The sequence below is a fragment of the Teleopsis dalmanni genome, chromosome 1 (genome assembly GCF_002237135.1).
Source record: "Teleopsis dalmanni isolate 2A chromosome 1, ASM223713v2, whole genome shotgun sequence".
In the NCBI taxonomy this organism is placed as follows: Eukaryota; Metazoa; Arthropoda; class Insecta; order Diptera; family Diopsidae; genus Teleopsis; species Teleopsis dalmanni.
This window is the reverse complement of record NC_051846.1, coordinates 157,535,819-157,677,020: the sequence shown is the minus strand read 5'-3', so window position 1 is coordinate 157,677,020 and position 141,202 is coordinate 157,535,819. Positions and strand designations below refer to the sequence as shown.

Here is a 141,202-nt window from a genome sequence, read left to right as displayed (position 1 = left end):
ATAAAATAAATAATTAATATATAATTGAAAATTAAAATGAATAATGAATGATTCAAAGCAATGTTAGGAACAAAAACAGTTTTGAAATTTCCTTTCCCAACAAAATTAAAAATAGTTTAGAATTTTTATGCCAGAATAAGTATTAACTTGTTAGCAACTAATAAGTTACAAAATTTAAAGGGGTTTTTAGTTATACTTTCTTCATGTACAACTATAAACTTTTGTATATATTTATGAGTATATTTTTAACATATTTATTTTCCACAATTTTGAGACTTTTTAATTTCGTTTCATTTTTTGTTTATAAACTATTAATAGATCACTGGAATATTTAAAGTTGTTCAAATCTCCAATAAAGGTTCACAATAGATTGCTTATCGCTTTGGTAACATGTTTTTCTATAGTCGCTAAAACTAGTTGCGACTAGTCTCTTCATAACTAGACGTTTAGATAGAGAAATTAGTGTTGTGCGCAAAACAGCACATATTAGCGACTTAAGCAAGCGACTTTTTGTTTTTTGCCACACCTCAGAGCTACCGAATACACCTATTCTTTCATTATTTTAACATAGCTAATTTCTAATTTCTATGTATCCACTCAATCTTTGCTTGCAAACTATATTAAGTTCAGCTGCATGTAATTTTATTTAATAGAAAAAATGGAATATTAAGATTTGTAAGTTACTGTTGGAAATCCCGATCTAAATACTTGCAATATTAATATTGAAAAATTATAATTCAAATCACGACCTACTGAAATAAACAAGTTAATCTAGCGCTAGATGGCGTTAGAATTTCCAACATGTCATTTAATGAACAACGCAATTAGTAGCGAGCAAGCTACAATAGAACTCACCAACAATGCTATCTATGAGATAAAAATTTCATACTTATTATAGCAACAATTAGTAACTTACTTAAATAGTTTAAATAGTCAAATTAATCACTAGATGGTAGAAATAATTGATTTACTAAGGATTGAAGGAAAAAATTATGTTGGATATTTTAGCTTTTTGAAGTTTATAATTCGGGTAACTTTTTGAGATAATGTATCTAAAGTAGTTGGTAGCCTCTCAGAGTTGGTTGGTGTTTGAGGAGAGTTGCAGTTTGGTCGTCTTTGCTTTTGTTCTTGAATATTGTATTCTTTTTTATCACTTCAAAATAAACTATTTTAAATCTATTATTTTTATTTTATCTATGTATATACTAAAAGTGGTCCTTATAAAGTATAACAATTATCGGATTCGTTATTGATAATAGTCAAACGATAATAATAAATAATAGTCAAACTATTGAAATATTTTTAAGTACCATATGACATATCAATATTTTTTCTTAAATTTAATTTTACTAACAATTTTTTATAATTAATTATATTGTAATACTTTTTAGACAGAAACAACGCATCTCCTCTATTTATACTTGTATAATAAATTGTATTTTAGAAAATTGGTTATCAAAATTGAGCATGTCTTCAAATTAATATTAAATGAAGACATATAACTTTCTTAAAACAGCAAAGTTCAAATTGCTCAATTGCTCCAAATATTTTTGAACTATGTTCAAGTATTGTTAAAAACTTTGAACTTTGGTTTTGAGAAACCTTCATAGTTTATAATCATTAAATGTAAGTTTAAAAATTTCAAGGTAAATTATTTTTGATTTTAATGCAAAGTTATAAAAGAGCCTGACAAAGGCACGACAAGCATATAAAAGTATAAATTATAGAAATCATTACTGAAATATTAAATACGAATATAAAAAAATTTCAAGTACATAAATGAAAATATTTAATGTTAAACAATGTAACAAAAAGCTATTAACAAAAAAAAAATATATAAAAAAATTGTATTGAAATGTACTCAGCTCAGATAGTGAGTAATCGATTTTTTTCTTCTCCAAGTATTGTTGCTAAGTATTTCATATTTCGGTGATTTTCAATTGTTCGTTGAATATTTAATCAAACACAATAAATCACAACTTCTCGTTCGATTTGAGTATTGTCATCAAATTACAAGCAATATTTTCGGTTATTGCATTTTAATTTGGATAATTTATCAAAATGTCAAACAATATAAACACGTGTGTCGCAGCACAAGCAGCTCAAATAATACGCCATCAGCAGAAAATGTAGTCCAAGAAAAACTTAACTGAATAATGTAGTTCAGAAGACATTTAACATATTGGGGGACTATTACTCAATTACTCAAAGATTGGAATGCAATTAGAGGGTTCAATGCTACAATTACGGAAATGTGTCATTAAGTAATAGTATTTTGAGTCAATAACCTGCTTAAGTTTACATTGAAGTTGGGAAAAATTGAATATTATTAATATTTTATGAGTTGATAATAGAGGCGGGATAAATATTTCATAATAACTTTAAATTGATTGTTTACAATTTGTATAAAAAGTAGAGCGAGAACTTTTCTGATAGACGACAAAACCCATTTTTTGAGAGGGGACTTCTAAATGGTCCCCAAAACGTGAGCTGTCAATTTTTTGTATAAAAATAAAGAATCTACTATATGTAAATAATTTCTTTATTAAAATTGTTTTGCTATAATGCTACAAAAAGCACATAATTCCAATATATTATATATAAAACTATCCGATGCAGACACTTATGTGTGTCGACTTAGCATGTTTTTAGATAGTTTTGCTTTCAACTATTTGATGGGATTACATATATGTTCTCATATATGTGTTAAAGAATAATGTAACCAATGAGCACGTTTTTAGATGTGTACGACCAATCTATGTTATCTAAATAGACAACTGACTAAAACCTACCGAAAACGAAATTCCTTTCTTCCATCTTTTGGAATAACACCTTTTAGGGGGAGATCCTCTTAAATGCACAAAAGTTTGATAACAATGGGTCTCCGCCTAAAAATCTTTTCAGAGTATAGGATTTATTATTATGTAGAAAATATTTTTAAACTGCTTATCTGGTTTTTATTCAATATTATTGGTAAAGTTTTTGTTAAATTTTTCAATAAAGTTGTTAAGATTTTTGAGAAAAACTTACAATAATTTGCATCAAAGTTGTCAGGTTAAAGCATAGATTATATATAATGAATATGAATATCGACGAATCTTAATCAAAAGAATGTGCTTTTATTCAGATCACACTGCTTTCTGGTCTTTGAAAATATATATCAAATCAAAAAATTTTTATATCAACTTCTAACATTGTCAAAGAGCCATCAAAATATTGTGAAAATTAAATTAAACGTTTGTTTAACATTTTTTAACATTCTATATTTAGACTCTCCTTTAGATTCATCAACAGAACAAGAAATAAATAATAAACAGATTTTGGCAAAAATATCAACGAATGGGATGAATTTAGAATTATACACACCTGAGATGTCAGGAAACCAATCACAATAACAGAAACTTCCTTAAAGCACTTAGAGAATTATTTTTTTTTATTATTCTACGATAAGTATGTGAAGAATTGGATCAAGTACTGATATGTTATTTAGTTATATTACACTGGCGGCCTACGTTCTATGTAACGCTCCCGCAGAGTGCATGAAAAATATAAAATTTTGTATTAAAACTATAAAGAGGTTTTTCGAACAGTATGAACTACAACAACAAAAATTCATTTTATATTATTTTAATTAATTGAATTTTTGGCTGAGTATACAGCTGTTTCGCGTATTGCCAAATAACCATCATCAGTGATCTTGGAAATAATTCTTGTATTTAATTATTCGTAAATAATTTTTTAAGACTGCAAGTACTCGGAATCGAACTCGTGCCCTGCCAAATTTAAAGCTCAGAGTCAGCGCACCTTAACCAACTGACTCAAAGCCGTACTTGGCTTCTATGTTCGCAAATTTTTCTGGAGTTTTGTTACTTTGTTAATATAAGATTTATTAACAAATTCACTTGCTGTGTTTATATTAGAACGATATCATAAGCCAGCTGTAGCATAATTGAATTAATTAATTATATTTTTATTTTTATATTAAAACTATACAAATATTTATTTACTTTGTTTAGTATTAACTAAACAAATATTTATTTATTTTTTTTTCATTTTATATCTTTTAATAACCCCTTTGCTACTGTATAAATCTATGGAAACTTCAATAATACCCACACAATCATTATTTAATTTAATGCTTGTTTCATTCTTGAAGAAGTTATGTGTCTATAAAAATAAAATATTTCTATGAATCAATTAAATTATTGAAACATCTAGGGACAGCTTGTAAATTTTAATAAAAAATAAAATATTTTACATTTTTTATGTCTAAAAATTTTGTCATTTTCCATTTTAAAAATTCTTTTTAATTTTTTTTTCTATATGAAAATTTTAAAATCAACGACCCTTAACAACTTTCAACAGCTTCTTAGGCTTTGTTTTGTAGATGTTTAGGTGTTTGAAGAATTTATTGAAAGCATTTGTTCCCCATCTAGTTAAAAAAATGATAAATCTTTAATATTTCACACTTTTTCTTCGTGTCGGTTGTCATTTCCAATTTGACATTTTCATTTTTATCCAATGTAATGATAAATGACATTTGCCAGTGACTAGCAGAAAAAATTAAAAAATCAAAAAAAAATGGAAAATCTTTTTTCCACTAAAGCAGTAACTCCGACATTTGTGCTAATGTTGCTGTCAATTTGAACCTTATTTTTGACATCACAGCAACACCTAACAACAGCAATTTTGCATGTTACCAAAGGTAAATATCTGCAATTTTGCAAAAAGAAAAAAAAATCAAAGCAGGGGTGGGCGGCAGGTTAAAATAGTTAAGTTGACCGTTGTCAATTTGACGATACAACAATTTGCAATTTAAGTTAAAATGGTTAAATTGTATTTTGCAATTTTTTTTTATATAATAGATATGTTTAGAAATTAAAAAAAAAAAGTATATAATCATATATGGTATATGTACAGCCAATATATTGTCAATTAAGCTACTTAAGCCCCACTTAAACCATTCTGAATCATACCTCACACTGGGTTTCTGGCATTCCCTTTGTCTGCCTTAAATGGAGTGTGCAATTTAATAATTCATACTGCACTCGTAAGCGACTCACATCAACTATGGAACCCCTAATTATATTTACTGCACGTGTATAAATCTGAAAAAAAAACAGAAAATCTCAACATCAAATTCTATTTCAATTAAGCAATTCAGTTCACTGAACGCCATCATGCTCACGCCTCGGTTGGAGGTATTTCACACATTTGCTAAATATCGGAAAGTGACCATCACATTAAATTATGGATCAATGTGCTAACATGTAAACAATAACGTCTCATATATACAAACAAATACTCATACAATCATTTAAGCAGAATTTAATTAAACTTTCTAAATGTAACGAGTGCATATATGAGTGTACATATTCATAAGAAATAAGAAATCATTAAAGATCTTCTTCATCAATCATAAAAATCACATTAAAATGCCATAAAATATTCTGAAGAAAAGACCGAATCGGTCACACAGTAATTTTTTTTTTTTTGTATTTTTATTCATAAGTCACGCGACACAATACAATCCTAAAAGCGTAAGATAATTGACAATTTAAGTAAAACCAACGCAAAACAACAACCAAAACAATAGCACAACAGCACAATAACTCCAAAACCACAGAACCACAGAACCCACGAACACATTATGCGCTTCTTTACGATTTTATCGGTTTCGTATGGTAACACTTTTTCAAGTTATAAAAAATATTTTATTATACTCGTATGTGTGAGTATTTTATGTAAAACGTTTATGATGATTTTCGGCATCTGTCAGAATTTGAAATATTTTTAGGTCATGTGCTAATAGACGTGAAGAGACAAACAAGAAATCACAACGAAGCATCCAAACCAAATTTAATTTCAAATAATGAATGAAATGATTCGTATGCTTACATACTCTATATATACTTCTATATTTAGGTATATATAAAAATGTATGTGAGTATATTTAGTATAAATTGAAGTTAAAAATTTTGAAGTGATTCATGCATTCACACCGTTTAAATGTAGAAATTACAAAAAAAGATTTGTAAAAAACCCATGAAGCGGTACCCATAAACGTCATAAGAAATAATTTACTCACACCAAAAATAAACTCACGCCTCAATTAAATAACGTTTAGGCATTTATTATGGAAAGTAAGACCTTAAATTATGGATTTCTACGTGAAAACGTAACTGTAGTCAAAAAATGAAGAGCAATAAAAAAAGATTAAGACCAAAAAATTTTATTCAAATTTCGTTAATTGTTATCTAATTAATAAGAAATAAATTTAATAGTTTTGGAAATTTTTTTTTTTTCTTATAATAAACAAATTTAAAAATCTCTAGGAAAAATAATTTTTATAAAAAATTAATTTATATTATAAATAAAGATCAACACCAAAAAATATTACTGTTCTGCGAATTATCACCCAATTCATAAGATATATATTTCATATATTCGGTTTATTTTTTTAATATTTTTTTTCGTATAAAACAATTTTAAAAATCTCTTCAAAAATAATTTTTATTAGAAATTAATTTATATTAAATTACATTCCATTACTGTTTTGAACATAGGGATTTACTAAGAGATATTATTCTATTATATTGCCCTGTAAGTCACCTAGGGCTTACAATCAAACATTCAAGATGATATTTGAGGAGAGCTCTTGTAACCTGTAAAGGACCTGTAAAAAATAAATCCCAAGCGTGACCCTTATCTAATTGCTAATTGCTAGTTGCTAATTTATGTCAATAAAAATATAGTTAAACCTTCATATAACGAATTCCTCTCTATAACGAAGTTTTGTTGAAGACACAACGATTTTCATATATTTGAACCTCTCTATTGCGAATCTTTCTATAACGAACCTCTCCATAACGCAGTTTTTTGCAGGCATCAACGAGAGAGGTTTGGCTGTAATATAAAATATAAATATAAAAAATAAATATATTTAAATAAAATAAAAGAAATATATAAATTAAATTCTGTATTGTGGTAGCTATAAATTCTTCTTATAAAGCATGTCATTATAGATCAAATATTTATTATTACTGTTTTTATTCAGTTAGTTTACTGAATTAATTAAATTAATTAATTAATTATATTTTTTTTTTTATTTTTAATTAATCAATTAAAATTTATATTGTTGGCTTTACACCATCGGGTGGGGATTATAACTATGCTAAAACTTAACACAATACTTCATTATCTTCCGTAAGTGAGGACCCAATTATTTCTACTAATTTTCTTTCATGATGTCATTCACATGAAACTCCTTTCTCGAAATGGTACTTTTAGAACACAAAACTTACATTTTCTAGACGAGATAAGAGTTAGACGTTGCTGTATTAGGAATATTGCGTAAAATAATCATTTAATGTTTGAAATAAATGAAAATACAGAAATTTTTCAATTGTAGTGAATTACTACAACAAAATTTTATTATTTTTAATTAATTGGTATTCCCAATTATCCAACAACAGTGGAAATATTATCTTTTTGGAAATATCATTTTAAATATTTTTTTAAGAGCTTTTGTTTTTGTTATGCTTAACTATATATAACTATATATAATTATTTTTAAAGTACTTTACTTATTCAAATATTCTATGAAGTAATGAATTGTTTCATAACATGAAAAAATAAATTATAATTGCAGTATTTCTGGCATGCGCTGCTATCTACTCATAGAAAAAAAAACGCATTAATTTTGGAGTGCTAACACTCAAAGTTATGAAGTTGAAAAATAAAATGCAATTAAAAATATTGCAGAGACACATTAACAATCTTCTTACACAGCAAAATTACAGCAAACAATCTAAAGGATTTATGCTGGGTATTTACAGCCAAACTGCGGTTCCTTGAACTCCTTTTTAATTATTCTCATATTTATTCCACACTTTTTACTACTGCATAAAATCTTCGACTCCTTTTGAATTTCAACAACAATTAGTAATTGCTTTATTCGGTCTTTTCAACTAATTGTTTTCGCTACAAATTTATTTCACCTGAGATTTATTTATAAAATATGAAAAAATTAATTATTTAATAAAGTAAATATTTTCTTTAAATTTTTTAATATGACAAAATATTTCTAAAGTGAAATGTAAACTATGACAATTATTTTATATGACATTTCTTTACTGACAAAATCACTTACTTGTTCAGTGTAGCGTTCCTGAAGCATCGAAGATACAAAAACAATGAAAAATTGATACCAGTTGCCAGCAATCCACTCGACATATCCTGCGTGTCTGTAGCACTTTAATCATTACGATTGTTTCAAATTTTCAAGCCCTCACTAAGCTAGACCGACAATAGAAAAATACAAAACATTTTTTGAATAGAAAAAGAGGACTTTTGAGTTATTGCGTTTTGAGACTGAAAAACAAAAGGATATGCTGTGACATGGATTTATTAGCTACACACGTACAAAAACACGCACTCCACCATAAACAATCTCTCTGGAGCACAGACATTCGTACATCGATGCCACACTGCAGACATTCTCACATTCTCACATTCCAGCATGCACCCAAACTCCTGTCAACATCATTTTCAGCTGAACTTCAAGGATGCGCTGATGTAGCATTTTTTTTAAGTCGTTGCATATTTTAAGGGTGACTTCCACTTTCGCACTTAACATTGTTTATCCTGCTGAAGCCTCTGTTGCCATTGGTATTGTTGATGCTACTGCTGCTGATGGGATTATTTCTGAATCTACGACGACTGTTGCCGCAGCCGCCACCGCCGCCACTGTTACTTTTACGAATAATATTGATAGGAGTGCGTTTTTCAGCACTTTCTTTTCCTCCACTTGTGTTAAGTGGATACATTTTTTGCACTTATTTTCGGTTTTCACAATTTATTGCACTCGTTCCACGCATAAAAACGCATCCCTGGATCTGGATAAGCGGCCATACTGTACTGAAGTATAGTACTTCACTCTTGTTGTGTTGATATAAAAAATAAAAAATAAAAATATGAAAAGCAAAAACAAAAACAATTTTAATTACGAAAAATCATCAAAAATATTTTTCATAAGCGATGCCACTTTTAAATGAAATGGAAAGGACATTTTCATCACCGAGACAAAAACAACAACAACAACATCATCATCAACAGTAGCAATTGTGATCAGCACTTTTCTTGCTCATGTGATTTACTGAGCTCATTTCAAGTAATTATGGAATATACAAGTAGAACCAGGAGTGAAGTGAAATATTTTTAGTTATTATTAATAATGCTGACATTCATCTATTTTGTAAATTTAAATATCCTGGGGAGATTTTCATTACAGATTGAAAGATAAAAATAATATAGAAAAAGTTTTTAATTAACGTGAAATTCGAAATTGCTGTCAATCATTGGGTAAAAGGTATTTCAAGCGAATTTTATAGAAAATCATTATTTTAAAGATTCATATTTATATCAAGGGAAAATTGTTAACAAATGCTTTGATAATGAAAATTTAACTTTGAAAGCATTTATGATATTGAGCACACAAGTTTTATCCGTTGAAATTCTGTCTTACCGCGAATACTTTATACAAACGCTTCTTCTTTCATATAATTTTTAACATTAAAAATGTTTATATTCTTTTAGGGGACTGCTACTTTACAGTGGTGAGGGCACTTAGTGTGATAAATCCGAAAATAGTACCAGTTGTATTCTGATAGCCAACAACACTTCCAAATCTGGCACAGTCGGGGGTCAACAGCTCGACATTCCAAATTCAAGACATATTGTAGATCGATTGTTAGTTGAGTAAAGGTACATGTTGATGCAATATACTATAGCTGTCCGAAATACCAGAAACAGTGCTAGTAACAAAATTCAGTAACAGAACGGGAACCGACATAGAACTAAAAGTCTTAGTATTGAAAATGTTTGTATTCTTCTTAGGGACTACTAAAAGATAAAACATCTCATGTAACATCTGCTATCAGCTGTAGTTAAATTACCAGCACGGGTTTCCAGACCTTCTTCTCTATATGAATCAACTTTTGTACCAATTATTGTAGGCCCACTAAATTGTAAGCTATAATTGTGGTGTCATCTGTTTATCTTATATTGTTACAAAATACAGTATTTACTTTGAAATCTTACTTAATATTGGTTATTGAGTCTTGAAAGATTTTCTTGAAAAATACACACTTTCCTCAGTCCTCATCAAATGGATATTCCTTTAGTTATATCATTACCGTTTATATTTAATTATTTAATAACAATTATGATAAAATTCATATTTGCCTCAGTTCTTGTAAGATGAGTATTCTTCCATCCTTCACCATTAATGTATATATCAGTTCGTTCACTGAAACAAATTTTTAATGCAATGAATTTCTTTATCAACTATTCGCATATAATGGATAAGGCTACTACTCCACCTTAATTTTATTCCCATTTATTGAAGACTATCTATTAATGTATGCTGTTTAACAGTGTCAAAAGTTTTCTCATGCATGGTATATCATATCATAATAGATCAATTTGGTATGTACCTAGGCTACCAAATAATGAAAATCAACACTTTGGCGTATACAAAAGAGGATTTGGGGTTCATCACTCCCTCCTCTTTCCCTATTTTACACAATTTTATACTTGGTGTAATACTCAATTTTATACTTTATTTATATTTTCTAGTTATGATAGATTTTTTGATAAAATATTTTCTTATGAAATTTGAACTACTTTTTGAGAATTACTGAGCAGAGAACTCCATATTTCTTTATTTATTAATATTTATTCTTAGATAACACCACTTTTCTTGAATTGAAGTATATAATACCATAAATTGAAGCGGGCTCTATCTATCCATTTTAGTTATTTTATGTTATTTAAAAACTTTTTCTAATAAAATTAATAAAGTCATTCCTGATATATAAACTTTTAAAACTTTTAATGAATTTCGTTTATAAAAACTCGTATATAGCCGAGTATGTAGTAAAAATGTTTAGAAATTTCAAAAACATTCTATTAAACCAAAACTTGGTAAATCAACCAGCTTCAAGAAAAAATAAATATATTAAATTTATATAAAAAATTTATATAAATAATTTTTCCTCTCTACCTTATCCAACAGTTTTCTTTAAATTATTTATTTGCCTAGAAATATTTTAACCAGAGCAAAGAACAAAGCCAAAGACCAAGTAGTTTTTTTTTTGTACTCCTGCAGTCAGGAACTAAAGTAAAAGCGAACTTAGCTTTCTTTTATCAAAGTATTAAATATTTCTGCTTTTGACTGCTTAAGTCAAGTAATAATAACGTTTTTCTAAATAAAATTATTTTTCTGAACTTACAGAGCAGAGCAGCCATGGTTAAAATTTGTGGCACCTAAATTGACAAAGTTTTTGACTAGGAAAATATTTTTAAAATTCCTACTACCTACCAACACTTTATGTTTCTTTCTCTGAACTTTTTTAAAACAAAATTTATTGCACTTTTATGCCACTCTGCAGGGTATTTTATGTAAAGAAATCGTTTAACTACTCAGAGGAAAGAAAAAAACAACTAATGTTTTTCCTATAAGCTACTCTTGCAAATTTTTCCTATCTTTTTTTTTCTTTCGTTTGTAAGCCAGTTAGGAAATTTTTTTAATATCCACCGTCTAGATTAATAAATAATGTCGCATATTGGCCTAAAGGTGCAAGTTTTACAATTCCAAAGTCGAGTAAAAAAAAAACGTAAAACCCCAAAACCATTTTCAGTGCAAAACGTACACCTTCAGTAAAATGATTTACTATGAACTTAACTTGCAGTCTTCGACGTCGACGCTGGCCTGGCCATGTAAATGAACAATTTTTTAAGTTAGTCATGGGCTTTGGCATTCTTGTTAATGCCAAAGCCGCCGACTTGTGTAACGTGTAACTTGTGCAGCTGCGAATTAATTTCGTGGCATATTAATTACACACTTACATTAATGGGCTTGTAAGATGTAACCCAACAAACCCAATGAGCCCAATAAACCCAAATAACCGACCAGCATGTTGAGCTGAAGTCTAGAGTATCTAAGTTCATAGTCTGTTATTTATGCGTTGCGTTTATATTAATTTTTACTGCATAAATCATCATTGCCAATCGTAAAAACTTTTATGCTCATTGACAAAATAATTTTTTCTATTAACAAATAAAAGTGAATAAAAATAGATTGAAATACATAAAAATTCCTACAAATTAAATTTGATTCAAATTTTGTACTTCCTGCGTGTGGTAAACATTTATCCATGTTTGGTATTTTGTGTTATTGTTGTTGTAGTTATATTTGTGAGTATTGTTCCAGATAAATGCTTCCTAGCACCCTATTTTATTCTTTATAGCATCAAATGGCATATCCCTTATTACAAATGATCATTACCCTGGAGCTATTTGGGATATTTGCATCTATTACATGATAACAGTAACGGCATTTTGCTCTTTTTCGGGTGTTTTATTTTTGGGAGGGTCAATTGGCAACAAATTTTTATTTTCAGTTTTATTTTCAATCATTTTCAGTAGCAATTTTATGCCTGCCTCCTTGTGTTTTGTTTTTATGGTGTTTACGAGTATTTTCCGTTGCTGTAGGTCATTTTGACTGCCGAGCTATCATATGAGATTTGAGGCTTAAAGAACTTGTTGGGGTCTACTCAGTACTCAGTACATACATACGTGTATAAACGAATCCATATAAATGAAGTTAACAAAGTTTCAAAATGTTATAAGTAAATATTAAAATTTATAAAATTTAAACGACTTTTTATGCTGGCTGGTCCTTCGAATGCTATGTGGAAGTATTTAGTATTGAAGTCAAAAAATTGACTTCATGTTGTAGAAAGTGAAAAGTAAATATGTAAATTACTGCAAGGACAAGGTTAGATAATGTAATTGACATCGTTATTTCAATTTTTAAATTTTAAACTTTATTATAGAATATGCTGGCTGACAAACTGTGCTTCATTAAAAAAATTATTTAAACATTAAGTAAAGTTTTAGGTAGATATCTATCATAAAGTCAAAGAGCTTAATATTATAAAAATTACAAATGATTTTTTTTAAACATAATTTGTAAAATGTTTAAATAGTAAATATTTGTTTAAAAGTAAAAAAATAATAATGATAACATGTCCTTTGGCGCTACTTTAATAAATAACAGAAAAATTAATCGAATGTTTGTTGTTGTTTTTTATTACTATTTGAACCCTTTTAGAAAAACTAATATTTTAAAATGAAATAAACATAATTTATTATACATTTTTGATATTAATGTAATAAATTTTTACATTTAATGAATAATTGTTATTTTCCTCTTAAAAATTATTTTAATTAAATAACATAATCGTCAATAGTCTCTTAACTACTTCCTCTCCAATCTAACTTTAAAGAAAGGTTTGGAGACTCTGTCAATGAGAGGAACTATTGTCAATGAGTTCAGCCAGATATTGACATACCCATCCAATATTCTTCTCGTTGGAACATCTAATTTAGTTGTAAAAGCATCCTTCGTACAGTTTGAGAGAACAGCTCTAAGTATAGGACTACACATTAATGCTAGAAAAACAAAACACATGACGCGTTAAAAACATCTACAAACAGACAATTTTTTTTGGGTTGTACACGAAAAATTATTCAACTGTTTTTGATTTATTGATTTGGTGTATTTCGGTTTGGCTTAAGTTAACTTAAGTTCTTACGATAGATATCGGCTTACTGAGCACAAAAGACCCGAGCTTCTGCTATACAAGACTTTAGTCATACCAGTAGTCAAGTACGGATTTGGGTGTTCAGGAAAGAAAATTTTTAATTCCACACGTGAAAAAAAGACTTGAAAGAACTAATACGCTTGTATATATTAGAGACTACAATCTTCAGCAAAAACCTCCTTGATTTCTTAAACGCATTCGTGATTAAAGTTATATAGAGAAATATTGGCTCTTTATGTAAGGAAGGTTCATTCCGCAGACACAACAATCATACATTATAATCGATTTACCCTGAAATAGTTTTATTAAGTGACAAAAATAAATCTCATTAGATTTCGGTGGTTAAGGTAGACTACGAAACTTTTAATTAAATATATACTCTATAAAAATGTATACAAAATTCTCATTAGTAATATCAAAAAGTTGTATAATAATTCGCCTTAACTATTCTAAATGCCAAGAATTACAAAATTTTCTTTGTTTCTACAGTTAAAAAATGCACAAATTTTGTTTCTGCTTAACCTTACTTATTTTAGGTTGAAATTAATTCGTTAAAATTAGTTTTGAGACTTGCATATTATTCGGATTTTATATTACCACAGCTGTAGCATTATTTGTCAACTTATACGTACTGTAAAGTAATTTGAAAACCAAGGTCTTACTACCAAATCTTTTTTGAAACTTCAAATTAGGTACTATAAAAATAGTTGCAAAAAATCAAAATCTATTTATAATTAACATCAATTTTATTTCCAAAAATGGATAAGTAAATTTTCTAGTAACAATATGAGTCAGTTAACTAAAACATCATAAACTTCTTAGTATTTATTATGTTATTTTTAGTATTATAATTAAATAATAAATATTATAAATAAATAATTATTATTTTAGTATTATTAAATTTAAATTATATATGTATAACTCATTAGAGAAAGTATTTTTTCCATAACACTTTTCTAATGAGTAATTATTAGAGAGGCTTCAAACTGTAGTGAATTATAACAACAAAATATGTATTTATATTTGAATTCATTAATTAATTGAATTTTTGGCTGACTATACAGCTGTTTCGAATTGTGCCAAATGCCCATTCAGGTCTTTAAGTTATTTCTTATATGTAATTATAAATAATTTTTTAAGACTGCAACTACCAAAAGTTGAACTTGTGCCGCCCTACCAAATTTGAATCTCAGAGTCAGTGTTCATTAGATAAGTACCCGAACAGATCTATTGAATACAATACTTTCTATTAAGTAAAATTTGATATTTACTGTTTAATTCAAATTATCGTTTAAAAATACTTAAATACTTTTTATTAATAATTGTTAAAAATAGTATCAGATTTTTGTGTGTTTTAATAATTTATTACAAATTTTAATAACTCTTTATTAAAATTAATAATAATAATAATGAAAATGATGCGTACCAGTATTATTTCCTCAATAAAGTAAAACAAATTCAAAAGTAATTATGTTTGATGTTAAGTATCTTTTTTTACTTCTGGAGATATGCATAGTATAAACAACGTAATAAATTACTAATTACTAACCAGACATCAGTACAAATTACTTTAAAGCATGAATGAATATCTAATGATTTTTTTCTTATTATTTTTTTTAACATATTAATTTAATAACTTTTTTTAATATTTTTATTATTAATTTATGTAGAATTTTTAGCAATAAAAATAGAATATTTGACGATGAAGTTATAATCATCACGGTTTTATAATGATAATGAACTTGCGTCTATCGCTAAATTTATTCAAATCCACGTTACTGATGCTTTATAATTTAATTGCTGTTGTAAGATATTTTTATACTGTCTATAAATCTTCCCTATTGTCTTTTTGTTTTTAATTATTGATATTTTTTGTTTTCATTTTTAGGTATTTATTTTTTTCTGTAGTGTTAGTGTCAGTAAGCTATAGTTGAAAAGTATATAACAATGATTTGTTATTAAAATATTACTAATAATAAAGTATGATGTAATGCTCAACATAATTATAATTATTAAAACTTCTCTAATATATACAATAATCTGTTATTGATAACACGGATTACTTATTATGCTATAAGTAAATTTAATTTAATTTGATAATATATACATTTCTTATTTCAATTTTTATTTTAAATACATTTTTTTGATAAATCATTATTATAATATAATATATCTGCATTTCGATTTGAAATATGAAAGAAATTATCGTTTAACAAATACCACAACCGCGTAACCAGTGCATGGGTTTAGGGAGCTGAAGCCTACTCCGAATTGAATCGACGAGTTATGTATATGTAAATACAATATCGATAAAATATCATTGTCTATACTATAAACCGATTATATATATTTTAAAAACAAGGGTTTATATATATATTGAGGTTTCGAAAGGGATTGAACTTATTTCTTGGCAATAAAGTATCTGTTTATGATTTTAAGTTGTCTTACAGCTTGCTTTAATATATCATTTCTTTATAAAACCGATTATAAATCTGCCAAGAAATATATTTGAACATGATAAACTGAATACGTTTGCTACAATTTAAATTCATTAGGATACTGCAATTATACTAGAGAAAGTGTTCCAATTTAGACTCAATTTAGACACAATTTAGAATAATTTATACACAATTTAGACACAATTTAGATACAATTTAGAATAATTATCTTAATTACTGACATATGGTAGATTTATTAATTAAGGTTATAACTGTGATGGTCTTAAACCAGATGATGCTTTTCTTGTGGATATTACTTCTTAAATTGTTAGGTTTTTCATTTGTAAGTCCCCCCTTAAAGTAAATTGTTAATTGAATCGCAATTAAATAAACATAAAAAAAAATAAATTTTTATTTTATATGAAATAAACAAATTAACAAATAGTTACTTTCTAACAAATAAATAGTTAAAAAACAAATTTTAAGTAAATGGTTACAATATTTATTTTAAAAAATAAATAATTTTAATTACTTATTTCTTTAAAAATTCAGATTTTAAATAAATTTTAGAAATCCTTTGCCTGTAAGAAGTTAGGAATACTGTAATATATTAGTACTCTCAGTTTTATAGTTAGTTACCAATTACTGTGTTTACAGCTGTTGATTTAGTAAATAGCGAAAAATTTATTTGTGGTAATTTAAAATAATTACCACAAAATACATTCATCGATTTTACTATCGATAATTTTTGAATAAAGAGTGTGTTAAAATTTGTGGTACCAACGAAATTACTTGTGCTCAGCCATTTAAAATGTTAAATAAAAACATATGGTTACTCTATTTTTATCAAAAACAGATGTTTATGAGTCGCAGAAAATATTAAAAGTGCCTCATCAGTGCTGCTAAGTCTTTCCCTATATATCCTAGTCTGAGAAATAAATTAAAAAATATCTCATAAAAGAGCTTCGAACAATTAACTTAACTTATAATTGTTACATTCATAACTTATTATAAGTTAATTAGCTTCAGTGCGTTCAACTGCAGTAGGTCCTTCAATCAATATTTCTATTGAAATTAAAACAGGGATCAAAATGCTTTAACTGTTTTTTACCACGGACATTTCACTTACTGAAGGAGGACATTTCACTTACTGAAGGAGGTATTGTCCACAAATATGCTTTTTGTGGACAATACAACACTCCTATTCATTATTTGTAGTACAAGCGAAACCTACAGACATACGTTAACAATAACTCCACGTGAATGAAAGACTGGCAAATTAAACTAAATCACACATACACAATTTATATCCGTCCAGGTCACATTTACCACTAGTTGATTTCTAACTGACCGCTGTCTCAATAAATTCCACACAATTAATCCAGGTTCTAGACACATATTATTTAGAAACTCACTGGGATATGAAATTGACGTAGAAAATTTTCATTTGCAACAAAAGAAAAGTTTTGGATCTCAAACTACGCAACTTATTTTGCTTCCTTAGTTGAAATACTAAGTGTAAAATAACATTAGAGAAGGAGATTTTGAAACAGATCTAGAATTAAGAACTACAGTTATGAGGGATTTCGGTAGATAAAAATCGTGCAATATTACAACTCTTTTACTTGATGTAACTTAAGTTAGTGTCTCAAGCAAGCACTTCTACTCAATAGAGTCTGTGACCACTTAAATGTTCCATTGTGACAACAGTTTCGTAGAATTCTGAAAACAAGTTATTCCGGAAATTTGCAAAAGTATAGCCCAGCGTATTTTCCTGACAAAATGTGTATTACATTTGATTTAAAAGAGTGCAATTCTGAATTAGTGTGATTATCTACTGAATCAAAAATATTTCAGTGCTCTGTATTATTAAAAACACTACGCTAGAATTACAAAGAAATATGCCATTCACCTATATCAGTTGTTCCCTACCGGCGGTCGCGAGATGGTTACAAATAGTCCGCGAATCAAATTTAGCAGGTATGCTATAAGCTATAAAACTAAGCACAACAAATTTCCAAGTAATTATATACATATTTTTTAGTCTACATTATTTATTTATGTATTTATACAATTTATTATACATTATACCAGAAATGCATAAAGCTTATTAAAATAATCATACTGTTTATCATTTTTAGTCCCTATTAGAAACAAAAGTATTATATCATGGTCCTTGGTCAGAACAAGGTTGGGAACTATTGGTTTAAATAGTCATCCAAACCCACTTACAATAGATCTGGTATCACTTTTGAACACCTAGTAAGAAGAAAAACTTCTAGAGACTTTCTGGAAAACTTCTGGAAAAAAAAGATTAGTTTATATCATTATAAATAAATATCTACGGATTTATTTGCTATATATTATTTGCTTTTTATAATTTATCAAAATTTATTAATTAAATTAGACAGATTGTAATAAAATGGTTTCCAAATAAAAAAAAATTTTTAATAAAGTGCATTCAGCAAGCATAAAAGTTATGAATTTCATTAATACACATTAAAAAAATAAATATGACAGTGCTATCTCGGCGACTAAAGCGCTAAGCTAATATAATTTGAAATCTTATCATTTAGTCATGATGCCTTAATGCATGCCAATTAGCCAAGCTGAGTTGAAATTCGAATAATTATTATAATTAATGAATCGTATATAGCAAATGTAATTTTTATGTGATCGTAAATGCTACATACTAAATACACAACCTCATTGGTACTTAATGCATATATACTGTATATATACTGTACTTATATTCATACCTAATGTAATTAGTATTAAAAATTATTTCCTTTTTTATAAAACGAAAATGTAATTATAATTTTTAGTTTTTATTTATATATAAATAAAAAATCTTGATACTACTATAAAATCATATATTAATTAAAAATAATTGTGATCATTGCAACTACATTCCAATTAATCTGTTATAATTATATTTGAAATTAAATATTAACAATAGTTATATTAACGAAAACAATTAAATACTTTAATTTTAATTATTTTATCTTTTCAAAAACAATAGAAATTTGCAATCCTAATAAATTCATTAAGCGGGCCAATCTGTCAGATAAATATCTCAGCTAAAATTAAATAGCTTTTTCGCTTCAACGCCAATTAATGCGCGTGAACGTGTGAAAGTAATCACGTCTGTGTCTGCATGTGTTTCAATCTTTCTGTCTGTCTATCAGTCAGTCTATCAGTCTGTCTACTCTACTTTAGATATATAATTAATTTTTGCTGCCAACTATTAAAAAAACATAGCAATAAAATAAAATTTAGGTTTGGTTATTTTTGGTTTCTTAATATTTTTAGATTTGGTTTTTTCTTTTTTTTTTTGTTGAAGTGAGTTCACTTAAAACTGTAAGAGAAAATTTGTTTTACTTAAAAATATTTTCATTTTTTCCCCCATTGTATTTAAATATAAATTTTATATTAGGAATGCAGCATTATTAAAACCTTTGTCAATGTCGAAAATTGTTTATTAATTTATTTTCTTTTTTTTTATTTACAGATTTTTAACAAGCCGAGACGAAGGTAAAAATACTATTAACATTAAAGTTATTAAACCAATTAAAAATAAAATTTTCAAAATATTTATACTGTGCTTATGAAAATATTTATAAATATTATTATGATATATTTTTAGCATCAATAACTTAAATTTATCACTATCAATGAAGCAGTGTACCAATTTCCCACTGAAACTAATTATTTATTATGAATAAGTGCTTTTGGCTATCACACATAATAGCATCTAATAGTGTCTAATAGTGTTCAGATGTTTTTATATATGACAAAGAGTATTTTTATCATTAAACTTGTAATAAAATCCTTTAAACTTAACCTACATTAGTGAAATAATTTATGAAAATAACTAATATTTACCCAAAACATACATCACGGATGTTGGTAATTAGAAATTTGCATTTGCAAATGTGAATTACAGATGCACAAGTGTTAACATTACATACATTCGTAATTGCCAATAATTGCATAAACAAGTTTAGCACATGCCATACATTAATTAAAAATAACACCCAGCACACAAGTATCTATGCTTATTAGCATAAAAACAATTTAGTAAATATTTTATCTGAGCTAAACTAAGCTAAGCTACTAAAAATAGTTGACGCATATATTAAATTGCAAGTTTAAAACAGTCGAACCACAGCACTGAAGGACTTTTGCACTGTCATAGATTTTGACATGTGCATCTGGCATATGCTGCCTCCCAGCCACTCGCCGTACACACTCCATTCCCATTAAGTATCTAAGCAATCACGTATCTGTCTTTACAGACTTAAAATGATTTGCTGCTAATCACTTGCTAAATATTTTTTTAATAATAAAACAATTGTTCGAAGTGTTTATTTGCTGTTTGTTTTTCCACTTTTTAAGTATAGTACGAGTATAATATTTTCCATTTTTATTTTTATTTTTATTTTATTTTCTTTTTTTTTAATAATTATTAATTTTTAAAATTTTATCTTAACATAGTCATGGCCAATGGTCAGTGTAGTCATTCCAAAATAAAAAGCCACATAATCATTGCCTCTTGTATGGCAAAAAGCATACATTACCTCATTTGTATTTCTAATAAAATGAAGGCATTAAAAAAGATTCAATAAAAATCTATTAAACGATGGTGTTGAGTCAACAAATATTTTTTTTATTAATTTTTTTTTATTATCACTGATTGAAGTGTTGAGTTTTTAATTAAATTTAAACAAATTTTACATAATTTTATATGCGAATATGTTTTTTCTTCTTTTTTTTTATTGTTAAATACGAAACAACGTCATCAGCCTAAAATTGATGAAAGAAATATTTTTGGAATTTGTTTACATTCTTGGTAGTTTATTGAATCTATAAATAAAAAAATTATCTTATAATATTTAAAAGAAGATTAAAGATATAAAAAAATCTTTTTGTTTGAAATTTGTTGCTAACATTTCGATCCTTTGAAAAAAAATATAATTTGCATAAATGTAGGTTGTTAGCTTTGTAGTTCGATCTCATTCAATTTATTATTACTACATTATTATTATATTATTATTATAATATTATTATAATATTATTATAAGATTATTACCATTTTATTAGTATGATTTTATTATTCATATTTTTTTATTATTATTTTATTACTATTATTTTATTATTATTATTTTATTAGTTTTATTTTATTAGTATTATTTTATTATTATTATTTTATTATTATTATTTTATTATTATTATTTTATTATTATTATTTTATTATTATTATTTTATTATTTTATTTATATTATTTACTTCTTATATTAACTTAGGTTTTAGTTCGATTTCTTGTTACTTGCAGTCTCAAAAATAATTATTTACGAATAATCATACAAGAATATTTCCAAGACCATGATGATGGGAACTTGGCAATACTCGAAACAGCTGTATGGTCAGTCACTACTCTTCGAAAAAACCTCATATTATTTTATTATTATTATTATTTTATTATTATTATTTATATTTTATTATTTTATATTATTATTTATTATTTTATTATTATTATTTTATTATTATTATTTTATTATTATTATTTTATTATTATTATTTTATTATTATTATTCTATTATTATTATTTTATTATTATAATTATTTTATTATTTTTTTAATAGCTAAAATATTACTTATATATCACAATGACAAAGTAATCTATTTTGTTCTATACAAAATTAAAATTAAAAAAAAAAATTTTTTGAGCACTTTTACCAGCTTCCCAAATTTTGAGGCCCTTAGTATTGAATTGTATTGGTATTCTTTCAAAATATTGAGTTCAATCCATAAAGGGCAAACTAATTTTGCAGCCATATATAATGAATTAATTTTTTTTTATCGGCATTTTAAAATTCTTAAATAGAGTTCATTTAATGGTATAGCTACTTTCAAGTTTTTAAAGTTGGAGTCAATAAATAACTTTTATACCAGACTTATTCTTTTCTCTTGCTTAACTCTTGTTTTCTTTATAATTGTACTCTATATATTCTTATATATTTTATAAATACTTAAATATATTATGGATTAAATATCAAAGAGAAGAGTTCATTTTTATTAGTAACTAACATAATTAACGATAACAATGTCAGCCAGCAGATTAGACAAAGCAGTACCATTGATAATATACTATGGTTTCTATAGTCAATCTGAATGTATTGGTCTTTCTTGACTGACATGATGAAAACATACGCTTCATATATCATTCATCGTACCTGTACTTCTGTTAGGTGCAAAAAGACATGTACTATGGTATGGGATTGCAGATATGAATACCTGTTTGTGTTTCCGTGTGTACTTTGTAAGATCCTTTGCGACAACCGTATTCGAATTTACCATAAACTCTACGAACTTATCACGACATTATCATCATTTAACGAATTAACATCCAGCAATTTCGTTTCCTTGGTCATGTGATAAGAAGGGATGAAGATACTTTATTGAAAGAGGCGGCAATGAGGTGATAGAAAAATAATTAAAGAAAGAGCACATCTCCGGTTATGTTTTTAAAATCAGAAAGGCGCCCACGTACCAGATGCGCCTAGATAAGTGTGCACAGTCAGACTGTAACCAGATAACGAGTTGATATGACCAAATAAGAAAGTAAGGTAACTTGAGTTCTCCATATTGCGTTTTAAATATTGTGGTCTCATTATCTAAATCGATTAAGAGTTGGTTAAGACAATTGAGGTTTACGCAAAACTCTATTTGAGTCGCGGTGTGTAGAAAAATATAAGATAAAGTATTAATAATAATATCAAATACTACCTTAAAGTTAGTTTATCATTCATTAAGGGTTACTATTGTCGTATAGCTAGATGTTCTGATCTTTTCGTCTAGGTTGGTGTGTCTAATTATAAAATTAAGATTTCTGTTTAAGATTTTTTTGGGAGCATCTCAATTTATTTAATATCCATAATTATTATTTTATTTTATTTTTTAAGGAAATTATAAATCATCCAATGCAACTTATTTACCATATATACAATATGTTTTAATAAATAAAAGGAATATTAATATCTTAATTTAATAAATATTATTTCATTATTTAACAGTTAATTTTCATTGTACTTTATTTCATTCATAGAATTATTATTATTTTTTATGTTTTTTTGCTTATATTGTAAACAATCTGTTATATATAAATAAATGTATGAGCACCTGTTAGTCATGAAATTTAATATGAATTAACACGGTCAGTGTTGTTTGTTGTCTGTTGTCTGTTGAGTGTTGTTTGTAATTATTTTTATGTTGAATAAATGTAATTTTTGTTTGTTACTTTGAAACAATTCAGAAGCTGAAGTAACTCGAGTAGTGGAAAATAAATTTAGTGCGAAACAAGAGTGTTCCGGTGAAAATGCAATAAAATGAAATTGTTTTACACTGTATTGTGTATTCGGTTACAAAATTATTTACTCTGCAAATAACACAATTTGTGTTATTTTGTGCTGAATTGTTTTCATTAAATATTTCGCAAAATTTATAAAAATATATGACAATTGTTCCGAGTCGACTCTGTATTGTGAAATTACAAAAGGGCATGTAATTTTATTTATGTCTGAAAAAGTTGATTAATTTTCATAGCTTGTAGATTGTTTTAAATTTCATAAAATATAGTATTCAATTACTGTTATTGACTTTAACAAGGTTTCATTAAAAAAAAAATAAAACAAAATACAGACATACTGTTTTATTTGCAAGTTTAATTTATTTCATTAGGTTTCCCTATAAATATTATAATAGTAATTTTAATATGCGTCTATATTTTTAATATATTTTATTCTAAAGGTGTAGTTATAATTTGTTGCTATCCTTAATCCTTAATAGTTTCCTTGATTCTAATTGTTCTTCTGCCATAGGTTGTTATGAATTAGGATAAAAAGTTAAAGGATTTGAAGAGCTAAAGCTGTTATATGTGTGTATATAACTGATGCACTTTTTTTTGCGCTTTCACTTTACTTATTTACTATGAGTTAAGAACCACCTGCTCCATTTAGTCTATACAAAATGATGCCTTTAATATATTTTGATAGTACTACTTAATTCTTTTCGTGCAATATTTCTTTTACCTCTTTAGCGTTTGGATAATTTTAATATATACTTTTCTGTACATTGAACATAGGACATTGTCCCAAATGTATCACATTACCTTTTCGTTTAGATTGCTGATTATGCACAGTGAAGCTGCTGAGTATAAGTAAGGCATATAACAAACTTTCAGAAATTCCTCTCTAATTTTCAATAGTATTTTTGTAGTTTCGATACCATATCGATAATGAAAATATTTTTTCTCACATAAATTTTGGGTTTGTTTTGGACTGTTTACATCTCTAATGAGGCTGATCCTTGCTATCTGATTTTTGCTAGGAATCTTACTTGCAAAAGTTCCCAACTTGTTTCAGCATCCATGACACACTTTTTCTAGAGATGGGTACACGTTTTTAAGATAGCTACGCTCTCCATAAATCACTTTTCTGTCTATCAACAGGAGTGGTTGCTGGGTAATAATGCATATAATTGTCAATATAGGACATTATATCATAAATACTTATTATAAAGAGGTTTTTTCGAACAGTAGTGAAATACAACAACAAAAATTTATTTTTTATATTATTTTAATTAATTGAATTTTTGGCTGACCATACAGCTGTTTCGAGTATTGCCAAATACCCATCATCAGTGGTCTTGGAAATAATTCTTGTATTTAATTATTCGTAAATAATTATTTTTTGAGACTGCAAGTACCAGGAATCGAACTTGGGTCCTGCCAAATGTGAAGCTCAGTATCAGCACACCTTAACCAACTGATCCAAAGCCGTACTTTACTTTTTTGTTCGCATATTTTTCTGGAGTTTTGTTACTATTACTATGAAAGTTTTTATTAACAATTTTACTTGCTGTGTTTATATTAGAACGAAATCATAAACTAGGTGTAGAATAATTGAATTAATTAATTAATTATAATTTTATTTTCAATTGTTAAATTTCAATACTTATTATAAAATATTCCGGCTGGCTTTTTAAAATAGCATAACAGAAAAATATTATTTAATATAAAAAGTCAATAAATGTAAAATTTTAAACATCTATACATAATTCGTACGTACGAGTATAAATTTAAGGATATTTAAATAAATATTAAATTAATGTTTTAATTTAATAATTAAAGAACTCATGTTTTCCTGATTTTAATTACCAACGATGGCTGCGATAAATTAATGTATTTTGCCGTTCGTTAGGGATCTACTCTGGTCAATGCATTCATTTTCAGTTGCAAAGTTAATTACGAAAAATTATTTTACAAAAAGTTTGGCTTTAATTTACAAGCCGTCAATAAAAACTGGTAAACCTTATAATGAGAACATTTGTGGTAATTATGGCTACAATACCAAAAGTTAACAATGCTGAGCTCTGCAGTTAATGTTTCAGAGCGAATTAAAGAAAATTTATTATCGCAGCTTGACAAAATTAATACTAAAGGACAAGATACAATTTTTTTTTTTATAATTTAAATAGTACTTTAATATTTATATATTAAAAAAGTTTTCAGTGATTGTGATTAAAATTTTCATCGATATGAAGAAGATAATTATTGTATTTATTTTATTTAAATTGAGTGGTTGGAGTGGTGGCCTTGTTTCTAAAAGGCCCACTTCAGCTCAAATGATGGCCCATTGTGGTACCACAGGAATAGCATTGGTACATACGTAGATTTCAGTATACAGCCAACGCCGAAAAAGGTAACGACTTCCCCATTAGGTAAATGAAAACCAAACTGACTTGGTCAGGTTCCTAACATTACAGGATGAATAAATGAATAAAGATAGCTAAACAGTTAGATAGATAAACATATTTGATTATATTGTCTAATTATTATAAATACAAAAAATAGTTGATGTTATTTATTTTTTATGGTGTTATTATTTTAAAATTTATTTAAAATGTTATATATATATTAAGAAAAAAATATCTTCAAATATGCAATTCTCTCAGCTAAGACTTAAGTAAATAAAATCATTTATTTACAAAGTTTTTTGAAAATTTTGTTAAAAACATTTCATTAAATTTATTAAATTTATTTTCTAAACATTTCAAAAACAAAATATAAGTTTCATTTTAGAAAACGTTTTGTCTCTTAACCATGCTCTCTTGTGTATTGTTTAACTAAGTTTTGTATTTTACTTGCTTTTAATTTTGAATATTATAAGCTATTTTTCGTCGTTATATTGTTTTCAGTAGCCTCTGTGAATTTAAAAAAGGCAAATAAGATATTTTTAAGAAGAAAGTAATTTAGTCTTAATTTCATATATAATTTTATTTACTAATATTAAAGTGCAAAATAAACTTAAAACAATTATTAACTATACTTAAGAATTTCTTGTTTTTCAAACTAGCTACTTCAGGTTTGTCTCACAAGCTTTTGACCACACTAACCCAATTATATAAAGGACGGTGATCTAATATCTTCTTCTTTAAAGTCACACAAGGTGCAAAACAGGGATGCCTGCTCAACTTTATTTTGTTTTCCCTATACTGAAATGGTCTGCATGACTCTTTAACGAGTCTTTATCAACTTAACTCATATAAAATATATATTGCCTACAGTCAATAGTAATAAAAATATAATTACTTTTTATATTGTTATGTCCCAGTTCAGCTTCTCAGCTCTCATTTTCTGACAGATTTTCTACCGAAATGGTTTTTGAAGATTGACTTAATGAATATCATAAATACGATACTTTCTTAATAATAAATCCATATTTCACAAGTTCGGTGTGACTTTCAAGTCAAACTTTAACTTAAATTGTTACTTGAGTAATAAATATCTTCCTATTACGATTTCTAGTTGATTTTTCCAATTTTTAAAGCAAGAGTAAGTGACAGTGTAGTATTAAAATTATTTCCTTTTCTTTACCCTCATATGTTAACAGTTGTGGTTTTATTACTAATATTTTTACAGTATATAACAAAAATATAAAAAAATAATTATCAAATTTTTATAGGATTCATAAATCGCTTGATTAACTCTGTGTTTATTAGATGAAGATACTCTGCATTTGACCAAAACTCCAATGAATATTAAATGTTTATATATGCTTTAATATATGTAATAGCTTTCACTTAAATTAGAATGTTGAAGTACTGGGAATCATATTTTTTAAACACAAATAAATATATTTTTTATTAAAATTCCTGCGAAATTTTGACTTTTTACTGAGATAGCCAAAATTACTGAGATATTGTAATTAATGATTGGCTAGTAGTTTTACCAAATAAATTTATTTTTTCTCTATTAATAGTTGTTGATCCTTTCACTTACCTTTTATTTTGATAAATTTTATAGACATTTGTATTTTATATTACACAGACTTAAAGGAACACTTTCCAATATAATAAACTTTAATTGAAAATTTTGTGTATGATTAATCGAAATAATTATAAAAAAAAAATTAATTAATTTTGCAAATTTGTATAAGAGAATTTTTTTTTTTTTAACATCCTTTATTGGATATGAGTAATAAAGTCTTAACTATTAGTTAATTTATTACTATTGCTGAATTGTACTTAATAGATATTAAGTAATACGTGTGCGGGTTTACTGAACCAGTGTTCAGCTCCCATATTATAGAGAATGGATATGTAAAATAAAAAATATTTAAATTTTGCAAAAAAAAACTAAGTATGTTTAAGTAGTTTTGTAAGTATAGGAAGTAACTTTTGTTTCTAAACACAACACAAAAATCGAAATTTTTATTAAAGAAAATTGTTTGTTAAATTATCTAAAACCGAGTTAAATCGACGTGTACAAATGCAATATTATTTTTTTTTTGTATTTTGTATTTAGATACTTTTTTTCATGTGATATTTTGCTTTTATGCGTTTCGGTGATTTTAAAACAATCTTTTTTTTACATTGTTTTGTTAAATACACTTTTGTTGGAAAATAATATGCTTAATTTCATTTAATTTTTAAATTGGCCATGATTTTCATGGTGTTTTACACACGAATGCATCTTTAAATGAACAAGTAATTTGGTGACAGTTGATTGCATACAAAGTTTAAATAAAATAAATAATATAAATGCATAATTATTTTAGATATACAATAAATATTACACAAATTCTTTATTTACAAAATGTCACGAATAATTAATTATTTATTTAATTGGCTATAAGACATATTTTTCACGGATAATTGCAGTTTTGGCTGGACCCAGCAAATCTCTTTTGTCAGAAATCTTACAAGAAAATTAAGTAGGATCATTCTACTTCACCTAGACAAACAGATACATTGAGCTAAACATGTTGAGTTTTACGGCTTAGTTCCAGATGGCAGGTCTGTGTGTCATTAGTAGATTTTTTGTATTAACAGACATATAGGAAAAAATTGCTCAGAAAAGGTGAATTTAGTAAAATTTGTTGTCAAAGATTTTTGACTTCTCCGCATCGAAATTTCTCAGACAAATAAATTTCATTATTTTTTCAATTAAATTCTGCCATATAAGGTTTGAAAAAATGTTCAAAAATCCCCTCTTAAAGAAGTCACTAATCTAATTTTATTTTAATTTAAAAATAACTTTAGTTGAATACAAATTAATAATTTGTGTTATATGCAACACAGATTAAATACATTTTTTACGGTGGGGAGGAGGGGAATGCCTATGCACTGACTACGATCCGGCACCCCGGAGAGTGTGTGTCCGAGACTTGCACAAATTAAAGCCCTCCACCTCATTCCTAGAGACTTTGTTCTACCCCGGGACTTCATTAGTATTACTTCCAGTTAGGATCCCTATTAGTTACTTTAAGACTTTCATCGTTGTGACCTGCGTCTAGTCTCCACTACTGCTTTAGGTGACTAGCCTTGTACTTCATATTGGTGTAATGCATATGATTGCTCCAGTTGCTTTGATCGAGATGTTCAACCTTAGGATTTTTACAGCAAACCTTGCTACTGTAGTAATATATAAAGGTTGTAAAAAAATTGTATTTTATTTTATCTCAAAATAATTATTTATCTCAAAATAATTATTTACGAATAATTAAATACAAGAACACCCACTGATGATGGGTATTTGAAAATACTCGAAACAGCTGTATGGTCAACTAAAAATTCAATTAATTAAAATAATATAAAAAATAAAATTTTTGTTGTTGTAATTCACTACTGTTTGAAGAAACCTCTTTATTTTATTTTATTATTATTTTTATTTTTAATAATTGTTAAGTTTATTTGCAAAATAAATTTTATTCTTAAGTAATATAGAAATACATAATTAATTTTATTAATTTTCAAAAAAATATTTTCTAAATGTCACAATGTAAACATCAAAATCTTTTTTTAATTCATCAAAATATTTACAAACTTTCAGTTTCGAAACTGAAAGTGCAAAATGTGTCACTTTTTATGTTAATAATTCAAATAAAAGTTATTGTGAAGACTTCAAGCAGACTTATCTTTTGTCACTTTTATTTATTATCAAATAAATCACTTCACTTGAACGAGAATAACTAAACTAAACCGTCACAGAAGCTGAAAATGGGTCATGCATTACAGAAATTCATCTGAAAAGTGTTTATAGTGAACAGCGGCTCTGACTGCTGAACACTTTTTACACGGTGTCTTTCGGTACAAAATTTTTCATCTCTTTGAGATAAACGACGACAACCCGTCACTCTCAAAAGTAAAGTAGAATTCTCATTTTTAGAACAGACAGCCTGAAAACAAATGTCGCAAAAAGCTATTTTAGTATAAAAAACAATTTCGCAAACATTTTATTTATCAGTATAAAAATAAAAGTAAATTATTTAAAAACAAAGCAGCGCAATAATTAAACACAAATTAGGCCGCTAAATGTAGATTCTGCCTATAGGTTGTATAACGCAAATATCAGAGACAGAAAATGATGCTTGATTTTGGAAAAAAATACAAAAAAAATTTATCTAATATTTACATAGTTTTTATTTTATTGTTATAAGCCTTATTCTTATTAAAATACTATTTAAACACAAATAATTTACAGGAAAATTTATTTTAACGTCAATTATGCTAGCAATGACTATTTTTATTTAATAGAAACTATTGTATTTAATAGAAAAGCTTCGAAGAGTAGTGAATAGCAACAACAAAATTTTTATTAATGTTAATTCTAGAAAGATTCGAATCGTAATGAAGATTCTGCAAGTGTCAGACTTAGTACTCGTGCCTGTCAAATTAGAAACGATGACTAATCATAATTTTCCAAAAGTAGCCAACGCTGCACTAAGTTTCAATGTGAAAGTTCGAAGTTTTTTGTCTCTTTATTTATAAGTGACACCAACCAAAGCATTTGTTAATTTAACATTTAACAGATGTTAAATTGAATGCGGCTGAATACTTAACCCCAACCTAGCTTCATCCTCACGTTGTATTCACATTCAAAAATCTTTTTCACTTGACATGACAGACTAGATGTGTCTTCTGTTTGATTACCAACTTTAGCGGTAGACTAGTTATAGTCAAATCCTTCACCCCGTCACAACAAGGTGATACGATCCATGACTCTGAATATATGTTATATTTAATCTCAATCTATCTTCTGCTTTACTTTATCTCATAATTCTAAGTCATCTCACCTTTTATACCTAATTTTCCTGAAATGATTGAAGACAGAATATGCCTTTTATTGGTTTATACACTTTAGCAGTTGACTGATTATCAACCCACCACGCCGTCACAACCGAAATGGTATCGCTCCTAAGTTCATTTTAAACTTTATATCCCTGCATTTATTTTTACTCCATATGTTTCTTTATCTTATTTTATCATTCCAAATCTTAACTTTCATATCTAGTTTTCCTGATATGGTAAGCTGAATGTGCTTTGGACTGAATTATCAATTTTAATGGTAGACTGATTATAGTCCAATCAAACCGCCATCACGTCACTTCGCGGTATTATGATTCATGACTCATTACATATTTAAATGTGTATTAAATATATAATTAAATATAAATAATTAAATATGAATATATTTAAATTTAAATATTTTAATTTAAATATTTTAATTTATATATTTATATTTATATTTAATATCTCAGTATATTTAATCCCAACTTTGTTTCTTCTTTAGCGGTAGACTGATTATACTCTATTCAACTCGCCATCCCTTAACAACAAAGTGGTAGGATTTAAAATTTTTAACATATATTCGATCGCAGTGTACTCACCTCACTCGTTGGATAATTCCTACTAGTTGTTTAACTTTAAAGGTAAATCGATTATAGTCTAATCAATCTGTCAGTCAGTCACTTCAAAGAGGTAGGGTTTATAATTCTATATATGTATATCTTAAATTTCATCTCGCTGCAGCTATTCTCTCTCATCGTACCATATCTTAATTCCGCATTCCAAATTTCACAGATTGAGTATATCTTCTAACCGATTGCTGAGATATGATGAAACATATGTAATACAACAACCAATCATGCTGCCACTTAGTCATTCCAAAGATGTAGGGTTTATAATTCTATATATGTATATCTTAAATTTCATCTCGCTGCAGCTATTCTCTCTCATCGTACCTTGTCTTAATTCCGCATTCCAAATTTCACAGATTGAATATATCTTCTAACCGATTGCTGAGATATGATAAAACATATGTGATACAACAATCAATCATACTGCCACTTAGTCATTTCAAAGATGTAGGGTTTATAATTCTATGTATCTATATCTTAAATTTCATATAGCTGTGGTTATTATCCAATTGCTTTATACCTTTCTACTTTAATTCGCCATCCCAAATTCCACAGATTGAATGTATCTTCTAACCGATTCCTGAGACTCGGCGAAATGTATGTGATATAACAACCATGTGGGCTGATTACCAGATTTGGTAAACCCATTACTTCATTTGGTGATAAGTTTATTGTTTTAATTTGCAAATTTAACACAAAAACTAATCTTTATAAAATTGCAATTAGTTCAAGTATGGAAATTGTAAACTTTAGTGAAATCAAGATTAATCACAGCTTTTACAACTTTCTATTGCCTAAATATTTGTATCATATAACAAATATCAGTTAAGTAACTTTTCACATCTGCAACTTAAAATCAATTTTTCGCTAGTCATTCATTAGTGCAAAGTCAAATATGGATGGAATCATTTGACGAATATAACATATCCGTATTTTTCAATAAATTGAACTAAAACACTGCAGATGATGATTTACAAAAAAAATATGAGAAATATTAAACATAAATAATAATAATACTTGCAATAAAAAAATAATCAATAAAAACAAAATAATTTTTTTTATTAAAATATTAACTTCACTTTTAAAAATTTTTTTATAAGAAATTTGTTCATTTTTATTGACGTTGGCAGCACCTTTGTTTCTGCTATGATATAAAATGCTACTCCCAAAAAGTCTAAGAAAAGTGAAATGGAAAAAAAACACTCTTTCCCCATTGCTTGCTGCATATCGCAAGCAGTGGAGAGTAACCCCCCACACAATTGCATAATATAAATGCTGAAGTGAACAAACACACAAACACATAAACTAACATAAAACGAGACAACAGCTTGTAAAAACGCATGTACGACGTTATTATAATAAAGTGCGCGTTTACAATTTACAACAAAAACGACGTAATCAGAAATGCAGTCAATGACAGGGAATTACGTGTTGTATTATTCGTCATCGTCGTCAACGTTAGTAACGCCAACGCCAACGCCAACGTCGGCGTCAACAACAACGTTAGCATTGGTATCCGACATCAGGCATCATCATTTGCTTCATTATACACATAAGCTTTGCCATTTTTCATGCTGCATGCAGTCACTCGGACAACGTACGTGTGCTCATGTTTCTTGAGCTGTTAACCATTTTTATTATACCATAGTTCGCTGTCATTCTTCACTATTTTTGCTGTTGTTATCTATGGTATAGATGGCGTTTTTTTATAGGTGGCGCTAGCTGTGCTGCTGCTGACTTCTCTGCTGCGCTATATTTCAATTGAAATTGTTCTTCAGTTTTATGTTGCATTTGCCACCTACACATGCCACCTTCATTTATTTTGGTTCATTATTTTTTTTTATTTTCCGTTTTTTCATGTTTTTTTTTTGTCATAAATTTTTATGCAAATTTGCATTTCTCCCATAAATTTAAATTTGGTATATTATTGTTGTTGTTATTATTGTACATTTTGGGTGTTGTTGTTTTATGATATGTTTTTGGCGTTAAATTGGCAAAGCTTTATTGTTGACAGTTTTGCATTCACTTTCATTATATTTCCATTTGATTTATTAGTAATTTTATATATTTAAATATTTTTTTCCACTTTTGGTTCCGTTTTTATACTTTTTACATAATTCAGTCAATAAACTTTTGGTTTTCATTGTTTGTTGTACGAATTGTTTTTGTTATTGTTATTATTTTTGTTATTATTTTGGTTCTTGTTTTTCATTTCATATTTGTTGTTATTTTGACAGCTTAAATAATTAACTTAAGCCTCCACATATGTGTGTGTGAGTGTGTGTGGCTCCAAGGTATTGCAAAGTTCCCACTTTAAATTGTGTTAATTAAATCCACACATGCTACGTGATTCCATCATTTTTAAATCAATTTTCACAAAAAATTACAAAAAAATAAATTGTTTATAGATATACACAGACACAGCCACACACATATACAATCAAAAACTATGAAATAACCACAGCTTAATTCAAATAAATTGAAAATTAATTCATAAAACTTGAAAAATAATATAAAAGTGAATATGTGTAACTACGGATATCTGCATAAAAATTGTATCTATCAGCTTTTTCGGGCCAGAAACTCATATAACTCACCAAACCTAGTAATGTTGTCATTCATACCCATTTATAACATAATATATTTAAAAAGTAGTGAGAAAAATATAGGCTATATTTTAGCGTGGTATAATTTAGTTCATTTAAATGAACTAGTTCAGTAGTTTGTTTTTTGTAAAATAAACTACTGAACTACCGGTCTTAAAATACAACTTTTTGTACATTATGTTATATTGGTATTTTATTAATTTTGTTTCTCCTTCACCAAATTTAATTACTCTGTTTTGTTTTGGTCAAATTCTTTCAACGTTTTCAAATTTATTGGGTTGCTAGTGAACTTATCAGTTTCATTGTCCTTCATATACTATTAACTAAAACATATTACTAATCTCTTTCTTTATTACAAATCTCTTTCTTTGGTGGTATATCACTACTTCTAAGTTTTTCAATTAGGTAGGGAAAAAAAATTTTAACTTGAAAGCTGCACAATTTAGTTCATTTGAATGAACTAGTTCAGTAGTTTATGTTTTACAGAACAAACTACTGAACTAAATTTTGAAAATTTCTTTAAACTCAATGCGTTGTTAGATAATTTATCAGTTTCATTGATAAATTTTCTAGTGCCTTTTCTTATGATGGCAATTTTTTTTTAATTAATAAAATCTCAATAAAATGTTAAACTAAAAATTTTTGAAAAAAAAAACAGTTTCATTAGATAATTAATTTCACTAATTAATTACTAATTAATTAATCTTCTTTTTTGTTTGATAAAATGCGAATTAGTGTTTATAACACTTTTACTCAATAGTATCTGTCACCACTTAGGTGATTCACTGTAACAAGAGCCCCGTTAAATTATAGTAATAAATTATTTAGATGAATTATAACAGAAGTATAGGTAAAGCCCAGCATATCTTCCTGACAGTACATAAATTGTATTTAATTCTGGAGAGTGTAATTCTAAATTAGTGTAAGCGCACACAGAATCAAACAATTTTAACACTCTGTCTTGGATGTACTTTTGTACAGTCTCAATTCTTAAGTCTGAGTATATACATTTCTGATATACCATTAAGCTTTTAGCATGCGTCATAATATAATATTTTGATAAGTTGGTGGTGGAGTACACAACCTTAAAATAGTTTATGTCTAATTACTTAAGCTATAATTTGAGAATACGTTCAAATACTTTTTTGCGGTAGAAAATGGTATTAACTTGATGCCTTTAAATAAACTTTGCTCCAAATACACCAATAAAGAAAAGATCTTTTATGGCTTTTGAATTTATTTTGGAGAATTCGTTGCGTGGTGCTTTTTGATATATGTATCTGCAATAAGACTTTCATTGTTCTAGTTTTTTCTTATACATTTGCCTTTTAACAATTCATTTTACTTACAATATATAAAAAGAAAACCTACTTTACTTTACTTTACTTTCGATTAGATATATCGCTATCAGATTAATATGTTTGAATTTCACTACAAAAGGCAATATTGCTACTTCTAAATCGTAAAATCAGCTATTAATAGATGAAATAAGGGTGCAGTGTTGCCATCCCAGCTCTAAAGTCAAAGTAATTTGAAATTGGTTACTATTTATTTGGGCCACTCTGTATATAGTATACAGATATATAGTATATACATAAATAACTAACTATAACTGTACAAATATAGTTATATACATATGTATATCTACACATATAGTTTTACTAACATAAGCATAAATATATAAACTATAACTTTGAAAAATGGTATATAAATTATTAGAAACTATAATCAGATATTTTACTATGATAATAATATATAAATATCAAAAATAATTGACTAGGTGTTAATGTTAAATGCTAATTATAATAGATATATTTTAATTATGTATGAATGCTAAATATCAATTCATATAAATGATTATTTAGACATACACATTTTCTGATAAATAATCTATACATTAATATTATTAAAATCCCACTGAATATCTTTTGTAAAGTGCATATTTTTAAGTGGTAACATTGAATTATCTGCAATTTTATGGTCGTATGTGGTATTAAGCTATTCATAATAACACTTAAAGCTCAATTCGTTACAGCCACTTTGTTAATGAAATTTTAAAATACTTCAAATTATTTGAAATTTACAAGTTAACATAAGATTTGCGTTCTCGTAAATAAGCAAATAACTTTGAAGCGAATTGCCGAACCCCATGCACATTTCCGGCAATTTGCAGCCGTAGTCGTTTTGTTGAGATACTTTGCATTATTGGCAATTCCCAGCACAAAGCGATTCTTTCATTAAAAAAAAAATGAATATTCATTCAAGCGCTACGCAGTCGAAGAGGTAATTGAACCTGGGGAAACCTTGACTTGAAGACCTAAACTTGACTTTGTCTGCAAGATGTAAACAAATGAGCAAGCAAACAAACCAAAAGTCAATGAAAGAGTTTTGAACTTGAAAAATTATTTGCGGCTATAATTAGAAATTTATTTTTAAAACAGAAAAATTGTTAAGATACATTGAAGATACATATATGATTAAATACGATACAAGGATTAAAGGCTGGAACCGAAGATTGCAAAAAATTATTTTCAAATGAGTTTATTGTTTTATATAAATTAATGCTAATGTATCTACATTTATATTTGTTAATGATTTAATAATTAAATATAAACTGAAGATATAAAATAGTGAAGAACAAATGTTGTTGACCTCATGCCATAAAAGAAGTATCCATAATTCATCGAACCGTATTAATTGATGCGGTGCAGCGCAGCATCTTTATTTGTTTATTACGCATTATGGACCGATACTGAGATGCGAGTTTATTATATGCTATCAATTTTTATTAAAGTTTCATTATTTTAATGATGCTTTTTGAAATAACCATAAAGACATGTTGACTTCAATATTACGAGCGCCTATCAAAGTAACTGCACATTTTTAATATCAGTGATTAGACCCAACTTTGTGGTATTTGAAGTTAATTTGAAGTTGACGTGGATGATTTATTTAAATGCGTGTATGTAAAGTTGCATTCACCCATGTATCTGGTATCTATCTGAAAACGAGCCTAACATGTTTAGCGCTAAGTAAATTGCAACTACGAGTGCGAAATTGGCAACTTCAACTTGCAATTGGAGTTGCAAGCGCAAACACAAACTACCAGTTTGACTGCATTTATGGAAATAATATTATAAAATTATTATTATACACAATATTTATTTTTTCTTTTTTTTTTTGTAAATATATTAAAACTTTTCTGTATATTCTAAGTCAAGTAATAATATATCTGCAAGCAGTTTGGACTTGTCAATACTGCACCAACCAATCTGGCTTAACTTGAACTTGTTGAAATTATCGAGGCTAAGATTGCCCAAGCATATCCCTGGCACGATATTTGGGTAATAAAAAATCAATCATGCTTTAAATTTTTTTAATAAGATTTTAATAAAATAATTAAGATTTAATTATTTTGATATTAAATTTTCAAATTTAAAAATTGAAAAATATTTTTTAATTTTTAGTACTTTATTTGAAAGCGCTTTGGAGTAATTAATATAAAACTAATTTCGGTTTTAATGAGTTTAATATGTTATTAATTTTAGTTTATTAAATAATTGCAATTTTTAAAAATACTAAAATAAACTTTGCATACGTATTCGTAGCTATATGTCTATGAAATACAGTTATTTTCTTAAAAAAGCACAAATATGCACCAAGGCTTAACAAATCTTGTAATTTATGAAAGCTTAATAAAACTAATTAACATGAGTAAGATTAAAAACTGTGCTATGTACTTTGTTCAAATAGAGTAAGAGGTCCATGTGGTCATTGTAGCCAGCATTATCATCTTAACAAAACGGGCTTGTCCGAGGAGGTAGAATGTCTGCTTGAAATCAAATGAAATCACATCTTCTCGGCTTTAATCTGAGCCAAAAAGAGACTACTAAGTCAGAAGAAAACTGCGAAGTCGGAATTAGACCGCTAAGTAGAAAAGACACTGCTAAGCTGGAAGAATACTGCTACGTAGGAAAGAGACAGCTGTCTGAAGGAGAATGCTTAGTCAGAAGGAGTCTACTAAGTCGGAAGGAAACTGCTAAGTCCATGCTTATCTAGAACTAAGCATAAGTTTTTGTTTGCCCCATTCTTTAATTCACTAAGTGCTATTTATTACATTGGTATTGTTTAGGTAATTGCATTTATGAATTGAGAGGAATTCGATCTTCCTTTCACTTCACCTACCTGCCTATACTGATTGAGAAATTTTATTTCAAATAATTTTTAATTAAATTTAATTCGTATTTTTATTCAATTTTTATTTTACAGTCCTTAATGATGTGTTTTAAAAGCTAATAAAATTTTTAATTGTCAATCAAAAGTATTTAAATGTTACAAATGCGCTTTATTATAGAACGAATCCCCAAATCATTATTTTTAATTAATCAAAATGCTTCTAATTAATTACAATTTACTTTAAACCCTTTAAAAATACATTTTAATTTGTAAGTCAACTATGCTAAGATATTATTATTAATGTCATGTGAAGGAATAAATAACATAAAGGATAAATAAAATTGTTATTTAACCCTTCTCCCTAATGAATTGTTTATTTTTTGAAAATTATTTTATTTTATTTTATTTTTTTTTCAGAATTTCTGGCTGACTTTGACGACTGACAACTTGTTAAAAATGCTTTCTTTATAAAAGGTAAATTTAGCGTAAATACTAAACAATTTTTTTTTTCATCTGATTCACGATAAAACATAATCCAATGAAATACGTCGACTATAAATATCTCAACAAATATCCCCTTACTTTATTATTTTAAGTCAAGCAAAAAACAAAAAAATAATATATAATAAATTTTGCTTCATTTTTGGTATGAATTATGAATTTTATGAAAAGAATTTTTGCCGTCCCTTGCTTTTTAGCTTTGGTAGCTGCGATGATTCTCGAGTTTTGCTGCACAGAATGCATTGAATGCATTTTGAAATGGAGTGGGACGCACATAACTTTTGAAATGTCAAACTGACAGTCAACAATAAGAACTTACAGAATACTTAGTCAACAAAAAATGCACTGAAACATATGCTAACAAATAAAAATATTTGCTTGCATTTGACTTATTTATGACAAAATTCTTAAATTGATAAAAAATTTACTAATTTTAAAATTTTATATATTTATTAAAAAGATTCCTTTTATTAAATTAATTACTAAAAATGTAGTGGTTTTAATTTTACTACCGAATATGATGCGTCTTATGACAAAAAGAAACTATTTATAAATTAGAAGGATTCGAACACTAGTGAAGAAACAACAACAAAATATTTTTAATTTATTTATTTAAATTTGACTAACCATATAACGCTGTTTCGAGTACGTAATATAATGATTTTATTTTATTTATTATTAATTTTATTTTTTAATTTTTTTTATTATTTTTTAATTTTTTTTATTATTTCTTCTATTGTTAAAATGATTACTTTTTAATATTTTAACACTTTATAATTACATTTTAACATTTATCTTCCTTCTTTTGTTTTCTGTTAACAACAGATACGCCACTCTTCTACTCAACATTCTTTTATCTGCGATCTTATGTCAAACTTTCGCTGTGAACATTGAATAATGTTCAAATATAGCCAAACTTTTTCACCAATAACAAAAACAACAGCTACAACAAAAAAAAATCAAAGTAGAATATTACCACATTTTCAATGCCCTTAGCTGTTACAAAATTAAAACAAAAACAATATTTATGAAAGGACAAGAAGAATAAGAAGAAGAAGAAAACAAATCCCAACTTTTTTGACCAACTTCCTAAATATTTAATAATGGTATTTTCAACACTTTGACTGTCGAAAAAACAACAACAACAACAATAGACCAGCAAAAACAATACAACATAAACAATTTTGTTGTACAAACTCACCTACACTGTAAGCAGCGCTGCTGCGTTACTATACGCGCGTATTGTTAGCAAAACTGATAAAACTTTTCTCCTTTATTTTGTATCAATTTTAGTTTTGAGCTTATGGAGTAATGGGAAACGGGGCTATGTCATTGAACTGACCCAGTCCTGTTGTAATAAATTTTGAAAATGTGTTTATTTTTGTATTGCGAACTGAAGTTGTTGTTGCTGCTGTTGATGCTGTTGTTTGTGACTATAGCATAGTTGTTGTTATTGTTATTATTACAGTGGTTGCTATAATAGCTGTTAGAGGTGATTCTGTTGTATTGTAGTTGTAGTTGTAGTTGTGTGTAACTATTGTGAGCAAACACCGTGGTTAGGAGTTTCTCTGTTGTTTAATTGAACTTTTAAAACGACCAACTTGTTATTGCCTAAATAAGATATAATAAAATAAAATAAAATATTTCGTGTTATGTTAAAATTATGGCTAATATATCATCCCAACATTTTGCAGATTGTTTCAAATTTTAAATATAGTTACTTTTAATTATTATTACTTTTCATTTACAATACAGAAAAGTATCATTTAATACAGGAAATGTTTCATATAAATCAAACCTAAAAGTAGACAACAAATTCAAAAAGAAAAAATACTCTATAAAATTGAAATAAATATATAAACTGTAGTAATGTAATCCACTCTATTCACTCGATTGTCAGCAGTAACTATAGTTCACTGTTCAAAAAATCTCAACACTGGAATCTCAAAAGCGCATACTAGACTAGTCAAAAAAATTGGCTAAGTGATTTTCAGCGAATCTTTGATCAGCCTATTTGTAATCATTTAGAAGATTTTTCAGAGACCCAAACAACTTGTAGTTAGATGATGCAGGATCCAGGCTAAACGGTGAATGCATCCAAACTTATCAACCGTGTTGAAATTTAAATCCTCTCTGTTGTTGTTGTTGTAGTATTCTCTTATATGTGTGGCGAACGGCACTTGATCGTCAAACTCCACGAGTGACTTTGCGGCATAGATCCGGCCATTATTTTTGTTGGCTAATTCTGTTCGCTTTTCCTTTGTTGTTTCTTTCAAACGGTTTAGGTGTGAGGAGTAGAGGACCAAATTAGTTAGACCGAAACAGCTCGTAATAGACAATCGAAACTCAAGCAAACATCGTATTAAATCCATTTTTCATCACACGTAGTAGTTCACTTCAAAAATGTTTTAAAAATTTTACTAATGGTAATTCGGTCAATTAAATTTCTTTGCATTAACACATCTGTTATCAAAGCATCGAATGTATTAAAGTAACCTTCTCTTTTCAAATGATTCTAAACTTTCATATGGGTGATGTTTAGTGCCTCTGCTATCTATTGACACCTTGCGAGCAAATCACTCCTGAGTCAGGAATTCACTCACAATGTCATTAGTGTACACTTGTTCATTTGACATATTCGGATTAGTGTGGCCCGATATATAAGAGTAGCAATACCATCTAGTGACAAAAAGCAGCTAATGCTTTTATACTTAATTTTTAATTGCTGTCTTTGTTTTTTAGTTTTTTTTTTATTAAATCATTTTCTAAATTTATACGTTTTGGAATCATATACAAATTGATCACAATTTAGATTATGAGACACTTGAATTGAGTGAGTCCTATTAAAACTTCAGAAAAAGTATTATACACATATGTTTATACGTATATTTGATTTGTGATTTATAGATTATAGAATTAATCTAATAATCCTATTAATCTTATATTTAATATAATTTATTTGTAATGAATTTGTATAGATTTATATTAATTTATATATCAATTTATTGAAATGATGGAAAGTGAAGTAAAGTTTATAAGCAAATTAGATATACATATGTATAACAGTCATAAATGTGATATGTGTTACTAGACTATCGAGTGGACATGTTCACAACATGTGTTCCGGATTAGCGTATTAATGATCTAGTTTAAAAGACTATAAGAAATATTTCCCATTTATTGATTTGGTTCGGTTTACAAGAGAATCTGAATTACTGAAGATTCGGATTAGCTGATATTTGCTGTATATACAAAAGAAATAGACACTCTTAATAGACACTCTTACTCTTAAGAAATATAACACTCTTCTTCACATTGCCAGCATTAAAAATAAAAATATTAAAAAAAATTAATATTTTATATTTTTGATAATAAATTCTGGCTAAATTAGGCATCTAAACATAAGGACCACTAATGGTAATTAAAATCTCTTAAATAAGCAAATAAATGATCATTTAGGCACTTAATGATAATGTAGTCTGTTAATGTTACAATTTTTGATCCATTTATTTATTTTATAAAAAACAATAAGCTTTAACTATGTTTCTTTAAACATTCACGAACTATTTTCAATAACTACAAGTTAAGTGAAGTATTGAATATAAGACACCTTTCGAATCAGCTGCTGTTGAGACTCAAAACTTCTTTAATTAATACATTAGTACAACAGTAGATACATCTCTTCGTGCATTAACCGTCACTAAATGAAAAATGTTTTTAAATGAAAGCGAGTTGAACAAATCAATTATTCACAACTACATTTTGTATCAAGGCACTTCAGATGAATGTGCTCATTTCGCATTGATTCACAAACAGAAAATGTTTGCTTTGAGTACACATACGAGTATTGAAGATCTTGAAAAAAGATACTTTAACTTAAGTAGCGCACAACATAAAAGTAATAATTTAAACATTTTTTTAAAACTGAAGCATTAAGCAATAAAGAAATGAATTCCAAGAAGTGCCAAACAGTAATAAAAAGGCGGCAACACTTGTATCATTGCTTTTAATTGAGATAAAAATGTATCTGAAAGAAATGCAGTTTAGAGGAGAAGATGATGCACTTCTGCCAGTTACATATGCAATTGAAATAGAAATTACTCAAAGGGCATAATATGAAGTATCTTGTCTAAAGCGGTACTGATGCGCTGCTGCAGATGCGTGAAGATGATACTTGTAAGCAAAGTGCAGCGTGATGTGCAGTCGGTAGAAGTCATAGATCAACTTACATATGTGCACTTAAACACTTTCGCAGCGATAAGCGTAACATACACGCATTACAATTGAGATAAGATACAATTTTTATGATATTTTTCGTTTCATTTTTCACTACAAAAAGAAACGCACAACACTTGCTTATAAAGTACTTACAAGATACAATTACTTCAATAGATTATAAGTAAATAGTTTTTTTTTCTCTTCTCAAGGAAAGTGCGAAGAAATTTTATGTCCAATATGACATGCTTCACTGGTACTAGTCTTGATGCTGTGGCAGCAGCAAGTGCAGATGCCTCAATTTTCAGATAATAAATATGTTGACAACGATGAGGAGAATGACTTTATAAAAATTTTAAATTAAAAAAAAAATTGCTTGTTTCAGAGCTAGAGTGATAGACAGTTGGTCTTTGTAAGGACTGAGAACTGCACTTAATTTTAAGTTCAGCTTAAAATAGTATTTTATATAATTTTATAAAAATTCTATTTACATAAAAAAGCATTAAAAGAATTTTTGTTGTTGAAGTTCACTACTTTTCGAAACCTCTTTATCAAATATACTAATTTCTATTAAGTAAAATAGTCACTTCCGTCATAACAGACATTAAATTACAACTTATATCAAAAATATATACCCTCGCCTGTGCGTATCGTGGTGTAACATTAATGTGACTTTCTCCATATTACATTCCTAGATTAAGCTCTATACACAAAAAAAAAATAATATAAAAACATGCACTAAATAATACCTCTACAAAGGACTAGTATTAAAATTTAACAATCAAAAATATAAATATTATTATTTAATTCATTTAATCTACAGCTAGTTCATGATTTCGTTCTTATATAACACAGCAAGTGAATTTATTAATGAACTTTCAGAGCAAATTAACAAAAAACTCCAAGTCAGAACACTGACTCGGTAGTTGGACACTGACTCTGAGCTTCAAATTTGGCAGGGCACGAATTCAACCCTTGGTACTTGCAGTTTTTTAAAATTATTTACGAATAATTAAATATAAGAAATAATTCTAAGACCACTGATGATGGGTATTTGGCAAAACTCGAAACAACTGTATGGCCAGGCAAAAATTCAGTTAATGAAAATAATATGAAAAGAATATTTGTTGTTGTTGTTTGACGAAAAATTGACATTGAACTCCATATAAAAAATAATGGTCCAAATATTTGGACATTATAGAAAACAGTTGGTATATCAAATTTTTAGTTCGAAATGGGCGTTGAATATTAGTAGTGTGCTAAAAAAGGTCATCTATATATTTGAATTTATTATATACCATATATGCAATTTTACTATTGTTAGCACATGTTTGTATGTATAATTAGTTATTTATTTGTTGTACACCCAATAAATCCCGACCTTTAAATCAAAGTTCCCAATACAAAAAATCTGCTAGGTTTTTGTTATTCTGAAAGTTGACCACTAGAAAATAGATTATACATAAATGATCGACTTAACTGCTTCGAACGTCTCTTGTATATATTACATAGGATTTTTGTGTGCATAGTACTTCTAAACAACCTGAAGTAGAGGGGAAAGTTAATAAACACTGATTTATTTGAAGAAACTACAAAATAAGACCATATCTCCTAAAGAAAAAACATGTTACTTCACCAAAGCTAATTTGTCATTTATTACAATAGGAAAATTAGTTAAATTTCATTATTAAGTGCCATCGTATCCATCGAATTTGCAAATTATTTTTTTTTTCATCTAAGTTTTATTTATTTTTAAATTTGAAAAAAAAAAGTGTTCCATAGTGGTGAATAATTTCATTTCACCACAAGCATGCATCAACTTATTTGTCACAATTACAATAATGAAATTTTTTGAATTGCGCTATGAGGTGATATTGCATTTATAACAAATTTGGTTTCATCTAATTTTTTTTTATTCCTAAATTTAAAATAAATTTTGTTTCATAGTGGTGAAAATTTTGTTTTCACAAATTATAAAGTCGGTTTTATTTTTTAGGATTTCAACTTTTATTCCGATCTAAATTTTTTGTATTTCGTATTTCGTCAAATTCGCTTTTGTCTTCATCGGGAGAATGTCTAATATTTAGTTTTAGTTTTTATCAAAAAATAGTGAATAATAAAAATGCAAAAATAAACAATATTATTAATTAATTGAGTATTTGGTTGACCATATAGCCGTTTCGAGTATAGTAATAGCTATATAACATAGTTAGCCAAAAATTCAATTAAATAAAAATAAAAATAAAAAAAATGTTGTTGTTGCAATTCACTACTGTTCGAGAAAAACCGAAAAATATGATAAAAACAATAGTTTTTATAAGGATTTTAGTTCCCTTTGTCAAAATGAACGTTAAAAATCAATTCTATAAATATATAAATATTGAATTTATCAACTAATGAATATTTTTAGGCTTCAAAATGCTATTTTTTATTTTCAAAGTCAACAGAAATTCAACTCTTTCTTCCATTAATGATCAATAATCAATGAACTTATCACATAACCCTCGTATGTAATATATTATTCATAATTTTAAAGTGAAATATTAAATTTAACCACATTATAAGAATGAAACTTAATCTTCTGCATTGTACTTGCTATGTCATTATTACTTTACCGCCAACAATCTTAAGTAATATGAAACGAAATATTACAATATAAGCCATCAAAACTGCCAAGAAGTTCCTACATCTGCTTTGGACACTTTGACAATACAAAGAAACAGCTATGAAATATACTCTGGTACAATGAGATTTCAAATAACAACCTCCGTGTAGAGACTGTCTGTCTGCTCTTTTGTATTTTCTAGACGCCTAGACAGAAATTTCACCTTGAATTTACTAAAGTTTGCAAATTAAACCGACCCAGGAATGTACCTACAAATATTTTGTCTTTAAGAAAATTAAATGAATTGTCCTTTTCATAAAATATTCACTAAATATGCAAAAGCGTATATTTTGATATTTAAATGAATTCACTGGAAAAAAAAGAGAAAGTTGTTGATGAAATGCCTTTTGAAAGAAGCGGCAAACTAATTTATTTAACTGAATTATATAAATCTAATTAATTTTATGCCAAAAAAGCATTTATGTGCGTTAAAAATGTAACCCTATTACACCGAAAAGCTGACAATAAATTGCAACAGTTTTTCATTTCCGTTTCCTTTCTTCCTCTCCTCTCTGCTGTACAAGCTCAGAGTTTCCATTCTGTCAGCAGTGGTGTTAAGTTAAATTTAACACTTTTTTATTTAATTTTTTAATTCTATTTTACATTTATTTCCCTACTAACACGACTCTACTACTACTACTACAACTACAACTACTACACTACCACAACTACAACTACTACTATTAATTCAAACAACATGCAACACTGTCAGCAGATTTTTTTTTCTATTGTCAGCAAAGTATGCAGCAAGCAAGACCACTGCAAAATTTTTGCAACTTGATGAGCGAAGTGTGCAAAAAGTGAACGCAGAAAAAAAAATCAACAAAATATATTAAAAAGGGGAAATAACACGAAAACCAAGCAACGTTCGTTGCTTTTTTTTTTTTTAATTCTTAGTAGTTTTTTCTTTTTTTTTTTCATTTTACAATAAAATTATGCGCGTGTGGATCGGTGAATCCCCCAAACGCAGTACACTCCACTCGTTTGAATTGTCCGAACAGTTACTATCTGTACAGTTTTTCATCGTGTCCTTGTTTATTTATGTAAATAAAATAAAAACTCAATTATGTGCGCTTTATGCTGTAGCTTTAGTGTGGACCTCGAGCTTTCACGCTTTTATTGTGATGAATATTGGCAACGTACTAATGCAACGCTCTGCCATAAAAACTGTTATCCTGTGATAACATTAGAGAAGGAGTCAAAGACCAACATACACATTAACTGACTTTTGACCAGTTTCCTTTCTGTGTTATCTGGTCACTCTGTCGTTATTAATTTAAGTGCAAAATAAAAAGAGACAAAAAAACTACTGGAAATGGTGTCATTGACAAATTAACTTATGGTGCGGTTTGGCATTAGCAGGATTTATTATATGTCCTTGCACATATTGAGATACGACATATTAATTAAAAGGGAAAGATTTTAAAAATGTTTTAGTATAATTAAATTTAAAAGGAATGTTTGAAAGGAATGTATAATTAATGTTGAAATTTAGCTTTTATGTACTTCTGCATGTTAGTTATACATAGATATAATCTTTATTTAGTTTTAATTACATTAATAGGTTTGATAGTGTTTTAAAAAGAGGTGTATATCTAAATGTGGTTATAACTTTTCAAAGTAGTTTTTCACCCTCACATATTTCTCTTAATATCCATTATTTATTTCTTTAACATACAACATATTATATTATTTTATTTTCGAAGTCTTAACATATTTTTCAATAACCCTCCGATCTAAGAAATAGATTTTTTTTAAAGAACTTAATTTCATTCATTAACATACGCTTCTTCAATAGTGATATATTATTTTCAACACTCTATTAGTATTCCGATTCTTTCAAAGAGTGACTTAAATATATTCTCAAAATAAGCCTCACTTTCGGCGTTAATCTCTTTAAAGAAGCTAAATTTCTTATTCCGTTTAATTTTTTTATAATCTGTAGAACACCAATTGTGACAGGAGAATGATTTACCTACACTCTCCAAAGAAGCCTCATTTTCGGCGTTAACTTCTTTAAAAGAGCTAAAGTTCTTATCATTTTTTTATAATCTGCAGAATATTGCCCTCCAGCCAATAGTAGCTGGAGGGCAGAGATGGAGTAGTTTATTTAATTTAATCAACGTTTTTATGGACTTGTGACACTGGGTGTTGTCTTAAATTAAACTTTCATGTAAAATTATAAACGCAAATTTTTGATATGTATAAAATGTGAACTATTTTACCCAACTTCGCTATATAATTGCCATATATCAAACTTAGTTAGTCCAGACTTTTAAAAGATAGTAAACGTGCTAGAAATTTACTCACTAAAGGTTTTTGGTCAATTATACAAGTTTTTCTTAAAGAAAAACAGATTTTAAGAGAGCCGATCGGGTTTCTTAAAACCCGATCGGCACCGAAATAATTTAATATGATTTAGCTATCTGATGAATGAATAAAATATGTACTGTTGATACAATAAGAGAATGACTTTATTTTAATAATTCTTTTTCAATTTATATATGAAGAACAACTTTCTCTAACAGAATTCAGTTGTGGGTTCCAAACCGGTCTACAGTTTTGTTCGATCTACAAGAGCTCAAAATCTGGTTAGTAATGATGAGTCTGTTAATTACTTAATACGAAAGTCTAGGAAATAATACCCTTACTTAGAATTTTTCAAGCCCTTCGGTAATTGGAAACTTTTCAACAAATAAATTCAATGCAATTTCGTCCTTAAAGAATAATATCTTATTTTTAAGTTAGATAAGTAACTGTTTTAGAACTAACCGGATGCATTCATATATGCAATTATCCACCCTGAACTCAAAATTATAAGAAATGCAAGAATCTAAATGGTTTTCTAAGTTAATTAACGAGGATTCGCTTAACTAGCTCATTATTTCATTTCATCTACCTAACTATCTTCAAGTTAGATACTTGATTTTTGAGCACATATACTTGACATTATATGTCGTCAGTGCTTTACTATAACACAGTCTTCATATCTAGCATTTTTTTATTTATTATGTATTATAATTAATTAAGTTCCACTCATATTCCTTTAAGAGTTGTAATTTTTTATATCATTAGAAACGAAAAATATCCTCCACAGAGTATAGTTAAAGTAACAAACTAATTTTACTCCAGTCAGTAATAAGTAATTTAGGTTAAAGAAACAACAAAATTCAATTTAAACAACTTGCAAAAAAAAAAAACTTGAAAATTTTTATATTTTTATCGGACCCACTAACTTTTTCTTGCAGTTAATAACTTTACACACTTAAAGCTTAATTACTGAGCTGAGTTCGTCGGAAATGTAAATTTGCTACTTTCAACTGAAAACAAACAATTTAGACCTCTCAGAATGCGAAACAATAGTGCGGTCTGCAACTATTTCCTCTCCACGCCAATGTCCCAGTTCTGCACTTATCCAGGGGGAATTTAATATTGCTGTCAAGCTGTGATATCCCTGCTTGCATTATTTTCCCTCTCAAGAAGGGAAAACGTGTATTTATGTAGTTTGCTTGCCAGTTGCTCTGCTCCATAATAAATTCAAAATTACAACCACAAATTTGAATGACAGCTGCAATGTTTCAATTCATGACATTAGCAGCATTGTTTTGAATATTCAAAAGTTTATTAAACGAAATTAAAAATGCATTTCAACTTTAATTTTCATTTAATTGAATCCCAACTAAAATAGTTCATTTGCTTCAGTTTTATTAAAACTATCATTTTTAATCAGAATTTAAGTCTTCATCCGAGTATTTATAAACTTATTTGGATAATCAGGACTAGATGTTTGGCTTTATATTATACTATTATGTTGAAGCTATTAACTCGAGGTATTTTTAAAACCCCTTTTTACGCCTTAACTGGATTATTGTTTATCACTTCATCAGACTAAGCAATAATTGACGTCAGATCTACATACCTCCCCGAGGAGCCTATAACTGAGATTTGATAACGCGGTATTGGTAAATCTGTCAGTTTTCGCAAATAATTTCAGGGCTTTATGTCGTAACACGTTTGCTGGAATAGAGTTCCTATATTATACTTTCTCTAGTTAGGAATAATGTCTGAAACTTGTTTGTTTTAACTGTTATATTCGATCGATCTAGAAAATAAGCAGGCTTCACTAATTTTAATCGAAATTTTAAGATATTTGGAGATTTAATAAAACATACTAAAATGTAATATATAAAACATATATATTCTGTGTACAGAATATTCTGGAGATTTGAAATAAACCACAAAAAAGAATACTAATTAATAACTTCTATGATTTTGCTTTAATTATCACAATCAGTTAAAACGATTTTCTTAAAGAGAGATAGGTATACAAATGCAAATAAAAGAATATATTTTTGTTTTTTGAATAGGCTGAGAAGAGGACTATATAAAAATAGAAACTAATTTACAAGCTCACAGTTAGTCTAAAAGCATATGTATTTATTATTATCAATTAAATAAGGAACACCACAAGCTGCAACTCAGACGACCCCAGTTGTGTTAATCTATCAATAGAGTTTTGATGAATTATTTTGCATATGGTTTTATATTGTTGCATATGCTTTGCCATATAGTTTTGTATTGTTCCCTATATTATCTACGCAAAACCAAGTGAAAATTCTTCAGCTAAATAGTTTTGCTAATACCAAGTTAAGGGTATTTCCAGAGAACATGTTTAGACATTTCATCAGATCCGCAGATACTAGTCTCTGAAAGGGCCATTTTGTTGAGATTGTACCTTAGCCTACAAGTGTCCTTCATAAACATGGTGAGAATTTTGATATATTCTCTGCCTACTGTAAGACAAAGGCATAAAGGAAATATAAACAAAGGAAACTGTTTTATCAAGCCAAAAAAGTAGCGTCGTCTCTCCGTTATTATGCGAGTAACGTGGTACTGTGCTCTGTTAGTACTCCAGTATGTATATGAATTTCAGGTTAGTTAAAATCCAAAAAGATTTTCGTTTTATTCCTGTCTAATCGAGATCATAAGATACTAGTAATATAACGTAGTTGCTTTGTCTTAATTTATAGAAAACAATTAAGCAGTTTTCCAGCACATCTGAACATGTTTTGGCACAAATTAAGACTATTGACCTTAAAGCCATAAGGTTCTTGTAATAATGCGATTACCTTGTCCTAGTTTATTGAAAAGGACTCAGCAGTTTTTCAGCGTACCTGAATGAATTGTGATAGAATTTAAGACTATTGATCTTAAAGCCATAAGAAAGATAGGTTTTTGTTATAATGTGGTTAACTTGTCCTAGTTATTTGAGGACGTTTAAGTCGTTGTCCAGAACTTAAGGGCGACCGCTTGACTGTCAGATATTATGTTGAAAAATAATATAATTATTCTTATAAATACAGAATTCTTATAATATATAAGATAACGATTTTTTATTATATATTCTATATTATATATATATACATATTATAATTATTATTAATATATATATTATTATTTGATTTTTTGGTTTATTTATTTTTTAGTTTGTTGGATTTTGTTATTGTTAATTTATTGGATATGAACGTGACCTTTGAGATTTATGGTATTTCATTATACTTTATTACCTTCTAATAATAAACATTGAGTTTTTAAACTAGTTCACAAATTTACTAATTTATTTCCGACGGAATTGTGGATGTTATGAGCTTATTCCAGCTATATATCAGCTGATTGAAATCAAGAATCGTTCGTTCAATTTTAAATATATTTTCGAAAATTATTTACTTAAACTTAAAACCTTTTACTTTGAATAGTAAATTTTTTTGAAAACTGCATAATCTAAAGCAACACAAATTCTTTTTGAAGGATTTTACATTAAAAGTGAAAACAAGTCTTAGCAATTTCATCCTTGATTTTTTTTTTTTTTTTTTGGTAATTCACAAACATAAAACCGAATTGAACTACATTTAAATTAAGGTCATTTGGTCATTCTCGTAGCTTTGAAGTGGTCATGTGAATGCATAACAACGTAGAGGGCACTTGACTCATGCCAAGTCATGCAATGCCAATAAAATAATGAAATGCAGAAATCCGAAATCCGAAATGCAAAATGCAAAGTAATTTCAAAGATTCGAAAACGAAAAAAGAAAAATAAAATAAAATTACGAATGAGAAATTGAAAAAAAACTGTATAAAAATGAAAAATTTTTGTATTACAAATTTATATTGACTTTCGCTTTTCCACTTCCTGCGCTAAAAGCGCATGTTTGTAATTCGGCTTACCACAAAATTGCACTCCATCCATCCATCAGCGGGCAAAACAGTAGCGAGCAGTTGAGGCACATCAACAATTTAACCGATTTCTTCCAATTTAATCGCACCCACTTCGAAATTTTTGCAAAATATTTAACATTTTTCGGACGAGTATCGGTCGATATTCATGCTTTTCCCTCAGTTTGCTGGTGCATTTGCACGCCAATATGTGCATTTCAGCACGCAAGCCCATTTGCCATGATTTCTTTGCTCAATTGCAACCTGTTAGCATTTTTGAGTGCATTCTGCCTGTTAGTAGTGCACGGCTCTAATGCATCCAACTGCATTGCACCTCCTACTAACGAAACTTGTTGAAATTTTATATCGAAACCTCAAACAAGTTTGTTAGGTTTTCGTTTTAGTTTTTCTTCGCCCAACTCTTAATTTTGATGTAAGTGAAAGCGATTAGTACATTTTCCATTTTCATGTCTCGTCTTCTGTCATGTAATTTTCATACACATACTACACATTTTGGTAGCAAAAACGTATTATTGATCTATAAAAAATAGTTCTCAATATATAGAGAATGTTTTGTCGGAGGTCAACACAACTGAAAATGTATTATTTATTTCTTTCCTAATTATTCATATTTCCGCATCAAACTTATCATATGAGGGGGTAGAAGACTGTATGTACTGTCAAACAGACCAACATCGGAATGATATAACCGAATCCCTAACATTAATATTTAGTATACAGACTAAAATGAACCAACTTCGAAGAGATTTATTCCCTCCGGAACCGCTTTCGCATGAATTTGGGTATACGTTTTGTTATAATTGTTGTAATATTTATATTTCATAAAATAACAAGCATGAAAAATAGATCCTAAGGCTTAGAACTTCATCAGGATGATTACTTCTCTTACTCACAGTTCTTAACAAACATAGCCGTTGGGCGTCACAGCGTTTCTACTCTTGCAATGCTAAAATTACACTCAATGTCAATGTTTGAAATGTCTGAAAAGCATATAGGATAATACTCCTTCACAAACGTTCTATCTTTATAACTATCAAGTGTTCGAAAAGTGATTTCGTTTATTTATAACAGAAGGGGTTTGATTATATTTTTTTCACAGCCAACTTCACGCTTAAGCCTGGTATTAACACTATGGTATTTCGCTCCAAAAATTCGATTTATTCGACAAGAGAGTTTTTGGGTGAATATCTTTTGTACATTGAAGACATAAAGAACCTTCTATATTGCGAAAAAGAAACTAAAACAATATATAGAGGAACTGTGATTATATTCAGTTCTTCAATGCATGCTTTCAGTTTATTTATTGCAAAACACAAAAATTTGTGTTGGTATGCTTTTCTCAGAACCTAAATAAGTTCTTCTAACAGCAGGTTAGATAAGATTATAGTTAGTTAGTTAGTTGAAGTGAAGGGAGGAACGAATACTCCTCAATTAACTGAAAAAGCCATTTTTGAATTTACAAGTCCTCGTTATGAGGGGTGGAAGAATGATCATGCTAGAACCAGCCAGAAGCATTTATAAAGACTAGAGTTAATGCTAGAGATATCGCTGAATGTATTAAAGAAGGGGACTCCCAAAAACTTAAGCCTAGTTCTGGACAAGCCTGGCATAGATACAACAGGTGTTTTGATGTCCTTTCTTCGAGAACCAGTAGGCACGCGTTGCAGAAAATTATACAGGGTAAGCCAAACCTAGCGCCATGCTTACTCCATAAAATTAGGTCATAGTAAAAATTTTAGAAATTCAGTTATACTAAGATTAGGTCAAGATTTGTAAATTTACACGTGATTCTAGGGATCCCAATAGGTCTGCGAGCATATTGTGCTACCATATAATAACGAAATGTTGATGTTAATCAAAATCTTTAATACAAATTAACATGCTCTCCTCTTGTTAGCTATATATATATAGGATATATAGCCTTAAACTATAGAAACCATTTTAAAATTAGTTTAACCTTTTTTCTTCACTTATCTTAATTAACCTTAAAATATACAATAAATATTAAACAAACATTTATATTTTAGTATGTATACATATTGTGATATATATATTTTATTTTGCACTTCTAGTCCTTTCAATTGATAGCTTTTAAATATTATTCATTTAATGGATCACCATTAACGACAAAAGTGGTATGCATAAAAATTGTCAGTAAGAAATATTGTCATTCAATATAAGGACTAAAATACACTAGAAAACAATTAAAACTTGAGCTTAAATGTCATAAAATCGTATACTCTTAAGGTGTATAAACTAGCGATAAAATTTAAGAGATAATAAAACTAAAAGTGGTGCTTGAATATTAAAGTTTCACAACAAAAATAAGTAATAAAACTTCTCTTAATGAAGTAGTTACATTGTCAATGTGAAATTTTCATTATAGACCGTAGCGTTATTTAATGGAGATTATAATTTATAGTAGTGTTCATATGTCTCATATAAAATCCTTTTAAATTGTTAAAATTTAGATATTAAGTATGTCATTTCAGGTTGGAATTCAATTCGATAATTAAACGCAGTTACTATGTTATATAGTATACCTGAAAAATACTATCAAATATCAGAAACTTAGTTCTTGTTGAACTTATAAGACCCTCCCTCACCAAATCATGTTTCTGTAACGCAAAGATGCAAGGATAAACGTTTGAGGTTTAATTTATTAACTCTCAACAACTATAAATTAAAGTTTAAATTTGAAAAACAATAAAAAGACACAGTGTAATATCTTAACTTTATATTCAAATTATAGTTAAATTTCGAAATATGTCTGATTTCCTTAACTCCACTTTTTTGCAATTGTAGATAAATAAAACTCAACAAAAGCTTCGAGTACTTTATCAGGACACATGTAAGATTTTATGTTACATTTAATACTCGATTTTATAATCGTCTGAAACTTTTAGTTTTGGAAAACACCTGTCCAATGATCACTTCACGTTGGATAGCTTTGATTGAATATAAAGATTTAATTATATAGTATGGTTATCGCTTAAACGGAAGAGTTCCCATTCGAAATGAATGCATGTTTGAGTTTCTAGTTCAGAAGTGCTACTACAATATATCAAGTGCCGTATTATTTATGTGTCACATATAATTTAGCAGCACAAGTTGCACTTAATTGTTATGGCAACGCCTCTTGGCACACCACATTCTGACCTGCCATCCAACCAACCAACACATTAAAGTGGTGCCAATTCGTTGCTATACTTGTGGCATAATTGTTGGTACCAAGTTTTTAGGGTGGCGTTGCCAACAATTTTAAATTGAGAAAAATAATATTATTTAAAATTAATTTGTGATGATTTTTATTCGATTTTTGAAATAGTACAGAAATAAATTCTATTAATTAATCTGATAGTTAATACATTTTCGAAATTAGAAATAGAGTTATTAGCAAATTTTTTGATTTTACTGTAATATATTACTTTACTAAATAATTAATAAATTTTAATTAATAAATAATTACTTTAATTTTTTCAAATGTAAGATATTTTTTTATAAAAATAATTAACTTAACTTAATTACAACAATTCAACTTAACAATTCATTATGTTTTTCGTAGTCCTCAGTATGGAAATATAAAATAAAAACATCAATGACGTCTCGTTGTTTGTTTGCACTTGGTGGAAGTACTTTCTCGTAATACGTTTGCATTTTTGACGGATTATGTTAGTTTATGATGAAACGGTGCTTGCTAATACAAACATTTAAACTTTGTCCATTGGATGTTCTCAAGTTGCTAGATCAAAGCGACCTACTTTAACCGTTGTTTAACATATAACTCCATATTATATACTATTTTGTCTTCTAAATGTAATAAAGAAAACCGTATAAGGCGAACCGTTGCTATCTCAGTGAGGCCTTTGAGAAAACGTTCTTTTCAATAATAAAGTAGTATTATCTGAGGTATATAAAGCTTTATCTTTAGCTATACAGAAACAGAAAGTGATTAATGGATCCTTCCTCTTCTCTGTCGACGGATTTGATTCTTAATATTACAAACACTACAATTTGACCCAAATTTTTCAACATTATAAATAGTGAGCACTATTGGTGAATTTCATTGCCCATAAACTTTACGAAATATGCGACACGTACTTCGTATCGGTTCATTCATATATTAATTCATATATATATTAATTAAATTAGTGATACAAAAAACAAAATTTCCACTTCGACGTTTAAAATATATAAAGTTACCATTTTTATAGCTAAAAATTTTAAAAAGTTAAATGAAAAATTTATAACTAAAAATTATGTAGTTCTCTTTTTTATTTTTTTATTTTTATTCGGCATTTGGGTGGGATCCTGTGTTGTAGTTTATATAATGGGAATACATACACACATTGTATTAATGTAAAGCGGTAACACAAAAATGAATCTAGTCGGAATGCATTTTGTTATTAATTTTTTTGAAATGTTACTAGGTTACCGATTTGTTCCCAAAATAAACACCTCTAATAAACATTTGAATAGACAAAATAGACAATAACTACTACTCGTATTAGCCACAAAAAATGAAAATATCGTGTTGTAAACATATGTCATATGTCACAGATATTTTCCAGAATAGCAGGATTACTCTTAAATTAACAGCAGTTTTATATGACGACATATAAAATGTGCTTTGTTTCGACATATATATTTATAGAATATGAATGTTTTCTAAGACTACTACAAAAATATTAGATGATTCTAAAAGCGTTCCATTGGGCATAAGTAAAATTTAACAGATCGAGAGAAAAACTACATTCAATCCAGATTCACTAATTCAAAACGCCAATAATAACCGCTTAAATTCAGAATTAAATTATTATTACTACGTTAAGAAACCCTTTTCTGAAGCGGCGCCGCTACGCTCAGACAAATCAGTATTAATTTTACTCTTAAAACGGTATGTACTTTCGCTTTTCCTGCAAACCTTGAACCGCTTTTTCTATCATTCGACGTGTATGAGGTTTGTTTTCCGTTTCTTTCAATTTCCAACTGACACGAGTTGGCAGCAAACGGTGTGGGTGACAAGTAGTCAAGTATGCAATTATTTGTATCTACACACGTATAAATATGTACTCGTACGGAATATGCTACAATCTACAAATTGTGTGTTCCAAAGTAATTCTCAATGTTTTAAAGCATTTTTCACACATTTTTTCTCTCGTTGTTGTCGTTGTGTTTGTTGTAATTATGGACTTCCTATTGCCACTCGGAGTGAGGTTTGAAAACGGATGCAAGGATGTGGAAATGTCTGAAGCACTAAATTATGCAAGTGTAAGTTCAAACATGTTGAAGGAATGTGAATTGCATTTAAATGCACAAGTCAAATTAATTTTTCTATAATTTATTAAAAATAAAAATATAAAAAAATAATAAAATTATTAAAACAATAAAAAAACAGAAGCAAATAACTCTTATGAAGTCATATTTTCCATATTATCATCCCAGTAGCCTTTCTCATCATCATCGCATATCCACACGCTCGGGTATTTGCAGAGCAAATATTTCGCAAAAGTGCAAGTAAATATGGAAAAATATGCATTTATGCGGCTCGGCATGCAATGCAACTGTAGGTCTCAAGTTCTGATTATACTGCCGTTTCAGTTGCTGTTGCTGCTGCCAACAACAACTATTTTTGAATGCACTATTTAACATTTTTATGTTATTGACGAAAGTCAAATATTGAATTGAAATTTTTATTAAATTTTCTCAACCAATTTCGCTTCGCATTCAGCTCCATGCAATCCGATCATTTTTTCCCTATTGTTGTGCTTGTCTGTGTCTGTGGCTGAGCGGCTGCCTCTGCTGAGGATGCTGCAATTGCTTCAGTCGTTTCCACCACGCTTGGTGGTATATTGCAGATACGTGACTTGAAAGTAAAAACTTTAAACTCTTTTAAATATCATTCGAGAAGCTCCCGATGCTGGCGATGCTGGCAGGAAATAAGATTTCACTTGCTTTTAAAAACGCAATCAAGCGCTTATTAAGTGTAGCAGAAAACGCGTCGATAAATGTTTTAAAATTTAATTACTGAATTTGTATTTATACAAACTTTTACATAAAGTTCTTCTTTTATTAAATAATTATGGATAAAAAACCAATTTTCCTTGAAGTTTGTTTGAATGGTGCGATAATGTAATGTATTGTATAATTTAAAAAAAAAAAAACAAAAACAATATCATTCAGTAATCAATAATTGAAACGAATTTTTGTGAAGAAATCAAGTTTAAATTTAAAGGTTATAGTATTCAGTTAAGTATAGACAGTGGAGTTCGCTCGGAAGGACTGATTAAATCTACTTATTATAGAATCCCTGCTCGTTGCAGCGTTTTTCCGGCGGAAATGATCGCTATTAGGCAAACTATAGCTTGTCTAGAAGGAATGATAGAGAATATATTTCTTTATCTTATTCTTCTTTTTTTTATTCATGTTTGATTTTAACAAATTTCCGAAGACCAGACATTACTGTGTTCAAGCATTGCTAATGCCACGTGGGTATATTTGTGTTGTGTCATATTGAGAGGTGTCATATTAATGTGTGGAGTGGCGGCGTATCCGTTTGCATGAGCACAGATAGATGGAATACCTGCTAAAGAAATTTTGTAACTGTTTGATTTTACAAATTGCTTTATGACACACCAGAACAGTTGTGGTAGTATACACTAGCATGTACTGAGGGCATGGACCTATACCCATTAAGGTGAATATAGACTCATGAGTATGACGGAGTTTCGTTCAGCCGTTTGACGAATGAAAGCCTGGACATTAAATTATAAAAATTAATATCACTTTTTCGTTTCTTTACACATATTATCAGACAATCAAGCTGCTTTGAAGTCCTTGAAAAGTCCAATTTATATCCAGAACAGTTTTTGACTGCAACATAATTCTATCGACGCAGTTTAATATTTCTCCACACTGGGTGACCGAATGTAAAACTATTTTTGGCAATTGCAAAGCAGAAATAATGTGTGAAGTAGTTACTCGGAACACAAAGAAAATCTGAAAATATTGTTGACGTCATACAAACTTTTGCTGAATTTTGCTGAATGCTATATGTGCTGGACGTCTTCATAAAAGATTGGAAGATTCAAGAATATCTAATCCAATATTCTCATTAAGATGCGCCGTCGAGATATCACTGCTTGTGATAGGTTTGCTCATGAATCACAACAGATCGAGAAACCATGCTTTTAATCACTTCTATCGTTATTGTGGAGTGAATGATGAAAATGTCTCACAACTGATTTGTTTTTGCCCAGCACATACACGTAGCCATTTTACTATTCTAGGAGTTTCGTTTCTTGAGGATTTCGATAAACCTACTTTGCCATGTAATCATTTTTGTAATAATTCTTGTTGTTTTTTCTTTATAGCATACACTTCTTACATTGTTTCCTGTTAAAAGTCTCTATCAATGATTTTAGTTATGGTAGCCCTGGTAGATTAACTCCACAGAAAATTTTTTTTCTGTTTCACATCTTTCTAAATTACGGTCAGAACTCATGTCTGCCAATATTATTAACAATGTCATTGTTTTTTCTTCAACGGAAATTATCACGTTCAACTTAATATGCTTTTTTAATCTTATTCTCTTTGTTAGTCTCAACCGTTCTTCAAAACAGGTTCCTTGTGCTGTGTCTCCAGGTCTCATGTTGTGGGATTGTCTCTTCGATAAAACGCCTTCATTGTTTAATGGTATTTTATGTCATGTTAAATGATATTTTTTCAGGAGTTTAAAAGTGGTCCTGCCCTCTCTTAGTCTCGTTCAAAATTTACCACATAGCATAATCTTGTGGTCTTCACAATACAACTTAAGTGCAAAATGACTGAAGAATATTTAATGAACTAAAAACTGATATATATGACAAGGTATTCACATGAACTGTTTTTGAGAACTGATCTAAATCATTTCTTGGGTGTTGTTTTATTTCACACCATGCATATGTTATCTTCATAAATATTAAAAATGACGTCTTCGAAGCAAACGAATATTTTTCGTTTCTGGATCGCGGAATCAAGTCTTATATTGTCATTCTCTAACTTTTTTAGAATCATGGGTTTGAAAAAAATAACTTAAAAAAAAATTAAATTTAATATAAAAAATAAATATATTCGATATAAGAAATAATGAAGAAAAATATATTTTTATATAGCAATATTAAATAAAGTATATATTATTTTATTTAATTTTTTTTAGTAGTATGTTACTATTATTTAATATTATTTTGTATTATTTTATCGACTTTTATTTATTTTATTATGAATATTTATAATATTTATGTAATAATAATAAATTTTATTATTAATCTGCTTATTTATTATTCATTACTTTATTTCATCTTATTTTTCTTTATTTTTATTATATTTTAATAAATTGGAATAAAACAAATTATAATATTAGGTACAATATATTATTAAATCATCGGTTTAAATAAAAAAAATATGAAATTTTTATGTGGTGATTATGATATTTGGGTTTTGATTTTTAGTTTAAAAATATTAAACTTTGAAAAAAAAAAATTAAATTATAGTTTTTTTGTTAAAAAATAATTTATAAAATTCCACAAAACCTTCAAATTGCTTAAACATGCATAAAATAATCTTTTTGCAAATTTTTGATCACAAATTAAATTAAATTTAATTAATTTTAATTCGACAGCGCATTGATGAGATCCGAATATTTTCTGATTATCGAAATAAAATTCGTTCTTAATTAACAACTTCCGTTGCTTTATATAAATTTTATACGATGTTCATACATGACGTTTAATTAAAAAAAAAAAAAGTATTATTAAATTTATAAAAATTTGCAAATTCATTATCATTTATCGGCCGGTTTCGTGTGATTTAAACTGTGAGTAATAAATTCGAGCCACCTGATATTTTAAAAATATTTATTACCAAGACATGTCAAAAAAAATGTTTATTTTTGAAGGGTTCTTCTCATAAGTCTAATTAAGTAAAAGTATTTATTTGTAATTTGAGGATATCATTCAATGTCAATTGAATGATTTAAAAATAAATGAGGTGCTAAATTGGTGTAAAGGTGATAAATATGGACAAAAGTGGATTACAAACTGCTATTTGATATAAAATTGTTATTTTATTCATAACAATAATAATATATTCATTACAAGTAATTTTATAATTAAAAACATAACTTCACTATAAGAATAACATTGATATTTATTAATGGTTACTTTTTGGGAAATGACTCTTTTTTGTGATAATCGGTACCTTAAGTACTAAAACGTGTTAAAATATAGTACACATACGTATCCCGAGTCCATTACAAACCAAAAATGACATTATTTAATTAGACGTCTTTATTAATTATCATTGCTTTTATGACCCCTAAAAATGAGCGATAGAGCAGAAACATAAGTGTATTACTGGATGAAATTTACCTAGTTAAAATTGTAGGAATTTTTTCATCACGATGGGGTATAATCAATAGTCTATTGGGCTTGAAATGGTAAATGTGATATAAAGCTACTAAAAAGATGGACAATGTCATTAGAAATACAATAAGAGTTATAGCTTATATTTAAATGGATTGTTATTATATATCATGTGATATCAGATATCATATAATCTTAATTGTCACAGTTTTTAATGCACTTTAAAATTTTCGTACTTGTGGAGAAATTTCAGATAAACACCTGTTGGGAACTTTAGAATTTTGTAAACGTGCTCCTAAACAGATCTCTGTTTCAGTACAAAGAGCGATTGAGCTTTCTTGATACTGATCCTTATTGATGTTACTTCAGTAAGTGTCAATATGTGTTTTATACCGAAAGAGGCTAAGATGTCTTAGCCTGCTAAACTGTATACCAAGAAAAAAATCCCTCTTATTGCACTTAAATAAATTGAAAATGTCTTTCACAGATGATAATTGATTGTTAAGGGTAGAGAAAGAGAAAGAGAGAGAAACAGAGAATTTCCGTAAAATCAAACTATTCTTTTGCTATTTTATCAAAGTACTTTATTTATGGGGGAGTCATTGGTCGTATGCTGACCTTTAGTCTATGTATAAACAAAGGTTAATGCTGTGGTACCACAATGGGCCATTATTTGAGTTAAAGTGGGCTTGAAATTTTAATATGTAAACCAAAATACTAGTTACCAGTAGTTTAAGATATCAATGTAAAAATTGCGTATTTTAGTTGCCTTAAGATGACTTATATAGTTTTTTTATTATCAATGTACATTTTTTTTTTACCAATTCTAAATCTTATATCGCGATAAGTAAGTAAAAAGAGGTTCTTTTACGCAATTTATTTAAAATATTGTTTTACAAAAACCATTATTACTTGGTCGGTATATTAATCGATTTTCAAACAATATTGACTACTAGTTGAACTTTGTAAAGAATATATATTAAGTAAATAGATTATAACCCCCATCCATTTAGTTATAATGCGTCCAATCTATTCTATTTCATTCTATTCTATTCTCTTCTATTCTATTCTATTCTATTCTATTCTATTCTATTCTATTCTATTCTATTCTATTCTATTTTATTCTATTTTATTCTATTTTATTCTATTCTATTCTATTCTACTCTATCCTATTCTATTCTAGATCTATTCCAATAGATCATATATAGCAGACCAAAATTCTGTAGAAAGTAAGTCACCAACCTTTTTAACATATGTTGTGCTAGCGGTGTGTACAGACAAAGCAATTTCTGTGGTTATATATTAAATGTGTCTATTGTTTATACATACACCATTTTCGTCTTTTTTTTGTGATTCAAAATGATCAATTTCGATAAATAATAAATTTAAAATTTTATACCATCTTGTCCTAGTTTCCCTTCTCTGAACTCTCATGGTTTTGAATCACTCGAAAAGTCTTCCCAAAAATCTTGTTAGTATTACAAAGGGAAAAGTAACCGTAGGTATAATGATAAGTTTCAGTTTAACGAAATTCCAAAAAATAATCGTGCAGTTTTCATACCTGATGAACTCAACTCACATAATTTTCTTAACTTAGCCTAATCATAGCTAGCCAGCATTTCAGCAAAAACCCAATACCAACTTACATAGCATAAAAAAGAAATTGTTTTAAAGGAAAAAAAGGCTATTTGCAATTACAGTTAAAAAAAATAATAATGGAATTTCAAATTGGGTGGCTTCATTTTATGTTATAACGATCCATCCTCAGCGTTCTTCGAACAAAAGTTGCGGTTGATCATCACTTTGGCTGTGTGTGTTTGACTATCCACACAAAGCCAATTTCACATTTCATTTCTGCTAAAGAAAAACATACAAATTTGTGTGGATTTCCCAACAAACCTGCCCTGTTTACTGATAAAGACGTAAGATAGCTAAGTTACTTTTACTGCAATATTGGCTATAGAGCAAATTACTAATTTTATACATCTAACGATAAATTATAGGTTGTTGGTTCATTGGTTTACTTTAACTATTTTCATAATTAAATGAAATCTTTTAAATATAATACTTTTGCAATTTGTTTACTTTGATACTTAAGCTTACTAACTACAATATCATACTACAGAGTTTCTAATCTAAATAAGTTACTTCAGTTTAATCACAGTAACTTTAGTAACTCAGTAATTGCTTTATAGATGTACGAAAACATCTATAAAATATCAGTTTGCTTGTCGCTTCAAAATAGGAAGATACAAAATACTTTTCAATCCAATAAAAAAAGACTACAAAGTTGGCAATGTCCTAAAAAGATCACTGCGATCGTTTGATGATAAATTTTTCTTGCTCGTATATTTTTCCACTATTACTTTTTTGTACTTCAAGTGGTTATTTTTTTTTTTTTTTTTAATTTAAATAAAACTAAAGTTCGTTGTTATTTTTTTTTTGCAAACTTCTATTCACTTTTTTTGTATGTAATATTCATTGTTAAACATGATCATTGATCGCATGATCGTCTTCAAGATGCACTGAAGTGTATTGTTCCCTTCACGTCATATTAACGAAAAAACGAATGTTTTGCTTATCCCCTTTTAGAGCTGACATAAAATACTTTGTGAAAATATCTTTTATTTCCTATTTTTCTTGTTAAGCAACACAAAAAAAATGTATATAATTTTGCAGGTATTTTCTTACGATACATGCCTGCAGCTGTATCTGTTCACTTGCATCTCCTGACCATCTTCGGCTTCATCGATTAAGTGCTGAGCTGTGATTGAGCTGAAGATACCGCAGTCGGTTGCTCAGCAGTCTTGGGCTAAAGATCATGTTTCAATTGCTGTGACTGCGGTAGCAGGTCGCACAACAAGCAAAGAACATATAAAATAATGTTCGAAAAGAAGAAAGATAAAATTAAAATAAAAAAAGTCAATAAAAATAATAATAATCTTCACCATAACACCTTTAGATTTAAAACTTTTGTTTTTTAATTGAATTCCGCATAAGTAATTCTCTTCAAAGGGTTCGAATAGTAATGAAGAAGCAACAACAAAAATTTGTATAATTTATTTGGCTGATATTTGGCTGAACATACAACGTTGTTTCGAGCATTGTACTCGTATATATTGTATCTCTTCGTTGTTTATAGTTTGGTTTTGTCATTAGAGAAAAATGTCGTTCTAGTTATAGACTTGCATAAGTGTGAATTATAATAAATAAGATCAATCAATCAATTGTAACAAAGTAATAACGCTTATGCAAGCATCACCAGCAATAGAGTTACGAGTATCTGCAGTAGCAGCTAGAACAAGATACAAGTGTGTCATACACGTACTTGGCTTTATGGCTTTGGCCACATTTCACACTTTGGAAAATATTACGAATCAGTAGTGCTCGTAATATTAGAATAATTCCTGCTAACCCAAAAACCAGTTAAGCGCGTTGCGCCAATCGTTATTCGCCATAAACCCAAATACTTTTAGCCGCGAAATCATCAGCAGCAGCAGCCGCAGCGCCGCACCAAAGACAGTTAAGTCGGAGATAAAAGAATTACCGAAAGTATAGAAATGCTGTTAGCTGTTTGGCTCTTAGCACTGGCTATGATCATTTGGCCATAAAATAAGTGGTCAGCAGAGTTCAGTTGAGATTCGTGTAGAACGTGTTTGGTGGCTAGCATCGCTGCCCGTTTCGCTGCGAGTTGTTGCCTGGCTAACTCGTATCGGCTCGAATATAGAAAGCTGCTCACAAACGTTCCATATGAGTTTCAAAGATCAATGCTCTGAACTAGTTTCTTTTGTTTCCAGCTTTTGTTGTATCTTTGAATTATTGACATAATTTACATATTTATGTATTTATTTATTTATATACATTTTCTATATATATATTCTCGTATATATTATGTTCAGTATAATTTGATTAATGCTCGACGCTGCTGTGCTTAAACAAAACAACGAATTAACTTTTAATATTTTAATAAGTGGTTTTGTAGCTTAAATTGATACATCTAAAATTATTATTTATCTTCTAGATAATTTATGTTAATAAATGTGATGATGTAGTGCATTGACATTATCAATGTGGGAAACAATGAATATTAATATATTTAAACTGTTTCACATATAGATATGAAGGTATGAAACTCATATGCTTCATTCTAAGCTTAAGCTAAGGAAATGTGATATTTAACTAGTAGTTTAAATATGATTAACTTAAAGCTAAATGACTAAAATTATTGCTTAGTCACATGAGTCTTCCTATTAAACTATTAGTTTTAATAGGTTTTATGAACCTATAGTTGACAACTATCTGTGAAAAAAACATTGTTAATATTTTTCACAACAAATTGTGGGAAAGAACTTGTTTTATATTCTTTTGAGTAGAGTTTTCCCATATATAGGCGTGTTTTAGCAGTTGTGATGCACTGTTAAGAACTAAATTTTTACGTTAAAAAGTTATTAAATCAAATTTTTAACACATAGGCTATAAGTCCATAGGTTAAACAATAAATCAACAACTTTTTAGCAAAAGTCTACTTTAAACATCAGCATAGTCTCCTTCAAGTAATGCGAGTACAATCATTGCAGCTCTTCTCTAATATTTCGATACCTCTCCTTTAGAATCGTTGGCTTCATAGTATTGTAAATATGCTTGAGTTTCTCTGGAAGATTTTTTTTGAGGTCTATAAACATTTAATAATCGCTGGGATTCAAATTTGCTGAGTGCGGAACGAATTTGAGAGTTAATAAAACCCTCATAACATCAGTCATAAGTTTTAGTTTTTCTTCCGATCTTTATATAATCTACGAGTTAGCGATGACTACCACATCCGCATGTACTTTACTACTAACTACAAGTAAGAGTTTATCACAATCCTGTTTGCTGGACAATCCTATAGCGGACAAATAACAGGGTTGTTATGGCCAAATAAGCAAACAAGCAATAGTTTCAACATTTTCAAGTTTATATAATAATGAACAACATTAATTTACATTATGTTTTAAGAGAGGCACATTTTACTAGGCACGATAAAATAGGAGATTAGATTAGATTTAAAAAGAGTTGGGATCTATGTCATCACGGCACTGAATCCTTTGGAGATTACTGTGACAAAATCTTCTTCAGGTTTCTTCTGTGCGTTATTAAAGCTGGACAGTCACAAAGAATGTGCATGGTCGTTTCTTTATTTTCGAGGCATAATCTGCATTCCGACTTAGCAGATAATTGTAATTTATGAAGGTGATATTTCAGACCATAATGACCTGTAATGAAATCCGTTATCAACCTTAAATTACATTTTGAGAATTAAAGAATGTCTTTGTAGGAGTACGGTGTTATCAGTGCTTTGCTCTGTCTGAGTCCTGGAAAATTTTTCCAGTACTCCAGCCGCATATGATTTTCCCTTTTCTTGATAATCTGTTTTGTACTGGCCCAGTTTATTCCACAAAAGGGTTGAGATCCTATAAAAACAGTTTTTGATGCAGTTCTGGCTTACTAATATGTGCTATTAGTAAGTTACACTTACTAAGTAAGCAGTGGAGACATACTATTAGTAAGTAAATGCATAGTTTGAAAGGAATTACAAATATAAATAATCCATCGAACACACTTAAGTGCATGCTGGAATTAACTAGTATCGTCCTTATATCTACTAAGCACACTTAGGATAAACATTTCCTTATTGGGTAAAGTTAAATATCTTAAAGTTAAAACTTATTTGCATATCTAATATCAAAGTAATAATTTCAACTTCAGAGTAATTCACTGCACATGTTTGATTCTATATGATTCTCGAACATGAAATTGAATTTTTGATTTTTGATGCGTTTTTGCTTCTTTGCTGTAAAGATCACAGATTCAATTTTCGTACAAAACTATAATCTTTAGAATTAATAGTCTTCGTCAACACTTATTTCAATAGAAAATGAAAAACAAATACAAGATAGATTTTTATTTAATGACCAATACTCCTTTAAATCCACTCATAATTAATTTCATCTGTGAACAATATTTTCCAAGCAGAATAATTGGGAGTGATTTCCTATGTTCAGCTTAATCGCTCCATTATGAAAGTGGTCCACAGATTGATACGTAATATTTTTACTTTATTTACGGTTGTGGTTATGTTTCCTAATATTTTCCAGATGACCTCATTTTGCAAAAGACTGTCTAGCAATTTTATGTTTGCTCTGCACTCCCTGACCCCAGTTCAGGTGAAAATTTGTAAATTGCAATTTTCTTGCAATAACCCAAGTTTCTGCTATGCTCGTTGCTCAACCTGAAAAGGGTTGAACTGCAGTTTAAACATTTTATGCAAATTTTTAAATACCCAAAATTTTAAAATGTGTGAAAATTACGATATGAAATCGCAACTGAAGCTGCACAGCAGAAGGTATGAAAATTGTGGGAAAAGTCTGTGAGTGCGTCAGTGGGCAACTATACGGATGGGCTGTACGGATGGGTTGTACGAATGGATTGAGTTGGTGGTAGGAGTGCACCAAACTGGCAAGAAAATCTTCGCATTGCATTTCGGATTTTGGTAAAACGGGAAAATTACTTTTTTAGTGTATTATTTCATTTTAATGAGGCAAAAATAATGCTGAAGTTATTGTGTTTAAGCTGGGATTTCATTAAATTTTAAATTAAACATTTTATATGCACGTAAAATATAAATTGGAAATACGAGAATTAATTTTAAAAGTAATTATTTTAAAAATCGAAAATGTAGTATTTTATTTTAAATTATTTAACATACTTATTTAGAGTTGTGATGTAAAGTGATGTAAAGCCAAATGTGGTATAACAACGTTCCTCGTTCAAGACCCAATACCTTAAATAATCAGGATTATTATTACAAAAATACTTATTAGTAAAAAGGCCATTATAATTATTTCATAAATATTGCTAATATAAAGCTTTTCGATACTATACCGATTTCTGCATTATGTCTTTTACGTACTATTAATCCTAACTACTGGGACCAACCATGTTTGCGGTTACCTACAGATAAGACTTAGAATGCAAAAAAAAACTTGTATTGATATTGATACTATTTTGCTTTTGCTTAATAATCTTTTAAAATCTCATAAATCTCATAAAGTATTCCTATTCTATTTTATTTTATTCTAAAATTAATACTTGGTAATATTTATATGTATCCAATTATTCATGTGTTCCAGACTTGGCAACACTATATCAAACAGTATATGTATATTGTATATGTCAAATAGACAGTTATCTGTACCGTCATATATTATGTCAAACCCATCATATATGTTATTAAGGTTTGCTATATTATACTTATACACATGACACAATCCCTGGTACAATACCCACAACATTTAAGCCTATCTTTTGAGTCATAGACATATTTTGCTTTTGAATTTGCAGCTCTATTCTCAACAAATACTGTAGAAGGTACATTTAGTGTATCACGTAATAAACAATTGTCCACATAATAAATAGTATAATCCTTCTAAACTGGTTATACACAAAACTTTGAAGAAACAGGATTTATAACAGATATATGAAAACCTAGATATCATTAAAACGCAAGCTCGACTGAAAATATTACTGATATTATAATAAAAGTACGAAGACGATCCAGCCTATGTTCTGGCACATATTGTATTAGAATTGCAGCTACATCGTACAAAAATTCAACTCAAATAAGAACGGAAAAAGACTGACATTAAGTGGTTAAAGTATAGGCTTGTTGGGTGCTCTAAGAACAGCATTTAGATTGGTGGACTTGTCAACCAAAATAAAAAATGTCTTGAAAATCCTGAAGTTACAATTAAGAAAACATTTTATCTGTGAAAACTGAATTTACTATATAGTGCAACATTTGCTCTAAAAGTGTGAAATACCTTTACTTTTATTGAAAAATAAAGGTATGAGACAAATCTTCTTTTCATGTACTAGTCTTATTATGACCAATTTTTTCTATTATAAAATTAAAAATATGAATATGGGAAATATGTTATGTGGTTTCACCAGGATGATGTCACAAGTCCTCTTTGGATTTTTAGTGTAAGAAATTTCTGGGATCTATAATTTTAGGTTTTAGTAAAGAACATTGGTTTTCAAAAGCATTACGTTTGTCATTAGTGAACTTTTATTCTTGGAATTCGAGCAGATTTGAGTTTATATGGACAGTCCTAAAGCTCGCAACATAATAAAAACGGTTAATTTTCAAGTTACGACTGAACAGTTGTCTGCTATGGCACTATAAGTGATCGAAAGATGTATGGTTTTAACAGAATGTCTTATTATGGCTTGGTTTCAAATGTTAGTTCTCAAGTCAATTCAGCACTGTTAAAGACCCGTACAGATTATTTAATAACAAACCCGAAATAATGTACTGAAATTAATTATTGATTAAAATCTCTGTCACAAGTGTGTATTAGCCAGGTTTACTTTCGGACCCTGGCAAATAGTTAACAGTAAGCAAATATATTAACTTCAATATTTTTGATTCCATTTTGTTTTTAAAATAGTCATAGAAGGGTTGGGGAGTTTTTGAATTTGAAAAATGGCAATACGAGTACTCTTAAGATTTCTTGTCAGTGGCGCATATGGAAGATCATCATTTGGTTTGCATAACTTGTCGTCCATTCAGTCGAGTCCTTCATTACTTATAGTTTTGTCCTGAGCCATTACATTATTTAAATATACCTTAGAGATTTATTAAAAAAACAGTCATTTCGATTCAGCTTCTTTTGTGACAATCTATGTTTATATCTGTTTACATCTATGTGACAAACTATTAATTATATAGAGTAGCTCATTCTCACAAATAATTCTAAATTATTCAAATTACTTATTTGAAAATATTTAAATAATTTTATGACCATTTCTATTGTTTAAGTCATTTTGAAAGTTAAGAATTTTTTTCAAAAATACGCCCACAGAATAAATTTAAGATAATTTTGTTTTGTACATAAATGGAAAGAAGCTCACCTAAATTTTATTCAAATGTTTAAATTTTGTCATGAATTATTTAAGAATGTCGTACACGCTAAAACCGGTCATTAAATACCTAAAAAATTGCTCTTAACTGGTCGTTAGTAAAAATGTTAGTATTGGACATTATCAGTTATCAAGTCAAATGCAGATTAATGTCAATACCAGTTTTGGCTGGTGGTTAGTGTGTAATCAGAAGTCAGGAAAGTCGAAAAAATAACACAAAACCATAAAACCAGAGGCGAAAGCTTATTAAAAAAATAGAACATAGATCGATATACCAAAACTGGAAGTTACTTGGAAATTTTATTAGCATATAAAACATTTTAGGTGTGTTCTGCGGTCCGCTGCGCATGCGCAAATACCACAGAAAAACTTGTCTTCAAATGATATTAAAACAAAAATATAAACAACAAAGCCAGTGTACATGAAAAAAAATAGCAAATAGCAAATAGCAAAGTGACCTAAATCCAGATACGTGCTGAATTTCTCGAAAGATGAAAGCCTGCAAAAATACATTAAATTCGAATTATAAACATAAATATTCAATAAACTGAAACCGATAAATTGCAAGTAGAAACTGAACGAAAAAAAAAACTGAATTAGGTGAATCTCTGCCTACGAGGTGATGCCATGAGAAATGGCATTACCGCAAGTCGGAAATCGGTCAAGAAATTTGAAATTTGAATTTAAATTCAATTTAAATAATAGAAGAAAAAAACTATAACAGAATAAGATAAACAGCAATATTTTTTGCAAACTTTTCTATTGAATCTCATTTACAAATCACATTTTTTTTGAGGAGGAAATAAGTTGCAGAACGAATGTTGATGACCCGCGTTTTGTATAGAAGGCAAGAGAAATTATTTGAAGTGTTAAGATTTCTTTTATTTTTTGTTTATTTTTTTTTTTGTTAGATGTTATTGTGCTGGTTCGTTAGTTGCAGTGGCAGGCCATCAGATAACTTTTCATATACCTCAATTATCGATATTTCGCCGTTTTGTTAACACATTCCTCGCAAGAACCCCTAAGATACACACTATATCCATCCCATCGAATTTAGATCATACGTTGTGTAATGGCTTAAATATATAACATGGAGATAGTTTTTACGGATAAATATATAAAATGTTCGGTACTAATTAATACTGAAAGTACAACCCCTCAAAAAATATGTTTATGTTAGAGATATGCAGACCTAACTCTCTATAATTTAGTAAATTGATATTCAAATAATATACATAGAATTAAATTCTGTACAATTACTTTGCTACAGTACAATAAACATCATGTCTGATTATATTTCTTATTATTCGTTGAAGGAACAACAGATTTCTATTATGATCAAAGAAGACCTTGTATATTATTAGCTGCTTACTTTGACAAAATTATTTATTAATAATTTTTTTAATTGGTCGATTTGGTTGATTTTTTCCGTGTTGGAATTAAATTTGTCTTATCTTTCAAGACAACAAAAATATTTTAAAGCATTGACAAACAGAGGATAAACAACAGCTGTAGCAGCAGAGATAGAAAGAGTGAGATAGGGAAGAAAGAGACAGAAAGAGATACAGAAAAAGGTATTGACAAAGAAAGAATAAACAACAGCTGTAGCAGCAGAGAGATGGTAAGAGAGAGATAATGGAGAAAGAGGGAGAGAGAGAAAAAGAGGCATATATAAATGAGAGAGAGTGAGAAAAAGTGGGAATGGGAGATGGAGGGAGTAAGAGAAAGAGAAGTGGTAAAAGACAGAAAGTGGGTAAGAGAAGGAAAATGAGAGAGAGAAAGAGAAATTCAAAGAGACAGAGAGAAACAGGTGAAAGGAGTAAGAGAAAGAAGCATAGCAAGAGACAGAGAAGGGGTAAGAGAGAAAAAGAAGAAGAAGTGCTTGACTCTACTGAAAATCCAAATTTTTTTTATCTTTCACTGCATTGTAAATTTAAACTTCTGGAAACGTTACTTTTTTTTGTATGCTAGTCTAAAAAACATCAACGAGTTTCTATAGCTAGGTTACTCAATATGGTATGTGCTTCAACTGTTTTATATTAGAAATCACCAATTGTTAATAGTAATTTGTCTGGTTGTGTTTTCATAATCTATTCAGTACAGGTAACTTACTTATATATATAGATATAATTGTGATTGTATTGACTAGAGTAAATTTCATTTTTATGATATCAGATTTTGAAGTACAATGTATCTGTCATTGTTTGAGCAGTTGTGCAAAATACGGCAACCTTAGCCTGATTACTTGTTTTTATATGAGAAAGTTGCATTTATTAGTTGGCGCCAGATGAAATGTGTAGTATCCTATTTTGGATATATATTGTATACATATGATATATTGGCATAAAGGTTGGTGGGAAAAACATGCTTTAAGAAATTAATTTTAATCCGTTGTCAAATCGGCAAGTAGTGGAGAAAGTGTATCTGTATCTAGTTTGTCATTACATTTCTATGAAATCTTAGTCCGCTACAAGATATCCTCTAAAATAGCCTCATATGCTCTATGCATATATCGAAACGATTTTATTCACATTTTATAGTCCTTACAATAACAGTCTTCAGTGCATTCCTTGAATTGTTTTACTCGAACGATTGTTTTCTCTGCCGTAAAGAAGTGGATGAAATTATATTCATATCTGCTTTGACAGTTGATTCTTATAAAATCTTATTCCGCATAAATATGGAATGCCAGAATGATCTCAAATGCTCTGTACATATTTCGAAGCGATTTTATTCTTTCGCATTTCATAATCTATAAATATATAATCTTAAGTGCCTTCCTTGGATCATCTTATTCATGACGCGGTGAATCCCTCAGTTAAGAGCTCAGTACTGTGTTAATTTTTATTTTATTATATTCTATAAGCTTTCTTTTTAATGTCTACCATGAATCTGTTTTAGAAACCACTGGTTGTTACGGCCTACCGATTAGTCAACTTTTTATTAACTGTTTAAGAACTTATGTGTTATATATGTCCTGGTATTTTAAAAAACATTTTCTTGTTAAACAACAAAATAAACTAACTAAAGGGGAAAAAATTAGATACTTTAAAATTAGTGATGTTGTTATAGAAGCACTTTTTTTTTCTTCTATTTTTAAATTTTATTTTTCTATCATCATTTCATATTTCTGCTAAGTATCAAATAAAAAATTTTTCTTAGGTAATGTCTAAGCATTACTACTACTACTACTTTTACGAAAAAAAATTGTTTTAAATCTTTCCAATCCTTCATTATCCTTTAAAATAATAACGTCACCCTATTCATTTGTATTTCTAAGCACCCCGCATCCTCACTACCAATCAGACTAAACACTTGTTGTGCTGTCCTGTCGCTCATAACGAGCTCAACCATTCCACATTTGTGCAGGCCACCCACCACTTTTCTTTATGTACTTGTTAAGCACTTAACAATTTTATGACAGCAAATGTCTGCTATAGTTTTTGTTTGTCCATCCGTTCGTCCATCCGTCCGTTGCTAACGTCCGTCTATACATTATACACTAAATGCTAAATGCTCATATCAGCCTGCCTAACAAGCCGCCCGGCTTTTTGTGCCTTTACAAAGCTTTGAATATAATAAAACATGACAAAGTTATTAGACGAGTTATTATTATGTGCCAAGCAACTCATCCTGTAGGAAACATAAAGCCACAAAATACAACAAACAGCAAAAAAAAAGGACTACAAGTCCTACAAAAAGCTTTCAATGAAGTAAATGCAATGAAAAATATCAAGTAATTTTCAAGTCGACAATGTTGAAGGCTCCACTCACCTCCACTGACTGATTTGACTGACAGCACACCAAACCAAAAAAAAAGAAAAAACAACAAAAAAAAAAATAAAAGCAAGGATACTGTTTGTTATACATTGACGCCTAGTTAATAGCTCCGGAAACGGCCGCCGCCGCCAACGGAAATGACAACAAACAATAACAATAACAACAACAGGATTTCACTCACAAATGGCGCAAACACTGTTGCCACTTCTTATTCAAATTCGTGCTTATTACTTTTTCCAATATGTTAAGCAAGTATTGCCGTTGCACCCCAACTCCTGTCTGCCAGGACAACTACTCCCCAGTTTGAAGCATCAAAGTTTGTTGACTAGCAACAAACTTTATTCCGTTCGATGGCTTGCAAACTGGGAGTAACAAATCAATTTACGAAACTTGTAAACACTTTGCAATTTAACTCAATTATAATTTTTTATCATATTTCCAATAATGATTTTTGTCCTTTCTTCCTGTCTACTTGCAGCACTTAACAGTATTCATGGCCGACACCAAGTTGTGCAGCATCGACCGGAAAGTGAAATTTGTTTATTAAGATTTTTTGTTCGTCAATTATCAGCAACTTCCGCTACCAATAATAAGACAACATCACAGTTCCGTTAAGAGACGAAAATGGCCAATCCGAAAATCATTTTGAAAATCCTATTTTCACTTTGCGTCTGGTCCTTTGTCATAATTGGAATTTTCAAGATGCACGGCACGAATATTGTGCCGCAGGAATATGTTGGTGTGCCGCTGAGTGGGCGTATCCTGTTGCAGAGGGATATGCTGCGTTATGTCGAGACCACATCAACGACAACTGATCGCTTCGATCCTTCAGAAATACTAGTGGATAATCGTACAGGTGTGTATTATTAATTAATTGATTGTGGAAATTGTAAAAGTAGAGGCAACCGTAGTTATGGAATCCAAATGAATAACTCTAATATAATCCTATCTTTAAAAAAATGTTTAGCTATTTTTCTTTTAAATTCCTCTTACATTAATTACTTTAATTTTCTATTTCTACTATACACATTTTTCTCTTAATGATTTCTATACTCGTTCACCTTGTAGTGCAACAAAAATTCACGCCAATTAAAAATTAATAAAAATACAAATTAGCAAGAATTCTATAGTAATTGGATTCCAAGCATGCAGCTGAAATACTCTGCCTTACTTAGCTTAAGTTTCGTTATCAACTGATCATAATTAATTTTCTTTTTTCTTCCCTCTTCTATTCCTATTCCTATGCCTGACAATGCAGCAATGGACGATGATCAGCTCGTACGTGATGTTGAATCACGCATACCATCATTACCGATTGCCTATTGGAGCAAGAATAAGAATTTTCTGCAGCAAAAGTCATCGACTTGTGCCAAGTATCCTTCGATATTTGAGCTGGAATTCAACAATATTTACTGGCAGACGATGCGCACATCGAATGGCACATTCCAATTATTTGGCGCCTATTACGACATACGCAAAACGTCAGCGCTGGGCCCGACTGTACGCATACTTGGCATGATCGATCGCATCGAACCGAATGTGAAGACATACTGTCAATTCTGGTTTGATGGACAGAAGGAGCCATTTATAGTGAAGACATTTGAGTACAAGTACATTTGGTACAACAAATGGGGCAACTACAAGCAGGGCATCTATCAACCATACTTGATTGCGTGTCAGATACCAAAACCATTTCATGGCGTTGTGCCGAGTTCGGTATCAATGGTGGAGAAGGAATGTGATACAGCAACAAATAATCTAAGAGTCATATACAATCGTCCGCCGGATGATCAAAAGAAAGGTTTTGCAGTATGCGTCAAGGGTTTAGATTTTCTGTATGATGATCTATCGGTGCGACTGATTGAATGGATAGAAATGTTAAATATTTTGGGTGCGGATAAAATTTACTTTTACAATTTGCAAGTGCATCCAAACATAACAAAAGTGTTGAGTCACTATGAACAGGAAGGTAAGGTACAAGTAATACCATTAACTTTACCTGGTGGACAACCAAATGTGCCAGGTTTTCAACATTTGTACCTAACGAAAAAAACAAATCACAAGCGACAAAATGAAGTGATACCATACAATGATTGTCTATATAAAAATCTGTACCTATACGATTATATAGCGCTTCTCGATATTGATGAAGTGATTATGCCGAAAGGCAATGCAGTACTCTGGTCTGAGTTGATGGAAAAAGTGGTACCGGAATCATTAAAAATACGTCCTGAAGGGTATCACAGCTATAATTTTCGTAATGTATACTTTCTAGATGATCTGCAGCACGAGCACGGCTGGTACAAGGACATACCAAAATATATGCACATGTTGCAACATGTGCACCGTGCTAAGAACTACACAAAACCTAATCAGTATGTGAAGTGCTTCCACAATCCTGAGCGTGTACTAACGCTGCACAACCATTTTCCTTTGGCTTGTCTGGGTGGTGTGTGCAAATCGTATCCTGTCGACACGGTGGATGCGCAAATGCAACATTATCGTGCCGATTGTGTTAAGACGCTGAAGAAAAGCTGTGAGGAGTATCGCGAGAATTCAGTGGAAGATAAAACAATCTGGAAGTATAAAGATGAGTTGATCCGACGCACAATGAAAGCACTCGATACTTTGGGTTTCTTTCGACGCAATGTCTTTGGCAGTGGCTTGGGCTCAACGACGCATTCTAGTGAACGGTGATTTCGGGCGAACTGGTGGACTGCCGGTAGTTGGGCGGTCAGCAGTGGTAATGGTGCTGCTTGGGACTATGCCGAACGTGAACGTGAACGTGATATGGAAACAGCTGTGGGCAGTAATGAAGTGCTTTGGTGACTGTGAGCCGAATTCTAAAAAAAGATTCACTCTGTACAAATCAATTTAGTGCTGCTTTGGTAAAAACAATATCTAAGAAATGCAAAGAAAAACAATCCTCATCAGTTTCACGTTCAAAATGGCTGCCTTCGAACTTTACTAATTTGTATTTATAGCTCAACTAAAATTCATACTCAAATGCGATACTTATGAGATACGAAATACAACAAAAATTATGCTTAAGACAGTAGATATTATTTTGTATGATATGTAGTTAATCTATTAAATAATAAATAACATATATACAGAATTTATATAAAAAAACCTATTATAACTATAAGTCGCGTTAGTTAATATCATAGACTAAATAATTACGTTATTACTTTTTATATACATAATATCATTATACACTGTATAAGAAACTAAACAGAAATCTAGAAGAGTGGAGCGAAGGGTAAATACACTCAAAAATATTATAGATAATTCGATTAAGTTGTACACTGAAAAAAATGGTATTATCTTTTAAACTATTTATTTTTCATCATTTGTCGTTACCTTCTTTATGATCACTTTGGTATGTTTTTTTTAATAAACTTTATCTTCTTATTATTGTCTTATGAAAGATAATAAATCTTTATTTATTTATTATCCTCTTTATTGAGTGATTTTTATAATATTATAATGCTTTTTATGTATATGTTTATACAGTGTTTTAGATTTTTGGCATAACTAATTGATATATAAACAGTTTCAGTTATTTTATTTAATAATTAATTTTCTATTAACATTTTTTATTCTTTCTAAAAGTAATTATAAATTTATTTCAAGTGATATTTTAAATCTTTTCAATTTATTTTAATAGTCAATTACTTTAAAAAAAATTTTTTTAATATTTTTTTTAAAATGTTTATTTAATTTTTTTTAAATGTTTTATATTAAACATTTTTATAAATTTTTTTTAATATTTTATTTAAACGGTTTTTAAAAATTATTTTTAATATTTTATTTACAATTTTTTTAAAAAAAATTTTTTTTTATTATATTTTTTAATACATATTTTATTTAATATTTAATTTTATTTTATTAGTTTTTTTTAATTGAAGTTAAAACTTATATTTAAAGAAATTTTATTTTATTTATAAATAATGGAGAATGATTTTACTTTTTTTTTAATTTAAGTTTTTATTTTTTATTTTAATTGACAATTTTATTTTATTAGCCAACAAAGTTTTATTATATGATAATATATTTTTATTTTTCTGAGTTTTGCTGTTTTTTATTTAAATGATTTTATTAATTTTTGACATATAATTTTTTTTTAATACAAACATAAATAATATTAATACTGTATAGTATGCGGTCGTAATATATCTTTTATTATAATTCCTGTACTATATTTTTTGTGGTTTTAATGCAGGATCATTATGCTGAAATATATGAAATTAATATAATTCTATAATATGTATCTGAACATTTGTGAAATTCATTTATTTTAAATTCTTGACTTTAATTTTATTTAATTATTTTATTCAGTTCAATAATATAAAAACTACTACTTTTCATCGCATTCTTTTTCTGGGCTTAAGATCGTTCTTATATTTATGCAATATAACTAATATAATTACTGATTTTTAATTAAAACTACTGAATTATAACAAACAGTAAAGCCACTCCATTTAAGAGAGAGAAAAGTAAAGAAAGTTAGAAAGAACAAATAATAATTATTTAAGAAAGATTTTTTTTATGAAATTTTTTATTTTTTAAATATATAACTATATGCATGTTTATTTACTTTTTTTTTAACAACTTTAATTTTTTTTATTATTATATTGCCCCTATTATTTTGAATTTTGAATTATTTTTCGTTCAATTATTTAAAAATTTAATAAACCTTCTTCATCTGAGATACCTGTCTGACTTATCTTTTATAACATATGTATGTTAAATTTTGAAGGGGAAAGAAATTTTATTTTTTAAATATTTTTTTTTTTTTATTATAAACTTTTTATAATTTTTAAATTATTTTTAATTTATCATATTTCCGATTGGTTTTTATTTTTTTAATTTATTATTTAATTAGTTCTTTTTCAAAATACTGAATCTTTATTTGTCAAATATATAAATTATACCGTATATACTTATATATATGTATATAATTATGTATATACATATACCTAGTATACGTATATGTCCATATATATACGTTCATGTTCATATATAACATTTCCTTGCAAATAAAATATTAGTCATAAATAATTTCTATTATATTTCTATCATTTATTTTTTTTAAACATTCATTAAATTCGCCTATTTTTTCAGTGTATCATGTACAAAAATTAACATTAACTTAAAACTGTGCCTTTGAAATTAAAACGATTACTTAATAATTATAACGTATTATATATGCATATATATTTATATATAATGTTTATTATATAAATTATGTTAAAAATGAATTTTATGTATTAATGTATTATCAATATAATTTTAATATTTTTTCAGCTCTGTTGTTATATTGATGTTTTAAAAATATAATTCATTATTTCATTTAATTAAAAATATATTTTTAATTTTTTGTAAAATAATGAAATTTATATCAATATTTAAGAAAATTATTTGGAAATTATATTTACAAATATATTTTATAATTATAAAATTAAAAATTTATCATAATTAGAAATCCTTGAGTTATGAAGACTGATGGCGTTTGTATATAGAAAACAATTATAAAATAATGAAATCATTTTATAAATATATTATTTAAAACAGCAATATATAAAATAAATAAAATATAAGTTTTGTAATATAAAAAATTAAATATTTAAAATGATTTAATAATAAGTAAACAATCATTTTAAAACTGAAAACTGAATAATTTTATTGTTTTAATTTTTATGTTACGGAAATGTATTAATATATTTGTATATATATGAAGTTTATTTTAAATCAAAAGCAAAACAAAAAAAACGCTTGTAAATATTTTTATTTTTCATTTTTTGTTTTAAATAAAAATAAAGAATTTTAATAATTGAATATTTTAGCCAGAAGATTCTGAGTTAATTTTAATAAATAAATAACATTTATTTTCAAAGTAAATGAAGAAATATTTAAGATATTTTCTTTGTTTGTGAGAAAATATGTTTCCTTAATTTTATATATAATTTCCTATTATTTTAATTATTTTTTGTATATATTTAAATATTAGTTATTGTTAAAATTATTATTTTTAAATATTTTAAATCAGCTGCAACAATAAAAGTAATTATATATAATTAAAATTTATAAAAATTATATTTTATATAATTATAAATAAAATCCTGTAATCCTTTGCGATAGACATTTTTAAGCTGCATTCATTTCGTTATGTGCTTTTATTTTATTCTATTTTATTTTAAATATTTTTTACAATATATCAAATAATCACAAAACATTTGTCATAATTGTTTACAAATAATTGTGCAGTGCAGCTTATTTAATTAATTTTTGGTCATTATTAAATATTCAATAAAGTATTTTTTGTCATTGTTATTTTATACATAAAACAAATGCAAATAATTATGCATAAATACTGAGATATACAAATAAATATATACTTATGTGTAACTACATATATGAATATTACATTTTCTATCACATTTGAAAACTGTATTATACATTAAATGATATATTGAATTATAAAGAAACAGGAAAATTAAACATTAAACAGAAACAAAAAACATAGATTAAAGAATTTAACTCATTTATGTGAAATTCATTGAAATGAAATTATTATTTGTAGTTGTAAACAAATGAAAAAAGTGATTTTAATTAAATAAAAATAAATATACAAAATTTATAAAATGGGCTTTTAATTTTTTATGTAATTGATTTAGATTTGCAATTGATTAATCTTGGTAAGTACCAATATATGCCTTGAAGTTAATGAAGATGTGAGCTGATTAGATTTACATTTGACCAGCAATTAAAGAAGTGGATGGGAAGGTATATAAAGTAAAAAAGAGGCCATCAGTTGATCACCTATTGAAATTTTTTTTTTGATCTATTCAAAAAACTAGAACGAAAAGATGAGTATTTCATAACCAGCTAATTTAAACGACAAAACCAACTAGTATTTAATATAATGAAATACATATTTTCTAGAATCTAGAGAGTCTGAGTAACAATAATAAATAATAATAAATATATAAATAAATAATAAATAATAATAAAATAATAATTATTATTTTATAAATAATAAAAAATAAATAATAAATAATAGATAACTATATTTAAAGGCTTTCTTATAACGTAGCTAATTTAAAAAGTAAATTTAATCATAAAAATTTTTTCACTTTTGTTAACTTATATGACATATTTTTTCTATTTGAAACACATGTACTGGTCGAAAACCAAAATAACTTTACTTATTTCTTTCAAGATTATATATTGTGTTGGGTGGGAGCGTCAAAAATTCATAATGCTGGTAGAGCGAGTGGTGGTTGTCTTTATGGGTATAAAAATGTTTAGAGAAGATATATTCTTTTAAATTTCTAAACTTTGGTGATAATGTTGTACTATATTCTTGTGCTAACAAAGTTGATTGTTTCTTCATTCCACGTTATTTAAATTGCACAAAATGGGAGGAAGATTTTTCTAAGCTGGAACAATTTTTAAACGATTTTAATAAACCCGTTTACTGTATTGTTGGCGACTTAAATGCCCATGTAGTAGATAATCAAGTAGTTGATGGTAATTTATTATCTGATTCTCCACTTATTGCGGTAAGAAGAGTATCAAAAGATGTGAAACTTGATACCAAGGGAAGAAAACTTCTAGGCTTTCTGGAGGACATCGGTGGTGTTATAATTAACGGCAGGTGTCGAGGTGATGAAGATGGAGAATTTACATATGTGGGTCCAAATGGGTCAACTGTTGTTGATTTCTGTATCTGTTCATTTCAGTTACTTAGATACATAAGCTCTTTACATGTTCTTTACAAATCATACTCTGACCACATGCCGCTGGTTATTGAATTCCGCTTTCCATCAAGTTTGGAAGTAATTCCGAATAACGTACAAGTTCCGAAAAAAATGCGTTGGAAAGAAGCGATGGCAGGTAGATACAGAGAACGGCTAGAAATGACTACTTGTTCTGATTATATTATATAAGTTCTAACATGCAGATTGATGTTAAATTGGATATGTTCCTTGAAAAAGTTCGCGATGCGTGGGGAAACCAGACTTTGAAAAAGCGTTTTGACCCAAAAAATGAATGGTTTGATAGCCAGTGTCATGAACTTAGAAAAAATATGTTTCATTTTCTTAATTTAGTTCGAAAATACAATCTGGATACCCATCGTACTTCTTACTTTGTACTCAGATCTCGATATGCATACCTCTGCCGTAATAAAAAACTGCAATGGCAATTAAAAAATATTGAAGCACTTAATACTGTTAAAAATGCTTCTGACTGGTGGAATCTAGCAAAAAATTTGAAAAACAGTCCTCTCAAAGTAGCTAATTCTTTACAATGTGAAGACTTTCGTATTCACTATGAGTCCCTGCTTACATGCAATTAAGCAGATACATGCAGTTATCTCTTGGTGTCTTCCACCTTTTCTCGATCCTTTCCTTGATTCTCCTTTTGAATTTCGTGAACTCCAGCTTGTGCTTGCAAACACCAAATCTAACAAAGCTTCAGGTAACGACAGTATTCCTTATGAGTTCTACAAAAATGCTACTGTTGGTTTCCTTAACGAGTTACTTACGCTATATAATTATATATTTCTTCACGGTGTCATACCTTCTTCGTTTTTAAAATCGATAATTCAACCCATGTTTAAAAAAGGAGATCCCAATATAGTTACTAATTATCGTGGATTATCATTGCTGGACTCTATATATAAAATATTTACTGGTATACTACTTTCGCGTATGAATAGCTGGGTTGAGCTCAATAATATATTAAATGAATACCAAGCTGGATTCCGGAGATCTTACTCAACTGTTGATAATATTTTTAATCTAACCTCTATTATACAATTAAATTTAAGTAACAATAAAAAAACATATGCCTTTTTTGTGGATTTTTCATGTGCATTTGACACTATACCCAGGAATGCCTTATTTTTCAAATTAGCTTCTTTAGGTTTGTCTCATAAGTTTTTGAGCACACTGATGAAATTATACTCGAACACCAGCAGTTGCGTAAGGGACGGTAATCTTATATCTTCTTCATTTAAAGTTACTCAAGGTGTAAAACAAGGATGTCTGCTCAGCCCGATTTTGTTCTCCCTATACTTAAATGATCTGCATGACTTTTTAACGGGTGGAGTACCTATTAACTCAACTAATATAAAAGTGCTTTTGTATGCTGACGATGTGGTTCTACTTGCGGATTCACCTGATGTATTGCAAATTATGATAGATGAGTTATTTTTGTATTGTTCGCAATGGGGACTTATCGCGAATCTAGATAAATCTAAGATAATGATTTTCAGAAAAGGTCCTAGAGTAAGTAATTCGTTGTCGTGGAAATTTGGGGAAACGCAAGTAGAAATTGTCAATGAATATAAATATCTCGGAATATTAATTACGTATAACCTTTCCTACAATAAACATTTGACTTCTAAACTCTCCTTAGGTAAAAGTGCAATTAACTCGACATGGGCAAAGTATTTGTCTAATCCTAAAATAACTTTTAAAAATAAATTGAAAATTTTCTACTCGGCAGCACGTTCGATTGTATTTTACGGTGCCCAAGTTTGGGGTTACAAACACTACGATCAAGTGGAAAAACTTTTTAGATTTTTTATAAAAAAGATACTATTTCCACCCACTAACACCCCCAATTATATGCTCCACTTAGAAACGGGTTTACCGACGCAGTTCTTAGACACAATACAAATACATTTCGCATATGTAAGAAAAATTCTTAATCTCCCCCCCACAAGGCTTCCTCGACTATTAGCGGAACTTATAATTAGTAAAGGTATATATTGGGCCAAAGATTGGGAAAATATGTGTTTAGAACTGGGTGTTTCAATAACCAGTGTTAGGAGAATGGACCTTAAACTATTGCACAAAAATATTATAACTTTATATGAACGGAGGGAACACGATTCTTTTGTAACGAATGCTAGGTCGGGATCTCATGACATGTACCCACAGCTAGAATATGACATTATGCATAATTTTTATTTCGAAAACACTCAGCACATATCGAGCCTACTTTTTAAATGTAGAGGCGGTCTTTTTAATCTGAACGGTAGAGAGTTTAATACATCTGATCGTGATTGTTCTATATGTAATCTTCATGAAATAGAAAATATATGTCATATTATTGGTGTATGTCCAATTTTCAGAGAACATAGGCGTAGTTTTTTTGATAAAGCACTTCTGTCTGAAGAAGAAGTGAAAATCTTATTAAATGGTAGCAATATTTATAAACTGTATAATTTTATGAAAAGTGTTTTGAGTTACAGAAAATTAATTATTGAAGAATTTATATAAATAATAATGTTAATATTATGCACCTTCTTTTGTATGCCAATCTGACACACAACAAATATGTTATTATCAATTTAGATTTTAAGTAAAATTCTATAATTTTTGTAAGTGCTGTATGAATTTTTTTGAATCAATAAATAATAATAAAATAATAATAATTTAAAGGCTGGTTATAGGGTAACAGTACTTGATACTGCTTAAACAGATAACAGCGCTGCATGCAATATAAGATTTAATTAGAATTCGTTTATTTTAGTCGAGTATTTAAAATAGCATTTTATATAGAAACATTGAAGGTATTTATGATCACGAGTATAGCTAATCGATAATCGTATGGTAGTATGTTTTGTTTAAAGGTCCAATAACAAAATACTTGTACTAGATATGTAATTTGTTGTTGTCTCTTCACACTGTTATTATTGCCATTTCTATAGTTGACATACCTGCGGTAATTTTTTTGACTACTATAATCAAAATTGAATCAAGACAATTTTCGAGCAAAATGTATAACACTCGAGCTTAATTTATAACACTTCAGATGTTTTGCCAGAGTAGTAAGATTACCATGAAATTAGCTGCTGTTTTATATAACTTGAGAATTGAAGTGTGATTTAATTCGATATATGTATTTTTTAAAAATATAATTGTCTACAGGTAGTTAACCTGTAATGTTCGTAATCGGTTTTATGAAGTATCCAAAAAATCCGATCAATCGGATAGTAAACGAACCCCATATGTTTGTTATCAAGATCGTTAATACCACTATTGTCTTTTTTGGGAAAGTATGATAATATTTTTTCTTGACTCTGTCTCTCTATTTCCTTTTCTCATTTTTTGTGCTCTTAGAACGCATTTTTATTTTGCTACGCAATTTTATTTTCGAATTCCTTTATATTTTAATTTAGTTAATCGCATGCACACATTAAACGGTGATATATGTATAGGCAGGTGATTGGTTGCAGTGTACAATCAGTAGAAACCACCACCTATGATAATTAGAAATTATTTTCCATTTTAATATCATACTCTTCGCAAAACACTGCCCTGTAAATAAACGAAATCCATTCAGTTGGGTTTAACTGGTTCTAACTTCTTCTTATATATCTCTTGTTCTTACTGTTAAGCAGACTGTTAAGAGTCTCTATACAGACTGTCAGAGAAGATAACAAGAGAAGAAAGTAATTCTCTAAAAATCTGTTTCTAGTGTAAGTCAACTTCAGGCAGTCAAAGAGAATATGTATCATCGTCTCTTCTTTGTTCAAGTTTTCGCAACTTTTACAATAAATTTTAAACGAAAGATCCAATTTCCATGCGTAGATTCCATATCGAAACCCATATCGGAGTGTTTAGGCAAATAGATTGGAAAATGTTTTGAAAAAAATGATCACAAGGGGTCATGAAAATAGGATTATTTCTTGATACAGTATCTGTTCGATTCATTAGATATATTGTTTTGCTAGACCAAAAACTCGTCTATGAAATTTTCGACAAATTCTTTAGAAACCATTGTATTTATTTGAGGCTATTTAACTCGATGGATCGAATGAGCACAGTCTATTAAAATTCATAAACAAATGGAACTAAATTAAGCACTAACGATGTTCTAAAATTCAAAACAGAGTAAGGCTGCTTAGTTTTTTTTGAATAGTCTCACTTAGCCTTTAACTAAGAAAGTTTTTCGTCATATAATTGCATTTATTATTAATTAAAAATGTTACGATAAAAGATATAGATTTTGTTGAAATTTGAACGGAAAAAAAATTAAGAAATTATTAAAGTAGTTTAAAAAAAATTTAAATAATTAAAGCTTGACATTCTTTAAATTTTAAATGAATTCACATTCCGAACTTCAATTAATTTTTTTTTGCTTTGATTATAGTTTTGAATACTATATATACATATATGTTGAATTATTTAAACAATAAAATTAAAACGTCTCCTGAAGTCTAGGGGGGACACAATGTATTTACCGCAGTTGATAAAACCGTTTTAGTGGCTATAAAACAGTATGATTGGGTTATTAAAATTTAAATGCCATACACACACACACATATATATTCAATAATATCTATTAAAAATATAAAAAGCAGCCATATATACGCTTGCAATTATGTAAAACTCTCATTAATTAAATGAAAATAAAAATTAATTACTCAATTATTCTCCACTACATTATCTACAAATTAATTTTTTGAGATGAATGAATCAACATTAATTAATCAGTTGGTATTTATTACATTATTTACAGTGTCAATTTTTTGAGATAAAAAAATAAAAATTATTTAATCAATTGTTTTTCATTACAATATCTACAAATCAATTTTTTTAAATAAATAGAAAAATATTAATTAATCAGTTGTCTTTCATTACATTATCTACAATATCAATATTTCGAGACAAATTGGTAAAAATTAATCAGTCAGTTGTTCTTCATTACATTATCAACAATGTTAGTAAAGATACATAAATTGATCACCATTACATTATCTACAAATCAATTTTTTCAGATAAGTGAATAGTGTCGATTTTTCGAGATAAATAAGCAAAAATTAATCAATCAATTATTTTACACTACATTATCTATAAAGTCAACTTATGGAGACAAATAAATTAAAAGTAATTAATCAGTTGGTCTCTACTACATTATCTACATTATCAATAAAGATAAATCAATTGATTTATCTCCATTACATTATCTACAAATCAATTTTTTGATATTAATAAATAAAAATTAATAAATCAGTTGCTCTTTATTGCATTATTTACAGTGTCGATTTTTACAGTGTCGATAATTAAGTGTATTTCATTACATTATTTACAATATTGATTTTTTGAGATAAAAATAATAGAAATTGCACACATAATCAAAATGCACAAAATGCACAAAATGCAAAATTGGTGACAGAATTGATTAGATTGCGGTTTTATAAAAAAATAAGCTTGTAAATAATAGATGAAGTAGTTTTTGTGATTAAATTTTGTATTTCAATTGCAAAAAATTGTTATAACAGGTGTCGTTTCCATTATTTTACTGAATTGACTATAAGTGACCTTACTACTTCTTTTCTACAACCTCACCCATTATTTCTTCGTTCTTAAACTTTGTTATTCTACAGTCTTCTCTTAGGATTAACAGTGCAGTTATGCCGGTAAAATTGTTGTTTAGATAGAACAAATATATTGGTTTTACATCACTATCATATATTCTCTAAAACATTTCAATAAAGGTAGTTCAACTTTTGATACATCATGAAAGAAGATAACCTGATAAGGGATTAGATTTTTAACTTTCGAATTCTACCTCAATATGTCAGACAAAAATTTTCGCCATATTGAAAGCATGTTCTTTTACTTCATACGTAGACTTTCACGAAAAGAAAGTCTATATTCTCATTGATAGTCAGGCAGTAATTAAAGCTATTCCAGCAATCTGCATATCGTCAAGAATAATTAAAAGAATGTAGACGATGTATTAATGTACTCGACGGCAGTTATCTTGGAACTATAGTTTGAGTTTCTGGGCATTTCAAGGACCGAAGGAGAACTGGCTAGACTAAGCACTTCTTCTATGGAATCTCCTGTTTTAAACCTTACTTCTATCAGTCACAGCTAAAAATTGATTTATGACAATTTTTTGCGACAGACAAATAGCAAGTGGGCTCATACTTTCTCAGTATCTTGGTCAATAGCTTTTCTTTATAGCTTCTCTATTCCAATTATGGAGCCCCCGACTTGGTACACAAAGCATAAATGAACTGTAGGCATGGAGCTTAGACTGCTTCTCTAGTACTAGGCTTAAGCTATTGAGCAACCCTTTCTTCAACACACTCGCCGATATTTCCATCAATAGCATTGGGCAGATACTTTTCTTTTATCTAGGCATCCGTTTGGTTTTAACATAACAATTATTCTACACATTATTTAGAAGAATGAATGAATAATTAACACGACTTATTTAGCTAATTAAGGAAAATTCGTTGCTCCTTCCTCCTTCAACTTCACCTAACCTAATCAGCTAAGAGTGTGTGAAATATTTGCAAGAAATATATTGTGAATATATATTATCCATTTAAATCACTATTATAGTACTATGAGATATCTCTCCAAAATTTTAATTTTCTAATCAATTAGCAATAAACTCCTTTTTGTTTTATTTGGTAAAAATTTCTCACATTTGACTATATATATGAAATCAGTTAAATTCATCAGAAAAGTAAGAATAACACAACTTCAAAAACATTCTTGAAAGTAAACTTAACATCGTCAATGTTTCTGAAAATAAGGCTGATCAATTATTTCTGTTATAATTAAATGTTATAACAATTTCAACAGCAATTATAACAGTGCTGAATAAATAATCTCCAAAAAAAGTTCCTATTCATTATCTGGGTTTATATCTTAGCTAAATATTTACTAACTTTAAAACTGTACAACATTTATAACTATGTTTGAGTCTTCGCTAAAAGACACAAACTTTAAAACTGCAAAACAGTTGAAATAGTTTTGCAGGTATTACTCATACGCAATATCTTTAAAACTGTTTAGTAGTTATGATGTTCTAATTCCAACAAAATACGAAACGTTTTAAAATTGTATAACAGTGAAGAATTGTTAGAGACTTTTATATTTCATGTCTTTAAAACTGTACACAGTTTAAGATATATTAAGCATTTTACACTCAAATTCAATAAAGTTTCAATAAATACTTTGCACTAAATGCGGTTTGTGTATTAAATAAAACATTTTTATAACAGTTTCTGAATTTAAAATTAAGTTAATGAACGAAATTCCAAAAAATGTTTCTCTATTATTTGTAAGTAAAATACTTAAATTATTGAATATTTTTCTCAAAAGATGGCATAATTTTATAAATTTTTATAGTTACTGCTGTTTCACTAAATACCAAATACAATAAAGTAATATAATACATTTTTATAAAAAAGCCAACTCCAACGACTCATCACACAAAAGCTAGAGTCTTCATACTAAAAGATTTACACAAATGCTCACACGTATTTTTAAGACTTGATGGAGTTAAAAAAGCACTCGAACCAGACCGATATTCCGGACCGTTCAAAGTTATGGAAAGAACGAATAACAGAGTATTCAAAACCGATTTCAATATCAATAAAAAGACTAAAGCCACCATTTGAAGCCAAAAATGATTTCTTGACAGCTAGACAACAAGAGCTTCCTGAAACCCCAAATCCACAACAATGGGGTTCAGGCATGGACCGACCTAAGAAAACGTTCTCAAGTTTAAAAAAAGTATCGTTCCCAAGTGATTGCACTAGGTCACTTGCGGGCAGCATGATGTGGCTGTGAGTAACATTAATTTTGATATCTAATTGTTATGTGAACTATTAAAGAAACGAAATACAACTGAAACACGTGTCTTTTTTATAAAAGTGTATTGTATTACTTTATTGTATATGATCTATAGTAAAACAGCAGTAGCTATTTTCAGCAGACAACTTTAGCAATACATTTTAATTGAATCATCATACAGAGAAATACAAAATGACAGAACAAGTTTTAATCAAAAGAAATGTCTTGAAATGAAAGCATTTATATATCTCACTATTGATCAACAAAGTAACTTTAAAACAAGGAATTTTAATTAAATTTGATTTTACGTAGCAATGTAAATAAAGTATTGAGCCATAACAGCCCACTATCCGGTTTCGGCCTGGTGCAGTCACCATGATACGCTTATTTTAGTCTCGTATATCAAAGTAACCGCCTCTCTCTCAACTTGAGTGCTACACCAGAGATGTGGTTTCCCTACTTTTTTTCCTACCAATTGCTGTTTCAAATACCACAAAAATTTCTTTAATAACAAAATTATTTCTTATTCGTTTATATAATATATATGTGGTTCACCAGACAAGAAAATAATTGCAATGCGTAAAATATGCATAGATTTCCAAACCATTCAGTTTGTTGTACGAAACGGATCAGATTGACGACATGATATTCAATGGACGCCACTTATTTGAATGGAGGATTTGCTACATCCTATAACCTAACCACATCAAAATTGATGGTATCCTTAACAGAAACGATATTAAAATCTACATTGAACTTCTTACGGGACATTGTAGATTCAATGAACACATGAAGAATATTGGTGTGCTAGAAAATGATTCTTCTCGACTCTGTCATGAGAAAAAGGAAACGTCAGTAACGAAATCTACTAGAATACTGGAGAACCCATACAGGTAAGCAACAGTCAAGAAGATTCACTGATCCTAAACAAACCAAAATTGACGCTATCCTTAACATTAACAGAAACAATACTGAACTGTACGCTGTACAACTTACAGAACACTACAGACTCATTTACCACAGTAATAAAATAGGTGCTATATAAAGTGATTCTGCCGACTCTGTCATGAGGAGAAGGAAACATCAGAACATACTCTATGCAACTGCCCAGCGGTGGCAAGATATAGAGGATGACTACCTTGGAAGCGGAATCTCGGTCTCAATTCAAATAGGCAAAATCAAGCCCACAGCAATTACAAGTTTTATAAATAGTCTAGAATTGTTTTAGTTGGATTTTCAAGCGCACAATGGATCTTTTAGGTCAAGGTGCATTGAAGTTTCTTTGACTTCTTCCTTACTGCATGTAAGCTTATTAAACTTTGGCAAACCTAAAATAACTGAAGTAATTACAATTTAATTACGAAATTAATTTTTTTACTAACTCTATGAACTGTAAATATTCGTATCGTAAAAATATTCTCCTTAGAAATTTACCAAATTATAAATATTTTCTATAATTTTGTTCTTATTTTGTTAAATAATTTTATCTATAATGTGTTTACGTAAACTTCATTCAATAAGTTTTATTATTGATGTCAGTTGATTTTTATAATTTTAATTAATATAATTAGTTTAAATGATGGCCATATTAATACGTTCATTTTAATGCAAATAAATATATTACGAGGAAAAGCCAATTCCAATTATCATCACTCGTGGAGCGGTGACATTTCAATTACGATTGTAAAAAATAATACCATAAATTAGCAAGGACTTATGAAAATATGGATGTAATTTATTTTTGTTAATACAAAAGATATTTTTCGCTTAATTATGCTGAAACATAATTTGAGTTTAAAATTGCAGAGTAAATAGAGTAATTTTATATTTTTATTCAGAAAGAATATTTTTGGAATTATTTAATATTATGCAAAATAAATATTGTACAATCATACTAAATTTAAGTGAAACTGAAATATTTGATTTACAAAAATATACTAACTGAACTTTACTAATATGCGTTAATGCAAATTAATTTGATTACCATTTGATAAACTTGGTATATGTTATTGCATTCATATGAACTTCCAACCACAAATGTATTAAATTCGACACTAAATTTTATTAATAAAACATTTCAACTTACCATAAAGTCAGTTATTTAATTTCAAAGGTGTACTACCTTGTATACCTCTTTTGTGAGCATATCCACGTAAAAATATATGATATCTGATATTTCTTACTGATCATCGCTGTTTTGACCAAAGTGACGAGACACAGAACTATTAAACCAAAATTAAACCTAATTATCTCTCTCGTTCTACTTCTCATTTTTATTATCAAATTTTTAGTTCATACTTAAATCATTACGCGTAAGAGAAGACAGAACTCGTCGAGCGTGAAAGTGGGAGATAGGGAGATAAACTGGAAGGATAGCATTAAATATCTAGACATCACCGTGGACAAACGATTCACATGGCTTAAACATGTTCAACTAGAAAGAATTAACTGTACCAGAATTCTTCATCAACTCCAACTGCTTTTCAATAATGAAAATCTCAATGCTAACAGGAAGATGATATATAACCAAATAATTCGACCGTCACTTCTATATATGTGTGTAGCGTTTCGCAAGGCTTCAAACAGTACTATTCGCCAGCTAGAAATTACATAAAGTCGGCTCTGAGAAAACCTTTCAAGTTGTCATGGCACATTAAGACAAATTACAATCTCAAGGACCTCAAGATTGGTCCGATCAAAAAATAAATAAAAGATAGAACCCTGAAACTATTTACAAGCTTACCAATAGCGTGTTATCGAATCTCAGAATGGTTATAGACTCCTCGGGGAGGAATGCAGATCTGAGGTCAGTTATTGCTTAGTCTGATGAAGTTATAAATAATTATCCAGTCGAAGCATAGAGAGGGGTTATAAAGAAACCTCGCAGTTAGTAGAGAGTTAAAGTGCTCAAGTGCGCTGACTCAACATACCCAATTAATTAAATCAACAATTTCATATTTCATATGACCATAACTGTGTGCATAACGTGACACTAGGCAGTGAATGTTTAAGTGTTTGCTCAACTTCATATTTGACCTTTCTAGCTAATGTAGTCAACTACTATAGTTTAACCGTACATTGGATATTAGCTTGCAATCGAGATAAAAACCGTGTATATACCGGATACCATTCGTGTACAAACCGTGTACAAATTGTGAAAAAACACAATGAGAACCGATTTAGTGCGAAAGACAAGGCTCTGTTCTATAATAGATTTGAATGTAAGTGCTCGTTGAGTTAGAGTATAAAAGTTTGATTATATGTGATCAATGCTTTGCATAATAAAGTAGAGCCTAGTTCTGGAACAATTGGAACTTGTAAACCTGACATTATACATCAATTTTACTTTCAATTTTGTTTTCAAAAAAATAATGGTTATAGTAACATTATTTCCAGTTGTCAAAATTTTCAACCATAAGTTGTTAATTGCTTTTGTCAAAATTGTAGAAATTTACAAGATATATTGGTATCTTGTACTTTTCGTTTTTATAGATAATTTTAAAAGTCGAAATCTATAAAGCAAAGGCGTCTATATATATTCTCAAATATATATATAATTATTTATAAAAAACAAATTATTACTCCGATAAGATTTTAAGGTAAAGAAAGCTAAGACCAATTTTCTTATTAAATTATTTATTAATTGTTGTGTCAGCGTTTAATAAAACAACCGATATTTAGAAGAGAAAGAAAGAGTACAATATACATATGTATAAAAATTGCCTATACTAAAAATATGAATTAAAAATAAAATTATGTACCAAAAGGAAAAATAAAACTAATTAGATAACGTGCTTTACGTATGCTATTTAATTAATCCTTGCAGTCGTATGTCGGTCTTGGGTCAATTGACCGACAAAATGTTGCAATAAAGTATAAAATTTTAACAGATCACACTGTACTTAATATTTTCTCATTAATGTAGCATTCTGAAAATATTCTTATTTGGAGTGTGATCTTCATTACATGAGCTAGTCACAGTCAGCGTTAGATCTGTATATGCGTGACTATGCTAATCTGACCTCACAGCTAAAAAAAAAGCACGACGCTCCAAATAACAAATAAGTTTAAATGTCTAGTGGAGACACTTTAAAATCTTGTTTAGTATTAAAAGGGTAGGTGCGATCCCTCCTAATTACTAATTACGAAGTGGTGGTGTAAACGTTCGTATTCTTCTACGGCAGCTTTTGCCTGTTTATTTAATAAAAAAAACTTTTTGAGGTGTAATTGATAGATTGCCTTTTCAGTTTGAAGAATATCTACAAACGCAATTTTTTTTGCATACTAAACACAAACTTGCACCGGAACCATAAAACTAGATTCAGATCACCTTTTTGCCTCCTGTTTTAATTTAAGATAATCGTGGCAAACCTAAAACTCAATACGAAACATTACAATGACGTCAAAGTTTCATTCAATAGTACTGTTGACAGATAGATGCTCTGAGCTAGATAGTCTAAAAATAGTAAACTCGTATTGAGGCTAAAAATAAAACAAAATTAATTTCCTTAATTAAAATTTAGAATTACCAAAATTCCTCATATTAAAGGATATTAAATTTAAAAATATTTAAAAGTGAATTTTTTTTTGTGTTTGATTGATGATTTTTGGTTTTATGTTGCACCGGCTTCATGAGCCAACGATTATCACGACTCTAACGAAATTTTCAGATAAACAAAATTAACATACTTCGGAAAACAGTTCCGTTATAAAATACATGTCTTAAAAAAAGAATTTGTCAACATCAAAGTTTGACCGACACGTTAACACTGCAATTAATCACATAAGAAATTATTAGGAAAATATACAAATATTGTATCCAACAAAGAAAGAAACTTTCAAATTATTATTTTCCATAAAATTAAATTAACCTATAGTTTAATTTACATAAAATTTTGACGCATTTCTTATACAAATTCACAACGTTTTTTTAATTGTAATTGCCTTACAAGGTCCTAACAATTCGTAAGAATAGCAAAAGCGTAGACGATACCATATGTTTGAAAGACTTGTTAGCGTGTATTATAACTCGTTTATTTTTAACATATTTATTAAACAACCTATCGACCTCATGGCCATGGAACGGAGACGAGCATGATTAATCCGGCAAAATAGCGACAGTGAGAATACAAACTACTGAGAGCATCAATGCTACCGTGCCAGAACCGGCGCAACAACGGCACTAATGATAGGTGAACTGCTAGACTCTTCCTCGACTTAGTCCTTTGGAACACAAGGAAGTTCAATGAGGTCAATGCAGCTCTTCTCCGAGCACAGTTATTTTAATAACTACCTGTACTGATTGAGTATTCAAGAGCAGCTGTGTTGCATTTACGGCAACGCAGATGTCGACGATGCTGGAAGCAGGCACAACAGCAGCAGCATAAGACTAAGCAATAACTAATCTTACTCACCTTCACTCAAAGCTAAGCTATCTTAAACCAAGCTTAAGCCAATCTTAAACAAATACGAATGTCTTGAACGTATTTATATGTGACTATCACATTTTATGTCACTATACACATATAAACGACAGCCACTCTTCAATTGCTTTAATTATATTCAGCCATTTAGTTCATACCTTCTGCAATTATCGGATCTGGCATAAAATCTTATATTATTTATACATAATGGAAGAATTCAAAAACCGCAAAAGAGTATATGGTAGTGGAAATGTATGCTTCGCCGTTTTCCAGGGGTCGTTGCAGTATATTTTTTTTATTTTCGGAAGTCAAAGACAATTTGATAGAGTAATTCAATTATTTATTTAAAAGAAAATTTAAGAATATGGTTTACCAACCTAATATAATTATAATATAATGATAGATTCATAGTTTGATGACTGTGATAATCCACTGGAAGATTTGTTTCGTTATGATAATTGTTTAGGTCATTGTTTCTATGATCCAGATATGTAGCTGTCAGACGACACTCCTCTTGCTAGTCGTGTTGTTTAGAAGAAAACGTCGTTAACTGAAGATTAGAAATGTTATGCTAGGTTACAGCCTTGATTAGTATTTATCTGTGTTAGGATGTAACTCAATCCTAAATAAAATACTACTAGTCAAGATGTATGACTACCTTGACACGTTTCTAAATAAAAATCTACTGGTCAAAACTATATGATTACCCAAAAGCTGTTGTTCGAGGACCTAAACATCACTTGTTCAACTCTTAATATGATTCATATTGTATGTTAAAGCGGCAAAGTGTAAACTAAGCAAATAATGCCTTGGATGACAGCTCTAAAAAGACTATGAAAAATGCTTGGAAATTGATAGCCTTTTGTGAGATTATAATATGGAAATTTTGAAGCAACAATGACTATTACGGTTTAAAAAAATTAAATAATATAAATATATATATATAAATATATATATAATATAAAAAGTTATGCTCTTGAAAATATTGTATTAAAAACTTGCTTAGGGTTTTATTATCATTTTTGAGCGCTAAATAAAAGACTTGAAGCTCGGTAAAAAATAAAAAAATAAAATTAAATATTTACTAAAACAATTTCGAATTATTTTAATTTATCAATAACAACATCGTCGTCTTAAGTTGTTAAAAAGACAATTATCTTATCATGCCGACATATTTTTCTGTAATAATGTTGCATGTGAACATGTAACATGTTGCACGTGATGTCCTTATATGGTCCTAAAGTAGTCCCATATTGCTTGTATTTTGTAAAAGTTTCGGTTGCAGTTTATTATGGTTTTTAATCGTTTCTTGCCTTAAAAATGTCACTTGCAGCTTCAAGGCGATAATTTCGAAAATGTTGTCATGGCATAATATAATTTGTAATAAATTTTGCTTCTTAATATTTATCACATAAAAGCTCTTGATTTATAGTTTCATAATTAAGAAAGACTATTAAAAAAGATTTTAATAAATGTACACTCCAAAAGAATAATAAATAAAATCAAATTTTCAATTAAAACTCGCTTAAATGATTTTTCGACTTTTTGCCACCAAAAATGTGAATTGATTTCAAAATTAAAGTGATATCATATAGGTAATATTAGAATTAAAACTACTATAATAAAAATTTTGTAATCAAAAAATCCCGAATATTTGTAGAAGTTACTGGTATTAAGGAAATGTGGGAGTTAGGCTAAGTTGCGTTCTAAATGAGGGAAATTCTAAGTTGTGCCGATAATATAGTGGTAATATAGTCGATACGTGTTGATAAATATCTAAATGTGTGCAGTGCAAAAAATCCTAAAATGTCTCCCATTTGGTTTAGCATCAACTTAGCCTAACTCGATCAAAAATCAAAATTTTGTTATTTTAAAATATATAGTATGATCTTTATCTAATAAGTAAATCTAAACTGCAAACCTAAAGTATGAAATTGTGACAAACAAACTAACAAAAAAGTGTACATATTAATAAGTTCTCTATATAATAAATTAAAGATATTTCCTTAGTTCCCAAACACCCGAATCGAATAATATTTCTTTTTAGTTGAAAATTTTTTAGAAAATGGAACAGACCAAGCAAACAAAATTGCAAGAGGAAGAAAATAGAAAAATACTAAAGCAGCAAATGAAACCCAACATCACGACTGAAACTCAAATGATAGCAAAGAGCCGAGGTAAGTGAATTTTATAATAAAACGAGTAAAACGAATTAATCTTCATGCCATTCCTGTCACATTTAGAGATCCGTTCTGAAAAATACATTATTTTTAATGCAAATTTCTTCGTCAGAACACTGAGAGGCGGGTTCTATATTCCAGCAGAGGTTTGCCTAATTGAGTTTTCAATAGATGAGGGTATCACAAATTTATATCACACTTTGATTAAACCGTGTAAGCATATTTGTATTATCATGAATATATAATCAGATGAACTCATCATTAATCATCATTATTTTCAACTAATTTCAAATCCAAACGATTTCAATTGGTTGTTACTGGTCTCTATCCGAATCGATCAGACTGGTTTCTTACAAATTTTAAGTACTATGACATCTATGAATGGTAGTAGCTGTATAGTGAATTAAGCACTACTTAAGGTCAAAATTTGATCGAATCGCTTGACGATATTTCAATGTGATTTAATTTTAGGTACTTAGGTCGAAAAAATTTGGTACTACTTTTGCTGAAAGTGACGAAAAACGTAGGATATGATTAAAAGTGCATAATGCAGTGAATATATGGTATTGTCAATTCCTTGACGATTGCAAAATTGAAGATGCACAAAATATCGAGAAAGTCAAAGAAATTTTTTAAAGAGTTCGTGATGTATATGTCTCATCGAACAGATGGTTTTCTTCAAAATTTGATGGGATAGCGAAACTCCATACATAGTTTTGTTTGAAGACTTAGATAAACGGAAGGATTGTAGGTGTTCTTGCCCTATATTATGACGAACTACGATGTTGTGATTATTTACCTTTTATATGATTACTAAATAGCTTCGACACCCAAAATGAAGGATATTTCGTTTAATGAGTATACAGTTTTTATCAAATTAATTAAACTTTTTCAATAATATATTGATTTGGGAGAAAACTCTTTTATACAAATGAGAAACAACAACCAAAATAATAAGCACTTTGTATGTTATTTAAGACTAGTCCCATCGGATTTGAGGCAGACTATATATAAAAATATATACAATTCTATTAATTATATTATTTGTTATACAACAAATAACTTCTGTTTGACATAAAAAATATGAATATTTATTACTTTATTTGGTTTCTTATACTGCACTGTTAATATTTTAAATAATATTTTAATATTTATTAGGCATATCCTTGCACGGAGAGCAATATAATGCCAAGATGCACTCTGATGAGACGCATCGATTGCCAATACCACCATATGCTATTGGTGAGAAAAATATAGCTAAAGTATATAATGAAATAATTGAGTTCACAAAAGAGAAAGAAACAAATACTTATCGGCCAGTTTATACGATACAGGAAGGTACATATGAAAATAGCGCAAAATATCGTGAATTTCATGAAACTTGATTTGGGGACAAAGGACATTAAATTAGATATACGACCGCTAGAAGTTTTGCTGGAACATATGAAAAACGCGTCCATCAGCATAAATGCAGCCACAAGGTCAGAAATCTCATTGTTATTTGAAGAGAGGGTGTGCGACAAAATCCAAACAGCCTGTCAGGTATGTGAACATCGTTTTTATTATGAAAGATAACAACCTCTATGGTATTACAGTTACCTCAAATGAGCTATCAGATTTGATTGAAATCTGAGAAGTAGTATTAAGTAATTTTCTTTCTCTTTATATAAAATATTTAGGTTGCTCTGTAGCTATGTTATAATAAAAAGATACAGACTATGCAAATATATATTGACATAGATATATGTGACTTATCACATCAAAGCCACTTATAAGCTATTGTGCAATTCAATGACGGCATTTTGTGCTTTACTCTATAATTACTCTTTACTCTACAATTATTATACAAATATGTATTATGGACTATATACAGTCCAAAGTTAAATTGATAACGATATTTTTCAATGAACTATAGGTGTATTTTAATCATTAAGCAGTGATCTTGCATAATTTCCGTTTATTTTATATACAAGTAATTTTTATTTTACTAAGGTATAAACTATATCTTATCACCATTCCCCATTAGAGAATATCACTGTTTAAGAAAGTTACATCTACATCTTACTTTTCAGTTTCACCAGAATATTGATAATACCGAACATTGCTCAAAGGCTATTGCAACATTATGGTGCCAGATCGCTTGTGAATATATATCCATTGATTATCAAAGAAAGCAAAACGAAGAACACACCGAAATACCCAAAAAAGACGTTTTCCATGGTTTCTCGAAATATAGTTACAGTATTCGACGTGGTCATGGTGGTAAACCATTGAGTGGACGTGGATATAATCATAACTCCCGTAAACCAAGTACTTTTAATTATGACAATAATAATGCAAACAATTCTGTTGATATTAATACAGTCAGTAAAATGAACAAATGTGAAAAAGAAAATAAATTCTGCAATACTCGGATTGCAATGGAAACTGTAAAAAATAATCAATCTCACGTATGTGGTACAGCTAGTAAAGTTTTACATAACAATCATACAACGCATCCAGGCAAGGAACAATGCAATTTAACACCCCAATGTAATGATAAAGGCAATGTTCATCATTCTGATAATACCATTTATTCAGCTAATCGTGTACAATCTTGTGAACCTTTAAATATACCACCTGAAATCAATGTCATTGTACTATCCCAATTGGTACGTGGTTCAGGTAAACCATTGAGTGAACGTGGATATATTCAAAACTCCAGTAAATCAAGTACTTTACGTTTTGTGGATAATAATGCAAACAGTTCTATTGATATTAACACAGTCAGGAAAAACAATAAAATTAAGAATGAATGTTATACCCGGACCTCAATGGAAACTTTAGAAAGTGATGAAATACATGTACGGGGAACTGCTAATAAAGTTTTATATAACATTCATTCAACGAATCCAGACAATGTGGAATGCAATGATGCAGGCATTGATAATTTAAATATACCTCGATGGCCATCTGAAAACAATATTACTGAATTATCCCAATCAACATGTGATACGGGTGTGGTGCGTGGTGGAGGGGTACAGCGTGGTAGAGGAAAACAACGAGGTAAAGGACGCAACTATTAATTAACGTATTTTAAAACATATTATTTATTGTTTTTTAATATACATTACATTTATTTATTTATTAATTAATTATTAATTTATTTATTAATTTATTTTTTAATTTGTTAAACTTTTTATAATTATTTATTTTACATATTATTATAAATATTTTTGATTGTTAATATTATAGTTATAAATATAGTATGTATATATATAAATTATGTCTGGGTTACATAACATTATCAGCATGTTAATCAGTCTGCTAGTATTTACATAAAGTTCCTAAGCAACATTTTTAAATTAAATCTTCTATCCAGTAAATTAAGGACATACACATAGACCGATAGACGTACTTGGCTATTACAATTTATACCCTAAAGATGTTCAGAAGTATGACTCGTTCATATGATTTCCACCATATCATAATTGAATATATATATAACACTCGTATATATATCTAAGATTTAAATATATATCTAGAATTAGATATAGGTATCATTTTTTTATTTTTTTTAGAAAAATAGTTATGTTGTTTTAATTTGATTGTTAGTCAAATATAAGTTTTGTTGATTATTACTAACATATTGTTACGTTTATTCAAACGCTTCGTTCGATAACACTGGATTCTGATAAGTGAATAATATTAAACTTGTATTAATTATAACCGTAATTTATCTTCTGAAACACACACAACTTTATTGCTTAAAATAACCAACTTCCTTATTCTCTTAAAATTAACCAACTATATAAAAACTTATTTACTATCTAACTGACATAATTCAAAATTATCTCAGTTAACTTAAATCGATTTGTATCTTCGCAACACTGCCCTCCACCTAAACTTGTTCGTCCCGAACAAGTGTCACCATATCTTCATGACAACGCGCCAACCGTTCCAAATGAACTACTTTCATCTTATTCTCATTATTTCTTATGTCCGAAACGAACAAGACATCTCTGACATCAGCATTAAATTCACTACCCGTAGCCAATACGTCATCTGTGGTATTCTCATGAAACAAGACATTTACATCAATTGCCACGTTCTTATCATCTGTGAGGTTAGCATCAACGTTTAACGGTATATCTTTATAAGACAACTTCGCGATCAACAAGCCCTTTGCGATCTCCGCATCATATTTGATTTCCTGATTAATCCTGAACGGATGCACCAAAGTTCGTGCAAATACGATATTATCGACTCCGACATTTTCCATGGCTTCTACAATCCAGCATCTGTTCGTCCTTTTATTCGCGTCTAGTGTTCCCCATACAATCGCTTCTGAATTTGCCGGTATTCGTCGTCGTCGATTCAATCGAACCTGTCTCACCCTATCGCAATGCTCACTGCCAGTATTCAATGGACATTCCATTACCGCGCTCCGTAGGATACGTTGTCCTAAGTCCAACGTAATTCCATGGGCAATCATAAAATCTACTTCAAATGAAATACCCTCAACGTATATAACATATGGGGATTGTTGCTCGTCCAAGCAGATGTCATCAACTGATTCAGCTATACCAAAGCCGATTAACACAAAATCATAACTATGTAAACCGAAATAGTCTTTCCTCCTTTTCTTTCTTCTCTTTTTTCTGTTTCTTTTTTCCCTATTCATTATTTGAACCAGTCTTCTTCTCCCCATTATCTTATTTCTTGTTTTCTCTCTTATACTTCTTTCTTTTCTTCTCTTTCCTCTATTTCTTTTTACCTCCTTTCTTGTCTTCTTTTTTGTCTTTCTTCCTGCCTTCATTTCTGTCTTTTCTTTTGCCTTCCTTCTTGTCTTTCTTCCTGCCACTCCAGTTTCCATTTTCCGTACTTTTGCTGTAAAGCAACACATTATACCGGCAGCCTCGTGCGTTAACGCACTGCCAACTGTTTCAGCGTAAGTTAGCTTTGGAAACATTACCACCTGCCGTCTGGTTTCTGGATCACATATGCCATCAATAAAAACATCAATTTTATTTTTTTTAATGAAGTCACTAGAACTGCCAATATACGCTAAATTGCATAAACGTTCGATATCTACTCTTGCCTTCAGTTCTACTCTGCGTAGCGGTGACATAAAATTGCTGCCATACCTACGCTTTAATAAGCCAATTAACTCATGGTAATTCCTACGTGCCTTATCAGGAATCTGTTGTAGCACCTCTGCCGCGCTGCCCTTTAATGCCACAATCAGCGCTGCCGTTTTCTCATCTTCACCCCAACGATTTGCAACAGCAGTAGTCTCGAACTGTAACTGGAAAACTTCAAACATCGCGGTTCCACCAAACACCGGTGGTTTTAATTTTACTTCCCCAGTCTGGCGAACACTCGCTAACGAATGACGATTCGACGACAAATCATCCAATCGATTTTCTAACTGGTACACCTCATTAAACACTTGAATATTCTGGTTTGTTTCATCAACCCTTTTCGACAACTTTTCTTGCGCCTCTGCTGTTATCCCGGCAAGTTGCCACAACTCTTGTTTTAAATCTTTGAACTCACAGAAAATCTGCTCTGCGTTTTTCTTAAGCTCAGTGGAAGTCTGCTCTGCGTTTTTCTTAAGCTCAGTGGAAGTCTGCTCTGCATGTTCCTTCATCTGCTGCATCATCTTCATCATAAGCTCCATCATTTCACTATTACTCACCTGTTTAACTTCTCCCGCTACAATTATCTCTTCAGGGAATTCTTCCATTTCCGCATTTATACCGCTCGCCTCCAAAGCCTCACGCAGCCTTACTTGCAACTCCGTCTTAACACCACCTGTGCTAAGCCCCAGCTTCTCCAGTTGCCGCTTTAATTGCACTACGGTTAACTGTCCAAGCTTAACCATTTTATTTATCAGAATCCCACTTCTGACACCAATGTTACGTTTATTCAAACGCTTCGTTCGATAACACTGGATTCTGATAAGTGAATAATATTAAACTTGTATTAATTATAACCGTAATTTATCTTCTGAAACACACACAACTTTATTGCTTAAAATAACCAACTTCCTTATTCTCTTAAAATTAACCAACTATATAAAAACTTATTTACTATCTAACTGACATAATTCAAAATTATCTCAGTTAACTTAAATCGATTTGTATCTTCGCAACAATATGATATATAATTACATTCTGATATATATTGCTGATATTACTATGTCAGTGGCCAAAGTTGACGGTGGTAATGCTGCAATTTCTTTCACAAGCAGGGATATATGGTAAATCAGTTTATGTTAGTTGAGATCTAAAATAAAAAGTGCCACAAAAAAAATAAAGAACCACTTTATATCCACTTTATATATGTTGAACTGCTGTTTTAATTTTCAAATTTTTATAATCAGTGATATTGAGTCGAAGGTGCGTTTTCTGTATAACCTCACAAAACGGGTAGGTTGATTTCTTAGACAATGTTATATAATGCTAAGTCAACATGTCTTTAATTATTAAACGTTTCCAAACTGTTTTTTCGAGAGACACTAGAATAACACTAAAAATACATCTTCGGCAAAAGATCGCTAAAAAGTTGAGTATCTTCCTAAGAAGATCATTAAAAAGATCACTACCTTCGTGAAAATATCATTAAAAAGATCACTCTCTTCGAGGAAAGAATACAACGCGAACATTAAAAATTTTATAGGAGATTCGGAAACAGTATACTATTTTAGTGTTTCGGACATATTTCGGACAATCTAAAATTTTTTTTAAATTGTTTGAGACATGAGCAATGCACTATGATGTTGTACGGTTTATTTTCGTTCATTGCTTTAATATATTATTCCTAATTACAACAACTCTAATATTACTATCTCAAGCAGCTTACTAATGGAGTATGAATGGTTAAAGTACTACAAGGAGTAGCGCCTAGGGTAATTTAATCAGTTTCGAAGCAATGTTTCGATTCTTTAAACCCATTAATGGAGAATTATAAAGATAATACTATGCTAATATTTTAAGATTTTGAACATGTTTTGTATCCACACCTGAAGTATTTTGATTTCTTTATTTTTTAATGTAGTTTAATGTAGATGAAGATTCATCACAATGACTGAAATTCATTTTTAAACGAATGAACGGAAATGCTTGTTATATTGTATGTATTATAATATCCGGCGAAGCAAAATCATACACTTCTTCATTTGTAAGATCTACTTCCGTGTATTAAAATAGAAATTAATTGGAATTCATTCTTAAGTCTGTTGATATATCAATATTTATTTATAATATTATATATATAAATATATTCATATAATTTATATTAATGTTTAATTTGCATTTAAATATATTTTCTATTTTATGTACATATATATATATAATTTGATAAGAACCTCTTTGTTTTATTTATTACTACATAAAAAATTTATTAATATATTATATTTAATTATATATAAAACCATTTTTTTTCTTTATAACAGTTTCGTTTTGAGAAAATTGCAAAAGTAACTCAAAGTAGCTCTCCTACTCTTCCAAGCTTTTCATTCATAAAAAAAATAAAAGCACTCAAAGGAAAAGATGTCCGATGGTGCGTATGAGCAACATCAAATTGTTTTCAGTATCTTCGAACTCGTCGGTTAGTGCGATTGTCAAAGGAATTAAATCGGATAAAAATTGAAAGAAATTTAAATTTCTCCAACTTTTGTTTAAAACAAAAAATAAATCACTTGAATGTGTAATGTGATTTATAAATTAATTTGTATGCACAATATAAAAATAATTCAAGTCACTCGAGTCAATGGTGAAATCAATTATGCCAATAAAAATAAAAGTAAATTGAAGTTTCTTATTTAATAAATTATTAATTAATATATTTTTTTTAACAAAAAAATTTATTAATTTTTAAAATTTAAACAAAACTAAAAAAAAATTGTCTTTGTGTGAAATTTAATTCAAATAAAAAATATATTAATTAATTAATAAATGTGAATTATTTCTCATAAAAACGATATTCATATTAAAAAAAAAACAAAACAAAAAAAAAGCTTTGTGTGCAATGTTATAAAAATTAAAATAAATTAATTGAAAAAAAAAATTATAAAAATTAAATTAAAATAATTTTAGAAAAATTACTTTAAAAAATTTATAAAACATTACTTTTAAAAAAGATTTAAATAATTTAAAATTAAAAAAAAAAACATAGCATATTCATTGTGTTTATAAAGTAAAAATTAAAGTAAATCAGGTAACGCAAAAAAAAATATTAAAATTAAATGGAAATTTAATTTAAAGAAATTGTTAAAAATTAAGAAAACAAAATAAAGGAAAATTAATTCCAACAAAAACAAAAAATTATATTAGAGAGAAATAAAATAAAGATGATGAAAAACAAAAGTACTTAAAAAAATTTTTTGAATATATAATAAGAGCGTACCTTAACTATATTTACTAATTTATTTAAACAAATAAATACATAAACTTAAAAAATTGAGCATTTAGTGAAATAAATAAATAACTGCTGTGAAATAAAAGCAAATTTATTTATGCTTTAGAAAGCAATACTAATTTAAATAAATAAAAATATTTAATGTATACAAATAAAACTGGAAGAAATATTTAATTATTTAAATTTTTATAAACAAATAACTACGTAATGTTAAAAATTCATTGGAATGTTTAATGAAATAAATAATTATTCTTTAAAAAAGGAATATATTTATAGTATATATATTTGTATTGTATAAAAATATTTAAACAAAAAACTTTAAATTTTTATTTATTTAAAAAAATAACTATAATAATATTATGTTAATAAAGTGAATATTTGATTCAATAATATTGAATTTTTTGTATTGAAATTTATAATAATTGAAAAAGAATAAAAATTTGACGAACAAAAATATATGGTATATAGTTTTTTGATTTGATATAAAATTAATATAATAAAATAAAATAAAAAATGAAAAAATAATTAAAATAATATAAAAAAAGAGAATGGACTAGAAAAGCAAATAAATTAAAGTAAAGGAAAAATACGATTTTAACATCCGCGCTGTCGTCGACTTTATTTTGTTTATTTTCCTTGTTAATTCACTTAATAAATGCTGAATAAAAAAATATTTTGTTAATTAATTTAAGTTAAGTAAAAAGTTATTATTAGTACATAAACATACAAAAAAAGGATATAAAAAATTTGAAAACAGTACTTCAAATAAAAACAAATATCACGTTAATATAATAAAGCAATAATATTTATATAAATAATACATAAAATTAGAAGGAATCGAACCTTTATTTAATAAATAATTAAAAATTTTTTAATAAATAATAATAAATGTAATGAGTAATAGTAAAATTCATAAATAAAAGTTGTGCAACTGATTTAACACAATAATTGCGTGAAATAAATATAAAGTAAAATTAATTATGAAAAAAAAGTTTAAATAAATTACGAATATGAAAATTAATATTAACAATGAGAATTTTCTTTAATGAGACATTGTGGATATATAAGAATAATAGATTTTAATTTTCTATTCAATTAAAAATATACAGGGTTATTCATTTCGTGTACCTAAATTGGCAAAAATATTTAATTTTTATATATTTAAAAGAACTCCCTTACTGTTGAGGGATTTCAGGTGGCAAAGTTAATATCGAAGTATAAGCGAGGACCGAAGTAATCTGAGTCATTATTTCCATCAATCGGATAGATTGATAGACGCAATCGAGTGACAACAGTTTAAATCTTTAAGCCTTTGTGCGTTATAAGCAAAGTTAAAGTCTGCATTTAAGAAATTTTTTAAATCGAATATTCTATAATATTTCATATAATATATAATATTATTTATAATTAAATTTCATATATAATTTCAAATTTATTACTGCGAATACATCAACATTTCCTAACCAAGTTATTTCACATTGCCTGTATTACGAAACATATATTGAAGATTAAAACTATCATACCAAAATTATCAGATTCATGTTTTCAATAAAAATGGAATTTTTTCATTTTTATCAAGAAAATGTTCTTCCCATAAATGCAAATAAAAATTATTCACTTTTACTCTAAATTAATTCAAGACTCAATGTCAAACAAAGTGAAAGTAGTTCAAAATGATGACAACCTTGTAATCCCATCAAACAAAAGGCATCATCTTCATTGTCATAAATACTTTATGTTATCCACTTTTCATCATCTGATTCCATAAGCTTTGAAAAGGACTCAATTTATTCAATTTCAGCAACAATGCGTAGACGAAAATCTAGTCCATTAAATATTTATACTCCCTTTAAATGGTTTTTTGTTTTGTAACTAGCTTCATAGAAATAGTTTCAAGCCATTCTTGCCGATGTTGTGACTGCTCACAAATTGTTATTCTTGAATCTTATTCAGAATATCCTCAACTTTTTCGGTGACAGGACAATCACATCACTGCACACCTCCCACATTTATATTTCCAAAACAAAAGCGATAAAACAATTTTCTAATATAAGAGTAAAATAAAACATTCTTAATATATAAATGGCATCAATCTTTTGTCATATTTTTCTTTATCAACTTAACCACTTTATTGAACTCCTTAAGGAGCAGCATAGTCCGTTTTCACATTATAGCAAGATTATAAAATATATCGACTTTATGTCAAAACATCGATACCATATGCTTTGCAAAACTTTTAACACGACAAATGAATTTAAATAAAGTATTTAATTAACTTAATTAATTGTGCAATTAATTAACCAAACTGTCAGTGAATAAAGTATTGTTAGCTAGAATTAACTGCTTTATACTTAATGCACTTGAAAGTCAAGCAAACAATTAAATGGTGCATACTTTTTACCCAACCCAATGGAATAGATTTTGTTGTAATACTCAAGACAATATGTCTAATTTTTAATTAAAAATATTGAATAAGAGTAATTATAAATAAATACTTCTATTATGTTTCAAAATAAATAACACAATAAAGTAAATAATTTTTTAAACATAATTAATTAAATATAGTTAATGTTATTTGAACTAAAATCTGTTACCTTAGTGCTCAATATTTAATTGACCATTTAATATTTTCCATTACGTACCTATAATGAAATGAAGATATTAGATGGATTAGTAAATAACATAAGCTGTGAATAAAAAAAATTAAATAAAATTAATTCAAGAAAATCTTCAAAGGAATAACATAATAAATATTAAAAAAAATGTTTATGAGAGGTAAGTGAATTTCAATTCAAAAATTAAATCACATATTTTTATTTTAATTCTACTTGTACATAATATACACAAATTAATTACGAAATAGAAATAATAATACAATTTATGACCTTATGACCTTAATACAAATCTATGACCAAGCTCATGAAGTTTTGGGTTTTGGCTAATTATCGATGTGTGTGGCCTAGTGTTGTCCTAATGGAACACAATTCCCCTTTTTTCCCAAAGCTGGCAAAAGCCTTTGCTTCCTTCAGATAATACACATTCAATTTTTGACAGTTCCGAGTTAAGAATTTTGTCGCAGGGAAGCACCTCATAGTAGAAATTCGACCAGGATCGTTCCATTTTTCATCACCAGTCACCAACCGCTTCAGAAATGGGTTAATTTTGTAGCGATTCAACAGCATCACGGACTCACAGAGGTAAATTCGGTCCATGAGTTTTTTTTTGGTTAACTGTAAAATATCGTACATTTTCTCTTTGGTAGTGTCCATCTTTATTAGCAAAAGCCTTTTTCCGAAAAATTGAAAATTTCACTGTATCATATATGAATATAGTGAGTAGTTGACAGCCTAAAAACTTTTTATCCCAAATGGTAACAAATTTATATCAATGACTTTTACAATTTTTGAAATTTATTTTCTTCCTTACACTTCACTATATAATACCATTAAAATCCTTTTTTAACAAGTTGTTAACTTACACGATTATAACGAAAGTGATCTAAATAAATCAAAATGGATCTATAGTAGTAAAATAGTGGAACAAAAAAAACGTGAGCAAGTTTAACTTAAGGAGAGATTCATTTTCCGAACTTAATAGAATACTAAAGACAGAGTAAGTATGGATAATAAGGTATATTTAAAATAATTTAACAGAAAATTTTATATATTTAATATAAATGAAGTTAATTTATCAATAATATCTATAATCTTTTAATAAGATACCGAAAAATTATTGCCTTCTGCTTATGAGTTTGTGATGTTTTATATTCAATTTGTCATTTGTTTTTTATTAGTTTCCAATAAAGTGCTGCATCAAAACATTCGTTTTTGCGGTCATTCGTTTTATTTTCAAATGTGTACCATATTTACAAATTATTTCTAAAGCGAATACGAACGAATAACAGAAACGGTCCGATAGAATTCGTTTCCGCCGCATTCGTTTCAATGGAATGGGGGTTGATTTGTTCTCTATAATCGTTTGTTTTGAATTTTAAAATCAAATAAACAAATATTTTAGAGTATTTCAATCACTTTTAGAGTATTTCAATCACTTTTAGAGTATTTCAAATAATTCTATTTTTGCAAAGTATTTTGTGTGCGTTTGGTTGCCTGCGCAAAAGTAAAGAAAGTTGGATGTGCGTAGAGATTTGCAATAATTGCAACAACAAAGTACGTAAATTAGGTTTAATTTTCTATTATTTTCAATGCAAAAGTTGTTTAAACAGGTAGATCTAATGCAAAAGGTTAACTTAAAAAAACGGTTTGCGCAGAATTTCCTTCTTTGTCGATAGTTTTTTATGATGTAACAAAATAAATTGCTTCACATATTTACCTTTTCCTGGAAAATAATTTTATGCATGATATGGTAAAAATATCTATTTATGACAAGAGAGATTTTTAGAAATTTCTTAAGAATTCCTTCAGAATTCCTACTTTACAAAGTTTCTTGTAAATTATTTGCAACACCAGCAAGTAGTGCATCTTCGGAAAGGGTTTTTTTCAGTTGCTCGGAACTTAATATCAGAAAAAAGAACATTGATTTCATCTAATCAAAGATCTATCAATCAAATCATGTTTTACACAACAATCTTGAAAAAGAGGAATTAAGTCAGACGATGCTCAACATTTAATTTGCATATTAAATTAAATTTGTGAACTGTAAAAACTGTAAAAAAACTTATAATTTTTTTAAATAAATTTTTGTTCAAAATTTTTTTTATATTTAATTAATATATTAAGTCATATTATATATGTAATCAACAAATTACTATTATCAACATTTTAAATAATATTTAATTAATAAAAAAACTTAAATAAATAAATTTGTGTCTTACTATTTAAAAACACATAATTTTTGTATGAACTGAAAATCAAATGCTTAGAGTACTCCCAACTACTTCAACTACTTTTAGAATGTTTAGAGTTAGAGTACTCTAAACAAACGAAACAAATATTTATTCCATTCCATTTTGTTTTTATGCCTATACATTCGTATTTGTTCGTTGAGAGTGAGAGTATGCTACCATTCTAAACACAATAGAATGCTTTGAAACTGAAATCAAATGCGCGCGTGCAGTACTCTAGTTTCCAATAAAGTTTTTTAATATTTAATAAAAAAATATTTTTGTATATTATCTTTCAATTTTACATTTTTTTACTATTAACAAAATTGTTTTCTGCATTATTTTTTTATTTTTCTTTATTTGCATTTATTGAGAGGATATTTTTCTAATAAAAGTGAAGAAATGTCATTTTTCCTGAAAACATGAATTTGATAAAATTTCCTGTGAAATCATTATCGGTGCAGTACGAAGAAATGATATTTCCAATTGAATTCAAATTAAATTAATTTTCTTGAATTTTTCTCAATTTCTCTCAATAATAAAAATTCATTCTATCTAAAAATGTGCTGAGTTCATCATTATTATGTTTGCTTTTTTTAAATATTTATAGACTCAGAAAATAAGCAGTTCATTTGATTATTTAAACAATACGTATTTTATTTTATATATATACTTGTATTTTTAAATCATTAGCATTAAGACTTTTACGATTTTTAAATCGAAATATCTTAATTACAAGTATATTAGAAAAATAAGATAAAATTATCTGATAGTAGATTTCAAACTGCCATGTTCAATAAGAGATTTCTAAATTCAACTTATATATTTAGATACATCCTTTGGAAGCATTTTCTTACTAAATTTTGACCAGAAGTTCGATTAAATTTTTAGCTCTTTTGATTAGTTTAGTCATTAAAATATTTTTTTACTTATACCTATATTACGTTTTAACAGTTTAAAGTAAAAATTTTAATGAGCAAATTATAGAACGTGATTTTTAAGTAGTCAAAACAAGATTCTCTTTAAAAAAGTTTTTTTGAGATTTGAAATTGTCGAGATACATTTTGTTTTATAGTCTCCACACCTCTCATTTAAATTTTCAGAAAGAAATTGTAATTTTATTTGTATATCTAATATTTTTTATAACACTTAAAACAATTAAGTAGAAATAAATTTAATGTTAAATGTTTGATGTTAAAAACAGAGGTTATATTAGATATACAAAAAACCTCCAAACCTACAAAAAAATGGAGGTTCTATTGACCAAAGAAATGGACACACACTACGTAACTCTTATCGCGCATGCGGCACTGACTTGGAATCTCCAGGGTACTAGGCGCAAAGGCAGACTAACAATGACCTGGAGAAGAACAGTTCAGCAGGAAACCCGCAAATGGTTTAACGAGTTGAGAGCAATAGCAAAAAATAGAAATCAGTAAAAAACTTTTGTAGTTGGAAATAATAATAATATAATATAGACCAAAGAACTCGATGACTCTAAGAACTTCAGGATATGTAATTGTGTTTATCATTTTTAATTTAATAAGTGAAAATGTTTTTGAATTGGCTTAGTTTAGAAATAAAAACTTAAGATTCATTAGTTAGTGTTACTAAATGATTTCCATTTACCAAGCAAATACTAAGGGTGCTCGAAAAGTAAGGCTTTAAGCATAGAAAAGTACATTTCAAGTTTTTTGTTGTTATTCAGTTTTGGACATATATAGTATTGTCTTCATTCGTTACAGTATTTCCAAAGAAATTTCATTGTCTTCACTTTTAAGATTATTTGTGGCTGATATCAATTTCAACTTTGGAAAGAAAACATAGCGACTTGGGCAAAAACTAGTAAATGAGGTGAATAGTATGTCTATCAATCAATTCAAAATGTGATTACTTTAAAAGATATCACCGTAATTCATGTTACTGTATTGTCTAATTTTTGTTATATTTCAAGCTTTATTTGATATATATTCTGACAATATTCCAACATCTTTTCCCTCAAAATCATCAAAATATCTATTTATGAGTGATATCAATATCAATTTTAGAAAGAAAACACAACGACTGGGTAAAGGAGATAATAATTGAGGTGTATAAGGAAATATTCAATCAATTTAAGACCCTCAAAATCATCAAAATATAGTATCCATTTGTGGCTAATATCACTTAACAAAATTGCAAACAAAAGAGATTCAATGGGGATCGGAGTTGGTGAAGAAGGTGAATAAGTCGATTATCAATCGATTCAATATGCGATAACCTAAATGACAATTGATTAAAATCAAGCCCATACATTGTTGGATAGTATAGGATTTTTTTTTCTTTAAATTGTCGAAACTTCTAATAATTACTCACAAAAATTTCGATTTATACTATTTATCGTTGGTTATTATGCGAACCTTCCCAAAGTAACCAATCTACAATAGGCTATTTCCCTCTCAAATTCTAGTAACCATGACCTTCTCAGCTAAAAGTATAGTCTTCGTCTTTAAAAAAAATTTTTGGCATGTCCTAACCATATTAAGAAAACAAAACCAAAATTCTCAATTGAGGTATACAATTAAATCTGTTTGTGTAAATATATTTTGAAAATGTAAATAAGAAATTATTCTACATATATGAGGTGTGAGTTCAGACATTTTAATAATTGTTTTTTGATCAAAATCGTATTAAAGTTTTTTTTATTTCTGCTCCGAATGTGGTTTTTCTCTATTAAAATCACATGTTCACGAAAAAAGAAGATACACATGCAATTTATTTTATCAGATTCTCTTATTTGTTGGTAACATCTTTGTATATAAATGCTATAAATTGCTGCATCTCTGTGCATGGAATCGGTTTGTTTGTTATAATATATTTTATCTTTCATTGCTGGTTTCTTACTGGTTAAAAACTTTATGGCCCCAGGAAGGAAATTTATAATAAAATTGTTTATTTTAAAATTTTATTAGTTGTAAATATTTTTGAGGATATGTCTTTAACTACAAATGTGAGTAATCAAAAATAAATTATAAGACACCGAAAAATCTTTTAATAATACTTATGTTAAAAGAATATTTAATATTGAAAGGGACTTCTCCATCATACTAAAAAACTGAGACAGTCCGCTCCACAAATTAGAATAATAACTATGTTTCAGCAATGATCTCATCAATGAACACGGGAATTAATAACAATGCAATAAAAAAAATAATTACGCTGGTTCCAATCTGGTTAAAATTGGAGTGTATGTCAAAAATACTACCGGAACGTATTACTTTAAGTCAATTACTTTTATTTGTGCCGTTAAGCCAATTTATTCGGTACCGTTTCAGCAAAAAGATTGAGATCAACCAATATGCAAGTGGACTGAAAAGTTTCAAAAGCGACACCAGTAAAAGAATCGCCATTTGGACATTTCATCTTTCGTTTGAACACACAGATGTTTATTTCGATAGAACTTCAATAGAAAAAATCAAACACCACGCAGTGATAAAGTTCTATGCTTCAGAAGACTTATTAGCAACAAAAATTCATACAAAAATTGTAAATGTATTAAAACAATCTGCTCCTTTTTTTCGTTGGGTTTTAGAGTTTAAACGTTGACATGCAAACGTTGAAGATGAACCTCGTAGTGGGTGTCCTACAAGAGCAACAACACCAGAAATCATTTAGAAAATCACGACATTGTTATCAATGATATCTACGCATTGTAGATATCCAAGTTTAACTAGGTTCGAAATTGCTGATACCACAGACATTTTGGAGGTACGAGTAGTCTATATTATGAAAGTAGAATAACGTATGAGGAAGGTATATAGAAAGTTAGTGCCACATTCGTCAAGAATTCAACAAAAAATGAATCAAAAACAAATTCGTCAACGTAACCTGCAGCCTCTTGAGCCGAATAAAACCGATTTTGTTTGTCATGAGATCTGGATCTACAATCATGATCCTGAACTGAAACAGGAATGTTTACAGTGAACTGAAGCAGGTTGTTCATCTTCAAAACTGGTAAAGTCCAAAATATCGGCAAAAAAAGGTTATAGAATCAGTTTTCTGGATGGAAATGGAGTTTTATTGATGGATTATCTTAAAACCGAACCAGTTAGCTAAAAAAATAATTAAAAGAAGACTCGGTTTATGGAAGAAAAAAGTTATTTTACATTAAGACAAAGCACGGGTTCTCACAAGTGTTAAATTTAAAGTATTGAAATACGAACTGCTTAAACATCTACTGTATTCTCTAGATCTGGCTCGCTCTAACTTGTACCTTTTCAGAAATTTAAAGCAATCCCTTTGTGAAAAGAGTTTTCATCGAGAGAAGAAGCCATTACAGCCATGGAACAGTATTTTTCAGCTTCCTAAAAATCATTACAGAAATAGGATAAAATTAAATAAAAATATGTCTGACTTTTTTAAATAAAAATACTAATTTTATTAAATCACACTATCATCCTTATTCATTACTTATTGCAAAATTTTACATCCAACCAGTATCTGTGCACTGGTTCAATAACTTGGTGTTTTTTCTTGGTACTTTAACAAATACCAAACCGAATGCAATCCAAAGATGGTTCACCTAAATATTTTGATTCACTTAATTTTTAAATAAGCAAGGCCTACTCATGCTATCAGTCTTTAAGCAATATGAGTCTAATTTTTAAGGTGTGTGGGTATTTGATAGGTATTTGATATAAAAAATTCTTTAATTAGCAAAGCTTATTAGACAAAAAAAACACCTTATACCCATTTGCAAAGTATTCTCTTAACATTATTGTTAATTTAGTTAGTGAGGATTATTTTAGGTACACACATAAATTATTTATGAACGTTGCTTATATGAAGAGTTACCCAACTTACAATAAAAAGACAGTGTTATCTAAAGGATTAATAAGTCTCCATACTAATAATAATTAAATTTCATATATAATATTAAAATATTATTAAAAATATATTAAAAACATTTTTTATATTTCTTCTTAACTTATTATTTTTTTCTTAATCATCTTTTCTGTTTCTAAAGAAATTTATATGGTATATTTATTAAAATAGTGCATATTTTTACAATCTGCTAAAAATTTTTTTTTTGTAGAATATACAAAAATATAAATAAAAAAGGAAATGTATTTTACTTCAGGTCTTTCCAATTTTTTTTATTATGAAAAAATTGTTCTGTTCAAAAATTAGCTTAGTTCATTGCCAATGTGTATGTTTTTTTAAAATTTTTTATAGACTACGAAAATAAACAATTCTTTTGATTATTTAAACAATTCGAAATATTTTTGTACAATTAAATGTTTTTTAAATATCTACCAAACGATTAAAAATTTACTCGAAAATGTATTTTTAGATAATAGGAAATTCTTGTTGATTATTTAAATTTTACTATAAAGGGATCTGGTTCACTTCAATTTTCTTTTTTTGTTTAAAGTCATCTTTGATATTAGCTGTAGATAAATTTACAAAATTTATATATACATTTTCAAATTTATTAAAAATAGATACAAGTAATCTTTTATTTTTTTTTCTAAGGAAAATTGCATTTTCCAAACAATTATGATTTGAAATAGTTTAAAAGATAATAATCAAGAAAAAAAGATAGCTGTGGTTTTGCCGAAGCTAAATTAACATTTATACAGAATTATACAGAATTTCATCATTAAAATCACATATACTACTAATGTAAATTTATGAGTTTATATTAAAATAAATCAAATTGATAAAAGTTTTGCTAGAGATATTTATGGTTTAATTTTAGACATCCATTAATCCTATTTAGGGAATTGGTATTCAAAGCTGTAAAATGTATTTAAATAAAAATGTAAAATGTAAAGAAGTAATATACACATATAATAAAATTATAAAAATATATATCTTATATATATATATATATACATATATAATGAATTCTGTATTTCATCAAAATATATATATAAAAACATATATCTTATATAAATAATAATAAATAATAAATAAATTTAATTTTGAGAAGCATTATATGATATGATTAATATACCTAATTGCTAAAATGGCAGCTGTCTATAAACTTTTAATTAACGCTCCAGTGTTTAAGTGTGGTAGATATTATATAGTGTAACAATTAATATCCAATTTTAGACAATATATGTTACCACAGAATACAGCTTCACCCATATAAACCGACCCAATGATTTGTATAATAACCATAAATGTATATTTTTTTAAATAAGGAAACAGCATTTTTTTTTAAATGTATAATATAATTTGTGATATGAAAAACAGACAACTCAAGAAAATTTCGTATTAGAACCTTGTGAATTATTAATGCTCTATTTACTCCTATTGGTATAAATTGGTATAAATTCTATCAAATATTATCCACGTCCAACATACATCAAATTTCAACAAAGTTCTTTTATATGTTAAATAATAAGATTAAATAAGTTCAAATTGCTTAATTTTTTTTTTGTAATATATAATCTTTAGCTTTTTTAACTGTCAAATACTACAGATTTTTAATATATAATATATACATTTTGTTTAACCAAATACAACATAAAATTTTTAGACTAAAGAATATAAAAATATTTATTTTTGAAGTAAAATCAAAGTGTGTTGATTATAAATTAATTGTGTTCCATGGTACATTAGGACGAATGACATTCTCAGGGACATCAAGATTGATCCCATCAAAAAATACATAAAGGATAGAGCCCTCAAATTATTTGCAAAAACTAACAGACTTACCAACACCGCGTTATTAAATCTTAGAATGGTTACAGGCTCCTTGGAGAGGTATGCAGATCTGAGGTCAATTATTGTTAGTCTGATGAAGTGATAAACAATAATCTAGTCAAGGTGTTAAGAGGGGTTTTCAAAATACCTCGAGTTAAAAAAGAGTATAAGTGCTTAATTGCACTACCCTAAAACAACTTCAACATAATAATAAATTAATTGTGAATTCAATTGAATTTTTTGGTCAGCCAAAAATTCAATTAATTAAAATAATTTAAAAAATAAATTTTTGTTGTTGTTTCACTTCTGTTCGAAAACCTCTTGAATTCAATTTATTTAATTTTATTTAAATTTTAAGTTTTTATATTTAGTTCGGACTAGGTTGATATATTTAATTATATTGTGAACTATTCAAAGAACACTAACAATTTTTTTTTGGACTCCGTATATAAATTATTTAAGATTGAAATTTTTACCATACTATCTATTAGAAAAGAACTATGTTACATATAGAAAACCATTTATAGCAAGATAAATTTAAACAAATTTAAGCAAATTTTTTTGTGCTAAGCGTACAGCTACTTCGGATATCATCATTATCCACCATCGTCGTATACATCGTCTTAAGAAACATTTATTGGTTTAATTGTTTATAACAGTTTTGTACTACAAATATCAGGATTTAACCCTATTAAACCAAAATTTTAACCGTGCATTCACATGATAACATACAAAACTAATGTACCTAATGTGTTATGGTCAGAACTTAAGCATAAACTACAGTTGTATAAATTCACTTAACTACTACAATTTTCAGTTATTTAACTATTGTTAAATAGTTCGTTATTTTTTCTTATTTTTTTTTAACATAAATAAGAAATTGACTAATTATCTTGTGAGAACACAAGATTTCATTTTTATCAAATGAAAACAATTAAATTTGATAAGAGTACATACATACCAATATTAATTAAATAATAATCGAAAAATGTCACTAGTGTAAAGATATTTCAGGAACCATAAAAAAAACTAATTTATCCTTTTCTACATAAGGAAACACTATTTTTGCTTATTTAACAGTAAATCTTGGATAGATTTCAATATTCGTATATAATATACATGATAGCACTGTCTGGCGTGCCCGAATCTGAAAGAATATAAATCTTGCCAGATGAGACTTGTAACGTGTAGTGTTAACTTATTTTTCTTTTGCTAAACGGAATTTTAAAGCAATTAGTTTTGATTCCATTCATAGTCACAAACACCACTAAAAAACAAATTTTTATTCAGGCAAAAAATATTAGCTTTATACCTGCGGTACAAAAACTCTATTTATTTATAAAATATATATTTATAAAAATATAATACAATATATATAAAGTCAAACTTCCATAACACCAATTTCTATAACTCGAATTTTCTATAACTCGGACGAAATAAAGTGCAACAGGGTTTAGAGAGTAACTTAGAAGTACAATTCTTTAACTCGAAGTCTCCATAAGTCGAACCTTTTTCTTCGAGTTATGGAAATTTAATTGTATTTATAAAAAATAAATAAGGCTTTTCAACCATTTTTAACCCTATTCTTTTTAAGTCAAGTTCATAAAATTATATGTTCTATTCAATGAAGCATTATTATTTATCTCTTTAATTTATTTGCCAGAGCTTTGATATTTTAAACAAAAGAACATCAATTTAGATTTTTTTTGTTAAATAACAAAATAAAATAAAGTTTGACTTTTATTTGAAGATTTAAAATTTTTTTTTATTTATAATTTGTTTATTTTTTATTTATATTATAACCTTCACATTAACTTTAAAATAATTAAGCTACTTAAATGAAGTTTATTTAACAAAATTTTTAATGAACATTTGAAAAACAATTATTTGTGAATAATAAAATACTAAGATGAGAGAAATTTTATTTACTACTTCTTGGTATATATTGAAAAAAATTTTTTTTGTATATAGTTGTGAAATAAATAAAAAAATATTCATAAATGAAATATGAATTAGGTGAAAATATTTAAAACTTTTCATTTTTACTTGCTATGGAAAATTTGTTTATGCAAATTTTTTCGAATTAGATAAATTCTTTTGTATAAGTAATAAAAATTATAGAAACATGCTACTACGAATCTCGAGAGTTTGTATTATCTAATCATTTTAATATATAATATTGTATAATAGACTTCTATAGTTAGCATATGTTTTGTTTATTACTCAAAATAGGTCAATCATAAAGTACATATTCAATATCAACAACTTTCAGTGACAGTTAAGTAAATAATCTGAATAATAAGAACCCTCTCCCATGAATTTTGAAATTATGAAAAAAAGAGTTGTTGTTATTCAGCACTCATATCACTTCAACGATTTTGAAATGCATTACTTCAACCAATTTTAATAAACTTATAAACCTACAAAACTAAAACAGTACCTTTGGCGGTATAGTTCCATATGTGGAAAGTCGCAAAATTTTTAAATGTAGCTGGTCACATAACCAAAATATTATTCTACTTTAACTAAATTACAATTAAGTAACTAAAATTAATTAGAAATCTATTTTCTCATTATTTGTATTTTTAAATAATTTAAATTAATTTTATCCTATACATATTTCGAAATTATTTAAATTTATCTGCCTCTATATTTCAGAGTTTGACGGATATGATTAAATTGGCATACAATCCAGAATATTTCATAGTCAACAAAATCAAATTGAAAATAATATAAATTTATAAAATAATTGTTTTATGGTTACTTAATTAAATAAAAAAAGTAAGCATGACAATTTCAAGCTTTTTGTCATATATTCAACAACGACTAATTGTTTTAGGTAAGTAGTAAACTATAAATATAAAATAAATATATCTTTTAATTTAATGTCCATACAAATAATTGCATCCATACTTTTTTTACATCATAAAAATTTTATAAAGGTTTTACCTATATAAAAACTAAATTTTACTAAAGTGCAAATCAATATAAAAATAGGAAAAACTATTTATTAAATAACATTTAATTATAAATTGAACAAAATTTGCACTTTTGTATATATATATAGCTTTATTTAAGTACCGGCAGAAGCAGAAAGGATTACTGTGTCATCTATGAGTGTACTATGAAATCACTAGCAATCAATTAACAACACCTGCAGTCAAGTCACAAAATACAAATCTGATATCCATTAATTTTTAATTTGCTATAGGAATTTAACGGCTTATATAGGCACTATATGTCCATTGTGATATTCCATTTTAAAATATAAATCATTGTTATTAATATTTAAAATTATTTGTATGATATACATAGTGTCACTTATGTATTAATATACCAAAAATGTGGCAACAGTTACTGGTCAAAAAACTGGTTAAGTCAACACATCCTTAACTTTCGTTTATTATGTCAAATATTTTAAATTATTGTTTAGATGAGCTTGTCAAGGCAGGCACTCTTCTCCATCAGACTCACTCAGATATAGACGTTACACTTGCTACAGTTAAACTGACAATTAAACAAAATAACGTGAGCAATACTAAACTGATGAACCCTGTTATCTAAAATGTAGGTTGACTTGTTCTAATTTGAAAAAAAAAACGTATTAGTCAGCCACTTTAACTAATGCAGAACCTGCTCAGTACTACGATATCTTTTGTCGTGGCTGTGACTCTGAGGATAAGGAGGAGACTACACTTCAGTATCAGTGCCATAATTTAGCTAGGAGAAAATCAAAAATCTTTAGGGACCCTTTTCTTACCGACCTGACTCACATGACTGAGTCCTGCAATATTAAGGACTTGACCAAATTCATAGAACTGCCAGGCTGGTTCTCCTTTACGAAATTGAAGAGTTATTGTCTTTTTTGGCATTTCTCAAAACGGCGAAAAAATCTATGTACGAACCAATGCTATTCCTATAGTACCACAATGAGCCGTTCTTTAAGCTCAAGTGGGCTTTCTTGGATACACGGCTACTATTCCTACCTACCTTTCTACCACTGTTTATCCGTTATCCATACGTTAGTATATTCCCTTAGATTTAATATTGGTTTACAATTATTCACTCATATTTCATTAGATTAGGTTATTAAAAAGTAATACGAGGGCTGTTCGATAAGTCAATGATAATTGCACTAAAATGGTTACTTCTTTTGTTTTGCCTGCTATTGAGCATGTACAAATTTTGGTGGATTCATATAAACGGTGAAAAAAAATCTTACGAGTCTATTTAAAAAAAAGAAGCCGAACAATTAATTTGGAGATACTACACTGACATATGAAGCAATTCAAAAGTGGTTTAATGATTTTCAGTTTGGTTGAATGAGCACCAAATATAATATGCATTCAGGAAACCCAATGTGGTAGCAACTCCAGATATGGTAAATATATCCCATGACTTATAAAGAAGGATCCCCATAAAAAGTGAGCAGGATTATTTAGTTAATTTAGTAAATGTTATAAATTTTTGCAGGGGTGTTTGCATATGAAAAGGTTGTCAGTAATAGTTTGCCGCATTGGATCACAGTGGATAAAAATTGGTACTTATATGACAACATTCAAACAATATTTTTCTAACGCAAAAGAATTTTAGTTCTGATTTACCATTTTACTTCGAAAATTAAAGAGCATATGAAACAGATGACGTTTTCTTTATAAAGAAAGTTCCATACAAATGTCTTGAAATTCAGATTATTTTTCAAAACATTAATCGCGTATTTCCTAATATCGCTTTATGAATTTTAAACAGTTTCAATATAATAATAATGTTTAATTACATTTAATACATTTTCAATAAAAACATTAAACCTTTACCACTATACTTTAAAAGAGGAAAGAGCAGATGAGGCCTATTTTATATATCCCAGATTTATAACACAACCCCTGTACAAAGAAAATTCAATACAAATGTCTAAAATCTCATATACCGTAATTTTGTATTATGACTTTTAAACCATTTCAATCCAAATATAATGTTAAATATATCTTTAACAATAAACCATAAAGCAAGTATTATTCTTTTTGCAATATTTACTTTGCAGGTTATTTACTTCCATTTGCAATATTTTTATTCCTCACACTTGTGATGACCACAAACGACAACATCAATTGTATTGCTTCACTTCTCACCCTACCGGAGGCAACAATTGTAATACCCGATGAAATGGATAATTGTCCCATTGGATTTTTCCATTGCAACACATCAGTTCAATGCGTGCCTCAACGCTTGAATTGCGATGGTGCAGTAGACTGTGATGATGCGTCCGATGAGTGGAATTGTGTGAATGATGTTGATGCTAAGTTCTGGGATCATTTATTTCGCAAACAACCTTTTGGACGACACGACGATGTGCCAATAGGCACGTGTTGTAAGTATGTGGGTGAAGATAAATAACACATTAAACAAACAGAGTAGATGGAAAATGCCAGAGCAGAAAGCAAATATTAGTAGTAAAGTTTTATTTTCAATATATACAGTTTGATATTTTCAAATGTTATCATTAAAAATTTGTAAAAGTAGTATACAATTTTTAAATTTTTTTTCTTTAATTAAATTTTTAGTGTGGCCAAGCAATAATTTAAGTTGCCCATGTAGAGGCAATGAAATTTTATGCCGTTTTCAACAAATGACTTCAGTTCCTTTGGGCTTACCTATGAACGATGTAGCGACACTGTGAGATTTTTTACAATTTTTATTAATTAAGTTAATTGTAAATAATTTTAAATATTTTTTTCATAATTGCATTATACTTTGCCATCGCAGTGATTTAACTGGAAACAATTTTACAACGATAGATGAACATTTTTTTCAAAATATACCTGTGATTGAAAGTCTGTAAGTATTAAAAAATTTTGTGTAAGTAAATTACAGAAGTTTATCAACTTTTGTGTTTATTGGTTCAAGATCCTTCACAAAAGCTTCAACAAAAAATGTATCAATTCGGTCGATTGCTTTTCTTAAAATATATTTTTAGAACTATATACATATGTACATCCTATATAAAGAATAAATTTAAATATCACCTATTTTTACTTTTAAACTTTTGTCACATTTAAAAGCAAAATCATTCATATAAAAAGCAATCACTTTGCCAACATCCCTTTTATGCTTCACTAATTTGTCAATCAATCTTAAAAATATTTAGGTGTAACATTCAATTTTCTAAATTTATTCAATTTATAAAACGTTCTAAGATACATTTTTTGATTATTTTTTGTCACATTTCTTTGTTCTTTTGTTAAATACAAAGCAGTATTTATTCACTTTCATTTATCATATGAAATATAATTTTGAATATTGTTTAATTTTAGCAAGCGTATGTGATGAATAATAAAATAAATGTTTAGATATTTGTTAAAGATAAGTATACAGGGTGTTCCATATTAAAGCTACAGAAACTTTATTAAATGAAAAAATTAAGCAGAACGGATATGGGATTAATTTTTAATATGAGGGCTGAATAAAACAAATTTTTTTCGGCAAATAAACATTTCTTTTTTTCTATATAGTCACCTTTTAGCTCGATACATTTAGTCCAGTGTTTTTCTAATTTCCTTATTCCCTCCAAATAATGCGTTTTTTCAAAGCTCTCAAAATACGCGTTTGTTTCGGTAATGACTTCTTCATTCGACTCAAATCTCTTACCGCCCAGCAATTTCTTTAGGTTTGGAAACAGAAAATAGTCGCAGAGGGCTAAATCTGGAGAATATGCTGGATGGGGTAGCAGTTTGTATCCCAATTCGTGGCTTTGAGATCGTAATGCTTAATCAGTACACGAAATTCACTTTTTTCCATTTTCGTAAAAATTCACGAGGTTATCTGCTTTGAACGGCTATCAAAGAACAACTGAACGACGTAGCTTGCTCAAAATTAAAAAGTTGCCCACTGGTAGATTACAACCGACGGCAGCACTGTTGCATTTGGAGTAACTGTGCGGGAAATTCAAAAAGTCACTGACTTATCAAACCGCCCTCGTATTAACTGTACAACCTACAATCAGCAGAACCTTCATATGAATCTCAAAAATGACATCCGAATAGTTTAACTCATCATTTTCTTACTTGTCACACATGTATATACAGTTTGTGAATAGAAAACAAAAATCCTCAAAAAAAAAATAAAAATTATGAGACAATAACTGTTTTAATTTTAAAAATCATTGGATTAAATGGACTGGTTTTCACAGATTAAATGGAAATAACACACTTATTACATCGGAATTGTGAAAATCTTAATAAGTGTAAGTCAATGTGTTAAAGTAAGACCTATGGCCTACGAAACATGGCCAACGGGTTCAATAACTCGCATGCAGTACCGTAAGTCATACCATTAAAAATAAAATATTTTGATAGAATTGATAGAATTTTAAAAAATAAATTAATGAAAGTTATTATTATTTAACTTTATCGTTATATATTTATTTTTCTCTGGAAAAATTATAAACGTATATATTTATTTCTGTCGCCCTCCAACCTATGCAGTGATTTGTATTGGCCCGCGATCTTATCTGGTCTAGGCAGCCTAGGCAGCATAGAACTTTACCTGCTTACATAAAGTATTTTGAAGATATTGATGTTTCTATAATTGAAGTTTTTTTTAAAGCTAACTTATCTTTGACACCCTTTATATCGATTAGCATACAACATAAATAGTATCAATTTCTCTTACCACATAAAATCTTAACTTTTTCTTTGACAAAGTAGTAACCTTTTATAAACCTATGGTATATATCGGTTTGATATAAAACAATCTGCATATGTTCAAATATAATGTTTATGTATTCTGGTGCAAACATTAATGTTTTTTTATGAATTATTGTTAGAGAACTTATTTTTTATATTAACATTCAAATTTGTTTTCTATTTATTTTAGAGTATTAAAATTCTGTTCTATTGAAACGATATCGCCATTTGCATTCAAAACACTCAGCGAAAATCCATTAAAAACCATGTAAGTGTAATTTCCAATATACTTCAAAATATTATCTCAAACATAATCTGTTTGTAGTAATATGAAAACACTATGCGTTAAATTTATATCTTGCAGATACTTGGACGAAAATAAAATTCAGAGCTTACCGAAAGATATGTTTCCTGCTGGCAATGTCTTAGGAATCCTGTGAGTACTTTTTGCAGTGGTGTACTAAAAATTTTAAGATAGGGGATTGATATGTTGATATGTTTTTATAAATATGTATAATCCTTTTGCTTACCTTCTTGAACACTTTTTTTCAAATTCAATTGGTAATTGAAACAGTAGGGAAAGCTATCAATAATCGAAAAATACAATATTAGCAAACAACACATCGTTTCAATTTTTCCTCTTCTGTATTGATTAATTTAAGTGAAGTAAAGGAAGGAACAAGTCCTCCTCAATTAGATAAAAAGGCGAATTGATTCCACAATTCCACGTATTGGTGGGTAGGATAATAATAATAATAGAACCAACGCGAAGCATTGATAAATGCCAGAATCTGCACAACGCTAATGCTGAAAATATCATTGAGTGTGTTAAAGAGTGAGGAGGCCATAGCTTAAGCCTGATTCTGGACAAGCCTGGACACAACAGGTATTCTGGTGTCTTCTCTATGAACTCTTCCTCTGTCTCAGACTGTTCAGTATATAAGAGAAAGAAAATATCACTGTATCTTTCAGAAATGTGGTGCACACCTTATTTTCTGAAATAATGATAGAACTATTTAAAGAATAATCGATTTGTAGACAGATAATCTATCCCACTCAATCAATTGACTACACCACTGCCAAGCAGCAAACAAACTTTTATAATATTTTTTGTTTTTTTTTTGAAAATTCAGAAATTCGCAATGTGAATTTATTTTATAGAACTTATGCAAATGAAACTTTGGAAACAGAAATTTCTACACATTTAATTTCAAAATTATAGAAAAAATTTATTAAATAAAACGTAAAACTTTGTCATAAGTTGGACCGGTAATAATATGTTATGTCGAGGTGGTTGATAGAGCTTATGGTAAATCTACTTTATTTAAACCAACGAGCTTATATGAAAGATGACCCTAGTATGGTAAATTTAGTTTATTTAAACCTATCAAGTAGTATGATGTCTCATACAAATGTAAGACTGTGTTTTTGTAAATAAAATAAAACTTAAATATTGACAGACAAAAGTCTTAATTTGCTTAAGTTAGCTTAGGCGATCTTCTGCATATATTGTACAATGAATCTCATAGATTGCAATATAGTATTGCACTTTCTTCATCAAGAATTTTATCCTTTTTTAATTATTTTTTACTGTTTTTGGAGAAAAATCAGAAAATATCAGGAGTTCAGATATTCTCTTATTTAGATTCAACGGCCTTTGCTTAAGTTATGATGATTTCGCTATATATACAGATCTTTTGTCATCTTAATAAAATAAATTGTAACATACTAGAAAAAAAACGGATTAAGGAACATAATTTTAATAATATGTTTTCCATATGATTTTAGTATTCTCTCAGGGAATCAAATTAATGAGCTGCATAACTACGATTTTGAGCATCTTGAAAATCTTGAAGAACTGTAAGTAATGCAAACAAATATTTTATAAATATTTCATGTCTTTTTGAAATTTTTATCTAAAATTCTTTATATTTTATCTTTAAATTTTATTTTCGAATATAAAACAAGTAATTGTTTAAACTTTTAGTGATTTGCGATCGAATCGAATTGAAACTTTTGAGCTTGATGTGTTTAAACCTATGATGAACTTAGAAGTGCTGTAAGTAATATTTAAATATTACTATTAATATATAATACAAGTACATATGTTCATATTTTACAACTCAAAAACGCTCATTGAGCGAAAACAGTAGTTTCAAACAGAAAATATTAGGGTATGGGACTTATGGGACTTATAAAAAAAACCAGAACACGTTGTGTACAATTTGAAGTACCACGAATCGAAAACCGTGTTAAGTCACTTGTTCAAACAACCAAAACACGTTATGCGAATTGAAAAATGGTTTCTAATGGCTTTCTAAATAATTTCTAAAGAACATTAACACGATATTTAGATGTCGTCATCACGTTAAGACACCTCAAAGAAATGAATTATTTTAACACGATAGCCATATTATACAATATCACATTATTCAATTACAGAACTTATTGTCGCCAATTAATACTGGAGGATCTATTACACAATGCTATTAAACTTTGAATCTAATATAGTCAGTGTACTTGAGCACTTTTACTCTCTATTAACTGCGAGGTTTCTTCATAACCCCTCTCTACGCCTTGACTGGATTATTGTTTTTCACTTCATTACACTAAGCAATAATTGATCTCGGATCTGCATACCTCCCCGAGGAACCTGTAACCATTCTGAGATTTGATAACACGGTGTTGGTAAGCCTGTCAAAATTTCGTAAATAATTTCTGGGCTCTATCATTTATGTATTTTTTGATTGGATCAATCTTGATGTCCCTGAGGATGTCATTTGTCCTAATGTACCATGGTACATTGAAAAGTTTTCTCAGAGACTGGCTTTGTGCAATTGCTACCTGGCGAATAGTAGTGTTTCAGGCCTTGGTCGAATTATTTGGTTATATAACAGCTTCCTGTTTATAGGATTGAGATTTATTATACACAGAAACTATGGGTTTTATTTGTTTTATTCAAATGTATTTATAAATTTTTTCTACGAGTGTTCTGAAGTAAACACTGGTCGTCTGTCACATTTTGTCCGTTCAAAAGTGATGTCTGGTCAAAATAGGTAACTTTTAATCATACGAATGATTGAGAAATTTTGGTATTAAAAGACTGTAATACCAAAAAAAGTGTCATTTCTAACATACATGGGCGTAGATTGTGAGGTTCTACTGTATATTTAATTTTTGTAGCATTTCTACATTATTTTTGTCAAAAATAAACAACTTGTAACGTTTTTACTATACACACGAAGTAAAATATTGTACAAAATATTTAAGAAGTGATAACATTGTCATTTCAGTTATCTCAACGAAAATCGTATTATTCGCATCCGTCCTGGGATGTTCCCGTTGCTAAGGAAATTGCATACATTGTCGCTGACGCAGAACAAAATAATTGATATTGAACGCTCCGCATTTACATTTCCCAACCTAAGACACTTGTAAGTAGAGGAAGCTATTTGCATTTAGTCACTTTAATAAAAAAAATGTATAAAATGAAAAATAATAAAAATAAATAAAAAATAATAAAAATATATAAAAAATTATTAAAATGTTTACAAATATCAACAAAAAATATGTGTTAACTTCAAATTTTCTCATACTTTTTGAACAATGTTCAGTTTGCATGAAACATTTTCCTTAAAAAAGAAAATCAATTTTTTATTCAAATTTCTACAATTTAATTCACTTCAAGAAAATTTAATACTAAAATTGAAAAAAATTTTATTTACTTAGAAAAAAATTCTGTTCCGTTTTAGATTTCTTGCAGGCAATCGCTTAACCATATTAAGAAATCAAACATTTTGTTATCTCAGCTTATTGCAAGGACTGTAAGTATATTTGATTTTAAATAAAACATTAACTCATTATAAAAAATATTGAAATTGATGGAAAGATATAAAAAGTTTGTAGTGTATATAATTTAGAAAAGTACTTTGGTATTTGAACCACTTTAATTATTGGTAAAAAAATATGTCTCTTAACTCCCGTGATTAAAAAGTGAATTGTAAACTACCTAAGCTTAACAACGTATTTTTGGACATACGATCTCTTAAGATGCTACTGTATCTGTTCTTTAAGAACATCAGAATTTATTGGATATTTTTTGCGCACCCCACCTTAAGATGCGTTCAGAGATAAGTAGAATTCTTAATGCCTTAGTACAAATATTTCTTTTATTTAAATTTAGTTCAAATTTAAAATTTAGTTTAACTTTCTCATCAAACTGGTCTTTGAATAATCACATCATGTTGTAGCTCATTCTGGTCTCTCTTGAATTGTCCAGCTTTAACTAGTGCTAAGACTAGATCTATAGAAAAGTACATTCTTCACCATTTATTGCATTCTTTATGGAAATGGACAAAAGTTCTGTTTTATTAAAGAACCCTTATCTATTTTCGAAGAATTTAGTATCAAAACAGCGAAAATTGGCAAATTTTTAAAATCGAAAAAGTATATACTAATCATCAACTGAAACCAACCAATCAATTGTATATCGTATAATATATCGGTAATAATATCGTATTACCTAACATGCTATATTAAGTTGTACAATAAGTTCAACGAATGAAAACGAAAAGGGATACCAAGGTGTGATTCTAATTTTTCAAAATGCGATTTCTATCGCAGATAGCATTTAGAATTCAATACTCAATAGTACCAAACTCTTATAAATGTTATATAAAACAAACTCTTAACTTAGTTTTACATCGACAAATGACCGGATGGAAGATAAATTTTTGTATACTTAAAACCCGCATTTAAATTTCGTAATGAGAATACTGACAGCAATAAGCATTGTACCTCATATTCATATGTGATCATAAGAAATTAAGGGAGCATAACCTATGCAACATGAGGAAGGAAGGATTTTTAGGACGATGATCGCTTTTTAAATTCGTCAAATTATAATGTTTCTGAAGTGATATACTAAATGAAGTTAAAATATTAATATTTCAAATGGCTTGGATATTGAATAGAAAATCTTAGCCAATATCTAAATAGCGCTACGAGTTACTGAAATGAATGTTCAATAAGGCCAGTTTAAAACTATAATTTAAAAGTAATATAAAAGATTTTCATGATACTATAAGTATTTAAATGTTAACCAAACATGCTCCGAGGAAACAAAAGATCTCAATAGTTGTAGAGTTTCATTATTGATTCCGATAATAACAATGATATAGTCCTACTTCAACAAATCCTTTTTTTAATTAATGACTAATTTCTAGATGCTTAAGAAAACATATAGTCTGTATGTAAAAGATATGGTGATAAAACTTTTGGGAATATCAATTTGTTTAATAAAGTTTCCGTACTTCATATCATATTATTATTTGAAACCCACAGTATATTTGAGGAACTTATAAATTTAACGATATAAGTATTAAAAAAAAATATGATTGAAAAAAGCTTAAGAAATTGATTTTCAGCCACTTAAATGATAACAAGCTCATCAGATTCGAATTAAATGCTTTTGATTGCCTGGGGAATTTAACTTCATTGCTTTTAACTGGAAACGAATTTAAGACCCTCGATACTCGAGTGTTACAAAATTTAACGCATCTCAATTACATGTAAGTTAATTTATACATATGTATGTTAAAATGTGTATGTTAAAACTTATACATCAGAAATAAATATAAAGATAAATAAAACTGAAAACACATTATTACGTGTTTGCAGATACTTTTCATGGTTCCATTTATGTCGAGCTGCCATGCATGTACGTGTCTGTGAGCCACGTGGCGATGGTATCAGTAGCACATATCACTTGTTGGACAACACCATACTAAGAGCGAGGTAATCTCAGTAGAATTTTAACTAAAAATGTATTACTTAAGAAAAACTAACTAAAACAAATACTTGAAAGTAGAAGTATATATTGGGAGCATGAGTTTATAAAAAAAAGGTTTTGATTTAGTGTTACAGTACGTTCGAGTTGATACTAATTTTTTATAACAAATTTAAATATAAGTTGGTCCTTCCACCGAAGATGTGGATGTCCTCTATGGCATTATCCACCTGCAGATACCAAATCAAACATCTTTCCAGCCGCGAAACCGCTGAATTTTTATTTTTATGAATTTTAGCTCTTGAAGAAATAACACCAAAACACCTGAAGTGTTTTTCTCCAGGTCTGGCTAGAACTAGGTTTATGCTTCTGGGGGCCCAATTCTTCAACTCACTTAGCATTAGCATTATTCAGATTCTTACCTTTGTTAATGGTTCTGGCTGGTTCTGGTTTGACCCTCTATCTACTACCCACTATTACAAGGTTTTTTGTGGATTCAAAACCGCTTTCCTTTTTTTTTAGCTAATTGGGGGGATTCGTCCTCCCTCCACCACAACTAACTAACTAACCTTATATGCGATATTTAAAAAACTGATCCCACGATAATTGAAGCAGTCTGCAGGATCACCTTTTTTGTGAATTTCTTCACTATTATCTCTGGTAATGCAGAACTCAATTGTATTACGTTTCCTATAATCAAACCATAGAATGGTATTTATTAGAATAAACGACATACAAGTAGCGCTAGAATGTACCTTTATTCAGTAATGATTTTATTTCAATTAACAATTAATTTTCTTTTTTTCTTCTTAATAAAAACACATTTCGGTTATTTATAGTGTATGGGTGATGGCTTTTATTGCGACTGTAGGTAATTTACTAGTTCTTTTTGGACGATACTTCTACAAATCACGCAGCAACGTAGAACATTCACTTTACTTGCGTCATTTGGCGGCCAGTGATTTCCTGATGGGAGTTTACTTAACGATAATTGCCTGTACTGACATTAGTTATCGTGGCGAATATATTGTACATGAACAAGACTGGCGGCAAAGTCACTTGTGCGCCTTTTCGGGTAATACTTTTGGATTAGATATATTTTGTCAGTTCGTAACATTATTTTAATCTTTATTTAAAAGGTTTTTTAAGTACATTTAGTTGCCAGTCATCAACTTTATTGCTGACACTAGTGACATGGGATCGTCTGATGTCAATAATGCGACCGCTAAAACCACGTGATATTGGAAAAACCGGGTAAATTATATGAGTAAACTTTTATATAACTATTTCAGGCAAAAAAGAAAACTTATATAAAAATTTTTACAAAATTTAAAAAGCAAAAACTTTTTAATATGTAATTAATTTCTGAGAAAAAACTTCTAAGAAATGAATATCTGAAAACAAAAAATTTTAATAAATAAAAGAACATCAATTTGAAGTTTTATTTACAAAACAAAAAGCTAAAATGACTTCTTGAGCGACATTTGATTGACAGTTTTCGAATCCTATTCCACTCACCCACTCACCTACTTACACATCACTAAGCAACTTTTAAGAAAATTTAATATTTATAATTTTTACTATATTTTTGTTTATAGAATTGCTTTGCGTTTAACACTTCTATGGGGCGTATCATTCTTTCTGGCTGCTGCACCGCTCTTCCCGCTCAGTTATTTTGGACAACATTTTTATGGCACCAATGGCGTTTGTCTATCGCTGCACATACATGACCCCTACGCAAAGGTTGAAGAGCATCATATTTAAAAACTCTATAAACTCTTATAAACTCTAGTTTAATTAATATTTCACAGGGTTGGGAATATTCTGCAATTTTATTTATATGCATTAACACTTGCTCATTAATTTTTATTTTGATCTCATATGTGCGTATGTTGCAAGCTATAAAAGATTCTGGAGGTTGCATGCGAAGCACATTAAGTGGACGTGAAAATGTAGTGGCAACCAGGTAAAATTATTGTTATATTATTAAATTTTTAATGTAATATTTATTAAGTTTTTTTTTATTTCTAATTACACAAAACTTAAAGATTCGCCATTATTGTAACCACAGACTGCGCTTGTTGGTTACCAATTATTATAGTCAAATTAGCAGCACTTTCAGGTAGCAAATTTTCAAATCTTTTTCACTTCTTTAATTTTTCACTAATTTAATCTCATTTTCAGGATGTGAAATTTCACCAGCAACATATGCTTGGCTAGCAGTACTTGTGCTACCTGTGAATTCTGCCTTAAATCCTATCCTCTATACCCTCACCACTGCTGCTTTCAAGCAACAACTACGACGTTACTGTCCTACTTTGCCGACTTGTTCATTTATTACTGAAACTCGTTCGCAAACACAGACCGGGTATGAGTCTGGTCTCAGCTTAAGCTTGAGCCATTTTGGTAACAATAGTTCTGGACGCAAGCGGTTTATGCCGCGCCGCATGAATTATGTATGAGATCGACGGAGAATCAGTTGGCCTGAGACTGAGTTGTAGTACAAATATAACAACGACAATGGCTGTATATATATATATAGAGTGCGCTTAATTTAGTAAAAAAATAATTGTAATATTCAAATTTGCCAAATTTTCATAAAATTAACCGCATGTAAATATTTTTATATTTTCTATATATTTCGTAAATTATTAAAATTAAGAATTGTAGTTTTAATATTGAAATGTTGGAGTTTAATTTTAAATTAAATATTTTTAAGAAAATTTACTATAAAATTTTGTATTAAAAACGAAAGTTCAATTTCCATAAAAATGCTGTGATTGTGGCATTAATAAAATTAAATGTCCTTTATGATGTTTTAAAATAAAATTTAAAAAAATTGAGTTTTAAAATTAATTGTGAATCGTTTTTGTTGAATTTGCTTAAATATAAAGATGAACGATATTTTATTCAACAGTTGAAATTATAAACGTAGCCATTCTTTAAATATAAAGAACGAAATTTAACTTTAGACTTTACATCATAGACATTGCTCCTCCCTAAAAGTATGATCGAAGTAATATTTCATAATGAAAAAATAGCCCATGCCGTTTTTCAATAGCAAAGGGTTGGGCTTCGTATTTACAGGTAGTCTTTTGGTGTAACCATTGAAACTAGATTCTTGTTACAATGTTCTTTTATTAGCAATTAGGTAAGAATTGTATGATTGTAGTAATATTGCATTATAAAAAGATAACCTAAGACATTTTTCAATAGCGAAAGATTGAGCTTCATATTCACAGGTAGTTTTTGTATGTAACCAGTAAAACCAGATTCTTCTTGCAATGTCCTTTATTAGCAATTAGGTAAGAATTGATATTAATTATTTCATTTAAATAATCTTCTCTTTTTGATCGCCATTATTTAAAGGTTGATTTCTTGATACATGCTATCTTCCCTGGCGAACTTAATCGCCCATGTACTAAATTCAAGGAAAAATGAAGAGTTCTTAATTGATGTTCTTTTAATATTAAAAATATCTATTCAAATATTTTTTACTTATTACATCTTAAGCAGTACTGTACTTATTATTTATTTGAACTAATTTTACTGAATCAGCGATTTTTACTTTTTGTTTGAGATTAATGCCCAAAGCAGTACACAATTGCGAAGCTGCACGATTTACGGTTCTTCTTCTGTTTCGAATATTGCTTAACATGATCAATATTTTTATTTTGTCAAGAGTTGTGTTATAAATAATTTATACTTTTATTAAACTACTGTTTAAAATTTTTAAGTCACGACTTCGTCCTATCCTTCCTATGCATTCGGAGCAAATTATGCTATATAATCTACCAAGGCTATCACAATCGATATCGTTACTAAGGACTTTTAACCTAAAATGATTTAAAGAAAAATAATTTGAAATTCATTACAAAATCCTGACAGGATACTGGGTTAAACTATTATCTATCAAAACTGGGAAGCTACTCTAACTTGTAGGAATGATAATGAAACCACAAAACGCGTGCTGAGAGTTTTCCCGGCACTGATACATAAGCAAAAAAGTACTGTGGTGGATATTTTTTATCGAATGAAGAATCTGAAATTAATTAGACTTGGAGATATACTCGTTATCAGTGGTTCCCAACCTTTTCTATAATATTTTTATTTTTAGTAGGGAACATAAAGTTTAAGAATAATATACTATTATTATGTAGGTTTGGCGGAAATGAGTCACCCACCAAGTCAATAATATATGTCATATTACAACTGTATTTCATTTACTTTTAATAATTTATTTTTTAGAATTAGTTAAATTACATTTCAATTGCATAAAAAATAGTGATTATAACCGGACTACCATAATCATAAAAAGTCAGAACAAGACCCCATCATATAATCAAATTAGTTTTCAATCACCGCTATTCAAAATTTTTGAGAAACTTCTATATGACGGTATATAAAGCTAAATAATAGGAAGACATTTCTAATAATAATTAAAATTAAAATATAAATAAGGACCCCTTTTCACGCTAAGAATATACCAATACCAAGCGACATCTAAGCTATGATTTGGGAAGATTGTGAAAAGGATCACTAATAAAACTCCAAATCTATTATTTCAGTATTAATTTACTGAAAAGTAAATTAATCTATTATTTAAAATATAATAAAACGTTACCAATATAATATAATTCATATAATATATATTTGATCCATTTTTGCGGAGTCGCACACATACGAATTCCTATTCGACATTAAGTTGTCTTATTGTCCTTTTGTCCTTAAGAAATAATTTCAATAAATATTCAAAAAATAGTCAAATTAATATTTCCATAGAAAACATTTATTTTTGTCATATTCCCTTGACATACTGTCTTGACATTTTAATAAGCTTTTAGCAGCATTAGGAATTATTGTTTTGAATTATTAAAAAATAAAGTGAAACGGTTGAATAAATCTGAACATTTCAATTTTTCAAAGTAGAATTATTTCTACCTTTGCGATATTTGAAATGGAATTAATATTACTAATATGCAAGGGAGCTTACAGTTAAAAGGTAAAAGCAATAATATCTCGCCCTCTTGTTATACGAAATATTTATGATATCAAGTAAAATTTTTTACCGCCTACATGGACTTAAGGTAAAAGCCTATTTAAACTATGTAGATATTAGATAAGTATTTTGCAACTATTATTACAACTAGATAGATTGAAGATATTAGATAAGTGTTTTTACTCACAAATTAAATGTTAATATTGAAAATATAATATATATTCATAAAATAACATTAAATCACAATATATTTTATTTAAAGACATTAATATATTATAATATTCTGAAAAAATACTGAAAAAATTTTAAAAATGATACATTTCATGAATTATACGTTTAATTAGGTTGCATATATATAGGCTTTTAAAGCAACATAAACATGAGTAGAGTCTTCTTGGACCAACTTTCAAAACAAAACATATCAAATAAGAAGTTAATTTTTGATGTTCAATAAAACAAAAGATATCCGAAAAAAAGTATACCAAAAATTTAAATCCAGAAATCTTTATTTTCTCATTAAAAAAAGATTATAAATATCATATTTCCGATTTACTTGCATTGTTCAGTGGGACAATTCAAACAGAACTCTCACCTAAGCCATCATATATTAAATTTTAGGTTTGCCATTTTATAATGTAAATCGTTTAGCAACCGCTAAATGTGTTTTGTAAGTTTCATGATCATTGACCGACTATGTAATAGTTAACTAAAAGTGACAATGATTGCATGATTGTAGAGAAATTCAATTCAAATTTAATATTCAGACTACCCCATATAACACACAGGCAAAACTTAAAAAAAAAAATATATAACATATTACAATAGATAAAGCTGCCACCATAAAACTTATAAAAATATGAAAATATGGAACCATCAGTTCTCAATAGCTACCTATGCAGCAAATCCGTAAACTATTACAAAAATTTTAAAGGCAAGAGATTGCAGACTTTGAATTGTGAGTATACAAGAGATTGCAGACTTTGAATTGTGAGTATACCGCAGAGTGTTACGAGTTACACGAACTCCCCATAGAACCCATGTTCTCTATTTCACCGAAATGTAAGAACCAGGCTTATAAACCCGAATTTCAAGAAACAATGTGCTTATATTATGACACTACAAACAGTCAGGACTAAAGTAATAAAAGACGCAAAAATATAATGATAATGTACTATATAATAAAAATGTCTTATAAGAACTTTAATCAAGAACTAATTAGCCCACTTTCACATAATAAGCAAAAATTTAAAATACATTTGTGACCTTATCTAAAAGATTACCAAAAAAAGGATAAAGAAAACTTACTAAAGAATTATATTAAAAAAGTCTAATGTGGCATATCTAAGAAGTAACCGCATAAACCTCGTACTTTGAAATTGTTAATTGTGAAGTAATTATTGTCACGTGTTAATTGTTGTAATTTTGATAATTGTTTTTGGAAAACAATAAATTTTTGGATAATTATTATTATTGCTTAGAACGATATTCGGTTTTTACAATTTGCGATACATTTACAAAAAAAAATTTATACACAATTTTATCCTTTATTTGCTTGCAAAGCAAATTTAAAGGAAATTATCGCATCGTCATGACACACAATTTTGCGGATGAAATTGGCTTTTCCGGTTCGTGCTTTTCCTGCTTTGTTATTTTCCGTCTATTATATAAGTCGTATTATTTACTTTCTCAGTACAAAGCATTTCTTAATTTCATATTTGCACAATTTTTATGAATGAAAGCCATATTTTATGGGTGTAAATATTAACAAAACAAAAATGTCCTTGAATTCATTCCTATAGAAATTTTATTAAACTTAAAAATTCTTTTCAATCTAATAGAATTGTAAAGAAATTTAAAAGAATTGAGTTTTTTATACACAAGAATATAAATATATAAAGTTTTTATAAAGTAGCTCAAATGAAGCTATTTATAGATCGACCAATTATGTTTTAAAAGTGTTATATATAAGCAAAGAGAATAAGTGCTAGGATTTTTAATAAGTCAGTGATATATACAGGGCAAGTTCAATTTTTTTAAAATATAAAACTTGTACATTTTTTTTAACAAAGTCCTCTGTTCTAAATTTTTTATATCTTCTGAGAAATAGAATTCCGCAACTCTTTAGAGTATTCATTGAGTACAGATATTACAACCGAATTCGATTAATATTTCTTTATATAAGCCAATTTTTTCAATTTTGGATATAACCAAATCTAATTAAAACGAGAGCTATTATATCATCTCATAATTTACTGCGAAAAATTTTGGCTTCTGCAATTAATAACGAAAAAGCTTGTATATCACAGTAGACGCGAGATAGTCACTTATACTTGAGCCACAACCATAGCATAGATGAGTAATAAAATAGAAGCTATAACATATTCCGCAGATAGGTTAATTTGAAAAATTACACATTTCTTCTTCCTTCACTTCTTTCATTTTCATGGTTTATTGGTGTAACCATTTCTCATCTACAATTACAATTCCACACAAAAACTAAAGATTTCGATCACTTTGATATGTTTAAAAACATATTTGGAATTGCTAACTCTCATATGTTTGTTGCAGTGGGACAACTATTTCTGATACTTTTTTTATATGCACATGGTCTTACAAAATTTTCTGTAACGTTCAGAATGTTATTTTATGTAAGGTAAATATAGCAATCCTATTCACATTGTAGGATGTCCTCCATTGGTTCGTACTGACCATATTAGTTTTTTTAGTACCTATGAGATCATAACTAAACGAAGGTATTTACTATATAGTAAATATAGCAATCCTAATCACATTGTAGGATGTCCCCCATTGATTCGTTCTGGCCGTTTTGGTTTCTTTAGTACCCATAAGACCATTACTAAACTTGGTAAACTACCTATAATAACTCATTCGAGAAAATTCGTATAGAGAAGTAATCGATAAATAAATCTATAATCGAGAAAACTTTATATGTTATGTAAGTTTTAGTATAATTTTTAGTTTCTAATTTAAAATAGAACTTATCAATATTGCCAGAATATAAAAAATATTTCAAAAATATTGTATAATTTATTTAGTCGAATTATTACCGACTCATCAAACAGCCCTCGTTATTATATATATAAAATAAAAACTAGTTAATGAAGTTTAAATAAATTCTTATTATACTAGGGTATAAAATTTATTTAAGTCCTAACGACATTTCCATTTACAATAGTTAAATGTTTAAATTCAATCTCCCCCTGTCTAAAATAATTTTCGATATAGGTAAGTTTACCAATGTTCTTAAATTTTTTCTTAATATTCCTCATTGTAAATAACTCTTAACTGCAAAACACAGATAAGAATTTCTTATTTTTCACATCCGTTTTTGACCCTCTTTATTTTCATTGGTTTGACATAAAACAACTACTTCCTTGAAGGAGTCTATTAATAAATATTTTTACGTTTATCTATAAATATTTCTTACGAGGGTATTAAAATTAAATAAACTACTTATTTAGAGGTTGCTTTTCTATGCCAAATTTTTTTCTCATTTTTATTCTGTATTTTAAGTGCAGTTAGTTAGCACTTTTTCTTTTTCATTTTCATTTTCTATTTTGTTTTTGGTTTTAATCTTTATAATTTTACTTTTTTGGTATTGTTTGACATTTTGATTGTGGTTTATTTCAAAGTACATGACATGTTTAAGCGTAGTTGGACACTGTCTGCACCCGAGATAGAGGTTAAGAGGTTTACTTTGTAATTCACTTGAGTTGAATTCAGTTGGGCAATTTATATGAATTGTTTAAATTAATTTTTTTGGTAAATGATGTCAGTGATGAGAATAAAGTATCAATAGTTTTTCATATTAGTATTTTGTATTTGAACTCATTGAAAGTATCGAATGTTATGAGTAATCTAAGCTAATAAAGGTATTAACTCTGTTTTTGCAAAGTCATTGCAAGGTGCACCAAATGCACAAGAATGCTATTCTAAAATTGAGTGCGAGCACACCATTGTTACAGAATTGCAACATCAAAATGAAACAGCTGTTTTTGCACCATACCACATCCACACGAGAAGCAACCGATGTCAAAACAGCTGTGTTTTTTTCGTTTTAGGTTTCATTGCAGCATGGGGTTAGATGTAAAAAGATTGCAAGCAATTGCAAGAAATTTTGAGAGTGCATTTTGTTATCCATTGGAAGTTCGCGCAATCTGTGCATTTCGTACACCTTGTAATGAGTTTGTAAGACAGAATGAATACCCCTAATGATAAGTAAAATTTTTTTGAAAGGAAAGAAAAACTTGAGCATTGAAAATTTGTACAGCCTTGGCTACTTGTGAAAAAGCGCGATTCTAATTTGACAGTAATTTGATAGTTTCTAATTTGACAGGCATGAGTTCTAAGCCTGACACTTGTATAATCAGTCAGCTAACAATAAATTGCTTAAAGTTTTGTTGTTACCTTTTCATTACTATTCGAACCCTTCTAGTTTTTTTTTGTCATAAGACGCGTCACATTCGACAATAAAAATCAACCTCAAAAGAAATTTAAATTTATTACTTAAAATATATTTGTTTACAAATATCCAATTTCTTTTATCACTAAAACTTCTTAAAATCAAATTTCTTAAATCATAAAAGGTATAATTTTTTTTTTTTACTTTTGATTAAAGCAGTAATTAAATTATTGCAAATTTTAATTAGGTTTATAATGAAACCATTTAGTTAACGTCACAAGTGAAGCCATTCTTCATTTCCATAATTCCAATTTTTGCCATTTCAAATTACAAAATTTGTATCGTTCCCAATTGGTAGGAGACTTCACAAAATATTTAAGAATTTATTTTGTAAAAACTTCTGTAATAAAGCTTGTATGGTTACTTGCCTTTTTACCTTTTTATGTTACCGACTCATCAATTTGATTAACCCGAAGAATAAACAACCAATAACCTTAAGGTCAAGGGTTTGCATAAGCCAACACAATTCGGTTAGAAGCCTCAAAAACAAATTATCTTTTCTTTTTACCGGAAATTAAATAAGCAGTCAGAAGTGCCTTAGGATATTTCAACATTTTCATATAGATAAATAAAATTTGCATAGGTCAAATTTTTTAAAGCCTATCTTTTTATTAGCACATTATTATAACCTTTTTGCACACTGATTGACATCAATTGGTATTTTCCCTTTTTCTCCATCATCAATCAAAGTTTCATAAATTTTAATAAAATATATTTATACACTTCTTGTAAATAAAAATATTTTATATATTTATATATATAAATATGTCTACATATGTTTTGACTTTGATAACTCTTTGATTTTGACAATTGCAACTCGAGAAAGCTCAATAAATAAATATACTCGTAACAAAATGAATTATTTTATATAGGTTTTTTCGAACATATACTTCTTTCAGCTTAATATAAAGCACTGAACTAAATATTCTCTTATTTATTGAAATCAATCGAATAATATCAATTGTTCAATCCTTCAAAAGAAAACTTCGACGGTTTGATTAACTGATTTCTAGAGATATTTTCTATTATCTCAGTAATTTCGTCGGATTTGGAAGTAAAAAATGAAGAATAAATCTAACGCAAAACAGTTACATACATAGATTGTAATATGTTTTCTGAATGAAAAAGCGCATTATTATTTATTAAATATTGTTGGAACAATTAAATAATTAATT

At 28.3% G+C, this 141,202-nt stretch overlaps 2 protein-coding genes across 2 annotated transcripts; both read left to right on the top strand.

Moving 5' to 3' along the window:
- The first annotated feature begins 19,618 nt into the window (after nt 1–19,618).
- On the top strand, nt 19,619–76,960 carry LOC119669579. The gene is made up of 4 exons (XM_038079526.1): nt 19,619–19,642; nt 38,568–38,624; nt 74,386–74,763; nt 75,166–76,960. The coding sequence occupies exons 3-4, from the start codon at nt 74,532–74,534 to the stop codon at nt 76,602–76,604; spliced, it is 1,671 nt and encodes a 556-aa protein (XP_037935454.1). The 5' UTR covers nt 19,619–19,642; nt 38,568–38,624; nt 74,386–74,531; the 3' UTR covers nt 76,605–76,960.
- Nucleotides 76,961–119,793: 42,833 nt separating this feature from the next.
- Nucleotides 119,794–133,128, top strand: LOC119669577 (relaxin receptor 2). The gene is made up of 18 exons (XM_038079524.1): nt 119,794–119,914; nt 122,117–122,443; nt 122,637–122,748; nt 122,839–122,910; nt 124,948–125,025; nt 125,122–125,193; nt 126,546–126,617; nt 126,745–126,816; nt 128,051–128,191; nt 128,510–128,581; nt 130,184–130,327; nt 130,437–130,553; nt 131,385–131,620; nt 131,685–131,799; nt 132,144–132,288; nt 132,357–132,511; nt 132,594–132,667; nt 132,730–133,128. The coding sequence occupies exons 1-18, from the start codon at nt 119,863–119,865 to the stop codon at nt 133,005–133,007; spliced, it is 2,334 nt and encodes a 777-aa protein (XP_037935452.1). The 5' UTR covers nt 119,794–119,862; the 3' UTR covers nt 133,008–133,128.
- The last annotated feature ends 8,074 nt before the right edge of the window (nt 133,129–141,202 follow it).

What these genes read in the sequence shown, in the direction of transcription:
- LOC119669579 (XM_038079526.1), top strand. Translation starts at nt 74,532, where the DNA reads ATGGCCAATCCGAAAATCATTTTGAAAATCCTATTTTCACTTTGCGTC. An exon ending in ACTAGTGGATAATCGTACAG is followed by an intron (nt 74,764 to 75,165) that starts GTGTGTATTATT and finishes CTGACAATGCAG; the next exon opens with CAATGGACGATGATCAGCTC.
- LOC119669577 (XM_038079524.1), top strand. Translation starts at nt 119,863, where the DNA reads ATGACAATTTCAAGCTTTTTGTCATATATTCAACAACGACTAATTGTT. An exon ending in TGTGCCAATAGGCACGTGTT is followed by an intron (nt 122,444 to 122,636) that starts GTAAGTATGTGG and finishes TTAAATTTTTAG; the next exon opens with TGTGGCCAAGCAATAATTTA. An exon ending in CTTGAAAATCTTGAAGAACT is followed by an intron (nt 126,618 to 126,744) that starts GTAAGTAATGCA and finishes TTAAACTTTTAG; the next exon opens with TGATTTGCGATCGAATCGAA.